Below are 144,179 nucleotides of genomic sequence, written 5' to 3'. Positions count from 1 at the left end.
TCTTGTTCTCTCAAATGACTAAATAAAATCTTTAAAAAAAAAATCAAAGTCAAGTTGGTTATACATAACAAAAATAACCACTCTTATTATACCACTCCTAGTTAAATTTGAATGTATATATCATTCCAACTTCAATTATTTTATAGTTTATTTACATCTGATAGACCTTTTCACATTTGTGTACAACACATAGTTGCTCCTAATGTAATATTTTTGAACTGGAAGGTAAATTAGTGATAATCTTGTCTAACCCTCTTTTTCTTTTCTAGATGATAATACCGATTCCCAAAGAAGGTAGGACAAACATGATGAAGAAGAAGGTGAAGCCCAAAGAATTAGCCCAGCCCTAACAAATATTTCAAGGATATGGAAGGAGGTAGAGAGTATGAAATTCAGAATCACCATCAGCCTTTTTTTTTTCCCCCCGTCTTTTTGAGAAATCATGGAAAATAGTAGAGGTTCTAGAACGCTGGGCAAAACACATGCCCTCCCCCGGCATTTTTTTTTTTAAAGGGAAGAGAAAGGTAACTAAGGGTGACTCTGTGGTAAGTTTGAGGCTGATAACATTCATCTTCTTGTGAGGGCTGAGAAAAAGTTGTGAAAACTTGGAGCCATCACATGTTCACAAAAAACGTCATGTTGACTAAATCCAGTTACTGGGGTTTTTTTTGTTTGGTTGGTTTTTTTTTAGAGGGAGGAAGGGGCAGAGGGAGAGAAAATATTAAGCAGGTTCCATGCCCAGAGCCTGACATGGGACTCAATCTCACAACCCTGAGATCATGACCTGAGATGAAATCAAGAGTAAGACACTTACCCGAGCCATGCAGGCACCGTAAAATCCAGTGACTTTTATTTGTTAATATTAATTATTCTCAAGTTCAATGGAAAAAATGTAATAAACACTGAACTCAATATAATTTATTAATAATGCATAATAATATAATTGTCTTCTCAAATTCTTTTAGAATGTATGCATATATTTCACATGGCTATAATCAGCATATATATACAATTTTATTTCCTGCTCCTTCAACTCAATATCATTTTTACAACACTTTCACTTATCTACATGCATCAGGTATCTTATGCTGGGGTCAGGGCTACTCAGAAGGCTGATCTACTGAACTGGCAGAAAAGGGGGTAATAGAAGTCATATTAATTACATAAGTAAATTCAAGCAAAGTCACCAGTCCCCTGGGCCCAGTGGAGAAAGAATCTGAGCAGGGAGAAAAAGCCAGGTGAGCAGAATAATGCTTGGCATCTCACTTGACCTAAGAAGTGAGGTCCGGAGAACACAGTGGGAACTTAGTGTAGTAGAGTTCAAGTCAAAATGGGCAGGAACTGCATTTGGCTTGCTTCTGGTTTCCTAGGTGTGATAATTGATGGATAATGACAAAAATTGCATGCAGTTGAGAAAACAGTGTCAACAGTAGAGTCCCACCAGGTGGAGGTCTGAGGAGGAGTCTGGAATGGCTGTGCCAATTGTCTGCCCCAGGCACTAAGAGCCTAAGCTACCAGATCAGGGTCTGGTTCCCAGCAGGCTCGTGGTAAGTATCTGTTCCATGAACAACTAACAGGGTCACTAGCCCCATAAGTGAGGAGGTGGCCCAAACCATCATTTGTCTTGATTTCGATAAACAGTAGATGATTCTGTGATTCTGTCCTATGGATAGGTCATTGGCCAGGGTGGGGGTAATAGTTATTACACGTATTTTTGCTTGATGAACCAAATATACCCCAACTGTGGATTAGTAGTTCAAGGAATATGTTATAGGACTCCATCCTTGGTTTTATCTGGTTTAATAATTTCAATAACAATTTGAACTTGTATTTCTTCAATGTAATTCCTTTAAAAAAATATTGACAGACCCTCAAGGTTGAACTTAAATTATTTTTATTATAACATTACTTAAATATAGGCACAAACAAGACTAAATATTGCACATGGCTCTTATATCACTATAAGGCAAACCCCATGAAAATCAAATTAACATTATTAATGGGACACAAAATCACTGGTCTACCAATGGTCTACGTCACATGGTCCTGACAGCAATGGACAGGTGCTTAGAGTGTGGACTGGCAATACCAGGAAGGGTCTTGTGATATGTGTGTAGTCATTACTCCACAGCCTGATCCAGTGTTGTTGACCTTAGCTCAGCACACATACATCATTTACACATCCAGTTGCCTGGTTTTCTTTTCTCAGTAGCCTAGATCATTTGTTTCCAGCCCTATGTTAAACACGAATGCAAACACAGGCATTGAAACACCATGTCGGTCTCAAGAAAACTAGAATTTTTTAACCAATCATAATGCTCATGGAAAGGGAAACAGAACTCACTCATTCAACCAATAATGACAGCGCTCTCACTAGACCCTGGGCGGCTACTAGATGCTAGGGATGAACTAGAGAGGACATGTTCCTGACTGCAGGAAGAACTGAAGAATTACTCCTCAGATTTATAATGACACTGGACTGGGCAGAAAAGCAACATGTGAAAACAGGGCCTGGATTACAAAAAAAGAAAATAAAAACAAAAAAGCAAACAACAACAATAACCAAAAACATATATTTTGAAATTCCCAAATCACCACTTGCCTATTGTTAAAAAGAAATTGCAAGTGATAAAGAAGTCCATAAACTGATAATTAAAAGCTACCCCTCACCCAATACCCTGTAGTCCCACTCCCTGCTGGTCATAACCATATTAGTTTGAACCTTCCAGAAATTTCCATGTTTTGAAAAACTAATTCTGGAAAACTTCATTCTGTGAGCACAGTATTTTACCCCAGGTCTTTTTCTCTACTTGGTGGCATTTTCTAAAGCGTGTCCTTTTGACGTAGGAGAATCCTAGATTGAAGTTCAAAGGGATCCTAGAGACTGGACTGGGAAAAATCCTTCAATTTTGCAGAATCACAACTTTGTTTTAAGTTTTAGGAAAAGGATTAACCATGCACTATGCAAAATGCCTGGCACGTAGTAGGCACTCACAAAATAGCAATTGCGAGTTTTCCATTAAAATCATGGTTGTTCTTGAACTGATACTGGCTTTTCCAGGTGTGGTATACGATGTCTTGACTATGAAGTGATGGCAGTTCTTTTTTCAACAATCTTGGGAAAAAAAACCAAACCATGTTTTTTAATGTGGCTGCTCTCGGGCGATTATAGCTTTTCATATCTTTGGAACACCACTGCTCAGTCACCCTTCCATTTAATATAATATCCCCCTTGTCTTCATACAGGACATGTCAGAAGGGAGGTGGAGGTTTGGTCATTTGAATGGAGACAGGGTATTAGCGTCAGGACCATATTTCTTTCCAAGTCTAAAATCTAATTTCCTCAGAACTGTGTTTAACAGTCGTGCATTTACGGCTTGAGTTCCTGGCGGCCCATCCACTCGCCTATACAACATCACTTAGGTAATGCTTGGAAAGTACTTTGAAGGAAATGGGCCCAGAAGTGCTAAGTGGAATTACATGATATGAGTCGACAGTGGGGAGCCACGTGAATAGATAAAATCTCCTGTCTGCCCTACATTTCATTTTCTCCAATAAATTTTATGGAACCCTCATGCGTTACACTGGAAAGAAAGCAGGAAGTCACATTTTTATGAGTAATATGTATGTTGAACATTGAAAAATAACAAAGTCATGGAGTGGAATATTTGCACTCAGTTGGGTATAATAAAAATAGTCAGTTAGAAATTAAGGGTTAGCCACTTTCCATTATACAGTATTTTTAATAAATAACAAAAAAAAAAAAAACTGAAGATAGGATAAAGCAAAATATGGAGGGAAGAGTTCTGGAAAATTTCTTATCCAGGAAAAGTGGCTCTGGAGAATTTGAGAGAGAGTTTACATCAGAATATTTACCTGTTCAGCATTTGTATATTCATTCGATAAGCTTTTACTAAATGCAATCAGAAAGCCAAGCACTGTGTTAAATACTGGTATAGAGAGCTTGAGGATAAGCTATGTTGGGGGCAAGGTAAATTGCATCCTTGTAGAACATGGAGAAGGAATTCCCTGCAAAAGCCATGGAAGGTGTCCCTCAAGGAGGTGATATTTAAACTATCCTAAGAGTGAATAGGTGTTTGCTAGGGAAAAATGGGGTGAGAGGGGCTTCATGGCAATGGAACAATGTTAACAAAGCACACAGATGTGAAAGACATGGGGGGTAAGTGAATGACAAGGTTTAATAACCAGGAACACATCATGCTAAGTCTAAAGGTGAGACTAAGCAAAAAGCTAGCTCTGATTTTGCAGAACATTGTAGGTATTGCTAAAAACATGTGTTCTTTCTTCCTTTTTCATAGAGAGAACATATGTTGGCATATTTGTGGAAATGATGTGTTCTATTCAATGAAATTCAGCAAATATACCCAGGACAATCCTGAGGACATCAAGATGAACATAAAAAGATCCCAGTGGTCCAAATCTCACAGGGTAGTTGGCACACTGTTCTTCCACATACCTTTGGTATTCACTTCAATCATTTGTCACTCCATTGGTTGGTACCACCCCACCCCCAACCCCTGCCATACATTCATACATACTATAAGATCGAGAGCAGTGAGGCACAGACGCAGGAGTAGGGCTGTAGTGTCAGACTTGGGCTCAACTCCCAAGTCCCACAAATACTAGTTGCTTGCCATTGGGCAGCATCCACTCCTCTGTCAAATGGGAGTCCTAACCATTCAAGCTCATAGGGATGCTGTGTGTACTGAGAAAATGCAGGCACAGCACCTGGCAAACTATAAACACTGGAGAAATGTAAGCTGTTCCAATAGGCACTTTATATGTGCATCTGTGTTCCCGTGAAGAGCTATGTGACTCCTCTGAGAATCATCTGTAGCTCCATTGGGAAGAAACCACCACTGCTGATTGCTCCTGTTCTGTGACTGCTCTCCTTCCTTTGCAAGATGAAACAGAGATCATTTGGAGATGTTTGGTCACTATCTTCTGTAGAAACACTGTCATCATCACTAACATTGTTACCATCCCATTATATATTGGTGGAGGAGGCTGCATGTAAGTAAACATGAACCAGTCAGAGAGCAAACCTCACCACAAACAGCCCAAGGGGACATGCAATACTGTGACATAGGAAATAAACTGATGATTTTTTAAAAACTAAAGTAAATGGGGATTACATTTGTGGAAAAGTGTTTTCTCTCCCTTCCAGATGCCAGAGTGATGTATATATTTTATTTCTCAGTGTTTTCCCCTAACCCCATTTCTATTTCCCCAAATTGAAAAATCAGATAAGGAGACAGAGGGGCTCCAGAAGATTAAGTCCAAAAATATAAATAAATGGATTATTGACGTGTGTGAATATATTGAGAACATTTTTAACTTCTAACAATGAGCTTAGGTGTGATCACTGATTGGTATATAGAAAAGTAAACAATTTAAAAAGCATGGCAATTACTAACTCCAGGGAAAATAGAAAGTTGTTCAAAAAGTAAATGTAGGGATGCCTGGGTGGCATAGTCGGTTGGGCTGCTGCCTTCTGCTCAGGTCATGATCCCAGGGTCCTGGGATTGAGTCCCATATCCAGCTCCTTGCTCCGCGGGGAGCCTGCTTCTCTCTCTGCCTCTGCCTGCCCGTGTGTGCACTCTCTCTCGCTCTCTCTCTCTGACAAATAAATAAATAAAATCTTAAAAAAAAAAAAAAAGTAAATGTAGTTACAATATATAACATATCTCAGCTGTGAGAAATAGTCACATAGCTATGTTAATGTAAAGTCTGTATATGTATCTATCAAGAGTATGATATAACTGTAGTGGCAGGATGTGGAAGGGAAAGTGTGTATGTGTGCATTGGGGAGGCAGGAGAGGGCAGAAATAAATGTAAGAATATTAAATCTGGAAAATCAAAACAGACAATCATGTTATTTAGAAATATGGAGGCCACTCAAAAGAAACAGAAGAAGAGCTGAAAATGGCTGCTCTGGGAAGAAGTACAGGCAGAGGTTACAGTTTTTCATAATAAATCTTGTAAAGCAGGACTTTTTCACTATCAAAACTATGCACATATATAAATTTAATATAAATAAACATTAAATATATTTAAAGGTAGGAAGACAATGTTGTTCAGTTTGAAGTTTTTGACTCAAGGGCTGCAAAGTGGGATGAATTTTAGTTGAGCCCATTGTGCAGGGTTTCAGAAAGCAAGAAAAAGGTGCAAGTTTTTAAGCAAAGGAGTAGCAGGTTCAAGTCATATTCTGGAAAAACTAATTATAAATATATAATAAAATTTACATATTATATATGTTATACATATTATGATTAAATATATATTAACTATATCATTAAATGTACATTTCTATTTATACACACACATAATAAAAGGTAGCCCCATAGGGAGTAAGAAAAGTTTAAAAACAGGGAGGCCGATTTGCAAGCTCTTGCAATAGTCCTAACAAGCAATGAAGACTTTCAGAACCAAACAAGAGAACGTGGGCATTGAGAGAAAATGGATGTACGAGGTAGACCTCTCTTGCCTCTATGGGAAATGAAGAGGGCGAAGTGAAGACTGGGGATGGTTGTACCATTAACTAAAATGGATCTTCGAAAGGAGAGGCAAGTCTCTAGAGGGAAGGCCAGGCAGGAAAAAAAAAAAAAAAAAAAAAATGGTGCATCTGTTTCTGTAAACATCTGAAATGTCAAAGGGACATCTAGAGGAAGAACTTGTAAATGCCAATCAGGAGGTCAGGATGGAGAAAGAAACAGAAGATAGAGATTTGGGAGTTCTTGGTTTATATGGGGTAAGCAGAGCCTCAGGAGGTATATGGTATAAATGTCCAAATGAAGTGTATGGTATAAATCAGGGCAAAGAACTGTCCTGGAGAAAAAAAAAATCTTGAAGAAATAATCAGCTGGGCAAGAGCCAACAAAGACAGTAAAATGTTGAAAGGAAAGTAAGAGAACTAAGTGAAGTCACAACGGATCGGGGGTTTGAGTAGGACGGAGGGTTCCATTAGGTCAGAAGTGCCAGAGAGAAGTCAAAGACACAAATGAAGGTAACGGCGACCTTAACAAGGCAGGTGCAGTGATGGGAGGGTAAGGACAGGAACCCAAATAAATGTCTCTTGACAAAGTAGATACAGAAAGCATGACAATGTCTTCAAGAAATTTGGCAGGAAAAGGAAATAGGAAAATAGATTATACTGTGAAAATCCATTTCCGCTGCCCAATGCCCTTCCTTTCTTCTAGTTAAGCAAACCTGCCTTCATTTGGAGATCTGCTCTACCCACACATTTCAGAGAATGTTGGAATCATGGTACCCACGGGAGGGTGACACATGCCTCAAGAAAAGCCAACTGGAGCCCCTCTCTGGGGATTATTAAACAGGAACTACACTGGTTGTTTCTCAATGTTGAAAACAGAAGCTCCCGGGGGATATCCTGAGCCATGTTTCCCACTTGGTGGAGAAATATAGTCTGAGTGATTGAAGCCATGTAGACAAAAAGCTGAGATAAGCAACAGAGACATAAGGAGTCCTACAGAACAACCCTGGGGATCCTTAAGTTCTAGACCTCCAGGCACCCAAGCTGCCTGTCCCTGAAGCCTGGTTGCTCAGCCCTTTTCGCTTTCCCTTCAGTTCTCTAAGCCACCCCGGGGTCCTTCAGTCAACCCTTCTGTTTGCTTAAATTCAGGTGGCTTTGTCATTTTCTACCAAAAACAAAAGTTCTAATAGAGAGTGGTAACTTGAAGGAAAGACAGGCTGGAGAGATGATTGACAGATGATAGATCGAGGACAGATAGGTGGATAGAGGACAGGTAGACAGAGAGGTAGATGATAGATTCATTCAGGGCAGCAAGCATTGTTTGAAAGCATAGGGGGGTGAATTGGGAAATAGGAAGACTAAGCATATAAGGAGAGAGGACACCGGATGGACCTTCCAGAGAAAGTAGGATGAGGAGGGACTGTGAGCTAAGGTGGAGAGAGTAGTCCCTCTGAGACAGAAACCAAGGGCAGGAACAGTTTAATTTGGTAGGGAATGAGCTTGAAAAACCCCAACCCTCTGCTGCATTATTCCTCCTCTTGTGAAGTAGGGGGCGAGGTCATTTCTGAAAAGTGAGTGAAGGTTTTACGGTTAGGGTATGTGAGGAGAGTTAAAAAGCTTCAAGCCACTGCCAAGGCCTATAAGACTAGGAGTTGGTGAGGAACAAAAATCTCAGTCTTATTTTCCTCTTTAACGCTTATGTGACACCACATATTGAAAGTTCTCATCTGTGGGATTCTGTGTGAGCTGTGATGTGCACCGTCTATTCACTTGCAGCAACGTGAAGGACACCTACATAGTCGATTGTCAATTCTCTAAAGCTGGGGTTGGCAACGTTGTTCTGTAAAGAACCAGAGAGTAAATATTTTAGACTTTGTGAGCCATATGGTCCCTGTGGTGGTAGCTCAGAAAACAGCCACAGACAAAATGCAAATGAAGGGGCGAGTTCCAATAAAGCTTCATTTCCAAAACCAGGCTACTGGCACAACTTGATTAAAAAATGGGCAAGGGACTTGAATAGAAACTACTACCAAAAAAAAAAAAAAAAAAGATATACAAATGGCCAATAAGCACATAAATATTCAGTATCACTAATTATTAGGGAAATGAAAACCAAAACCACAATGAGATACCACCTCACTCTCAACAGGACGGCTTCCATCAAAAATACAGAAAATATGTTGTTGGCAAAAATGTGGAGAAACCGTAGCCTCACCATTAGTGAGGTTGTAAAAGGTATAGCCGATTAGAAAACAGTATGGCAGTTCCTCAGAAAATTACACATAGAATTAACATATGATTTGGCAATCCTACTTCTGGGACTATACCTGAAAGAACAGAACACAGCGTCTTAAAGAAATACTTGAACACCCATATTCAGAGCATGTTACAACATGGTTGAACCTTCGAGGACATTATGCTAAGTGAAATAGGCTAGTCACAAAAAGACAAATGCTGTATGATTCCACTTATATTAGGTACCCAGAGTAGTCAAATTCACAGAAACAGAAAGCAAGGGCGCCTGGGTGGCTCGGTGGGTTAAGCCTCTGCCTTCGGCTCAGGTCATGATCTCAGGGTCCTGGGATGGAGCCTCGTATCGGGCTCCCTGCTCTTTGGGAAGAGTGCTTCATCTCCCTCTCTCTCTGCCTTCCTCTTTGCCTACTTGTGATCTCTCTCTCTCTCTCTCTGTCAAATAAATACACAAAACCTTTAAAAAAGAAAGAAAGAAAGAAAGTAGCATGGTGGTTGCCAGGAACCAGGGGGAGGGAAATGGGGAGTTGTTCAGGGGGCATAGAGCGTCAGTTCTACAAGATAAAAGGGTTTCTGGAGACGGGTTGCACAACACTGAGAAGGTACTTAACATCGCTGAACTGTACACTTAGAAATGGGTAAGATGGGGGTGCTGGGTGGCTCAGTCGATTAAGCATCCAACTCGATTTCAGCTCAGGTAGTGATCTCAGGGTTGTGAGACCGAGCCCACATTGGGCTCCCTGCTGGGTGTGGAACCTGTTTATGATTCTCTCTCTCTCTCTTTCTTATTCTCTCTCTCTCTCACTCTATCACTCTTTCTCAAAAGAAAAGAAAACAAAGAAATGGATGAGATGGTAGATTTTATGTTGAGTATATTTAGCCACAATCTTATTAAAAACCAAACAGATAAATGGCCATGGGTTGCCAGCCCCTGATGTAGAGATTCTGAGGGCAATGACGATTACAGAGTGGAAATAAAAGTTTCCCCTTCGGTGCTGGTTGGTGCTATAAGGGTAGAGCCTCTCCTGAGCCTCTCGGCCTCTCCCCCACTTAGTCCTACGGGTGACAAGACACAGCCGCTCAGTCCATTGTCACAGAATGGAACCGCAGTTTCTCTGTGGCCAAGTCCTAGAGAGGGCTGAGTCTGGAGTCAATCAAATGGAAAGGGGGAGAAGGAAAGGAGTAAAAAACACGATTTCCTCCAGAGGAAAAGTGGTTTCAATAACACCAAGGCTCTCTCTCAAAAGTAAAAGTTCCAGGCGCCTACATTAAAAGTATCCTGTGTCCAGAGATTCTGTACGAGGCCTCTGAATGGCCCAGCGGGGTCCATGCTCTCCACAGGGCTACCTTGTCCTCAGTGTTGTTGTTTTGTGAGGTGTACCTAGGACAATGTCAGACGATTGTTGGAGGCGGTTTCCAGCTGGCCTGCTGTGCAACAGAGGCAGGGTTTCTGGATTTAAAATAAGAAAACAAGTTCCCGATGGTGATGACCCGAGAGCCCACATTCTCCGCCTCTTCTAGGGAGCAGGTTCCGGGCAGGGGAGTTGGTGGCAGCACTTTCTAGTGCACAGACCTTGGCAACTCTCATCCTCAAGGATGGCATTTATGTCTCTCGCCTTACGCCCCAGCTTCCTGATTTTTCCTTGAATTACACAACTGCACAGTGTTATCAAAACCTGTTTCTTTAGAGGACACTGCTGCCCTGAGGTTGGGAAAAGATTTTAGTAAGAAATAAAGGATAACAGAGGGTCCCCAAATGATCACGAGGCATCAGAAATGGATTTCTGGAGCTTTCAGAACCGATTCCTGGCTCCTAGCTAGTTGCCTCTCAGAAAGCCAAACCCGGGGCAGGGAGCTGGGGAGCTCTCAGACCCTCTGCCAAAGTCGAAACCTGCTCGTATTTTGCAAGGTTAAATGGCGAAAGTGAAGGTTTGATTGTTGGTTCTGTAAAAATGGGAAAGGAAGAAAAGAGACAAAAATGTGGCTTTTCAGGGTAAGGCTTTTATCCAAAGCAGGTACATTGCAGAGATCCAAGCCGAGAGACAAAGGGAGCCTTGTGCCGCTCCCTCCGCCGGGCAATATGGTACTTCCACGGGGGTAAGAGGAGGCAGGGAAATGGTTTCTGTGTGTTGTGGAAAAGAAAGAGCAATTCATGAGGGCTGCAAATGGGGACTTGCTTTGGGGGGCGCCTGCTGGCCAGGCTCAGGGAGTGGTCATGTTTCACCATAAGGAAAGGAGGCCTGCTGGGGGCTGGACCCCGAGGGGGGCCGCGGGCTCCCTGCGGCTGATTAACGGGCAGCAGGCGGGATGGTGCAGCTTCCCTCCAGAGCATCATCAGAGCAGGATTCCAGGACTCCTTGGAATGGGGCGCCCAACAGAGAGGGACAGGTGGTGAGAGCCCCTCTCTGCGGCCTTACGAGTCCGTTCTCTGAGGCAGACCCAGTGGAGCACACTGTCCAACACAGCGGCCAGCAGCCCAAGGTGCCGACTGAGGACTGGAAAAGTGGCCAGTCTGAGGTCTGCTGGGAAAAGTTAAAAGATACCCCCTATTTCACACAAAAGAATGTAAATGTCTCAATAAGTTTTGTATTGACTGCATACGGAAAGGATAACATTTTGGATATACTGGTTTAAATAAAACATATCATTCATTTTACCTGCCTCTTTTCCTCTTTTTACTTTTTTTAAATATGCGACTACTGGAAAATTTTAAGTCATACATGTGGCTCGCATTTTATTTCCCTTGGACTATGCTGCCTTGGAGAACACATTCAGAGGAGCAGCGCCATCCTGAGCTAATTTTCTTTTGGTATTGGATAAAGGAGAAACTAAGATGGAAGAGAAAATCCAGTGAAGAATGCATTTATGGTCCTAAAGGCTGAACTCCTAACTTGAGGTGACTCATTCACATGGCACAGATCCATCCTACTACTGCCCTTGGCCCCAAACCCCTCATGCCTGGGTCACACTATGTTCCCAGCACCCAGCCTGGCACAGAGAGACCCCTGTGTTTGTCTGAGAAAGGTGTATTGCCGGATCCCTTCATTTTGCTGAGATTTTAGTTATGGTGTAAGGGGCCTTGGTGAAAAGTGCAAAGCCCGATTTCGAGGCCAATTTCACCACCACTAGTCACGTGACTTGGGATGGGTGACTTAGAGCAGCGAGACCTGATTTTTTTTTCTGTCAAACAAAAATGCTAACCAATGCTCTGATGTCCTTGTAGGGTGAGGCTCAGATGAGAAAAATGAACTCCAAAGCTCCTGCTGGCATTTGGAGTAGGAACGATGAATGTTATTCAATGTGAGATTCTTTTGAGTCAGAAACAAAGGGTCTCAATGTTCCCCTCTGAAGTCAAGAAATGGTACCCGGGACTGTTCAGAGGGGGAGGGAACCCGACACCAACCCCAATGCCATCAGTCAGTCCGGAACCCTCAGAGTCTACTCTCCTCGCCAGCTACTGCAGACTGAAATCGTGATCACAAATATGTTCACGGTGTCAGCGCTGAAAGAGCTCTAGGGACAATTTGTGCTGCGCCTTTCTATAGAATAAGGAACCAGAGAAGCAAGGAGGTAAGAATCATCTTGGATCACTCAGCCCAGTCCCTGCCCAGAGCCATGTAGAATTCAGTTTTCCCAACATGGGGAAGCACTCATGTGGTTCAACACGTGAACCCTGAGACCCATGGACCCTACCACCACTGAGCTTGTGATAGGATTAGTGACACAGAATCTGGACGCTATCCCAAGATGAATGTAAAAGACCACAAAAGGGACCATCCTATCCTAAACAAGGCTGGCTCATCCTCAGAGTGCTCACAAAGATCTATCCAAAGATTCGTGAGTGAGACGGAACCTCAAATCATGGGCCAAACAATGAAGAAACAGAGTTGTTTAAAGTATGAAAAAAAGCCAAGTTTATGGCTACAACATTGTATTTCAAAGAAATGAATTAACAAGTTATGCGTTTTAGCCCTGCTGGCTGAGTACACGGTGAGTGGCTGTAAGCCCTTGAGTGCACATCGAATTATTGAATAAATTGCCTTAGTATCCCAACTAAAAGAGTTCAATTAACACTATCGACTCCCACTAGTTTTTAAATCCTAAACAGTATGTAGAACCTATCTGCAAATTGTTCAGCTTTGCTAATCATTGTACCCTAGAGGAGCTGACTCCTGGTGCAGAGGGGAATCCAGAAAGAAGGGAGCATATAGGACCAAATGAGGTCACACTGTAGGGGCACCCAGGATGACAAAGGGTGTCTCTTCTCCCCGAGCTCCCAGGAGGCCTGCCTCTTGCAAACCCCACCCGCTATCCTAAGGCTGGGAACCACTCTGGTTTTGCCATCTGCCTTACAGCTTTTGTCTGATGTCCTGAGATCATTTATTTTATTTTATTTTTTCTGGGATAGTAGGGGAGTACACAATATGGATGTAGTTTATGGAGAGTCTTCCTTCTCCTCGCCCCTCCCCCAGCCGTACATGCAAAATGTGATTCGAGAAGAAATGACAGGAAGGCTTAGACCAAGGCTTGTTACTCGATTTGAGAGCTAGAACCACTGGTATCCATGGTAAACGGTTACCCAGGAGACACCCTAGTTTGGGAGACGTGGGCCTGTGGGAAGAGCATTCCAGATGGGAAACAAGTGATGTCAAGGGGCAGGAGATTGAGGTCTTTTTAATACATGGATTCACAGAGCCTAAGACAACAGCTGATGGAACAAGGTATGACATGATGTGGGCCACCAGTCCCTGAAAACTGGAAACCAGTCAAAGAACACTAGAAATCTGTCATTGTCTATCAGAGAATCCAAAGGGCTGTGGAACCAGTGATTTAAAGGGCCTGAGAATGCTGAATGGGTTCCCCTTTTAAGACTAAGGGATAAAGACAGCCCCGGTAGAATGACTGTTTTCTTGAAAAATGGAGTTCTTGGGGAGCTCTGAACTGGATGGCTGCTGAGGGGGTGAGACAGGGAGCTGTAAACAGCCGCCTGAGGCAATGCAAGTTGAGTGGGCTGGAGGGAGGGTGCACAGGCGGAGAGCCCCCACCCCATGGGTGGAAGGAACATACACAGCTTGGTGGAGAAGCATCTAAAGCCACAGCAAAGCCCACTGAAGGGAGGGAAGCTCACCGCATTTTGAGCCTGGAGGACATCTTGACGATCACATGGTACAGTGGTGTGTGAGTTGTCTGCTGGCCTGGCTGCCTCCGAATCACCAGGGAACGGAATACAATTAGAGTTTTTTTTTCCACCTTACAAGATTGGGGACAAAATGACTATTTTTAAAAAAATATTTTATTTATTTATTTGACACAGAGAGAGATCTCAAGTAGGCAGAGAGGCAGGCAGAGGTGGGGGGAAGCAGGCTCCCCGCTGAGCAGAGAGCCTGGTGCGGGGCTCGATCCCAGGACCTAAGATCATGACCTGCGCCGAAGGCAGAGGCTTAACCCACTGAGCCACCCAGGCACCCCACAAAATGGCTATTTTTGACAAGCTTCTGGGGGGCTTACTTTGTAAAGAAGCTTGACAACCACTTCTGTGGTCTTCCTTCTAGTGTCTTTAATTAGATGGTGGGGTTAAGGTGAAGTGACTGGCCCAAGGATGCAGAACTAGTTAGTAGCACAGGAAGAACTAGAATCTGATCCTGTAATTCTAACCAGTAGTTTCTCCTTGGCCTCATGATGCCTCTTCAAATTTCTGCTTGGGCATATCAGTTAGCTCTAGTTGAGTCACAAACCAACCCAAAACATCATCACTGAAAACAACCGTATCTCCCTCAGAATTCTGAACAACTAAGTTGTTGGACCCTTAGACATGTCTCAGTAGGGTGCTCTTTCTGGTCTCAGCTGGGCTCCCTTGTCCATGCACTTTGTTGGAAGTCAGTTGGGTGGCTGCTTTGGGGACTGGCTGGGGTGAAGTGAGGTGGGTGACATGACTCTCATCCTCCCACAGTATAACTGAATTTGTCCTCAGAGCACCTGGGCACATTTCAGGATGGTGAGTGGAAGACAGAAGGTCCCTTTTGGCCTAGGGTGAATTATACATCATTACTGCTGCCACATTCTGTTGACCAAAGTCTCCACAAGGCCTACCCAGATTCTGGGGTTGGGGCCTAGACTTTCCCCTTTAATGGAAGAAGCTGCAAGGTCACATTGCAAGGACTGTGCATTGAGGGAGAAATGTCTACCATAGGGACCTTGTTTACCTGCCTTGAGCACCGCCATCCAGTTCACCCTACACTCCAGCCAACTGGGATCCCCATTTCCCAAACAGGATGCCATACCCTTTCAGAATCCATGTTTCTGGCCTTGCTTTCCTTGACCTAAAAGGCCTTTTTCATTCCCCTGTGTCTTCACCCCTAAATCGTCCTTTAAAGTGTAACTTTTGTCTCCAAGTTAAAAGGGACCAATTGAAGATGCAATCTTCCTACTCCCTCATGAGAACTTAGTGAAAGGATATAAAAAGGATTTTTTTAATATGGGGCGCCTGGGTGGCTCAGTCGACTAAGTGTCTGACTCTTGATTTTAGCTCAGGTCATGACCTCGGGATCATGAGATTGAGCCCCATATAGGGCTCCATGCTCAGTGGAGAGTCTGCTTGAGATTCTCTCTCTCCCTCTCCCTCTACCCCCACTAAAATAACTAAATCTTTTTTTAAAAAGAATTTTTTAAATAAAGATGCATAAACGTGGACATAAAGATGTCCACAGGGACAAAGAGTAGAGACATTGACAGGTGATAAAGTATTTCAACAAAACTCTGGAATGTAGAAAGCAAATATGCAGTGCCCAACTTAGTAGACCAGAAATGGTTGAGTGTCTGCAGGGTGGGGGAGCCAAGCAACACAATGTATCTCATTGCAGAACCCAGAGGACACAGGAAACAGGGGGTTGGATGTCATGGAAGGCAGGGTGGAAGAGGCTAAAAACAGTATTCATCAAATGTACAAGAAGTTGCTGACCCCTGGATCTACTTACCCTCCCCACACAGCCAGGTAAATACTCTCTCCAGCCAGAAGGCCTGAGCTTAAATTCTAGAGAGGCTGAGCCTAAGGAACTCTGGGGTTAGAAAGACCAAGCAGATTATGACCAGGGTGCCAAGGGTTAAGGGAAAGTCTACACACTAGAAGGTGAGACTCCCAAGCTAGAAGGGGGGACTCCCCACAGCTTGCCCAACTTGGCTTTGAGAAAGCTGGCAACCAGATTTATGCATCCCATGCAAGAGACTGGAGGACGGCTCTTTAGGGAAATCAGCCAACGCAAAAGAGACATCATAAAAATACTGACATTTGTGAGCTGCCCAGAAGATGACAAGATACCTGCCTGATTTCCCCAAAGGGAAGCCTCCAGCCACAGCCCTGCCCTTCCATACAGATTGTTCCAGGCAACTTTATACAGGAACCATCTGCCATGGCCCGGAGACCTCTGAACAAAGTCTCTACTATGACAGACAGCAACAAAACTGGCATCCAACCAATGAGATGGGAGGCGGACCGTGGAGGTCACGTGATAAGAAAGCCAATTCCATGTTTCCATAGACCTAAGTCAGCACACAGCACTTACCTTGGACAAAATTAAGAAATATCATCATCAGTGTATTATTTAGAAATATATTGATAGCAGAACTAAAACTGAAGAGTGCTAGAAATTATTGTCTCTTAGAAGTGGGACTCAGGGCTCGTCTGATTTCATGAAAAACTTCGTAAAACTACCAGACATATTTTTTTTGTTTTGTTTTATAGAATCTTTCTTTCTTTTCTTTTTTAATTAAATTTATTTATTTTTTAAATAAACATATAACGTATTTTTATCCCCAGGGGTACAGGTCTGTGAATCGCCAGGTTTACACATTTCACAGCACTCACCATAGCACATACCCCCCCCCAATGTCCATAACCCCACCACCCTCTCCCGTCCCCCCTCCCCCCAGCAACCCTCAGTCTGGTTTTTGAGATTGAGTCTTTTATGGTTTATCTCCCTCCCAATCCCATCTTCCTTCATATTTTCTTTTCCTAACCCCAACCCCCCACATTGCATCTCCACTTCTTCATACCAGGGAGATCATATGATAGTTGTACCAGACATATTTTTTAAAGATTTTTATTTATTTATTCACAAGAGACAGAGAAAGGCAGAGGGAGAAGCAGGCTCCCTGTTGAGCATGGAGCCTAATATGGGACTTGATCCCGGGACCACCCTGGGTTCATGACCCGAGCTGAAGGCAGACCCTTAACTGACTGAGCCATCCAGGCACCCTACAAGACATATATATATATATATATATATATTTGTAGCGAGAGGGAGAGAGGTCATACACGTGAGGAGGGGCAGAGAGAGAGAGAGAGAGTCTTAAGCAGAATTTGTACTGAGCACAGAGTACTCAGGGGCCTCGATCTGATGACTCTGAGATCACTACCTGAGCTGAAGCCAAGAGTCAGAAGCTCAACAGATTGCGCCCCCCAGGTGCCCCACAACTACTAGACATATTAAACTGTATGCATGCACTGTGTTGTTAGAATAAAAACTTACTATTTTTTAAGTAAACAAAACCCACTTAAACGTCCTCTCTTCTTTACAACTTCCCTCTCACAAGCAAGTCATGGCTCTGCTTTACATAGTTTCACACGATTGTGTTTATAGGACTAGTTTATTGAAATATTCATGGATAAACACAGTGATGAGAACACATTCATGCCTTTAGCCACATTTAACAGTATCCTGTTTAATGAAAAGTTTACTTTAGGTTTAGGGTTTAGGTTTTAGGTTTCTCTTAGGCACTGAGAGGATGGTCCCACGCGTGAGGGTTGGGGAGTGGACAGGAAATGACAGCCAACTCAGAAGGCAAACTTTTCTTCTTTTACTTACCATTTTATTTATTTTTTCAATTTTTCAATTTTTATCAATTTATAATTAGCCTCCTTCCTAAAAACGATGTAGCTTGACCTGTAAAAATATACCCAGTTGTAAAAGAATTAAGTGTAGAAATCAGGACAAATGGAAGCCCGCTTTTGAGAAGTCACCAACGCATTATTTAGCACATGAGAGAAAGCAAGGAAGGAAGGGAATCTAAACAGCGAAACAACACTTCTTTCAGCCTTCTCTTTTCTTCCAGTTGTCATTCTTAGGCATACCCATTTAAATGTCATTTAACCATAGCACAATAAAAATTTATATTGACTTATTCTGTGATATTTTAAGCCACAAATTATTTTCTCTGATGAGAGTAGTAAGCTGGTGAATTGTGATCTTTGTAATTATTTTTAGGGGGGTTATACTTTCATCCTGTCAATACGCCATTATTTAAAGCTCATTCTCGTTATTGGATATGTTGGTTTTCCAATCAATGCTACGATGGTATCACATACATATAGTGTGTATTTTTCCTTTTGAAAAATGGTTTCCTACAGATAGGCAATCTATTTGCCATAGAGGGTCACACAGGCACGAATTACAGGGTCTAGAACTGCCCAGTGGCTTCTAACTCCCTCAAATGTTCACGCTGCTCAGAGCAGTCCAACGGGGTGCTGGTCAGAAGCATCAATAGAGATCAGAATTTTTTTCTCATTTAACTTTATTAAACTTTAAAAACATTTTAACCTTAAAATTCCTATTTTTATCTAATGTCAGTTCTGGGTTCTCATACCCTCTATTCATTTATCTATTGTATCCTTGGTGTTTTTCTCATTAATGTATGTAAGTGATTTATATAACATAGATAGCATGTTTATTTTATAGAACATAGATACTAGTCCTTTGTCAATGTAGTTATAAATATTTTTCCCATTGGCTTTCGGTTTCACTTTTGGCTTTGAAATTTTTAGTATAATACAAAGTTTTCATTTTTATAAACTGACTGACAGGGTGATGGGTAGTGACGAGGGCATGTGTGGTGACGAGCACTGGGTGTTGTACGTAACTAATGAATCACTGAACGCTCCATCAGAAACTAATGATGTACTATATAGCGGCTAACTGAACATAATAAAAAAACAAATAACTGAAAAAATGGAAGAAGAAAAAAACAGAGTTGAATCTGTAGATCTTCCCTCATGATTTCTTTGGCGCATCCATTCATTGCTTTGAGCCCCTGGAGAGTTCAAGGAGAGCATCATTCACTTTGTTTATAACTGAGTTTAATGGCAGTCGTATTCACTTTATCATTCAAATAAACAGCCTTCTGAAACTAGGAAAGCCAGTTTATCAAACCACACCCAGAAGCTTCTCTGAAGCCAATTCCAAAGTTCTGAGTTAGACATTACTCTAATTGAGGCTATGACAAAATTTCATAATGAGCATGGGTGATGCTGGGGCAATGAAAAAATGACATGTTACAAAGTTTTTGTTTTTGTTTTTTTAAGTTCATTTACCTTTTAAAAAAATTCCATTCCCTTTCCAGGTCTTAGGTTCAGGAAATTAAAATGTGAGACTGACCCCTGAGTCCTTTAACTCTGGAATTGGAATTGAACAGATTCGAATACATCAGTTCCATTTCTACATAAAATCCTACGTGCTTTGTAAGCTCGGGAATGTTGAGTAAGAATTCAAAATGTTCTCGGACCAAAGCCAAGAAGGAAAATGGAGCAGTTCCCCCGATCACGCCTTCCCCCTCTCTCTTTTTGTCCCTTGGTCCCAAGAAAAGTCGTCATTCCAGGTTTGGAAGGCGATGAGGAGAATGCACAGCCTGAAGGAGAAAATCATATCTGAGAGAAAGAAAGAGACCCAGGGACAGGGCTGGAGGGAGTTTGCAAGCAGAGCCCCCACAGGCCAGGGGTAAGGAAGAGTCACTTGAGTCCACTTGAGAGGCCCAGAGAATTTGCCCAGTGCTTCCATGTCACCAGCCCCCAACCCCGCCCTGTGATCCAGAAGCCTTGTGGTCCTGTCCTTGCTTAGGCTGTGCTCCCCACCGCCCAGGCCCCTCCCAGCTGGTGGCTGATGCCTACTTAGACCCGAAGCCACTCGAAGTGTGGTCTAGGGATCTGTGCCAGGCTCTGAACTGTTTCATTGTTTTAACCAGTGCAGTGAGGGAAGGCTGGAAATTAAGAGTAAGCATTTAGAAACTTTTATAGTAATATGCTAGAGTAATTATCTATTAGTGTACTCTAATAACAAAATGCTGCTTGTACTTTTTAATTTTACTGGTCTAGTCATCCATTTTTACTGTATTTGCCTAGCAAATTGGAAATTAAAAAGAGAAAAAGAAATGAGCCCTTTTCTATGGGTAGTTTGAGAAGCTGCCACAAGACGCTTCTCTGATACCCTCTTCCCCAGAAACCCTCAGCATTTCCTCCTAGATGGGGTGCATGCTTTTCCTCCAGACTTTCAAACACAAAAGCAAATCTCTACTCTTGGGCACTTGTTTTAATTACCTGTTTATATGTCTGTTACCTCCAATCCGCCATGAGCTTCTTGAAGGCAAGTACTGTGTCTTAGCTATCTTCGCACGTCCAGCATCTGGACATATAACGCATGGCCCATAGGAGACACTCGATAAATGTTTGCTGAATATTACTGAATGGTCCTGCTTGGAAGGGTACAGCCTATACGTGGCTCAGTGACACCCACGGAGCTAAGCTTCCATTATTAATCAAACCCGCTTCTGATGGGCAATCTTTCTTTAAAATATGCTTCATCACTAGATATGGTTACCAGCAAACAACCATCTTGCTCTCCTGAGAGCCAGTCTGACAAGTTTCTTCAGCAGAAAATTTCAAGTTCCTTCCCTGCCTTTCATTTTGTGTTGCTTCCACAGCCTCACCCTCTGAGGTAATTTAATTTCCCTGATTACCGATTTCAGGGGAACATCTCACTTTTGCCTCCCTGTTCTGCCCACATAAGAAAATGGAATCTGTTTCCTAGTGGATATATTCCCTAGTGGGGAATATATTGTATGGTGGAGGCAGAGTCTGTGGCACATAGTAGGCTTTGAATGACTCTTTTCTCTGAAGGGATGGCAAACACTGGGTGTGGGTTCTTTAACTTCTTCCCCACCCTCTGAGGCAGCCATTGCTAAATAATCATGGCGCTTTTCTACTCCCCCCAAAGTGAAAGAACCATCACATTGTTAAAGGAGAGGCAAGTAGGTCTTCTGGACGGTGATATGGTCTCTTTGTTTTTAGGGAATTAAAAGAAATGCAAACAGCATACAGCCAGATTAAGGTCTAACCGACTAGTGTTTCTTTCTCAAGAGAGCTGAGTTGATAAATACCAATCTCCTGGTAGCTTTACTTGACAAGGTAGGACATCTTTATGTTAGTCCCTTCGATGGAGCAAGGGCATAGTTGCTTCAGATGTAAAATTACACGAAGAAAATGCAAAACTGCATTGTAGTAAAATTATGTAATAAATATGCATAGCAAAAAAGACTGCTGGACATACATCAAAATGAAGATTGTGGTCTTAGAATACAGTTATAGGCAATGTTTTTCTTTCTTTTGGGGGGTCTTCTATAATGCAGTTTTATTAAAAATAACACTAAAATTAATGAAGTGACAGTTTCAATTCTAAAATTTTCTAAATAGAAGGAATATTTAAGAATAGGGCAAATGGGTTCTCATGATTTGTAAGGGTCTGAAGGAGAGGGGAAGTAAGCAATGAGTTTTTATTGGTTTCCTGCTTCTTAGTTATGTACAGAAAGAGAGACAAACCCATCTAAAGGCAGCCATGTGCCAAAATTATTTTTAAAACAAGACTTCCAATTCCCCCAAGAAGAGTAGGTCTTGGTACCTTAATTAGAAAACTGGGAATGATTCACTAGCTGTACTATTTCAGCTTGTGTGTGTATATGTGCGTCTGTCTGTCTGTCCTTCGAGGTCAGAGGTAAGTATGGACCATCTGGAATCATAGTCTCTTCTCTGTGTAACCTGGTTTTATTCCAGAGCGTAATAGTTATTACATCCATACAGCTTATGAACTGGAAGTCTGTGTATCCACTTCAAATACTCCAATATTGACTGTTTTTAAAAGGGCCCATTTTAATCTGACCATCGCTGTAACATGCAGAGAAGAACTTGCAAAAAAACAATAAGGGAAAACAAAAGAATGTTGTCCTTTTGTTGTAATCTGCTGGCAAACATGAGATGCATGCTTTGAAATGGAGCATTTACTAAGAGAACACTGCATACCGTGTCTCTCTGAGGAAGCTGACTTGTTTATCTACAAGATAAGGAACATGTGTAGCCAGGTGCATTACTAGTTGTTTTCAGAAACTCAGTGTCTGGGTTTGGAAATGATTTGAAAATTTTTTTTTTCTCCCGGAGGCTGTCGTTTTCTCTCTAATTATTAGTGGAATGTTGTGTAAAAGCCAAAGTTGTGATCCCTTCTTAAGTTGCAAGTTCATTTCCACACTGTGATACCAGATTTTTTTTTTTTTTTTTTTTACCCATCCTCTTTAGAATAACTGCCTTGGAAGTCTCTCTCATGTTGGTTCCCAACACTTAAAAATTTGTCTACAAATCCCCTAAAAATGTGGATTGATATATAAAAAGTCATTACCCACCATCCCTCCCTGACTTGTGTGCATTATACCACGTGACATTCTAAAATAGGAGTGGAACTTGTCTCTTGACTTTCGTGGGTAAACTTCTTGGGGGAGTTAGTGGCCATGCATTCTGCCTGATGCAGAACACTCAGTCCTTATCCCCTCCTAACTCACCACACTCTGGAATCAAACTTGCTCTTAGGATCTTTTCTCTGATTTCAGCTTCCTTGATTGTCCCATTTCCCTACTGTTAGTCATTTCTTCTTTTCTAGACACCTTCTTTGGTTTCCATGTCTTCGTACTTTCTTGGTTCTCCCTCTGCCTTTCTGCTTACTTCCTTACTTCCTTTAAGAGCTGCTCAGCACCCGTCTGCCTTCTAAAAGTAGGAATTTCCAAAGGGTATGCCTTGATTCTCCTGTTGTGCCTGCTCCCTCCATGACCTAACCTGCGACCACCTTCAACTAAGTATTAGGTTTCATCACTTTCCACACAAGTTGGATATATTTCAACTTTAATAACCTGCCTGGACTTCAAAGTTGCCCTATTTCCAACTGAGATCATTATCTCCCCCCCACACACACCCCAAATTAGCTCTTCTTTCTTAATTCCCTGTTTTCAAGTATGGCAACACAATTCTTTTATGGACCTAGACGCCAACATGGATCTGTATTTGCTGCCTTCCTCTCTGTGGCCCCAGCATTTGGATGGTCAGGAGGTTCTGCCAACTCTCCATGGTGATGTTTTCTTGAATTCTCCCTTCCCACACTTCTGGTACTGGGTCAGATCCTCCTTCTATACTAAGAACTATTATAATGGCCTCTTCCTGGTCTCAGTATTCTCCAACACAACACTCTTCCCATTGTGCTTTGATCATGACACATTCCATGCTCCAGAACATTCATTGGCTCCCCATTCTCCAACAATGTAAGAGCACACCCTTCTTGCATTCAAGCACACATAGCTTTCTAACCCAGTCTTCCATCAGCCTGTACATGTACCCCATCCTGGGCTGAATTTACACCAGCATATCTGTTGTTTCCTGGATGTTCCATGTGTCATAATTTTACGCATTTTCTTGCTTTCATCTCAGATATCCTTCCTGGTTATTTCTGTTCTAGAAATCTTATTCATCTTATTAGACTCCATCCACTTCCTTCACAAGCCTCTCCTTACCCCACCAGACTACACATCTGTCATTATCCTATTTCCTTTTGTATTCTGCCTCATAGTATAGTTGTTTGTATACCGTTTAGTCCTCTTTACTAATCAGAAACATGTCATCAGAAGAGAGGGGCTTGATTCTCAGTCTAGCTGTCATATACCTCTTTTGAGCCTTGCTATCCTCATTCAAAAAATGCAGATAATGAGAGAGTGTAACAGTGATTAAGACCTTGGGCTTCGGAGGCAGGCTGACCCGGATGGTAAGTTCCCACTATATACTGTCCATCATTATGATTGCTATAAATTCCCTCATGGGGTTGTTGCAACAATCCTGTGAGGTAAGACAAAAGCACTCCCTTAGCATCAAGTGCCCCAAACACAGGACATTCTCAGCTCTGTGAAATTAACAAGGAATACATGAGAGCTGGCAGCTCCAGGATCTAAGTCCCCGTGAACAATGGAGGTGGGCGTGTCATTATAAACAATAACTTGCTGTAGAAATAAGGTATGACCCACCTTCATCTTTGAACCTTCTGGGGTGGTTTGGCAAAGGAGTAAATGGTAGAGCCTTGGATTTTCTCAAATCCTAAGACAATGAATTCTGTGAAGTCTCCGTTTCCTTAGCTATAAAATATGGCTAACTGTAGCAACCACAGATAGTAGATAAGGCGATTATAAAGTTCTAAGTACAGTTTTTGGCATAAAGCAGCTGCTTCATAAATGTCAGATTCCTTTCTCCTATTTGCTCCTTTTCCCAAAAGTGCCTCACACCCAGTATAAACTTAACAAATATTTGTTGAAGTTAACTGAACTTTAAAATACTGAGTATGTGGGGTACCTGGGTGGCTTGCTCAGTCGGTGAGGCATCTGACTTAGGCTCAGGTCATGATCTTGGGGGCCTGGAATCAAGCCCCATGTGGAGTTCCAGGCTCATCGGGGAGTCAGCATCTCCCTTAGCCTCCGCCCCTCCCCCCACTCATGCTCACTCACTCTGTGTTCTCAAATAAATAAATAAAAATCTTTAAAACTTAAAAAAAAAAATACCGAGTATGTGCCCAGAATATGTGTATCTTTCACAGGGGATTAGTACTTTATCTGGCTAACAGACTGACTCCTGAAGCAGCCAGAAGTAAATCCCTTCAGAGATTTAAAATATATAATTAACTCTTTATTAAAACTGGATTCTCCGAAAAAGTTTTCAAGAGAGACAAAAATTATAGCAAGAACTAAAAGGAAAATCTGGCACCGCAAAGTAGCCCTACAGCGCCATGGCTCTCTCTGTGCTCAGATACTGTAATGGTTAGGCAGCTGTAGAACAAAGCAATTTCCTGTTTTCCTACCAGACTCAAACAAAACAAGCCTCAAAGCAAATATACCGCTATTTTTTTCCCTTCTAAATAAGTTCACGCATACAACAACCTATTGAGGGACTGTATTCTAAGGGTTTTGCCTGCGCTAATTTATCTGATCCTCAAGCCACCACATGTGGTAAGTACAATTATCATTCCCATGTCAGAGATTATGAAAATAAGGCACAGAAAGGGTAGCTGTGCAACATCACACAGCTAACCAGTGCCAGAGCTAGGATTAAGGATCTTGGCTCTAGAGAATTTACTTGTAACTGTATATACAAATGATGTATTTAGTGCCCCAGTTGAGAAAGCACTAAGGTAAGGATTCTCAACCCTAGCTATATATCTGAGTCACCTAGGAAGTGATATATGGAAGCAGATGCTTGGGTCCAGATCAAGACAGACTTAATCAAACTCTCCAAGTGAGGTCCAGCTGTATGTAGTTTGGGAGGCATCTCTGGGAACAGAGATGGAGCTAAGGCTTGGCACACTGACTCCAGGGCAAGAAGATTCTGTGGCTACAAGACATCATGGAAGAAGGCTCTGGAGAGGCTCATTTCCTACCATGCACCTCACCCAAGACCAGCACTACATTTGAAACCCACACCCATGACCGCACACCCGTGTCCTCGAAGGTGCGACTGTTGAAGCTTCTACAGCCCGGGTAAGAGCCTGAATCACTGCACACAGAATGAAAGGCCATGCCTCGCATTCTAACTGCACCCACGTATGCATCCCATTAGAGCTGATGGCAGCCATAATGCGATGCCAGATCCCTGGGACACTGGCTAACTGCAGATGCAGTGAGATGGGCTGCTGGGGAGAGCTGCTGCCATGTGAGCCTTCTTTTCCTTGACTGTTTTTTCAGCTTGTGAGTTGCAATGCGAGTGCCTTTTTGGTGGTTGGGTTTATTTATTTCAGGGGGTGGGGAGTGGGATGGGAAAGGGTACTCATTTCTGTATCACTGCCTCTGGCGTAAGAGGCAAAGTTGAGGTTAACTGCCAACAGCTTCCCCTTTCTCTTCTTTTTGTTCACTCAATCTGTCTGGACCAATGCACAAGGAAAAAAGACAGACAGAACGGCCCTCCAAAGTTGCACTCTGTTTTAAAGCTGATAAAGGATGTGTTTCCCACAGCTTAGGAGAAAAATATATTATCAAGTGCCTAAGCAATTAAACAAATGGTATTTGCAAACATCTGCTGTCCAGAACCGTTGCCTGTGTTCAAACAAAGCCTCACACTGTCTTTGGCAAACCAGGGTGAGAAAAGCTGGGTGCCATTTGCTAAATGAACTCTTCCAGATTACAGTTCTGTGGCCTGAGGGAATTAATTCAAATCCACATGGGGAAATTCATTCCCAAAGAGGTAGTTATTCCCTAAGAGAATCAAAGAAACGAGGACCTAGAGTAAAGTTGGCAGTAAGTCAATGAGTGTTTATTACCCTCTACTAAACCATATTTATTATTTATGTCTAAATCACAGAATCCTAAAGTTAAAAAGACTCTAAAGGGAGAATGAGACTTTGGTTGAAAAGGACTTCTAACAGTAACACTGCTTCCCAGTCACTGGTACCTAGGAAGATACAACCCAAGAAGGAAACTTGCAAGGGCATCACTGACACTGACGGCCAAATGCCCAATCTGGGGGACAATAGCACTAGTGGTTAGGAAATGCAGACTCTAGATCTTAATTCTGGCCCCACCATTTAATAGTTGAGTGAGATTCGTGTTCTCATCTGTGAAGATGAGATCATGGGCCACTTTCATAGGCTTGTTCTAAGGATTAGAGAAGTTAATGCCCATAAAGCTCTCAACAACCATATGTGGCACCAAGTAAGTATCCCATAATTGCTAGCTACGAGTAGCAGAGTTTTGTGACTATTATTGTTGTCATTGTAAAACAGAATTTTCCCCATTGTCCCGAAATTGTAATGAAAGAAGACAATCATGGCCTAAAATGTCCTAGGTCTACTGAGGTGTTTGTTTCTGTCTTCCCCACCTCAGACCCTAGTCCCCCAATTGATATAAAGGCAGAACTGGCAGGGAAGTGTGGACTTCAGGTGAATATTCAGAGAAAGAGGCTACACCTGCTGCCCTCCCTTCCCTCTGGAGGAGGGTAACTGATATTTGTTCTCCTTGAAACTAAGGAAGGGAAATCCTAAAAGAAATTCTAGCTAAGTTTGGGGACTTCCAAAACCCCCTGTTTTTCATTAACCAAGAGATTAATAATTTTTCCTCTAAACATTGGCAAGGCACCAGGCAAGCTGAGCATCTGTGTTCTGTGGGCTCTAAGAAGTGAGTGGGAAAAGATGGTACAGTTGGGCCTTGAAAGGATCAAAGTGGTCAGCAAGTAATTTAACTGCCCCTCACGGCAAAGTCTGACATTCCTAAAGACAGGCAACAATGTCTACCACTCAAAAGTGTCAAATTCAGAAGGTCCAGTATCTAAGCAAACATTACTAGACACGTGCAAAGGAAGAGCATGTAACTCATAATGAGGAGAAAAGATAGTCAATAAAAACAGATGCAAAAATGTCAGAAATGATGGAATTAACAGACAAGTCTAAACACAGACTGTTTAAAACACAGCTGTTACAATCATGTTTAAATATTTAAAGGAAAACATGTACCTCATAAAAAGATAAATGGAGGATACAAAGATCTAAATATAAATTCTAGAAATAAAAAATAAATCTAAAATGGGAAATTCACTATAGGGAATTAATAGTAGCTTAGAGACTACAGAAGAAAAGCGCAGGAACTTGAGACATCCGAATTGAAACTTTCTGAACAGAAGGACAGATAGAACACTCAAATAAACAAACAAAGAGCCTCAATAACCTGCGAAACAAAACCCAGTGGTATAGCATCTATTTAAAAGTGATGCAGTAGAAAAATATTCAAAAATATAATAGCCAAAGTTTTAAAGTTTTTATGAAAAGAAATTCATAAATTTAAGGTGTTCCATAAACCCACAGAGGATAGCCACAAAGAAAACCACACCAACCACACATCATAATTAAAATGCTGAACACCACAGATAAAAGGACCTTTAAACAAGAGAGAGCAAGAGAAAAAAAAATGGTACATTGAGTACAGGGGGAAAAATAAAGAACTGTAACACGTCTCACCAGAAAATATGCGTGTCAGAAAACGATGGAATACAGGAAGCCAAAAGTGGGGTAAGAAACCCCTCTACTTTAGAATTCTACAGTCAACAAAAATGTCCTTCAAAAATGAAGGTGAAATAAAACTTTTCCAGACAAACAAAAGTTGAATGAATTCATTACCAGCAGGCCTGAATCACAAGAAATGTAAAAGGAAATTCTCAGACAGAAGGAAAAAGATATACATAAAACCAAGATCTAAAAAAAGGATTGAAAAGCACCAGAAATGGTAAGCAGATGGGCAAATTTTAAAAATATTTTTCCTACTTTTAAATTTCTTTTAAAGATAATTGCCTGGTGAGCAAAAAGTAATAACAGTGTTATTATGAGCTTTGTAACACATGTACCAGTAAATATATGACATCAACATTCAAAAGGAAAGAAGAGGGAAATGGAAACAAAATGTTGTATGATTTTTGCATAATACATGAAATGGAATAATAATATCTGAAAATAGACTGGAAAGTTTAAAAGCCATATTGTAGTTTTGAGAGAAACCACTGAAAGATTAAAAGAGGTACAGTTAATAAACCAATAGTGGAAATAAAATGGAGTATTAAGGAAACACTAAATTAACCCAAAAAAGGCAGGAAAACAGAAAAAGAATAGATAGGACAAATAATTTTTTAGAAATAGCTAGATGTGGGGCGCCTGGGTGGTTCAGTGGGTTAAGCCTCTGCCTTTGGCTCAGGTCATTTTCTCAGGGTCATGGGATCCAGCCCCGCATCAGGCTCTCTGCTAGCAGGGAGCCTGCTTCCCACCCCCCCCAACTTAGCCTTCTGCTCTGCCTACTTGTGATCTCTGTCAAATAAATAAACAAAATCTTTAAAAAAACAAACAACTAGATGTTAGATTTCAACACTAACAGCATGATAATTATGATAAGTATAAATGGTCTAAATCAACAGTTCTAAATCCATGGCTTATGGCCCTTTAGCAGAAATCAAGGCAGAACATCACACTGTATTAGTAATCATTGTATCGTTCATCCTCATTAAATCTGCAGGGAAAAAAAAGTCAGTTCCACTTAAGAAAACCTTCATGAAGCAGTAAAAATTACTGATATTATTAAATCATGACCCTTCAATACACCTCTTTTATAAACATCCCTCTTTTTCTCTGGTACCATTTCTTGGTATAAAATCTCTTTTGTCCACTATCATTACAGCTATTCTAGCTCTCTATGATTACTGGTTGCATGGTCTATCTTTTATAATCCTTTATTTTCAGTCTACTTATGTCTTTTATCTCTTGCAGACAGTGTGTAGTTGGATCTTGCTTTTTTTATCCAGTCTGACCATCTGTACATTTTGATTGGAGTTTTTATTCTATTTACATTTAAGTGATTATTGATGTAATTGGATTTATATATACCATTTTACTACTTGTTTTCTATATCTTATATCTTCTTTCCCTTCTATTCCTCTCCTACTGCCTTCTTCTGTCTTAAATATAATTTTTAGTGCACCATTTTAATTCCTCTACTGATTTTAATTTATATTTTATTGGATTATTTTCTTAGTGGTTACTTCAGTGATTAGAATCCCCACTGTAACTCACTACTATCTACTATAAATTAACACTAACCTAATTCCAGCAAGATACAGAAACTTTGTTCCAATATAAGTCCATTTCCTCTCTTCCTTTGTGCTCCTGTGTATATGTATAAATCCATATCCATACATATATAAAATCTATATATATTACATATAAAATGTATGTTATAAGCCAAAGAGTATGATATACAACCAGAAAGCTCTAGCAATTATAAATCTATACCCATCTGACAACAGAGTTGAAAAATATATGAAACAAAAACTTAAAAAATTAAAAGAACAAATATACAATTCAACAACATTTAGAGACTGAAATACTCTAATCTCTATAAATAAGAAAAGAACCAGAGAGAAAGCCACTACAGATATAGAAGACCTGAAAAAAACATATTAACCAACTTGCCATAACTGACAGTTATAGAACACTACCTCAAACCAGCAGAAGGATCCACATTCTTTTCAAACACACTTGTAACGTTCTTCAAGAGACCTTACAGGCTAGGACAAAAATATATCTCAACAAATTAGAATAACTGAGAAACTTTTTATTCAGTGATAGTGGAATTAAAGTAGAAAGCTACAGTAGAAATAAATTTGAGAAATTTCTGAGCTCTTGCATAGAGAAAATTGGTAAAAAAGTACATCACTTGAAAACATAACAATATTGAGTAACCTTAAAGTAGACTAACAAAACAAAAAAGGAAGACACATTAGTAAACTTAGGAATGAAAAAGGGAATATCACTATTGACACTACAAAAATTAAAATGCTTCTAAGAGAATACTATGAACAAGTCTGTGCCAACAAATCAGACAACTGGGGTGGAGTAGACAAATTCCTAGAAAGACATAAATTCCCCAAACTAAGAAGAAATGGAAGAACCTGAATAGACCTACAAGGTAACAAACTTGAATGAGTTAATTAATTAAAAATCTTCCATCAAAGAAAAGCCCAGGCCCATTTATCCTCACTGGTGAAATTTATCAATATATGTTTTTTAAAATTTCATTTATTTATTTGAGAGAGAGAGAACCTGAGGCAAGGGAAGGGAGGGAGAGCGTGCAGCAGACTCCCACTAAGCATGGGTCTCTATCCCACGACCCCAAGATCATGATCTGAGCTGACGGTAGACACTTAACCAATTGAGCCAGCCAGGTGTCCCTTATCAAATATTTAAGGAACTATTACCAATCCTTTATAACTGGTTCAGGAAGTGGAATAGATAACATGTTGAGGATTATTCATACAAAAGAATAACACTCAGCGACAACAGCAAAAAACAAACTGATATAACATAAAAACAAACTGATACACAACATAAAAACATTATGCTGAGCAGAAGCTCGTTTTTTAAAAAAGAGGATATACCGTGTATGTATAATTCCATTTATGTGAAGTTCTAGAACACAAAAATGTGAGAAGTTTTTGTTTCAGATGGGTGGGGGTATTCCTTACATGAAGTTTACAACTAGAAAAATATTGGTAATGCTTTTGAAGTTTTTAACAGTAATTAATTAGAAGAATTAAATGCATATAATATATCCCCAAGGACATCAGTGACCTTAAATATGAAAAAATAAGGTATGCAAAAAAAATTTTTGTTGGTGACAGTTTGTATATCTGAAAAATTTAAACTTAGTCTTCCACTACACATTTATTACAAAAATAAAAGGTTATAGAAGTATATAAAATATTTTGAAGTTTACAAAAATTAAAGTTAATTGGAGTTTATATTCATAAACTCTAATTAGCAGCATAAAAAGACCATACAAAAGAGCAACATTATCAAAGTTTTTTTGAAAAATAAAAAGAAATAAATAACCTTCATTTAAGAAAGGCTTTTTAAAACCCAGAGGTCTTAAGGTCTTTATATGATTATTTCAAGATCATTTACTTCTTCCCTAAGACAATGATTGTGGCAAAATTTGTTTTCCGCAGACGTCCCCAATAGTATCTCCCAACTGACATGCTTTTCCTGTGAAATGTAACTTTGATACTCTTCCTAATAGCTAGAGGCTACATTCTCTTTCACTGATTCTGAGCAGGCTTTATGACCCCTGAGGCTAGGTCACAAGAAGTAATATAGCTTCTGCCTGTTTCTGTCGGGTCACTCTCTTGTGAAACCCATCTACCATGCTGTGAGGAAGCTCAATGAAACATCTGGAAAGGTCCATGGAGGTATTCTTGATGACTGCCTCAGCTAAGCTCCAGTTGATAGCCAGTATCTACCATCGGACACGAGAGTAAATGAGGCTTTAGCTAATTACAGTCTCCAGTGATAGACTCCTTTGGAGTGTTAAAGTCTTTCTAACTGAAGCCCAGACACCACAAAACAGAGAAAAATTGCTGTGTCCTTTGTGAATCCTTGACCCACAGAATCTGTGACCACAAAGAAATGACTGGTTCTTTTATGTCACTAAGTTTGGGGTTATCTGCTACACAGCAATAGTTATAGGAAAAATCACTATAAAGAAAAATGAGACTGAACTGAAATCTAGAAACACACTGAATAAATTTTCAAAAATTCAGAAAATATAGAGAATAACTAACATTCAACAAGGAGAAGTGAACAATCCATTCAGATGTCATAAGCAAGGAAACTAGAGGAGAGAGAAAAAAAATGAACAGACACCTCTAGATTGATACAAACTTTAAAGATTAATACTATCGAGTGAGGTTGTGTATAAATTAAAGAATTTTGGAAGGTAATTTGATATTTCCTATCAAAATTAAAAATAAGCACATCGTTTGATTTGTCAATTTCACTTCTAGAAATCAACCTAGAGAAATCATAGTAAAGGGGCACGAAGACGTTGTACACATGTTTACTGTAGCATTGTTACCAATAGCAAACAATAAAAATAAAAAAGGAATCTATTTGATGTTCATTATAGAGGCATAGTTAAATAAATTATGGGCAACTGCTATGGTGAAATCTATAGAAAAGTTTAAAAAAATGCAATTGACTATTGTGTCTTGGTATGGATGATCACAAGATCTATTATTAAGTTAGAAATTCAAATCATGCAAGTTAATAGACTCTCCCTTGAAAACCAAACCAACCATGCAGATGATAAATATATGTATACATTTCTGTCAAGGAAGGGCTAAGGAAGGATCGACACCGAAGTAGTATCAGTAGCCACCTTTGGGAGGAGAGTGAGAGTGGGGATTTTTCACATTTTGTCCCCTGAAAGACAGGGATTACTGTGAGGAGGTTTATGTGAATTTTAGAAATTGATAAAACAATAAAATGTTGTTCATGTTTCCACACATAAAAGTATAAAAACATGAATAGAATAGATTACAAATGTGTAATAGTGTTTACCTCCAGTAAGGAGAAAGGAGATTCTACAAGGACTGAAATACCAGGATATGGGGTTGACTGGATGCCCTCTTAGATCTTCCTTATCACAGTGATTGTCCAAATTATTGAAATTATTTTTCAAAAATTAAAAAATGCACATGGAAAAGGAATGGCAAAAATTAGAGCGCTTTGGATTGGTATTTCCCCCATTTGTGGGTACTTTTCCATATTGAGAATATTTGAAATGCTTTCAAAGAATCAAGAACTCTCTAAATCAGAAATCAAGTTATACGAAGTATAGACCACCCCCTAAAATTTGGTATCTGTTACTTCTAGTTGCCATTAAAATATGCTCAAAGGAATGAGGCTATCTGGCCTACAGTTACAAAGCTTATACCATCTATAGAACAAATTTCATTAACGTGAGTCATTACTTACTCAGCAAGGATTAGTCATCCATAGTTTTGATGTGGAACTATAAAAGCTCCACAACATATCAGATGCTTAGTCAGTTTTTGCTATGGATCATAAGAAGAGGGAACACTTTCAGTAATAAAAATAGTAAATTTCAAGGTCTCCTGGGTGGCTCTGACTCCTGGTTTCGGCTCAGGTCTCAATCGCAGGTGACCCGTGTCGGGCTCCACACTCGGTGCAGAGTCTGTTTGAGATTCTTTCCCTCCCCCTTCCTCTCTGCTCCTCTGCCTGCTTGTGCTCTCTCTCTCTCTCGAATAAACAAATAAAATCTTCTTTAAAATAGTAAATTTCAGTATTGAGGATAGATATAACTCAGACCATGCCACAATTGTGTGTGCATATGTATCGTAGCATCTGAATGTTTGGATTTGTATATTCCAAGTTCTCTATTTCCTGAATTATTCTGGCATTTTTTGCATGCAAAAGACATGGCTATTTGGGCATTTGATCTAAGCAGAGGCATTTTTTTCGTCTGGAGAAGAGAGCTAATTTGAAAACTACTAAGCAACCAGAGTACATGTAAAGAATATGCTGCAACTGATACAAATATTTTTAAGTTAGCTTAGATGTATTTTTTTTTCCTTCAAACACATCCTTTATCCTTCCTCAGTCCTGTTTGCTCAGCTGGATGTCCACGGGGTCCAATTTTCCCTCCAATTGCCCTTGCACGCTAATATAATTGCCGCTCATATGGGTAATCGGTCAGCCTAGAGCGGCATTTCTATGGATTTGTTCATCTACAGTATCTGGCAGCTTCTCAGATGCTTTTGCAATATTATACTGTCATGCATTTTGAGTTTTTGTCTTTTTAAAACGGGACTAAATAGATGTAAATCTTTAAGGATGCTATATTTTAGGTGTTTCTAGAGCAGGGATATACCAATGCAAATTCTGTTTAAGCAGCCCCTGTTCCTTTTCATTTATCAAATATAAAGTGAACTTGAGTCTCAAATGCATAATGCTCTGCTCTTTCTTCCTCCCTTGCTATCTTCCCTAAACAAAGCCAAATTAAGTAGATTCAGATAAACTTTGCTTAGAAAGGAGAATAAGGGAGCTTCACTTAAAGTTGCCCTTGATGGATCAGTAAAAATGATTCATTTTATTAAATCTTGGAGTACATTTCTAATATTCCATTTGACAAGATGGGAAGTACACATAAAGCATTTAACCTGCATTTCAAAGTATGATTGTTACTCTTAAGGAAAAGTGCCAGTGCACCTGTTTGAATTGCAAGTGAACTAACCATGTTTTGCATGGAATGCTATTTTTTAATTTTAAAGAGCAGCTATACTTTTTCAGATGCAGGTATTTCACAAAGTTTTTTTTTGTTGTTGTTGTTGTTGTTTTTTCCCAAAACTAAGTGAAGTGATCCCATCATTTCAAGGGAAACTACTACAAATAATAAAAGTCAAGTTTTCAGATAAAATATGAGAATTTTGCAAAATGGAATGTATGAGTTTAAAGCTTTCCAATATTTACTTTTCTAACAAGGCCAGTGGTATCATTAAGTTTTGTAAATTTTAATTTAGTTTTATAGGATGAAACGTGTCAACACTTGTTAAGATCTGCATGAATCCAGTATTTTCCAAATGATCAATGAATGCAGTCACAAAATCATGTAGAGGTTAAGAGAACTTTCCAAAGGGCAAAGAGAGACCAGTGGATTTTAATGTGACAAAATATGAAAAGTTTCTTGGGCAGAGTCTGGAAGATGGTGGTGAAGTAGAACTCTAGGTGTGCTTCAACCCATGAATACAACTAAATCACTATCAAATGATTCTAAATATCCCAGAAAATCAACATGAAGACTGACAGAAGAAACTCCACAACCAAAGATAGAGAAGAGGCCACATTGAAGATGGTAGGAAATGCACAGACTCGGTTTGGGAAACAGATCATGGCCGCCAGGGTGGGGAGGGAGCTACACTTGCGGAGAAGGGCAAAGGACAGACAGACACACAGGGGAGCACAAAGAGAAAATGAGTCCATCTAGCAATTCCTTTAGAAAGCGAGAAGGGCTGAATTTTGCTGAGTTCTTGGGGCTTAAAACCTGGAGTTTTGAAAGTCAAGCAGCTTGGCTCGGATAGAGCCAATGAACATGGGGGCAGTTCTTGGACAGAAGGCAGGGCAAACAGCCCGCAGACACACAGCGTGGCAAGAGCCATCTGAAGAGTGTCTTGGGCACACACTGGGAAGGTGATTTTTTAATCTTTGAGTGCATCCCAGAGAGGCAGCCTTCACAGAGAGACTAGGAACAAAGGAGCTGGCAGGGGCCTCTTCCTTCTCCTGCTCCTCAGGATAAGCACAGAAACACCTGGGGGAATCAGTTTAGTGCGGACACTCGGACACTCGTTATGCAACTTGTTTACACCAAGCACAGATCCCACCCTCTGGCTCTGGAAGAATCGCCCTTCCCAGTCACACTTGCCTCAGTCCCAGCATGGCAGGCCCCCTCCCATTGACACCCCATCTCCTGGACCCTACACCCATGCCTCCCGAGCTTTGCAGAGCCTCGGGTCCAGCAGCGGCGAGTGACAACAGTTCTCATTTCATAAGCAGACCAAAGCACACCTAGTAAAACATGCCATGTTCAGGCCAGGGACCAAACACTGCCCTGTATAACAGGGAAAAAGAGCTCCTGCAGAATTCAGGCATGAAGGATAAAACAGCCAGCAGACATCAAAACGCAAAAAGACTCAGATAAATAAAAAGACAAACGAGCAGGGAAGTAACAAACAGCACAGAAGTACAAGCAACTATAAGAGAATATTATGAAAAAATTACACGCTAAAAATCGGGCAACCTAGAAGAAATGGATAAATTCCTAGAACATAGAAACTACCAAAACTGAAACAGGAAGAAATGGAAAATTTGGACATGCTGACAGCCAGCAAATACATTGATTCCGTAATCAAAAAACTCCCAAGAAAGTCCAAGACCCGATGGCTTCACAGGCAGGTTCTACCAAACATTTAAAGAAGAATTAATACCAATTCTTCTTAAACTATTCCCAGAAATAGAAAAGGAAGGAAAACTTCCAAATTCATTCTATGAAGCCAGCATTACCTTGATTGCAAAACCTAAAGATACCATTAAAAAAGAGTACAGGCCAATATCTCTGATGGACATAGATATAAAAATTCCTCTACAAGATACTAGCAAACTGAATTTAACAACACATTTTTAAAAATCACTCATCATGATCAAGTAGGATTTATTCCTGGGTTGCAAAAGTGATTCAATATATATAAATCAATCAATGTGATACATCATATCAATAAAAGAAAGGATAAAAACTATATGATCATTTCAAAAGATGCAGAAAAAGTATCTGACAAAGTACAACATCCATTTACAATTTTAAAAAAATACCCTCAACAAAGTAGGTTTAGAGAAAAATATCTCAACATAATAAAGGTCCTATATGAAAAACCCACCACCACCATCATCCTTAATTGGGGAAAAACTGAGAGCTTTTCACCTAAGGTCAGGAACAAGACAAGGAAGTCTACTCTCACCACTTCTATTCAACATAGCCCTGGAAGTCCCAGCCACAGCAATCAGACAACAAAAAGAAATAAAAAGCATCCAAATCATTAAGGAAGAAGTGAAACTTTCACTATTTGCGGATGACATGATACTACATATAGAAAACCCGAAGGGGCGCCTGGGTGGCTCAGTGGGTTAAGCCGCTGCCTTCAGCTCAGGTCATGATCTCAGGGTTCTGGGATCGAGTCCCGCATCGGGCTCTCTGCTCAGCAGGGGCCTGCTTCCTTCCCTTCCCCTCTCTCTGCCTGCTGTGATCTCTCTCTGTCAAATAAATAAATAAAATCTTTAAAAAAAAAAAGAAAAGAAAAAGAAAAAGAAAACCCGAAGGACTCCACCAAAAACCTGCTAGAACTGTTAAAGGAATTCAGTAAGGTCACAGGATACAAAATCAATGTACAAAATCTGTTGCACTGCTATGCACCAATAATGAAGCAGCAGAAAGAGAAATTAAGAAAACAATCCCAATTATAACTGCACCAGAAATATTAAGATGTGTAGGGACAAATCTAAGCAAAGAGGGGAAAGACCTGTACTCTGAAAACTATAAAACACTGATGAAAGAAACTGAAGATGACACAAAGAAATGGAAAGACATTCCATGCTCACGGATTGACAGAACAAATATTGTTAAAGTATCTGTATCACCCAATCCACACATTCATATGCAATCCCTATCAAACTACCAATACCATTTTTCATAGAACTAGACCAAACAATCCTAAAATTGTACAGAACCACAAAAGACCCTGAATAGCCAAAGCCATCTTGAAAATGAAAGACAAAGCTGGAGGCACCACAACTCTAGACTTCCAGTTATATTACAAAGCCTTAGTAATCAAAACAGCATGAGAGAGACACATAAACCAAAAGAACAGAATAGAAAACTCAGAAATAAACCCATAATTATATGGTCAATAAATCTTTGACAAATTAGGAAAGAATATTCTATGGGAAAAAGTCTTTTAACAAATGGCATTGGGAAAAGTAGACAGCGACATGCAAAAGAATGAAACCAGACCCCTTTCCTACACCACACACAAAAATAAATTCAAAATGGATTAAAGACCTAAAATGAGCCCTGAAACCATTAAAACCCTAGGAAAGAACACAGGCAGTAACTTCTCTGACCTTGGCCACAGCAACATTTTTCTAGATAGGTCTCCTGAGTAAGGGAAACACAAGCAAAAAAAAAATCATCAGGACTACATCAAAATAAAAAGCTTTCTGCACAGCAAAGGAAACAATCAACAAAACTAAAAGGCAACCTATGGGATGGGAGAAGATGTATGCAAATGACATATCTGATAAAGGGTTAGTATCCAAAATATATAAAGAACTTATAAAACTCAACACTCAAGAAACAAGTAATCCAGTTAAGAAATGGGCATTGGACATGAACAGACATTTCTCCGAAGAAGACATCCAGATGGCCAACAGACACAAGAAAAAGATGCTCATCATCACTTATCATCAGAGAAATGCAAATCAAAACTACTTCACACCTGTCAGAAGGGCTAAACTCAACAACACAAGAAACAACAGGTGTGGCAAGGATGTGGAGAAAAAGGAACTCTCTTGCACTGCAGGTAGGAATGCAAGCTGGTGTAGGAACTGTGGAAAACAGTATTGAGTTTCCTAAAAGTTAAAAAAAACAGAACTGGAGACAAAGGCTTTAAGTAATCCAATACCCCTAGCTCTAAAATGCCTAGATGTATACTTATACTTTCTGCATTTTATGCAGAATTATTCCTCGAGGGAAAAAAACAATTCTATAAAATGGTGTCCACTGGCACAATAAATGGAAAATAAATTGGGTGACTGAATCTAGCCACCCAATCTAGGTCATCTCTAAGACAAAAATGTCTGACTGCAAATACTATGTGTGTCAATTTCAATCCTGGTATGTACACCTAGTTCTTGATGTGTAATGAATTTTGAGATTATGGTAGAACAATATCTCCAAAAGGCTACTAATTAAGAATAACCACTCAAATTGCATAAAAGTAAAAGAAGTGGCCTATCACACACTCTTGGTGCTAGAATCTAGAATTTGGGTTGATTTTAATAAATAAAGAGGTGGGGGAGAAAAACAGTCCTATGTTTTTAAAAAATATTTATTTAAAAATAAGATTTCTAAAAATACAGTACATAATACATTTCAAGAGAAGTAAAAATTCCACAATTTAAATTAAAAACAATCTGCAAAGGAAAACAGAAATATTACATGAATAAAAACAAAATCACTAAAACATATTTTTTTAAAAAGACATTGTTCTTATGGTAGATACATGGTTTTTCATTTTAAGAACCAGTGTAGAATTTTCATTTAAACAAGTTTATCTCAGATACATGGCTCCTGCTAGTCACCTTCCTCCCTCTTTTCAATCTAGGCTCGTGTCTCTCAACCATTATTTTCCTTTTTACCATGAGCATTAGAAATGTTACTGAAGATTTTCTTTAAATGCTCTTGAGGGACCAGAAAAGGTAAAACAGACAATGCAGCAGAACAGCCCTCAGATCTAAACATATGCACTGAATGAAAAAAAAAAACAAACAAACAAACAAAAAAAAAAACAACCTGACATATTTAAAACTGGGATCTTTATATGGCACTTGGAACACAGCACTATTAAAAGCCTTATATCTTAGGGATAGAACATTAGACACAATTAGAGGTTGACACAAGTCCCCAGATATCACAGATTTTGCCCATTCATTAAACTTGCCAGTCAGATTTTTAAAAAGCCTATTCTGGGGACACACAGCCCATACAAGCATGGTCAACTGTGTTCAAGCCTCCCAAAGCCCCCTCCTCCCAACCCACCCCACCATGTTAGACTTGCAACTCACTTGTCTGAGTATTTCTAATTGTGCAGGAAATTCTCCCTATCATATCATCTCAGCTGTTTCATTCTACCTATGCTGAAGTAGAACTTCTTTTCATATTCATCTCTGGAGGACAACAGATAGTGGTGAACTATCCACTACCACTAACTTGAACACATAACTACACTCAGCCACACTAATTTAAATAATACATAAACAAGCCAAAAAACTCAGAATCAATATTGTAGCAACAGAATCTAGAATTGTACATTGTTGACAATTAGAGACATACTGTTGCTTCTTTCCATTTTGCTTACATATTTTCCCTTTATATCTAATGGCATGTCCATATATATTTCTATATTTAATTCAAATGATCCTAAGTAATTTCATTTAATGAATTTTTTTCCATTCAGAAATCACTGCAAAACCATATATTGTATCTACATTCAAGGAGAGATTGATTTTCAGTTGATTGAAAATAATGCAAAACATTCTCAAATGTGATTGTCTACTTTTCCAATACATGAACAAGTTACCTTCTTGCCAGAAATTTTAACCATTACAGTTGCAGTTTTAAAGACACTAAAGTAGTGTGAAAATTTGTGGGAAAAAAAAGGAACCAGACTAGTGTACATAGCAGTATAGCATTGGGACAATTACAAGTTTTCGTATTTTCTGCCCCCCCCTTTTTTTAATAAAATGAACCACCAAGCAGAATTAGCTTTTAAAATAATTTTACTCTAACTTTTTATGTAAAGTGACTAACAACAACCAGACTTCTTTTGTGTGTGTGTTTTGTGAAGTTCAATTTTCTATTAGTAGTTTTGCTTAAATGAACGTACATTTGCATTTCTTCTTGGGAAAGTGTGTGCGTGTATGTGTGTGTGTGTGCGTGTATACGCATATATATTTTTTAAGGTCTTCTTTAATTTTATCTTTATTTGCAAAAAAGACAAATGGCAACATCATTCTTCAGTGCCACCAAGGGTTACACACCCCCCGACCCTCAAACATACACAGATGCAGGATTCTTCACTGATAATCAGAGAGGGCCCTTAAGTTTTCATTTTGGGATTTTGTTTCAGCCTTCATTAAAAGGGCTCAGTAAGCTATGTGGCTCATTTATAGAAATCAAAGGAGAGTTCTTATTATATTTCACTTACTTCTGCAGAAAGAAAAACAAAATAAAAAAATCTTGTGAAAAGTGTTCAATTATCTTTTGGAACCTCAACCTATTAAACTACCTCTTAAAGCAGCCAATCTATATTAAAATATAGAGGAACTCTATTTTAATACAGCATGAAAAACCATACCAATATGCCTAACTATATATATATATAAAAAAAAATCCAAATGGGAGACATTTAAAACCAATTAAACGGAGGCAGCAGTGTGCAAAAACGAAGATGTGTTCATCAAAATTGTTCTTAGGAACACTGTTCACAAGGATGAGAGAAGAAAAGTCTTAGGCAACCAAGAATTTAAAAAAAAAAAAATTAACTCTTTGGTACAGGAATTAAAAATGTCACTCACTCAACGCTAAAGCGAGTAGCACCAGGATGTTTCAGTTGCTGAGGTTGTAAAACACTAACTTCAGGCACCGATAGGTTAAAGTATCACCCGACGCACACTGGCAAGAGCGCAGAGCTCCAACATGCAGACAAGTTTCCCCTTTAGTTACCAGACTACACGAATAAACCCCACACTTTGTCCAACAGGCAGGCAAAACCACAAAATTAAACACATCTTTTGTTGTTGCTGTTTTGTCCACATCTCTGTTTATATATAAAGCGATCAATACCAAAAAAGCTCCAAGTGGTGAACAGTTGTGGTCAGTACCACATTACCTGACAGGTATTTATGATGATACTGATGGGTTAGGTGACCTCCTGGGGGATCAAGAACTCCAAAACAGCCCAAATTTTAAAGTGAAAATCATCCTTTATAAACAAATGGCTGATTTTATTGACTAGAAAACTCCGTATGCTTTCTCTGCAATAGGAAGCTTGTAAAAAAGGACCTGGACTTTTCAAACTTTCAGCAACCTGTCCATTTTCCCTCTGCACATTATTTGTAACACTTCAGGTGAGCATATGCTACAGAAGTACGATATTTAAAATAGAAAATCATTTCTCAAAGGCATCTGGCCAACTGATGAGAATCAGCAATAGAAATAAAATGGCTCTAACCAAATGCTTACACGCAGTAGCCACTCTCACAGTAAAATGATATCAACAAGAAAGAAGGCTTAGATGAATCACATGATTGCAGCCCGGGGGCTTTCCTGATGTCACAGAACAGCACCCCGTCAGCCCTGTGGCTGAGATGCTGCTTACCCACGTCCTGTCCAGCCTTCTCTCCATCGCTGTAAACTCCCCTATTCTCTCTACCCAATTTTGGCTACTCGCTACTCATTTGTACCTGCCCTCTACAGTGCACAATGGGAAAAGCACATATAATATTAAAATATAAATAAAATGATAATGAAAAATACTGGCAATATCAACTGAAGAACTGTAAATACCACTGTTACTTCTGTTTCAAATAAGCACGAGCAGAACTAGACAAAAATTTTGTTGTTAAAAATTGCACAATGAAAATGAAAGGAGACATCAGAGAAAACACTCTCCTGAAATTAAACTATCATCGTCCCAAAGGCAGCAGAAATGATAAATACTGGCTGATTTATAAAATAACAACATGGGTTCAGACTACTTCAAGCAAGTTGCTTCGATTACTTTCTCACATTTCTACTGTAGAATATTCTAGAATTCAACTGAGGACGGCTAAATTCAGAACATAATGAAATTTTTGATTTATAGATAAACAGAGGATGATTCTTAGAGTAGAAGGTAACAAATGCAGACATTAAATAATACATTCATGGAACTGTTAATTATATGGTTAATAACATTAGCAAGTAGAATATACTAAATGTACACGAATAACTACATCTTCCAATACTTAAATTTTTTAAAGCAAGAGTAGGTCAGGTAAAAAAATCTAATACTTGTCTCTATTAGTAAATTGTTTGATGTTTATAAGTATAAGCTTCCCCAAATAAATTCAAGTATATCTACATAAATTAGAGGTGATTTCAAAATTTTATTTACTGAGGCAGCAATAGTTTAGTAAACTTGAGCTAGATAATCTATAAATACATGAAGCACAAGGGACTAGTTAGAGACTAGAAAAAAGCCCAGGGAGAGACTAGCTGCTCTGTTAACATTACTGCCATTGTAAACTAGGGCTGGATACATTGATTTTAGAGCAACACATGTGAGAACACTGAAACTGCCCTCTGATCTAACACATAGAAAACTGTGTGGCCATAATCTAAACTACTTCACATTTCCTGGTTGGAAGTGTTATTCTAACCTAAGTCTTCACAATTAGCGTTCAGAAATAATATATCCTTTTGGGTGAAATACACCTTCAAGTAATTACTTTTATGGAAGTGACCTGAAAAAGCCTGGTGATGAATGGTTTTAATTAGCCAGCATCCTTAGAGAAAAATACCCCTAAGCATCAGCAAAAATTCACTGATGTTCAGTCTGACAGAAGTTTTAACTTAGTTGTTATACTGAATGTTAGGTATGTTTATGTTCTCTAATTCCATTACTATTAAAAGTAAACTATGTCTTCTTCTGTTAAAAGAGATTAATACATCAACTAAAATGTTAAATACAGCTATCTCTTATGTTAATCACAAATATTTTTAATACAACTCTTAAGCAAAATAGTATTTTTCTTATAATGCAACACCTTCACATATTTTAAAAAACTCTTTAGGTCTTGGTTATAAAGTACCAAAAGCTCTTTAACCGAATACCTACAGTTTGGGGGACTCTGAACTCAGTCAATTTTTCCCCATAATCTAGGGCCCATAAACATGTTTGTTTACAGAAGAGAACAACAACAAATAGAATTGTTCAAGAGGTGTAACCTAGAGCATCTAGCTAAAAATCTTTCATTTCCAGACCCCCGCCACAAACATGACTGATATAAAGCATCCTTTAACACATATTTTGCCTAAAATGAAATGCAATGTTTATAAGGAAATACTACTTCTAACAAACAGATCACATCAGTGATCCCACTGCTTGTAACTATTTACTAACTCAGCATCATTTCTTATTTTCATGGTTATCCAAAATACCTAACACAATGACTACTAAAGTTACAGCTGTAACTCTGGATAGGAGAGCTAAAAAAAAAAAAAAAAAGTATAGAAAGAATTACTAATCTCTTATTTTTTTAATGCAGTAGCGTCAGGCAAAAAAAAAAGTCATTCCAAAACTGAGATGAAAAAATAATTAAACATATTTTTTTTAATACCCATCAAAACACATTAGGTACTTGCTTGCTGATGTAACTACAGTAAATTTCTGTGTTTTGTAATAAATTGGGCATTTAAAGTAACGGTTTTCCTAATTCTAAGGACTTAATTTGCCAAGGTAAGGTTTAAAATAAAATTCATGAAATGGTTTACATTTGTTTATCCTGATCTAATAGAAATTTCTAATTGAGAGTAAAAAAATATAAGAATATACATAAATGAAGCCAAGTACTTATCACACTTATATGAACTAGACGTCGTCATTATAAAGTGGAACACACTGATTTTCATAAACCCATACATTTTTGTACATACACTGCCCCTAAATTCTGGCATGTTCAGGATTAGGCTATACAGTTAATTGTGGCACTGTTGATCTCTAGAGCCAGTATAATTACACTGATTAGCCAAAAGAGGGCGCAGACAGAACACAACTAGACTTCCTGCACTCCCTAGCAAACTGCCAGTTGGTTTCTTTCAAGTCCTGGCACAAGAATTATAAACCCAGTTAGGTGTGCTAACTTGGGAATACTGAAAGTTACAGCATAAGTATATATAGCTATGCTTTAATATAGATTCTTATATAAATAGACGGATATATAGCATTTCTGCCATTCAAACAAAATAAATATATGCCTTGCCTAGTGTATCAATTTATATCCCCGTAACTTAGAGGACTCAAGTAGTGGGATCAGGAGCAGGGAGGGTAAAGAGAAAGGAGGGAAGGAAGTGTGCCTAGAAGTGGTGTATCTAAGAAAACAAAAACCACCTTTGGAGTGAGAAACGGACCACCTCCAGCTCTCCTTGCCGAGGCAGAGGTTGGGACTGAGGACCTCCCAGGTGTGCACCTACTGCTACTATATGATGTATAAATATGTCCAAAAAGCTCCCTGGGGGGGATCTACAGTAGGCTTTGCTTTTTCTCAAGGTTCTCATCTGACAGGAATGTATACAGCATAAGGCATTTGACTGAGACCTATTTATATATCTACACGTTACTTCCCTATAACGGTTCTGTCACCAGACCAAAATTTGGTCAATATGTTAGCTTGCATGAAACTCAACCCAGTTGCATGACATGAACATACTAATTTTGTGGTTCATTAGGCTCTATAAATATACTTCTCATATTAAATTTACTATGCATCTTATCAGCACCAATAAATATTTTCATCTGCCAATTCTACATTTTTAAATAATAAAGCACTGCAGTCAGAACATAAAAGACATGGTATTTATATCTCTGAGAACAGCTTATTTGATTATTTCAGAAGATATTTACAATTCCTGGAAGAACTAACTACAGTATAGTTAATTGGCTGACAACGGAAATCTTCGGTTTCATGATTTCTCAAGTGTGACTCCTTACTCTCAAAACTAACTAAAAGAAAAATATTGATATGCTCCAAGAACAGCAGACCCCTTCAATCTTCTCTTCAAAGACTGTGAGGACATACATTTTCTAAAAAGATATATGGATTTTGCAGTATTCTAATGGAAAAAAATGTAAAGGCTGAATTTTTTTCAAAGTCTGCTAAATGTCTTTTCACACAGATCTTCTCTGCTTTCCAAGAGACCATCACCATTAGCCATTTAAATTTGCATAAGCTAATGGTAAATATAGATCTTTATATTTTCTAAGGTCATTTCTTAACATTAGCTACTAACAAATGGTCTTTCAATCCAAATTTATAGTTGGCCGATTAAAATTTCATTTTGATTTGGGTGATTATGGGTACACAAAGGTTACTTACTAATTTTTACTAGCAACTTCCTACAAATAAAATTTTATTATTTAGTTGGTCAATATCTATTACATATAAACCTTCAATGTGTAATTTTAGATGTACTAGTAGGTAAATAAAAGTAAAAAGTATATATATATATGTTTTTAAAAGCACAATATTCTTCTTTACACTGTACATTATATATTATCTAGTACACTAGCATTTTAAAAACATATTCATTCTAATATAACTGTACGAGAAAAGGTACCTGTGGAATTATTGCAAATTCTCTACCCTTTTTGCTCATCACAATCTTAGTGTAAAATAGAATTCATGCCCATGTGGTCAAAAATTCTGACTTGGAGCAATTATTTTAACAACAACCAATAATTATATCAGTGCGGGGAAAAGAAGTGAGAAAGTTAATATGGAAAAAAAATTCATCTTTCCTTTAAAATCAGGTAGGTAGTTGGTATTTTATTTTAGTGGCATTTTTATTTTGTTTTTGGTGAAGAGAAAAACAGAAAACATTATAGAGAGCTACTTCTAAGAAAACACTGCCCTTTTTCTGTTGGTTTTTTTTTTTTTGGTTTTTCATTGTTGTTCGATCTATGCTGCATTAAAAAAAATCCTGCAGCACATATAAAAGGCAGTATTGCTATTTAAATTATGATGTATTTGAAAAAGAAAACTTACATATAATATAAGGTGTATCAACTTTTGTAAACCCAAAGAAAGAAATTCAGATTTGGTTAGTACTGCTTAAGAGTGAAAAATTTAAATAAACATCTGAAATTTCCCATAAATTAAAATCTGTAACATTGTCAGTACTAAAAAAAATTATGTACAATTATTTCATCTCAATCACTGCCTTTGGGGTCTAATCACAAAAGCATTTAAAGAAATCCCTGTGGAAAGCTAATTTGAAAGTAAACATGCTTTAAAACGTAAATATAGATCTCGTATTAGTCCCACAACAGGATCAAGATCACTATTAAAATAAAGCCTGGGGCACATTATGATGCCTAAGATTGGTGGGTGGATTTTAATTGACTTGAAGACTGTCATAGTTCTATTATCAGAAAACCTGTAACGCATTTCCAGCGTGGAGGACCCATCTGTGCCCACCATCCATCTGTTTAGACGTGATTGGCAAAGTGGTAGGGAACTCGCAGTGGTTGCCTCTGCCTGAAAGGAATAAACCACAGGATCTTCCAACGAGTGCCAAAAACTTCTGAGAAGGTCTGCTGCCATGGCTTTCGGGGCCTCGATCTACAGAAGACAGCATTATTAGTGAAAGACAGCACTCCCATGGTGTACTTCAGTCAGCTAAAACAATACAGGTTGGCTGGGGATCCATTACTGGACTCTGATGAATTGTGTCCCAGCATCACAAATACAGCTTTCCTTTCATTATGGCATGCAGCTGAGTTTTAACTCTGGAGAGCAGATATTGTATCTGTGTCGTCAATCAACCTAGGGCAACTTTTGAAGCAGAGGAGAATCTCGGGATTAACAGAATGTGTGTCAACAACACAGTAGCAAATCTCTTTTGATGTACTTTCTGGGACAAATAATTTAACTTACTTTACTTAGACAAGGAACAAGAAGGATCAGTATTTATTTTGTTTTAAAACTAGCATGGCTTGAAGACCCCTACTGGAAGACTGGATTATGCCTGTCTAGCTCAGGCTTTAGACAGGGCCCCGAGAAAAAGCCAGCATTATGCTATCTTGCCACTACACACACACGTTTTTCAAATGTGGCCAGCTGTTTCCGTTTTTAAAGAAGAACACTACGGACTTCACGTTTATACTTACATTTCTTCACAACAGTTAGACATCTTTTCAATAGATGTTGTATCCTATCAAAAATCAAAGAAAAATTATACTCAGATGGAACAAAGTTACCAAGGCTTTATTCTACATCTACTTTATGAGTCTTTTCATCGTATTTAGAGAATATTCTAAAGATTTAAACAGTTTACATATGGGTACTAAGAATTTTAAATTAACTGCATACATTGCTGAAATCCCCTTGACAAAAACAGAATGAACATTACATCGTGCCAAAAAAAAAAAAAATTATTCAATTACAAAACCTCACAAAATTGTAGGAGTCTCACTTTATTAAACTATAACCTTTTATTACAGTTGCTTTCTTTGATAATTCTTCTAAAAGTCTAGGATTTATTTTTTAATTCAACTATCAGTGAACATGCATGAGAAAATAAATACCAAAATGATGAATTCAAGGCACTCATGAACAGAAAACTGCAAACAGCCCAAGAAGGCTACTAGTTCTGGACTTCTATAAACAAACACAATCCAACAAGGCAATCTACGTATTTGCCATATTACAGCACCTATCACTCTGAAAAGGAAATTGAAACTATTTCTTTAACAGAAAAAGCAGTATCTTCATAATACAATTTCTTCTTATGTGCTTTCTATAAAGCTCTAACACAAATAGGTAAGTGAAACAATTCAACAAAGAGAAGAAAGTTTCTAGATATGCCGGTTTCATTTACAATAAGAGAAAAATCCATCGCTAGGCTGAGAAACTGTGCTGGTAAGTAATAGCCAGATAACCAAAACACAAATGACACAATCTTATTTTAGACACTTATTTACATTTTAAAGAGACTTCAAAGTACTACAAAAGAAAATATGTTCTTTCTAATATATGAAAAACAGAGAAGTTTTCCTCCTCTTATCCTCTACTTCAAGAGCTCGCTCACATATGACAGGTGGACCGCGCTGTCACCAAACATGCAAGCGTCGCGGGTGGCCACGCCAATCCCAAGAACTTCTCTGGCTGTGGACCTCTCTTCCAATGATACTAACAAAAAACATTTGACTTTAAAAATCTCTTTATAGCATTTACATCAACAGCTCACAATATTAAGTTCTCAATGTATGAACAGTTGAATAACTATAGTTAGCCCACATATGAGAAAATAAATCTATTTTTTTAGACGACAAAGTCACCAATAGCAGGGTTTCATTTCCCTCTTCCCTAGGAATTTGTGACAAGATTGTAGATTAGCCACATATTCCATATTCATTAGTTTTCCTATCATGCTTTGAAATTCATGGTATCCAATGACAAGTCTATTTATAATTAACTTTCCTCAGTTCTGTTGCATAATTTCCTCAAAATAACATTTTACTTTGTGACAACACAGTCTGCAAATACATGAGAACGTTGATTGTGGGCTTAGTGGAAAGCGGGCCCTCTGCTTCCACATCTGCACGGAAAGTGAATGAAGTAATTTGAACAGGTTCTTAGCACTGATGGGCGACACGTTGCCCCACAACAATCTAGGCAGCTTGTGCAACCAGGCAAAGGAAAAGACAGGACAGAGGTCTGTAAGTGTTCTTAGGACAGGTAAGTAAATGGCCTCAAATCACAGTTGTGGATAATACTTATAAACTGTTTGCGGATAAGGAAGGCAACTACAGAGTCAGACTACTACACCTAGTATTATAGTAAATTTTTACTATGTGTAAGTTTACAATTTGATTAAAACTCTGAGGTACTTATATGTGGCTTAAATAAAAGAATCAACTTCAAAGACTTTGGATTTAGATTTCATATGGGAAAAGCTTTTATTTCCAAGTGCTTTTGACATCTTTCCAGAATCTGATTCAAGAAATAAGTAGAATAGTACCTGTTAAGTCATCATAAACAGATGGTTATTCTATCAAAGAATGTGATGTTTACCATGACTTTGTGAACAGGATTTTCGAGGCTAGCCAAAAACAGGCTTGCTTTTTTTTTTTCCCCCTCTAGAAATAGCAAATGCTTCTCTCTCTGGAACTCAGCTATCAAGAATACTGTTATAAGAAAAGAAAATGCAATTTGTATTCGAATAGCCAAACAGGCATAAACACGTCCCTTGCACTTATAGAATGTGCTCAGAACAACACAAGTCAACACGCTATCACATTCATAAACACAATAGGATCTGTAAACCAGAGGAGGAGAGAGGGTTACTAATGGCAGAACACTGAAAACCACAAGTTAATGCCAAAAGTGCCAAATGAGGTTAAATATACTGTGTGTGTGTATGTGTGTGTGTGTGTGTGTGTGTGTGTGTGTTGCAAAGCAGAGAAATGTGGACTATTTTAGAAAAAACAAACTACAAATAATTAAAATGGATCTTGGTGCAGTAATTTCATTCAGCATAAGAGTCAATACCTTTAGTGACCATCAGGAAAGAACCAATAAGATACTTGCCATCTTTGAGGAATATAAACATAATTTATAAATACTTAGTTATACATAAAACTCAACTATCCAGAAAAAATGCATTTGTCAAAGAATAAGAAACAAGTTTTTATAGTATGTTGTCTACAATCAGGATATCTATCTTACCTCCAGAAAAATATTTACACCATGATGATGGGTTTAATGACTCAAATATCTAAGACTTCTATCAATCTGCATAACTAAGAGATACATGAAAATCTTTTCCCATTTTGTTTTGAGAGAGAGCAAGCGAGCAAGCACATGCAAGTGAGGGGGGAGGGGCAGAAGAAGAGGGAGTGGACTGTAAGCAGGCTCCACACCCATGGCAGAGCCAAATGCAGAGCTTGGCCTCAGAGCCCTAAGATCATAACCTGAGCGGTTCAAGAGTTGGACACTTAACCAACTGAGCCACCCAGGCAGCCCTGCTTTCTTATTTTAAAAATAAGTTTATTTTCTAAAAAAGAATAAAGTGGAAACAGCAAGACCTATATGGGCCTTTCCTAGTTTATCAACCAATACTTTATCTTCTCCTGGGGCTGATCTTACCCTAAGAAATGATCTTTCAGGTTCAGTCTAAGAAGGTAAGTTAAAGAGAGACTATTTTCTGTTAATCATAGCTCACTCTCCTCCTTTGAAATCAGAACTCACTGTAGTCCTCATTTGAAATCATCTGTTCTTTAAGCACTAATCTCCAAAAGAGAACGAGCTATATCTTTTATCAGAGATCTGGAGTTCACACGAACAGAACATTTAATCACTCATGGAACCAAAGTGAGAAGGCCGCAGATCTTACATATATAGTCACTGAAAATCTCTTTCCAAAATAATCACTGTCTTTCTCTTCATCAAGTCACTTCCCAGCTGTATAAAACCTTAGGAAAGTTACTAAAAGTCTGTATCTCAATTTTCAAATAATCATTCCTTACTCATAGATTTTTGTAGGCATTAAATGAGTTAATATATGTTAGAACCCTTAATAATGCCTCAGTAAATGGCAGTCCTACTTTTTCCTGATATTGCCTACTATACTTTTCATTGATATTGCTTCCCACTATATATACCACTCTTTTGAGGGCTTAGAGATAACAGTATCTCAATTATATCAGAATATAACTTCTACAAGGTGGATTTTATAACGAAAGATAAAATGCGGAGACTACAGGAGACTACACAGATAAAATCCAATATTCACAAGGGGCATATACTCGAGTTGAAAAAATAAGTACTGGGTATATAAACCAAGATCATATACTCATTTATCCACCTATCAAAAATTTACTAAGGACCTATTGCTATTACTAAGGACACAGTCCTTAGCATCAAGGAGCTTATAGTCTAGTGAAAGCAGTCAAGTACACAAGAGAACTGTGCGGAAATACAGAGAATGCCAGAGAAAATGGTTACATATAATAACATATTGTACAAGTAAGCCTTAAGCTAAATACTTGAAACGGCTGGAAACCATGTTCCCAATCAACACTCCAGGTCAACTACTCTTACATTTTTTATACAAACTTATACTTTCAATAAGATTTTTGGTTACCAGTACTGGTAAGATGGTCTAATGTGCTTCTCTGGCTGAGACTTAGGGAGTAACTAATGTATTGACAAAATGTGACAGAGAAGCTTACGAATCATTGTGGGAAAGATTCATAAATTAACTATAAATACAGGATTTAGTGTTTTTGCCAATCCTACAGTAATGTTTTAAAGTCAGATCAAAAATTCATGTAGATTCAGAACATGAGAAAATAAAATGTATGTTTGCGTAAAAATGTTAAGTAAAATGAAAACTCATAAATGTTTAGCTTCTTTACCGAAAAAAGCATCCATTTAATCACTCGAGCAATTAGTAATGCTTTGAGAAAATTAAAATGCAGTATTCTTAAGGAAGAACTTCTCACAATAGATTTAAATAGTTTGTAATTACTTGTAATTTTATCAGAAATACAAGGAGGTTATGACCCTGGCCAGAGAGATGACATAACATAAATTTATTTTTCACAAACGAACACGTTTATGCTGAAGAGCAATCCAATCCCACACAAAATAATTTTGATGCTAGCAGGCATTTTTTAAAATAATGCTGTTTTATTACCATGCGACCTAACTTAGTATGTATTTAAACTAATTCTTTGGAAAGGGAGATCCTAGGTTCTATAAAGTTCTCTACACATTTCAAAGTTCAAAGAAATATCCGTGTATAATATTAAAAGCATGTAAGAAATGGCACTTAAAATCTTAATGATTTTTCTAGATTTTTAAAAGCCACTAGAAATATTATATTTCATCCAATATTACAACTAGGAGTACTCTATTAGAAATACATTTTGTTTTTCTTAAACAAAACATATAATTCAGAAAAGAAAATGCCATACAGAGCGCCCTTTATAAAAATGTTAAGTGAGCTGGGCTCAGCATAATTAGCAATGATTTCCATATTTGCAATGCTGATTTGGAGTTGAGTAAACCACACATAATTTGTACAGAGGCTATACTGAAAGATGCTAATTCACACTGATTCGGTGGGATACTTGGCAAAATTTAATTATAAGGATTAATAATCTCAGGACTACATTTCTGGGTACATATAAAAGGCAGGTAAGCCCACTAATTGTCAGACTAATGAGAATGCTATTTAATATACAATCTCATTTAAACTAATTGAACACATTTTGAACAGAAGATACTTTTCATTGCCTAAGATAACCAAGTGAAAATTAAGTCACCCCTGCCTTTGTGATTCTTTTTGTATTTATTTAAGTAATCATGAGTCAGTATGTTGGGGGGGAGGGGAGACATTTCTCCCTTTTTAATTTGAAAAGCTTTACTTTAAGCCATCTTTAGTGATTCAAGTAGAGTTCAACAATAGTACCTGTGAGAGCAAAGGCAAAAGTTCCATTTTTTTCTTTGAGAATTTAAAGCACAAAACCACAGCTAAATATGCAGCACCCTACCCTCAACCTCACCACAACTGAGAAAAGCTCTCTATGCTCCAGAGACGCCATCAAAAGCTTAAGCTATTATATCAACTCCACGGTGCCCAGAAAACAAAAATGCTTGTATACAAAACTGAGATAAACTGTCAGAGCAGTGTCATGGTACACAATGGCTCCTTGTCAGAACCCCACCAGAAGGCACTGGACCAGCTGTTACAGCGCTTCCTGACGAACTCTCCCCAAGTCCAGGGACTGAAAACATGACGAATACCATCACCCAGCACTATCAGTATCAGTGCGCATCAGATCGTACATCATTCTTGGCTGTGTGTGGACTACTGCTCAATAAGAGAGTATGACAACATCAATTACGTGAATAACAACATCACTATCCATTTCATTCGGAAACAGAAAAAGGCTAAACAGGCAAAGTAAGGAGTAATTAGAATAATCTGTTCCCTAAATAGAGAATGCGTCAAAGTAGATTGCTTTGAAAACATTTTAACTTCAATACTGAGTTTAGTAAAAAGGCACAAACATATATTTAAGCCTACGTCTAAAATGAAACTAAAAATAATCAAAGGTAATCCTTTAAATCTGGGTTGAAGATTAGCCTATTCCACAGAAGCATCTGGTTGTGTTGCAATCTTTAAACCTTGGAAACGAGATTCTTGAAATCCACTGGCTTTTAAACTTAACTTCTAGTTACTTTATCTGGGTCACAGATAATCTGCTCTTGCTAACTCTCAAACTTGACATCAGATAATCATTACTGTGATTATCCTGTTACCTTCTACTGTCAATAAGAGGACAGAATCTTCCCTCTTGCGTGGAGAGAAATAACTTATTTATTCTAAGAACAAATAATGAGGAAAAATTACTGAAAACGGATGTGCTGCTTCCTCAAAGCCTCAATTTAAACCTAAAAAAGCTTTCGTTTTGCCTGTTTGTTGTCTAATAGGACTATATTCAACTTACGTAATGACATAGTTTATATAATGAAATAATACTCCTACCGGTGTTTTCCCAAAATGCCTCCTAGTCTTTGGAAGCAGGAATAGGGGAGGAGGAAAACTCCAGTGGAAGGACTAAATTTACTATGATTGCTTTTCCTCTTTCTTTCTTATGCTACCTAACATATTCATCACTTCTTCTACATTGTGAGAGATGCATGGATTCAAATTATGACAGAAACATGTCCAGGTGTGAAATTTCCTGTGGACAGTCTTAATTTTTTTCATAAAATGAAAACAGCAAGCATACTGTACTTTAAAAAAAAAAAAAAAAGTAAGCACAGTCTCTATATTTTTAACTTTAATTAAATATTAAATTTTATTTAACTGCTAGTAATTTATTAGATTTAAAATTAATACTGAGATTTAAAACCTTAAATAATTAAGCTTTAAAGAGCCTTAAGTCAAAGTGAGGAGGAGTGCATGCTGGAAACCTTAAAAGAATTTTTCTTAATCCAAAAAGAGGGATGCTAGAAGGTCACTATGAAAACCCAGATAAATGGAATTGAAGTTGACTACAATTGTTCAAAATACCTGGATTCAAGAGGAAGTAGGGTGAGTAGAGACTGGGCTAAAAATGTCTACTTTAACACTGCATCCTTTTTTGAATGTTTCACAAATGTATAATTTCTACAGACATCAGAACTGTCTAGTACAGAGTATTCTCAGAGGGTACTATATGTATACAGAAAGAAATGAAACTTTTGAAGAAAGCATTATATAACAAATGTGGTTTCTACTTAGTTTTAGAAATACCAAAACATCAGAACCAACCTCCTCATCTTAAGATAATGAAATACTGTTCAGTATTATAGCAAAAGAAAAAAATCAGGCAATTTGAAAAATATTAACACTTTGGTAATATGGAATAGAGTCAGAACAGAATCCAATATTACACATCCTTCCAAACCAAGAAATTTAATAAATAACTTTAGTTATTCATAAGATAGTCAGTGAAAGAAATCTGAGAATTATCATTCTGGGGTATATTGGGTATATATATATATCTAATATACCCCATATATATATATATATAGATAGATAGATCTAATCTGAGAATTAGAAAGAATTTAAGATAGTGAAAGAAATCTGAGAATTATCATTCTGGGGTATATAAATAGATACCAATGATTTTGGTAAATCCAAAAGTGAAAATTCGTAAAATCTGGTAATTCTGACATGACTTACAGACAGATTATAAAGTAATTGTGAATTCGTGTAAAAGTAGAGAAAAGATTTTAGGCAAAGACCTACTCTCCTCTTCACCACTGTTCTTAATATCATGTTATCATCATTAGAGAAGTCACGAGATACTAGAAAATATTTCAAGCTGAGTAACAATAAAAATAATTTGAACAAACATTATGCAATCATGAACAGCCAATAAGAACATGAAGGAAAAAAATGGAAATAAGCATTAAGCTCTATTAATTATCTGCATGGTGAACAATTTGATGCCTGCAATTTATTTTGATACATATCAAAACACATAACAGATCGACAGACAGTCCGACATGAGATAAAACAAATACTCTAATGTTAACTGTGGTTGGGTATTCACAGCCATCAAAAGAAATGAAATCTTGCCATTTGCAACAACATGGATGTAACTAGAGCGTATCATGCTTAGCGAAATAAGTCAAGCAGAGAAAGACAACTATCATATGATCTCCCTGATATGAGGAAGTGGTGATGCAACATGGAGGCTTAAGTGGGTAGAAGAAGAATAAATGAAACAAGATGGGATTGGGAGGGAGACAAACCATAAGTGACTCTTAATCTCACAAAACAAACTGAGGGTTGCCGGGGGGAGGGGGTTTGGGAGAAGGGGGTGGGATTATGGTCATTGGGGAGGGTATGTGCTTTGGTGAGTGCTGTGAAGTGTGTAAACCTGGTGATTCACAGACCTGTACCCCTGGGGATAAAAATATATGTTTATAAAAAATAAAAAATTAAAAAAAAAAATTCTTTATAATTTCCTGTGTGTTTAGTGTTTTTCCTATAAAACCTAGGGAGGAAAGGTTATGATGAGTACCGTAGAAAGTATGCAAACACAGGTTTATACAAGAGGTACGTTTCCCTGACTGCACTCTTCCAGTTTTATCCCAAGGCTAGTTACGACTACCTGTAGCTAGCTCCCCGCCCCCAGGCAAACATTAACCACCTTTCTGTTTCTGCAGACTTGCCTATTCTGGACGTTTCATATAAATGGAACCCCACAAATACAGGGCCTTTTGTGACTTGTTCAAGGTTCTTCCGTGTTCCCAGCATGTATCAGTACTTCACTTTCTATGGCAGAATAAGATCCACTGTACGGATATCCCACACTCTGTATATCCGTTTGTCAGCTAACAGATACCTGGACTGTTCTCAGTTTGGGGCTATTATGTATGAATAATGTTGCTATAAATATTCATGTACAAATGTTTGCACAGACATATGTTTCATTTCTCTTGGGTATCCACCTAGGAGAGGCACTGCTGAATGAAATGATAATTCCATGTGTAACTTTTTAAAGAACTGCCAGACTGTTATCTATCTGAGCTGTTTTCTGTCCGCACGAGCAGTGTGTGAGGGTTCTGATTCTCTAAGTCTGGACCAATCTTTGTTATTACCTTTTTTTTTTTTTTTTAATTACAGTTATCCTCGTGTGTGTGAAGTGGCACCTCATCCTGGTTTTGATTTTCATTGCCCTGATAACCAGTGATGTTGAGCATCTTTTCATGTATTTGTTGTCCATTGGTATAACCTTTTTGAACAAATATGCATTCAGATCCTCTGGCCATGTTTTATTTAGGCTGGTTTTTAGTATTGCGTTATAGGAGTTCTCTATCCTAGATTTTAAAAAGCCCCTTATCAGACATAGGATTTACAAATATTCTTCCCCATTCCATGAGCTGTCTTTTCACTTTTTGATTGTGTACTTTGAAGCACAAAAGTTTATAGTTTTATTTATCCATTTTTTTCTTAGTTGTAATTTTCTTGTCATATCTAAGACACTATTTCCTACTCCAAATTTTACTCCTATGTTTTCTTCCAAGAGTTCTATAACTTAGATCCTACATTTAGGTCCACGATCCAATTTTAGTTAATTTATGTATATGGTGTGAGGTAAGGGCCCAACTTTACTCTTTTGCATGTGCATATCTCGTTATCCCAGCAGCATTTATTATTATTTTTTAAAAGATTTTATTTATTTATTTGACAGAGAGAAATCACAAGTAGACAGAGAGGCAGGCAGAGAGAGAGAGAGAGGGAACAGGCTCCCTGCTGAGCAGAGAGCCTGATGCGGGACTCGATCCCAGGACCCTGAGATCATGACCTGAGCCGAAGGCAGGGACTTAACCCACTGAGCCACCCAGGCGCCCCCCAGCAGCATTTATTGAAAAGACTTTTCTTTTCCCTTCTGAACAGTTTTGGCTCTCCTGTTGAAAATCAATTGACTATTTTTGCATACATCTCTGGACTTTCAATTCTAGGTCCTTTATCTATACATGTATCCTTGTGTCAGTAGCATACTTTCTTGATTACTGTTACTTCACAGTAAGTTTTAATAACCTTTTTTTCTTACTATACATTGTTTTCACTGAACATATTCTGGTAAACACTTATGTTTACATACACAATACATATGCTATACAGAATACAACAGTGGGGATCTTTTTTTAACATACATACTTATTTATACACGTCAACAAATAGTTTCTATAAAACAAATGTGTAAAGGTTGACAAAAATGACTGAGTTTTAAGGTCTGATACACACTGACAATTCACCTTTCAAAAAGATTCTGCCAATTTATCCCCATCAACTATGTAGGAGAAAACCTTAACCTACATCTTCTACAATGCAGCATATTACCAAACTTGCACATCCTTACTCAATGTAATTTTTCTCACTTTTTGAACCTCTCTGTTGTGATAAATCCTACTTTGCTAATAAATGCATGCAAAATAAATAAATAAATAAATACCAATAAGACCCAATTACTAATAAAATGTTTCTACCAGCAACTCCATTTTTCGGAATTTATCTTAAATAGTCTTAAATAGTTTCAAGAGGAAAAAGAGATATTCAAAGTAGTCTTATTCGTAATATAGAAAAAAAAAATTACAAACTAGATGCTGATCAACAGGAAAACTATTAATTAAAATATGGTATAGTCACTAAACAGTATATCCAACTATTAAAAACTATAAACATGAGTCTGTAGCCATATAGAATATGCAAATTTTTAAAAGCAGGAAACAAAAGAGTATATATACTCTGTACATTGATTATCACTACTTTAAAATTACACAGGTACATGGGAATAAAAATATATAAATGACTATGTGGTAATTTTCTCCTTTAATATCTGAACTTTTGTCACTTAGGATTAGGTACATAATTAGGAAATGTGTTCATAAATACATTACATTAAAAAAATATACTTACTGTGATGATGCCAATTAGTTGAGTATAAAAAAGTCCTGTTATCCCAACTAACATAGTAATGCCCATAAAGGCAGCTAGTCTCATTATGGCCAATTCGTGTCTAAAAACAAAGAGGTCCTATAAGAAGAAGGAAAAAGAAAGACTTAAAAACAAATTGAAAAGTTATTTATAATTTCAGTAACACTCAAGAATTAACCCATAACACTGTTCCTTATTATCTTAAAAAATATTCTCCCCCTTTTGAGTTTACTCCACTTAACCACTATATAAATATTTGAAAATTTCAAAAATAATTGCTTTTAATTTATAGTAGCATACCAAAAAATGGGATTTTTACTGCTCTCGTGTCAAAAAACCTCAATCTTACAGTTGCAAATTAGCCACACTTACGTACCGTTTGTAGCAAAAACCAAAAGAAAATAAAAACCTCCAAAAAACACAAACAAAACATACAGTGTGCAATCTTTGGTTACACAAAAGGAAATTTTATTATTCTACTTCTAAAGAATGAATGCACAAGCCTGATTCACAGTATTGAAGTTCAGGTGACCAACATAGCTGAGATTATGTCACTTAGTCAAAAAGAGGGGCAAATATTAATGATGGGATCTTGTGGACAAGTTCTCTTCAAGCCTACTTCATTCATCCATCCATCCACTCGACTACCACTGCCAAGCGCGGCGCTAAGTAACAGAAAAAATAAAAACGAGAAAGATATGGTCCATGCCCTGAAAAAGTTGCAGCTTATTTAGAGAGAGAAGCCAACTTCATGAAACTCCAAAACAGTGTGATCTATGCTCTAACAGGGATGCATGCAGAAGACTGTGGAAACACCAAGCAGTGCCTAGACAGGAAGGAGAAATGTAAATGCCGTGAGCGAACGCTGATTTCCTGGCTCACGGCATAAAAATGAGTGTCTCAAAAGTGAACCCAAGAAAGTGGTGGAAAGACAGGAAAACAAGAAGCACTTCATTTTCTCTGTAACCAAGCAGACAGACCAGAGCAGTGAGATGGAGCTCTGGAAATCTCCTGCTCCTAAGTTGTGTAGTAATACTTCCACAATGGACAGAAGCAACAGATGAATGGAAGGACCCCCCACAAAACATAAACATCCACCTGTCTTTTCAACACTGAATCAGGTTCAGGATTAAGGGTATCCTGGTAGCAACATCAAAAATAGGGAGGTCACCGAACATAAGGAGCTTGCTTGAAACAAAAAAAACTGATGCTTTTCGGTGTAGCACAATGACCACTCACCAGACTCAAGCAGAAATCGGAGTCTATACCCAAACCACTCAGTTCATACAGCAGTCAGAAATCAGGCAGTCATTTCAAATGCCCAGTGAGAAGAGCCTGACACAGAGTCCTTACAAATCATGGACGATGAAAAGATGGAGCTATGCACGATACAAGAAATTACGTGCAGGAAGTTCTGCTCTACCGCTGTTTGAAAACACAAATTTGTTCCAACGTGGTCAGTACATGAAACGACAACTTGAGCACAGCGAGGATTCTGTGTTGCTTGTGTGTGACTTCATCCACGAGAAACCCTAAACGAACATGGAAGACTGCACCCAGCTAAACGAAGGCCTGCGGGAATACACAAAACGCATGCAGACTCCCGAACACCTAGTGACCACCGCAACTGACCGTCTGTGTTAGGGGCCCGCACTCACCCACATCTGCTATTGCAACTTTTCCTCAGGTTTCAGATGACCCTCCTTCCATCACTTACTGCAACCCATCTGATGCCCGCTGCCACACCAACACAGCAGGTCTCTCTTCTAAGGTGAAGTGTCAAGTTCAGTATCATATTTGTGTATTGCTTAACTATTTAACCGGTGTGAAACCATGCTGCTGATTTTATTAGGTTCTGACCCTTCTGAGTGTCACTGACAAAGTTTCTGAGTGTTGTGCCTCCCTCTTCCCATAAGCTCTGTGGTTTTCACTGCATAATTTTGCATAGTAGGGTGAATTTCAGAAATGCACATATGGTGTTACAGTAGAGCTGGGTGTAATAAAAATACCATATATGACCAAATAAAAAGCATCTTCTCTTTTCCCAGTGAAAAGCTTTTAAACAAATTTTGCCAGCTAGAATTTATAAATGTTGGGGATGATGAGATTAAAAGATCTAACGCTAATATTACATTTATTCACAGGTTGCACATTTGGATTTAAGAGTATTCGTGTAAAACAGTAAAATACTTGGAGAAATTTCTTTTTATCACTCTTAACATTTTCAAAACACAACTGCATTCCAAGATTGCACACACAAAATTAACATGTTCAGTACTAAATCCAAATCTTGGTCATTTAGCAAAGTTCTTCAGAGCATAACATCTTCACTTTATTTTAGATTTTTTGTTTTTAATGTAGCACTTTTGGGATCTAAAAATTCACTTGGAAAACTTTATCCAAATCACAAGAACCCGTGTGCTATTCGAGATGTTTCCTACATATTCAGTGTTATGACTGAATGTATCTTCCCCTAAATCCATATGTTGAAGTCCTAATTCCTAGTACCTCAGAATGTGACCGTCTTTGGAGACAGGGCCTTTAAGGAGGAGAATAAGTTAAAACAAGTCCCTTAGAGTGGCACTAATCCAATCTGACTGGTGTCCCTATAAGAGGAAACCAAGAAACACGGACACCAGGATGCTCATGCAGAGAGGAAAGACCATGTGAGGACACAGCGATAAGGTGGCCCAGATGCAAGCCAAGGACAGAGGCATCTTAAGAAACCCAACCTGCTGACTTCAGGCTCTTCGATATCCAGCCCAGAACTACGAGAAACGGAGTTTCTGTTGTGTAAGCCTTCCAGTCTGCAGCATTTTGTTATGGCAGCCTTAGCAAACGGATATTCTAACTGTATTCCTTTATCATTTTCATTTTCCCCATTTTTCGTTAAGCGATGTGCTTATATCCAGGAAATGCATAAGATGTAAGTTGAGTTTCGAGAAAAGTCACACCATCCTCTCAAGAATGAGAACATGTGACAGCACACAGAGCTTTCATCTGTGCATTCCCTACCCAGCACATTCTCTCCCTCATCCCTACCCTGAAGGTAAAGGTTACTGACTCACTGTTCCTGCCATTTGGATACAACCAAGTTTTAGTTGTATGTTGCAGATGCTTTCTACACTGAGTCTACCTTTTCACTGTCTTTATGGCATATTTTGATAACTCCAAGGGTTTCAATTTAATGTAGACCAATGTATCAATCTTTTCCTTCAGTGCTTTTCATTTCTTGTTTAAGAAGCCTTTCCAATCCTGAGGTACTAATGGCACTCTCCTACATTATTACCCAAAGCCTTTAAAAGCTCTGTAGCTTTGCCTTTCACATTTAGGTCACTAATCCATCTGGAACTGCTGTTCATTCTTTTTCTGCACAGTGTAATACAGGGGTCTGAATTTACTTTTATTATATGGATATCCATCTGTATTTTCAGAAAAAATTTCTTTAGTCTTTCAAGTTACACAATCAGAAACACACTCTCTCTCTCACTCTCTCTCTCTCTCTCTCTCTCTCTCCCCCTCTCTGTGTCTCTCTCTCTCTTAAGCTTCATATTTTTCCCACAGAGGTCTTGTACTTTTTTGGCCATATTTAATTCAGGAACTTCCTGTTTCTATTATAAATGGTTTTGCTATTAATTTTATTGTCTAAATAGTTGTCTGCATACACATGATTTTTTTTCTAATCTTAATGTGATAAAAATACTGATTTTCTAATGTAAAAACTGCCTTTCATGTCTAAGATAAACACAACTGGATAAGGCTGGTTATGTATATATCCAGATTCAGTTTGCTAATATTTTATGTAGAGGCTGTTTATCTATGTTCATAATCGGACTAGCCTATAATTTTTTCTTTCTTCATTATCTTTGATAAGTTATGTATTTAACATATGCTAAACACCTAAAACAAGTTGGGGAGAGTTCCCTCTTTTTATTTTCTTTCTAAAAGAGTTTTTATAAGACTAGAATTATTGTTTCCTTTCATATTTGACAGAGGTAGAACTCACTGATAAATCTGTGAATATTTCGTGCACAAGTTTTAACCACTCACTCATGGTTACAGAACTCCTCCTGTTTCCAATTTCCTCCTGAAGCAATTTTCTTCTTAGAGCTATGCTATGCTTACAATCAGGAAGCTCAGTACTGTTAAAGATGTCAACTCCCCAAACTGATGTATAAAATTAATACAAGTCCAATAAAAATCCCCACTGGCAGAGCATATAATCTACTAATGGTGGACTATATGGGGTTTGGTTTTTTTTAATTTAAAAAAAGGTTGTTTTTTTTTTTTAACTCTAGGTTACTTTTCTTTGTACAAATTGCTAAGTAAGCTGTATCTAAATTTCATGGGAACAAACAAAACACAACAAATACCATACCACTCCTATATAAAAAGAAAATGGTGGGAGGGTTTGGCTTATTGCATGCATTCTCAATATAAGTAATATGGCCCCCAAAGGAGGGAGAAAACTGGTGCTTCCAGGGGAAAAAAAAATCACCTACTTCAATAGTTTTGTGGCAATACACAAATCAATCCTACCTGACAAAATCTTATTCCTTAGTATTTAATTTCATAGAGGGAAGAGGAGAAAAGGCCTAAAAAGGCTCCTGAGGGAGCAAAAATAATGAAAAAAGAGGAGTCTCCACTGGATAAGAAGATTTGCTATAAAACTATAGTTATGACAGCATGCTGCAACCACAAGAACAGACAAATAGACCAACGAACTAGAAAGAACCAGAAACAGATACAGACATAGACGGCTGCGTTTCTGACAAAGATGGCACTGCAGAGTGGAAAGAATTATCTTTTTTAATAAATGGTGCTAAATCAATTGGCTATCCATCTGAGAAGGAAAATGAAACCCGACTCATACCTCATGGGAAACACAAAAATCAATTCCAGGTGGAAATGTAAAAAGAATATAATACTTGGAAGACAACGTAAGAGAATTATATTGATGATTTGGGGATAGAAAAAGCCTTCTTAAATTGAACCCAAAAAGCACGAACTGAAAAAGACTGATAAGTTGAAGTACATGAAAATTAAAAACTCCTGTTCATCAAAAAATACCATCAACAGAGAAAGGGTAAGCTAGAGAGCAGACAATACTTATTACACATACTCAAAACAGAGCTCAAATCTAAAATGCTCTACAATTAGAAAAAAACAAAAAACAAAAAAAGTGAAATAGCTGCTCCCCCCACACCACTACCATAGGCAAAATACTTACACAGGTACACTGCATGAAATAGGCTATTCATATGTTCAGTAAGCATATGAAAGGGGCTCAACACCATTAGTCATTGGAGAAACACAAATGAGAACACAATCAAGTACTGCTCATCTCCAGCAAAATGGTTAACTTTAAGAAGACCTGAACCAGGAATGCCTGGGTAGCTCAGTTGGCTAAGCATCTGCCTCCAGCTCGGGTCATGATCCCAGAGTCCCGGGATGGAGCCCCACATCAGGCTCTCTGCTCAGCAGGGAGCCTGCTTCTCTCCTTTCTTCCGGCTCATGCTCTATCTGTCTCTCTCAAATAAATAGAATATTAAAAAAAAAAAGAAAAAGAAGACCTGGACAAGTATTAGTGGGGCTGTGAAGCACTCTGAACTTATATTCTCTATTAGTGGAGGTTTAAATTCATTGGACCAGTTTGGAAAACTGGGTAACAGTGTCTAAAGGAACACAGATATATCCTTTGAACATTATCCACTTCTAGCTGTAAGTCCAAGGGAAATACCTGCACACATACAGGAGAGACAAGGCTACTTCCTGGCCATTATCCGTAAGAGCCCCAAACTGGAAACAAGGCAAGTGTCCATCAACAGAATGGATAAATAAATAGTCTTAAGTTAAATGAAATACAGTTGACCCCTGAACATCAGTCTGACCTGCACCAGTCTACTTATATCCAGATTTTTTCCTATATTATATGTATATTTTCTTTTCCTTACACTTTTACTAATAACATTTTCTTTTCTCTAGCTTACTTCATTGTAAGCATACAGTATTTGATACCGATATAAAATATGTGTTAACCGACTGTTTATCTTATTGTTAAGACTGCCAATCGACAGTAAGATTATTAGCAGTGAAGTTTTGGGGGAGTCAAAGTTATACATGAATTTTCAACCGCACAGGGGTTGGGTCCCCTAACCCCTGTGCTGTTCAAGAGTCAACTGCACCCATGAATAAATTTACAGTAATACAGCAATGAAAAGGAACTATCTAATAACAAAAAGAATAAATCTTATAAGGACTCCTCAAGGAGAATTTGTGATAATTCACTGAACTGTTTGTTTTTATTTTTGTATACTCTTCTGTAGGTGTGTTTTACAATATAGAAGGTACAAAAAATGAAATTACACTGAGAAGAAAGCTGTGACCTTGAAATGTACACTAGAAAAATACTTTAATTTCATAAATAGAAACAAAACTTTTTTAAAATACATATAAGCAACATGCAAAAGAAAATTAGGTTACATATGGTCTGTGAAAGGAGAGACAAAAATGTCCAGTAAGTTATAAGAAAGGATATGAGACAGAAGGAAAAAAGGAGAGAGGGGAAGTCCCACTGCTCCATGAGCCCATCTACCACATTCTTCCTGGGCCAGTTGGAAGGCAGAGTCTCCTCTCCCAACACATGGAGGTGCAGAGCAGCGCCCACAGAGACTGCTGCACACAGCGATAGCAGAGATAAACAGAGAAGAAGAAACACACAGGCAACATGTACACACGCATGCCGCACAAACCGACAGAGGAAGAGAGGGGCGCTTACATGGAATAAACAGTGACATTCCCATCTGGCCATCTTCTGTAATGCTGTCATTGAAACTTTCAAAATGTTACAAAACTAGTGAGCAATGGGGCACTTCCTGACGCAAGCTAGATGAAATAAATAAGCCACGAGCTGGATTTGGCCACTCACGATCTAGCAAATAAGTCTTCTGATAACTTGGGTCTGTGAATTCCTTGAACTCACCTCTTTCAACAATTTTATCTTCTATTCTAATCTAGTATTGATCCAAATTCTATGATTAAACCCTGTATCATATTGCTTCCTATAACTGTACCCACACCATAAATGCAAGCTCAAGCACAGCACACTCTGAATACCAACCTCCTACCTCTGGAGCCTAACTCCCTGTAGGCCAATGATGCTAACAAACTGTCAGCATCAGTGGGACCTCCAATCTGTTGACCCCGCCACCATTCTACTACTTATTACTGTCTTCCCCCAACACTTCCACTGACTCCCTGCTTGTTTACACTCCACAGTACACTGCCACAGCTTTCCTCAGTACATCATCCACTTTCTTGACCCTTTCCTTTACCACTGTTCTCCTCCTGGCTCACTGGCTGCACTTTCTTCATCACCTTTCTGATTCATCCTCATCTTTCTGTCTTCTAAACTTTAACAGTGCCCTGGGCTTGGTCTTCAGACCTCTTTTCTTCTCAATGTGTACTTACTCCCTAGAAAATCTCCTATCAGATCCCATGACTTTAAATACCATCTTTATGCTGAAAGCTCATAGATTTAAAGCTCACATCACTCCACTGAAACTGCTCCCTCCATCTGTCTAGTCAACATCTCTTCTTAGATACAGAAGAGGGACCTCAAAGTAAACACATAAAACCAAAATCTTTAACTTACTCCTAAAACCAACTCTTCCTCCAGGCTTCTCCATCTCAGGAGATGATATGTCTATTCTTCCCATTGTTCAGGCCATGAAACCTTGTGATCATCTTTGACCTAGCACATTTTATTTCATACTCTACATCCAAATCATCACCAAATCATTTAGCTCTTCAAACTGTAATAGCTCACTCTCAACACTTCCACTACTCCCACAGTCATTTCATGTTCGGACTACATTTTAATAGTCTCACAACTAGTCTTCAGTGTTGTCATCCTTGTTCTCCCTCAATTTATTTCCCAGCCATCAGTTTTCTTTCTAAAATGTAAATGAGTTTGTGTAACTGTGCTCAAAACCCTCTACTAGTTTCCAGAGTCCCAACCACCAAACATCCTAAAAAAACCATCTCCAACCTCCAGTTCTATCCCTCACTGCTCTCAATTCAGCTCCTCCTACCTTCTCCCAGCTTGCTCCACTCAAGGCAGACTGGTCTTCTTACCGCTCCTTGAAAATATCAAGTATGCTCCCACCCCAGGGGGACTTGGCCCAGGTCCTTTCCTCTCCATGGAATGCTCTTCGTCCCAATATCAATGACTTGCTTGGGTTCCAGGTCGCTCCTCAAGTGTCACTATTGAGAAAGGCCTTCTCTGGCTGCATTATCAACCATTAATCTCTCTCCCTTACCCAACTGTATTACGCTTAATAGTACTTTTTTGCATGTTATGTATTTGTTTATTGCCTGTCTCCTCTAATTAGAATATAAGCTCCTTAATGCAAGAACTGGGTTTTATTCACTGCTGCATCCTCAGAGCCTAGATGTGGGATCAATGCACATAGTAGACACTCAACAAATATTTGTTAAATGACTAAATGAGGAGTTTTTGTAATTTCTTAAAGTAAACATGTTTCACAAATAAAATTTTACATTATTATAAACTATAAGTTTTTATAGTACCAGTAGGAAGCAATCTTTGTTTATAAGCCATTTTTAAGTAATTTTCTGTGTTTTTTATGAAATGAATCTGAAAATTAACAAGATTTGACACATTTAGGATCTTCCTGTTACTAAAAAGTTTTTTAGCCTCAGCATGATGGGTACTTTGGGCTGAATCACTCTCTGCTGGGGAGACTACCCTATCCTTCTAGAATATTTAGCGGCATCCCTGGCCTCTACCCACTAAGATGCCTGAAGCATTCCCCAGATCTGCGACAACCAAAAAATGTCTCCTGATGTGACCAATGTCCTCTGGGGGAATAGGGGACAAAATCTCCCTCTTCCCCCCACTGCACTACTGTAAGGGATCTCATTTTCCTTATTTTTAAAAAATAAAAATAGGTTGTATCACAACCTGATTTGAATTTTCAAAATGGCTTCAAAACCAATATCACATGCTGAAATTAGAGCCCTGTGACAATTACTCTTACAGAAAATAAGATCCTATTATATCTGTATGGTTATCAGCACTTTGGGGCATAAGCCTTAAGTTTGATCATAATATCCCAGAGAAGTTACAGGACTGTTCTGTACATCCCTCTTTCACATCCAGCCCCCAAGTAAAATGTCCTTTTTCAGTTTTATTAAATTCTAATGAAAATTAATATCTAAATGAGAAAAAAATCATTATTCACACCTAACTAATGGCTATCATTGAGGGTTCAGGTTGACACATTAAGTTCTGATACAGATATAATTGTAGTTTTCTTAGAGAGCAAACTGCACTGGCACCTGACAGCCAGTTTCATGGTGGAGGCTAAAATATTTTAGAAAAACCATTTTGTCTGCCTTCCCATACTTTAGTAGTAAAAACTCTAGAAAAACTGACACAATAATAAAGAAAAAGATACTATATTTTCTTGCTACATTTACCATTTAACATATGATGTTCGGTCAAAGATAAGTGAGATGGGCACCTGAGTGGCTCAGTTGGTTAAATGTCTTGAACTCGGCTCAGATCATGATCTCAGGGTCGTGAGATTGAGCCCCGTGTACGAAGACTACTTGAGACACTCTCTCGCGCTCTGCCCCTCCCCAGCCCCCCACATTCTTTCTTTCTCTAAAATAAATAAATCTTAAAAAGAAGAAGAAAAAAAGATGAGTGAGACAATAAATTTGCTGCTGGGCTGTAACCATTTAAACTCAAAGTGATGACACCATTGTCAGAGAGAAATAAAAACTGCTAAGTCCTCTATGCTAAATGCTGTAATATTTATAAGTAACTAGCTATATGAACAAATTTAACAAAGACATATATTCAGTAGACCTGATACTGCACAGCAAGGTCAAGATTTCTTATGAGGATTCCACGTTCTACGTATCACTAAAAGCTCAGAGATATGCTGACACATTCAAATGACAACTGTTAGAATAACAGGATACTCTTTTGGGGTTTTTTTGAGCTCAGGACTCTGAGATGGAGATCTGAGCTGAAATCAAGAGTCGGGACACTGAACCAATTCAGCTACCCAGGCACCCCAATAATAATATTCTTAAGCTGTTTTTCTTTTCCCATAAATATAAACTAATTATGTTATATCTGAAACTATTACTTTCAAGCAAAAGAAAAAACAAACTACCAAGTGATGATATCTCCACCACCATTTCAGGATGCATCCACAGACATGCCAAATTACCATCATATTAGCATTAAAAATAATTTACATTTCATTTTTTTCTTAATTTTTTCTTAATTTCACACTGTTTTTGCCTATTCTCAACTATTTTCCCCAAATCCAAAAAGTTAAATAAATACATCAGTAATTTTTATCCATTCTAAAGTGACCATGATAAATAAATGATTTAATAGATATCAAAAAACAAAGGTTATTGAATAAAGTTGAAAATACTGCTTAAAGAGCAATAAATAATGGCAGTACTCAGGACACTTTAAGATTGATTATATAGAAGGATAATATTTACCAACATTCGAAGCTACCTGCAATCAAATCTTCTGGCTATTTCTATTCTTTGTTAGCCAACTAATTCTGTGGCACTGTTATATCTGACATCAAGTCCTTAGCAACATTATTGGAATGAGCTAATTGGAATAATAATGATATATCTTCCTAGCTGAAGAGTTTGCCAGACTGCTAAACATTATTTATTTTCCTCTTCTGAATATTGGCAGCCTGTGCCTTTTGAAATTCTCTCCTTTCTTTCCCCCTTCTGTTACTCTCCCCATAGCCTTAAATATAGTTAATATATTAGTTTTGGGCCTTCACAAAAAAAAAAAAAAAAAACAGGTATAAAAGAATCAATTACAAATTATCTGAATCCGCTTCATCTAAAAACAATTTAAAACATGTCACTTTAGGACTAATGTGGTAAAACACAAATGGTTAGCTACAAAATCTCTACACTACTAGCTACGAATTATTTATTTCAAAAAGAAAACAACCTCAGATTTTCTCACCTAGAGAGACAGTATTGTCTACAATATGAGATTGCCAGCAGGAACCTATTTTTAAAAATATTTAAACTACTATAATGCCTTTATAAGGTCTATTTTGACAATCCTCATATTAGATAAGCTACTAAAAATGGGTTGCCTCAGTGAAAAATGAAAACAGCAAAGTATAAAATTCACCAATCAGGAGATTCAATGAGCTTTCTCTGGAGAATAGATTTTTGTGACATTTCAGCATTTTTTAAACCTGCATTTTTTTTAATTAACAATGTGACAATATTGTTAAAAAAAAAAATCACTCCAGAGAAAAATACAGAAAGTACAATAGAATCTGGTACTATCGAAACAACACTGACTTAGGGATGGACAGAAATGAGCCAAAACCACACCTCTTCCAAGTGGTAACTCTTGGACTAACAAGTTTTGGATCTCTCTGACTCTTAGTCACCTTCTCTGTACAAATGGGAACCATACCACTTATCCTCTCAGAGATATTTTAAACGAGTTGGCATTTTCCACTAATCAAATGCTTACAGATCCAGCATAACAGAATGTAAAATTCATGAAAAATATGACTAATGATATATTCATGACTCCATGAATAATAAATTTTTGAAAGTATACTAAGTAAAGTGATACTTTGCTTCATATTTAATTACAAAACTACAATTTTCTAATATTGCTTTTGTAAGCTAGCATACAATAAAATGAAATACATTATTATACTTTAATAATATACCAAATGACTAAACATTTGCTTATAAATACTTAAAACAATTATGTGGAAAATAGTCAAATGTGGACCTTGGTCAAAGAAAATTTTCTTTAATATCCATTTATTTTATTCATTTTTAAAATGCCAAATCATTGCCAATCTATAGGTCTTAAAATCTTTAAAATAATTTTATCCTAGTAACTACTTAAAATAAGACCTTTGTTTCAAGAGGGGTTTTAAAAAATAAAATTTAACATTATACTGGCATGATAAATACAAATGATGGTCAAACAAATTCAACATCTAACATTTGAAAAACTTACCCAAAGCTATGATCTTTACTGATTTTGGCTTCTGTGACTCTAACTAAAAATGCTTACATTATCCCTATTTATTTAGAAAGATACTTATTACTTAAGTTTTTGCCGTTTTTCCATTTATGTATTTTTGTTTTAATACTGAGAATTTTTTAAAAAGATTTTATTAATTTATTTGACAGAGAGATCACAAGTAGGCAGACAAGCAGGCAGAGAGTGAGAGGGAAACAGGCTCCCCGCTGAGCGGAGAGCCCGATGTGATGCTGGGCTAGATCCCAGAACCCAGAGATCATGACCTGAGCCAAGGTAGAGGCTTTAACCCACTGAGCCACCCAGGCACCCCTAATACAGAGAATTTTGAAATTAGTAACTGTTGACAAAGAAAATGATATAAGTATTATTCATTTTAGGTTTGTAGGCCTTCTTTAGTATAAAACTTAGAACATATATCAATAGTTACAGCTTAAAAATAAATCCGTATTTTGGGTATTCATGCCTAATGAATAAATTCTTTATCTCCTATACCTCTTACTACCCTTTTCTCTCATTAAAGGATATTTGAAATATTTCCTCAAAATCTCATATAGTAAAAACATATAAATCCTTGGAAGTTCATGATAGGTGGGTATTTTAAAAGAATAAGAAGAAATGTTAGAAGTATTAAAGCAATGGGGCATCTGCAAATGGGTTAAAACAATTCAGACCAGAAAGACCTCCGACAAGAGGAAGCTAAGAGAAGAGAAATGGAAGAAAATCAGGATCCCAAAGCCCTTCACTTCCAGAGTTTGTGAACAGCTTGCTTTTTCTCTCTCAACTCTCTTTTCCTTGAGCTTAACCAAAACATACCAGTTTTCTACTGAATACAGGCTCACTGCCATTACAACAAAGCTTAAATGGCAATCCATTTCTTCTTTTGTTTAATGAAAAAACACTCTTACCTAACAAACAAACAAACAAACAAACAAAAGAAACAAAAACCGGAGGAAGAGTTGTTAACACTTTCTTTTCCCACCCAGAGAGCAAGCTCTGGGCCTTAGAATTTGGCTAGAAAAGAGACTATGCTGCCATCTACCAACCTGAGAGGGTATAAGAAGAACGGAGAGTAAAGCTCTCACATCCTTTGACTGACAGAAGAACACCGGGTCAAAGTCCGGGGCATCCCTTAATTGTGCTAATATCGCCACGAGAAAGAGGCACAGTAATCATTAATACAATCTCCAAAGATAATTAGGGGCATCTGGGGATCTTTAGTTCATACTCCAAATAACTGAAAGGGTAACAATGTGAATTAGCATGTTTCTGATACTATCTGGCCAGCTTTCCACACAAAGGGAAGAGATGGTTATGCTTTTGTTTGTTTTACAGAAGAATAAAAAAGACACAGGCAAAAACTTAGAAAAAAAAAATGATGGGGCAGGGCTGTTTAAAGACTATACCACTACAAAATATTTTTTTAAAGATTTTATTTATATGACAGACAGAAATCATAAGTAGGCAGAGAAGCAGGCACTGAGAAAGGGGGAGGCAGGCACCCTGCTGAGCAGAGCACCCAATGCGATGTGGGGCTCCATCCCAGGACCCTGGGATCATGACCTGAGCCGAAGGTAGAGGCTTTAACCCACTGAGCCACCCAGGCGCCCCCGAAATATTTTTTTTTTTTAAGATTTTATTTATTTATTTGTCATAGAGAGAGACGTGAGAGCAAGCACAGGCAGACAGAGTGGCAGGCAGAGGCAGAGGGAGAAGCAGGCTCCCTGATGAGCAAGGAGCCCGATGCGGGACTCGATCCCAGGACGCTGGGATCATGACCTGAGCCGAAGGCAGCCGCTTAACAAACTGAGCCACCCAGGCGTCCCCAAATATTTTTTTTTTAATGTCAATGATAATAATGGTGACTTCTGTACTGAAATTACTTGTAGTATTTTTCTACCTTATCATAAAAAAATACAATAAATGTCATCATTAAGAGAACTAATACAGTAAGAACAAGGTTCTATTATTTCACCTGAGAAATATTTACTACACAGTATATTAGTATTTTAGAACAGATTTGACCTTAAAAGCAATTATTTCAATTATTGCCTCTGGCCTTTAGTTCTACTCTTTGCCAACAGTGACTTCCTTCATCTCCTTATCTGGTTAATCTCTACTGTACTAAAAGAGCACCCCAAGCCTCATTCCCTATAGCACAACAGTTCTCAAATCCTGTGGCTAGAGCTCACTTTCCGTACAACTCCACAGGATACCTTTTACATAGACTATGACATGACTGTTTCCCCTGGAGTTGCACAGTTAAGCAACATGGATTAGAATCACTTAGGAAGTGGGACATCTGCGTGGCTCAGTCAGTTAAGCATCAGACTTATCAGACTTTTGGTTTCAACTCAGGTCTTGATCTCATGGCTTCTGAGATGGAGCCCAGAATGGAGCCTGAGTTCAGCAGAAATCTGCTTGGATATTCTCTCCCTCTATCCCTTCTCCTGTGTGCTCTCTTTCAAAGAAGTAAATCTTGAAAAAAAAAAAAAAAAAGAGAGAGAGAGAGAGAGAAAGAAAGAAAAGAAAAGAAAAAAAAGAATCTCTTGGGAAATAATTTTTTAAACAAAATGCTACTGCCAACATCATCTGTGAGGGAAAAAGTTTTATGAGACTCACCTCAATAAGAACACTATGAAAAGCCACATAAAACCCAATTAATTAATAAGTAAACAACTGACTGAAGACACTGGGAAGTAGCCAAACTAGCCAAGGCTTACAGGGCCAAGATCCAAGTGTACAGAAACACACTAGGGTGAGTCCTACATTCTGCACTGCTTTTTACCATAAGGGACTTACCAATTCATCCGCAGTATGAAAGGTCAAGCATAAGCAGAGGCTCGGGGTGGTCTGTAACCTCACAGAGTTGGGAAAAGAACAAGGAAAAGGCATGATCCACAGTAAACACCTAAATTGTTCAGTTGAGTCTCATGAAGGGTTATGTCATAAGAGAGAAGGAAAACTGAAAGTAGTCCTTCACCAAGACAAAGCCCTGTCATCATAAATTGTTAGAAAACTTCAATAAATGTAATAAATGTCATTTCAAAGGAACTGCTGTATTAAGACCAATGTTCTGTTATGTAACCTTAGAAATATTTGTCATATAAAACCCTCAGTTGGATCAAGATGAGCTTTCTCTTTATTGCCTATCCAAAAAAAGGAGTAAATCATATCTTGAAAAAAAAAAAAAAAGCTCTTCTACAGTTTGTCATTTAAACAAACATTTTGTTTGGTATCCAACAAAACCTATCACACATATCAGAAGAAAGGACTGAATATCTGGAAACTAAGATAGAAAAAAAAGCTAACAGAAACAGACCCATAAGTAGATCTCAATACTGAAACTGACACAGACATTAAAATAACTTTAATTAAAATGTTCAAAAGTATAGATGACAAATGGAAAATTTCACTAAAGGAGTTATCTATGAAAAAGTTATCAATGAAAATTTTGAATGTGAAAAATAAACTGATTTAATAACTCAGTAGAACGGTTTGACAGATTAGACAGAGCAGAAAAGCTGATCAATAAACCAGAATAACGGTCAGTAGAAAGTGCCCACTCTGAAGGAGAAAAAAAAAGAAAATACAGAAAAGACTGAAAGGTATGCAGTACAGTGAGATCGCACGTACGTAAATTCAGAATATCAGAAATGCAAAAGAAAAGTTTGGCAGAAGCAGTATTTGAAGTAACAGGCCAAGATATGTTTGGAACTTAAGGATGTTATCAAGCCAGAGATTCAAGAAATTATATAAACTCTTTCACAGAAGAAAAATGCGGAGAAGACAATGAAGCACATCACAGAATAACTGCTAAACTACAAAGACCAAAAAAAAAAAAAAAAAAAGAAAGAAAGAAAAAGAAAAGGAATTTCAGTCCAAGGTGGTGACATACAAGCTCCTGAACTGAACTCTTTTCATGGACACACTGAATCTACTGCTACATATGGAACCATTCTCTTTGAAAGAAATCCAGAAACTAGATGAGCAATTCCTACACAACACAACTATAAAAAAATCATCAAATCACAAAGGAAGAGAGCAAGAGAAGAACAAAAAATTATAAAATAGCTAGAAAACAATTAACAAAGAGCAATATTAAGTGCATGCCTATCAATAATTACTTTAAATGTAAATGGACTAAATTCTCCAATCAAAAACAAAGAATGGCTGAATGGATTAAAGAAAAAACCCTCAACAATATGGTGCCTATGAGAGATTCACTTTGGCTTTAAGGACACACAGACTGCAAGTGAGTGAAAGATAGAAACAGATATTCCATGTAAATGGAAACCAAAAGCAATCAGAAGCAACTATACTTTTATATCAATCAAAATGGACTAAAGTCAAAGACTATAATAAGAGACAAGGAAGGTCAACATAATGATAAAGGGATTGGTCCAATAAGAGGATGAATATTCATAAATATTTATGCAAACAATATAGGGCCACCTAAATACATAAAGCAAATATTAACAGACCTTAAGGGAGAAATAGAGAACAAAACAATAATGGCAGAGGCTTTAATACTTGAGTTTCAACAATGGATAGATCATCTAGATGGAAAATTAACAAGGAAACATTGGATTTAAACTACACATTTGATCAGATTTATAGACCCTCCCATACAACAGCAGGAGAATACACACTCTTCTCAAACATACATAAAATACTCTCCAGGAGAGATCATATGTTTAGGCCACAAAACAAGTCTTATTAATAAATTTAAATGACTGAAATTGTATCAAACATCTTTAATAAGGGGGCGCCTGGGTGGCTCAGTGGGTTAAGCCGCTGCCTTCGGCTCAGGTCATGATCTCAGGGTCCTGGGATAGAGTCCCGCATCGGGCTCTCTGCTCGGCAGGGAGCCTGCTTCACTCTCTCTCTCTCTCTGCCTGCCTCTCCATCTACTTGTGATTTCTCTCTGTCAAATAAATAAATAAAATTTAAAAAAAAATTATTAAAAAAAATCTGTAATAAGAATGGTAGGAAACTAGAAATCAATTATAAGAAAAAACTGGAAAATTCAAAATTCACAAATATGTGAAGATTAAACAACATATACTGAACAACAAATGGGTCGGAGAAGAAATCAAAACAGAAATCAAAAAATATCTTGAGGCAAATGAATGTTTAGTAGAAACTAAACATACAACAATTTAGGAGATGCACCAAAAGCAATTCTGAGAGAGGTTCACAGTAGCAAATGCCTACCTGAGGGAAAGAGAGGTCTCAAAGTACCTAACTTTATACCTCAAGGAACTAGGGTGGACACACACACACTCGAAGAACCAAGCCAAAAGTTAGTAGAAGGAAAGAAATAACAAAGATAAGAACAAAAATAAATGAAATAGGGACTAAAAAGAAAACAGAAAAGATTAAGGAAACTAAAAGCACATTCCTTGAAAGGATAAACAAAATAGACAAAACTTTAGCAAATTAATATAAATAATTCTCAAACTATTAAAAAAATTGAAGGAGGAATCCTTTCAAAATCATTTTACAAGATCTGCATTAAACTGTTATCAAAATCAGACAACATTTGAAGAAAAGAAAATCACATAACAAAATCCCTGATGAACAGAGATGTAAAAATCCTCCACAAAATATTAGTAAACTGAATTCAATAAAATGTTAAAAAAAAAATGATACACATGACCTTAGGATTTATTCCAGGGATACAAGAATGGTTCAACATCTGCAAAACAACCAACATGATACACATTAATGAAATGGGGGAAAAAAAGAATCAAAATCATCTCAATAGATGCAGAAAAAGCATGCTACAAAATTCAATATCCACTCATGATAAAAAGTCTTAAATTAGGTGAAGAAGGAATATATCTCAACATAATAAAGGCCATATATGACAAGCCCAAAGAAACATCATACTCAACAACAAAAAGTTGAAAGCTTTTCCTGCAGGACCAGGAACAAGACAAGAATGGCCATTTTCACCACTTTTATTCAACTTAGTATTGCTAGTCATAGCAATAAGGCAAGAAAAAAAATAGAAGGTATCCAAATTAGAAAAGAATTAAAACTGCCCTTCTTTGCAGATAAAACAATATATACAGAAACCCTAAAGACTCCACCAAAATCTGTTAGAACTAGTGAATTAATTCAGTAAAGCTGCAGGATAATAAATCAATATAAAAATATTAGTTGTGTATCTATTATTTCAGGACCCCTGAAATCATGACCTGAGACTGGTAAAATTTTTTCAAAGTTTCTACCTTTCATTTGGAAAGGGAAATCAGTTTATAAATTCAAATATGCTAATCCTTCAGAAAATAGTACCATTATATTTTGGGTACTGAAATTTCTTTAGTCTGTTATCAGTCTCCCAACAATACTATCTGTAAAATTTTCATAAAAATTAATAGGCCAGGGGCTCCTTGGTGATTCATTTGGTTGGGCACCTGACTCTTGGTTTTGGCTCAAGTCATGACGGGGTCCTGAGACTGAGCCCCATGTCGGGCTCTGCATTCAGCAGGGAGTCTGCTACTCCCCCCTTCACTCTCTTTCTCAAATAAATAAATAAATCTTTAAAAAAATCAATAGGCCAAAGGAAAACTGTTTCCTCCTTCTGAGAGCTTTTATAAACGTCAAACATAACATAAACTGAACATCTATTATATATCAGGTACTTTTACATGTTACCTCATTTAATCTCTTATTAGTCACCTTTTCCAAAAGAAAACATTGTAATTCAGAATGGTTAAACATGGTGTCAAAGATTATACGTATAATAACAAAAGCCAGGCTTTGATCCTAGGTGTGTCTGTTTAACAAAGCCAAGATCATTCTACCACCAGGGTTGGCAAACTCAAAAACAGCCAGAGTTAATATTTTAGGTTTTTTGGACCATATGACCCTGTCACAGCTACTTAACTGTGCTGTTGTCGTCCAAAAGCAACTATAAACAATATGGAAACAAAAGTAGCTGTGTTTCAGTAAAACTTTATTAATAAAAACACAGAGAGTCAAATTGTCAATCCCTCCTCTATACTACAATGCATCTCCTCCTAGAGAACCTCTATTAAGTTTTTATTAACATCACCAAATTATACTGTATCTCTCTCTTCTTAAAAAATTATGACTTTCATCTTACTGGGCAATTTTATTTTAATGCTTTTCTTATTAGGCTCCATTATTTGAAACAGGTTACTCTTGGAGGAATACATTTAGTCTTTTACAAATTCTAACTATAATGTCAATTATATCAGAAATTAATCTATAAATAAGATGAAACACTTCTAAAACTACATTACTTGCATGCACTAACTTATCAGTATGAAAATGTCAAACATCTGTATTTTTTTTTTAAAGATTTTATTTATTTATTTGACAGAGAGAAATTACAAGTACACTGAGAGGCAGGCAGAGAGAGAGAGAAGGAAGCAGGCTCCCTGCTGAGCAGAGAGCCCGACGCGGGACTCGATCCCAGGACCCTGAGATCATGACCTGAGCCGAAGGCAGCGGCTTAACCCACTGAGCCACCCAGGCGCCCCAAACATCTGTATTTAAAGTTCTCCCTTTGAACTTTTTTCAGTTATTAGTATCTAATTTTAATTGCTCAATCTATATTTAATAAGCATAATCACCACAAGGCTTCACTAATATACACAGCCAAGCAACAAGAACAAATATCCTCTTTCAATTAAACAAAATGATCATAGATGGAGTGCCTGGAAGGAGCAGTCAGTTAAGCATCTGGCTCTTAGTTTCAGTTCAGGTCATGATCTCCAGGTTGTGAGATCAAGCCTTGCATCAGGCTCTGTACTCAGCAAGGCATCTGCTTGGGACTCTCTCACCCTCTCTCTCTGCCCCTCCCCCTCACATATTCCTTATCTCTCTAAAATATATAAATAATTTTTTTTTTAATGATCATATATACAAAAGTGACCTAACGACACAGAACTCAAAGACCTTATTTTTTAGAAAGGCCCTTCACTCCCTTATTCCAAAATTTAATCTTATGTGCCATCACTGAGATTGTTATTTTTAAGATTTAAACGGTAGAAAATTGATTAATAGGAAAGAAATATTCCCCTTGTCCACCCTACCTTCCTTCCTTACACACACTTGCGCACCCTTGTGCATGCTGGCTCTCTGGTTCTGCCTGTCTGCCTTTCTCTGACTTACACACACACACATACACACATAGGCAGTGTATCTCAAAAACACAACCCAAGTCCAAATAATACACAAGATCAGGCTGAAAACAACTGCACACACAAAACACAGAAGATTCAAAAACATATGAGCAAATTCAAATCCCAGCTCTACCACTAAAACCAGTTGAATAATTACTTACTAGCTTTGTACCTTCAGTGACTACCTATTGAACCTCTATTAATCTGTTTGCTCATCAATAAAAATGGGGGAAAAGCATACCCCACCTCACATGGTTGTTGTGGGCATTAAAGTGAATGGAAGCGGCAAGCCTACAGCACGGTGTTGATACGTACGTACGTAGTCAAGTACTTAACACTTGTTGCTGCTCTTACTCCCATCACCACCTCCAACATCACCAATCTGGGACAAGCCTTACTAAGGCCTGTTGTTATTCCTGTACAACATGGGAAGAGCACTGTTTCCAATGGTATATATAACAGTAACTTTTTAAAGGATCTTGTAAATTCTTCTTTTTTGTTTTTATTAAAAGTCAGAGGGGAAAAGTCCTTTTTTCTCAAAAATTTAACATTCCTTTGAGTGCCTTTGAAAAATTAAAGTCTATCTTTATACCTGAAAGGAAACAAGAAATTAACATTTTTCACTTACTCTCTCATTGTTATAGGTATTTTTAAACCCAAACATATATACTGAAAGATCTAATATGTTGCTTTTTCAAGAAAGTCACTCAACCCTAATAAATAATCATAAATGGATCTAGTTAAAAGGGAATGGCAGATTAGGGCCTACTTTCTCAATCCCAATATATTTTAAAATTCACCAAGTTTGGAGTTTATTTTTGTTGCTTTTTGTTTTCAATCTTCTGCACTTAAAGGAACCCCATGTTAATAACTGTATGCCACAGTCGTTCTAACATTAGTGGATATAAACGTTTCTTACCAAGTTACGCTTTTTTACGGGAAGAAAGTAATAATAGTGGCAGAAAGAAAACATCAGAGCGTAGGAAGTAAGAAGTTCCGTGTAGAAACACAACTGCAGAAAAAGCCAATGATTATCTTCACCAACACAATTGTTAATCCTGAAGAAAAAAGGAAAACAGAAATAATATTTTAAACTTTAATAAGATGTTCACCTCAGGACCGGTAAAAACTGAAAATAAACACAACTTTATATAGGCTTGACTTTATGGAGATCTGCTAATGCCATTGAAACCTACAAGCAAACAGTACACAGCAACAGTCTCTAAATATGCCACCTCGCATTTGCAAAGCACTCTCTACTTTACAAAGGAAGTCCATGGATACGGCTGCCTTCAACTCACAACCACCCGGTGTGGCAGGAAGAGCAGATGGCAGTCTCCTCGTTTCATTGGTATGGAAACAGGAACAAAAGAGTGAAGACACTTGTCAGAGGAAGCGAAAGTAGCCAAGAGAACAAGAACCTTCTTCTGTATATTGCTCTCCCATTACAGCATCCCAGCTGCGGAGAGCAATTTGAATGATTCAAAGTAAGAGGACTGAAACCTGCCACTCTGACCTTCCTGCTAAGCACTCCCAGTTCTTCTTACTTTTCAATTCTGCCCTTCGTGGCTAAAAATATATGTATATACCCACAAGTATTTACAAATTCTTAGAGCTACAGTTCCACCATGACAACAGGGAATCACAGCTAGGAAAAATAATTAATGTGATAATCCTAAAATTTTCAAGCCTAATGCAGGTTGAAAATCTCACCATTCCAAATTTTCAGAATATTTTACAATTGCCACAGAAAACCCTAGTTCAAAACAACAACTTACCTTGCTCAAATGTTTTCATTTCATTATAGCATTATACTGCTATTGTTTGCGGGGGGGGGGGGGGAGATATAACTGGTTCACTGCTAACAAACTGCTATTTCAAAAGTGTATCATTAAACTATTTTTTTTTAACTCAGATATAGAACTAAATCCAAAACCCAAAGAGGCATTTCCTAAACTTAAGAGCTCATGCTTTGTAAACCGTGAAAGCTCCTGTGTCTTCACAGAAGAGTGCTCATGTGTGCCCTCAAACATACTCTCCAACAGCTGTGGCTTCTAACACTTCTCCTCGTCCCATCCTCCTTGACCCCACCTGCTTTAATGATGGCATTCTTAACCAGAGAGCTCTAAGAACCATGAAGATACTCAGTCTAGACGGAAGAGTTCTCTTGGTAGCAAACTACTCAAGGGGCCAGAAAGAGAGAAAAGCTCCAGGTGATCTGAGAACTGACCTTCAAATCTAAAGCTGTTAGACAGTAAAGAAATGCAATTTCTGAAAATATAAAAAAATTTTCCCTGCTTTCATTTCACACTGTCCATTTTCCTCAGCCTGTGACTACCTTGGCAATGCCCTATTAAGGAATTCAATCACCAAAGTCCCTCGGATCTATTCAAGACCTCTGATCTACCCTCCTTCCCTACCTCCAACTCCTTCTACTTCCACTTTTCTTCCCACAAGTACTCTGAGAAATTGAAAACCCATGGAACAGGCAGACAAACAGCTCACCCGAATCTTAGAATTTAGATTAACAGCACATTTTTCTGTCACCAAGTTAAGCTCGAGTCCTTAAAAATAAAGAAAGGATGTCGCTAATCTCTACAGGACCAAAACATCTCCTGGTTGATTATTTTTTAAGCTTAAACTCTAGCATTTTTTTAAAAGGAAGTATCAGTATCCAACCATAACATGAACATGAACATTTATTATATTCTTAGTTAATCAGAAACATTACTCTAAAAAAGGTTACACAATTGAGTTTTTCAGTGTGGTTACTACTTGCCTAATAATACATGTTTTACCTAGCCTTTTGTTTTTTAATGTATTACTACTGTAATTGTAAACAGATCACTGAGGTTTAGGAAATCACTTGAGAATTTGTTTAAATTCAAGGCACATTTCTTAAACATGAGCTATATATGATATACACTATACTATCCCATTGACGGACTTAAACAATTTGAAACTTCTTTTATATAATAACAAAGTGCTTTTATCTAAAATGCTTTTATTTTTCCTAATCTCCGGAAATTACCTTCTGTTTAAATCATCAGTTTATGGTAAAAATCAAATTTTCCCGAAAAGCTTGCAAACATTAACTTGTGCTAGCAGAGTGAAGTCATCAAAAACATGGGAAACTCCAAATTGGTCAGCATCATCTGGGAAAGCTAAACTCCATCAAGGAGTCAACTATAGATAAATGCAGTGATAAATTTAAGAAGCCCATTGTGCAGTTAACTTTGTGTATGTGCCTGTATGTGTGTACAAACATAAATATATATGTATTTAGATATATTTACAAAGTGCTACACTATACTAGTTTAAATATTTATACAGAGATCCCATGCTAGGAAAACAGAATTAAATACAATATCTTGTTCACAGATTTTTGTGACAGCTTTGAAATGAGATACAATGCAGAATTCTCACAGCATTTGTTTTCAACATTCTTTTTCTCAACTGAACTGTTTTTAAAAATATTACAAGAGAGCCCCCTATTGACCAAAAATGTTGGTTCAGTGGCATCAGCTAACTACCACGGACACAGATCCAGCTCACATGTAACTTTAATACCTGCGTCCAATACACGATATTGAAAAAAGCTTACAGGGGGTAAAGATGAGGTTATCAGAGTATCTGAGATATGTTATTCTTTAATTAAACAACTGGAAAGGGAAATACAAACCATGCAATGTGTGTGGTTTATTACAGTTAGAGACAATAACAGCTATTACTTGCTTTTTATGTGTCAGATACTCACTACAATGGTTTACATACATTGCCTCATTGAATACAACCATCTTAGGTCTCTTGTACACGTGGGTGCATCTGAATGTCAGTTTTCTGCTCCAATGCCTTTTTGTTAGAAAAGACAGGATCTCTGTGCAAAAATGACTTTGGCAGTTGATAGAACCTGATAGAATAAAGCTATCCTTACTGAAAGATGTTTTTTTAAACTGCATGATTTTAACATAACTTTTATTTAAATCTGCTAAGTACTAAGATTTCTTTTTTACTATTTCTTTTTCTAAAAGTAAATCACAGATTTCTTACCATGGACAGTGATGATCCATTCTCCTAACACAGTGGCCACAGCGGCTACAGTGATGGGAACGCTTTGGTCTCATCAAATTACATTTGTTACATAATTCCCAGAACTCCCGTTCTAGAGAAGGAAATTAAAATCCATTTAATAAAGGCAAATGAGTAATGTTGAAATTTAGCAACAACAGTTTAGATTTTTACAGGAAGTCTTCGATATATGTGTTCAAGAGATTTTTCTTCTACATCTTCACTGTAGAAGAGTTTGCCATAAATATTGCTTCTCTATTCTATGCATGTCTTACTTTATACATTCCTAATTTTAAACACTATAATAGTTAAGACACCATTAATGTTAAACTGAGGGATAGAAAATAATGTATTTGGGTTATGGACATAATTGCCATAAGTAAAATTTAATAACAAAACCCAAAAGTACAACCATATTCTTATATTAAAATAGAATTTTATGTAAACAAATTAATTTCTCAAAATTTTATTAAAGACTCTAAAGAAGAAATAATACTGAATCCTAGTTTCACTGACTAAGAAGTCAAAATCAATCCTATGAGACAATTGCGTGGCTCAGTCAGTTGAGCATCTGCCTTGGGCTCAGATCATGATCTCAGGGTCCCAGGATCAAGCCCTGCATTGGGCTCCCTGCTCAGCAGGGAATCTAGCTTCTCCCTCTCTGTCTGCCTCTCTCCCAGCTTGTGCTCACTTTCTCTCATTCTCTCTCTCTCTTGCTTACTTGCTCAAATAAATGAATAAAAGCTTTAAAAAAAAAAATCAATCCCATAAACTCATTAGAAAAACAAAGATAGCATTCCCATCCCCTAACCATTTTATGTTTTTAATATCAGTGAATTCATTTGGGAGTGTTTATGGGGGAGGGTTGGAAAAGGGTTTCAGACGGGTTTAGGAGGAATTAGAATGATTTCAGAAGTAATAAAGAAGATTACAAGAAAGTTATTATTTAATGGAAATAAGGAAGTTCTTTACCAAACTCTTTCTTACCACCAAGGAGCAATTTCTTTTACCTTGTAATTAAAGAGCACACATTTAAGCTTTGTACTAAAAGCATTAAGTTTACAGACATAAAAAGCCATTTATTTCCATTATAAACCTTTCTAATCAGATCTATAAGAACTATATGAAAGTCATCTACCAAGACAACTGCTTTATTATACAGAATGTATCTATTTCATATTTGTTGAAATGGAACTTTATTTTTTACAAAATTCTTAAACCTTCCATCACTTATATTTAAACTACACTCTAACCTTGCTAAAAGCATGGGTATAGTAATATCAACCTAATTTCCATTTTGAGTGAATATTCATATATGCAAGTATGATCCTAGCACATAGTAGGTGGTCATTAAATGCTTGCTAAAGTAAGAATTTTTAAAAACGAAAGATTCTAAATATAAGTTAAAAAAGATAATAGTAGGTAGTATTCAATTTTCTAAAAGATACCTTATTTTAATTCCATTATTTTAGTTTAATGACCAGGAGTAAAATCAATATACTGGAATTTTATAGAGTGAAGTATTAGGAAAACATTCTGCTTAGAAGAAATCAATAATAATGATAATAATAATAATAATATCAAATTAATTGTTCCAATACTATTAAAGTTGAGAAATTAACTTTTGCACTTAAAATTTCTTTTTTTTAATTATTTAAATTCAATTTCCTTAACATATATCACATTATTAGTTTCAGGGGTAGAATTTAGTGATTCGTCAGTTGCGAATCACACCCAATGCTCAACATATCATGTGCCCTCCCTTAAGGACCATCAGCCAGTTACCCCATCTGCTCACACACCACCCCCTCCAGCAATCCTCAATTTGTTTCCTAAAGATCCTATTTCATTTCTTACTTACATTCTTATTTTAATAAAAACTTCCATGAGAAAGTAACATTAAAGTTTAATTTAGATAGTTAAACTAGTATTATTTAACTGTAACTGAAATGAAAACTCATTTCATATGTAGCACAATACAGTGTCATAAGCAGATGCTTTTCCCACTTAGCTAGATGCTCCCAAACATCCCAGTGTTAAAACTCTGAATTCACATATTGCAAGGAATATAGTCAGGAAGCAGACTTCCTCTGATGAGCCAATTTTCATTAAAAGACAACAGAAAAACTTTAGTTTTTAAACTAGTGCCTTAAAATATAAATATGGCATATTCATTACTGGTCATTTCAGCATATGATGTTCTAGAGAGTAAAATTCTTTATTTCATACTTGACATGTTGTATCCTCGGAAAAGAAGACAGCATTTGGTTATAGTGAGAGAAATCCTGTAATTGTGTAGTCTAGACCACGGGGTGGCAAACTATAGTCCACAGGCAAATCCAGGCCACTACCTGTTTTCATGGTTTTTATAATTTTCAACAACTGAAAATAAGAATGTGTGATATGTAAAAATCTTGAAATTCAAATTTCAGTGTCCACACATAAAGTTTTATCTGAACACAGTTCAAATGAACACCCATTCATTTACATTTTCCCTATGGCTGCTTTTGGGCTGCAACAGCAGAGCTAAGAGGCTCTGACAGAGACTGCAAGCTCTGTAAAGCGAAAATACTTACTATCTGGATGCGTACAGTGAGGAAGAGTTTGCCAATATATGGTCTGAATCATAAGTTTGTTTAAAGAAAGAGCTTGAGCCATTCCACTGGCTAAACTTAAGATACTATACAAGCACCTAAAACGGCTTTGAAAACTCACCATTTTCTCACTCCAATTGTTTAGAGAACAAAGAAAAGAATCACTTTTTTAAATACCTAGAAAGTTAACTAAAGTATCATCTATGTTTTTGCTTTATATAGCAAGAAAAAAAAATCCATCCATTTTAACCTACCCCACATATCTGGGAACCATTTCTTGCTCTTTTCCCTTTCCTTCTTTAGGTTTATTCATTCCAAATGTGACCTTGGTGACTAATATATTCTGATGTCTGAAAAATTTTGTACTAGCCATCTAATATAAAATAAAAGCCTATAGGGGAAAAAATCAGAAGGCAAAATGCCATCTGTACGTGATGAGAATAAAAATTTTAAATTAAAAAAAAAAAAAAAAAGCCCATGGGGGAGAGAATTCAATTGCTAATTTATGGTAGCTACAGAAAAACTGACAACTGACTTTTTTTTAAAAGGAAAGAAAAACTGAAAAGTGACTTTTTTTAGAGGAAAAAAAAATCAAAACATAAGACAAATCAAAGACAAACCCCATAAATGCCTGGGTAAACCTAAGTAAGTAACCTAAGTAAACAGTATTTCACTCTGTAGCAAGGATGCTCTTAATGCTGTAAATGCATGAATAAATACAAAACAAAATTTGGTTTTGTTTAGCTATCCCTCCGAAAGAAAGGAATCACCTTCTATTTAAGACTTTTAAAAGCCTTACGTATTAGGCTCTCTCAATTACTGTATTTCAAACCACAAAGTAATGTTTTAGTAAGAAAATGGAACCTGAAACAATGAAAATCAATACAATGCTTGGCTCTTCACAGAGGTTCCCTGACAGAATCACTTGCCAATACAGAAAATAAACGGCAGTAAGTCTCTAAAACAGATCTCCTTTAAAAAGCAATAAAAGAAATAGGGAGGGGAGCAAAACTACAGGAGGAAACATGACCCTGAGCATTAAAGCACAAATGTCCCTACCATTGGGGCAAAATTTCAATGGACATGAACACACAAATTTTAAACATACTACATTTTTTTTCAAACTTGGAAGATTTTGCTCTGTAATAGGGTGACTCTACTCAAAGTGGCTCTAATAATGGCAAAAACACTGAAGTCAAACATGTGAGTTAAGAGCTTGGTGATGAAGATGTTCTAGGGGCACCTAGCTCAGTTGATTAAGCCTCTGCCTTCAGCTCAGGTCATGATCTCAGGGTCCTGGGATGGAGCCCCATGTCCAGCTCCCTGCTCAGCGGGGAGTCTGCTTCTCCCTCTCCCTCTGCCCCATCTCACTGCTTGTGCTCTTTCACTCTAATAAATAAATAAAATCTAGAAAAAAAAAAGTTCTAAAATTGACTGTGGTAGGACCCCCGGTTAACTCAGTAAATAGAGCACACAACTCTTTATCTCTGGGTTATGAGTTCAAGCCCCGCCTTGAATGTAGAGTTTCCGTACATACATAATTATATAACACTGATTGTGGTAATGGTTGCACAACTCTGTGGACATAAAAAAATCACTAAACTGTCTATCTAAAATGGGTAAATCATATGATGTATGAATTATACTCAATAAAGCTGTTTTATTAAGGTTAAGAGATTGAATAAAATCATTTCATAAAACTTGAAAATGACATAAAGTAATATTTCTATATTTCAAACATGCATGGGATTAATTAAATATAAATAAACACTTAATTACTTCATTTGACTATTTCATCTACATCCCAAGAACTTTATAAAAATCAAATTCTGGGGATCTTTGTGTGGGACAGAGGAACATCCTCTTATATTCAAACTGCCTCACATATTTGGCAGGCCACATAGATACTAAATTTATTTAAAATCTATTTTTTTAAAAAAAGAAAGTCATGTAAACTATGTCAGAGTAATTCAACTAACACGTGGTTAAAATCAAAAGTATTAGGGCTTACGTTTCCTTTCCTAAAGAATTCAATTATATGAAACTGCTCAACCTTAAAACAATGATGATAAATGTCACTTTTTATAGACCCTACTCTCTAGTCGTGTGATGTTATTTTTTCACTGTTCAAATTTTGTATTTTTTACTAAGTTAAAACCGTATTTACAAAATAATCAGGAAATCAGCATCACAAGGCACATGATGACTTCAATTTTCCCCAGAATCAAAGCAAAGGTGAATAAAGGGCTAAAATTAATAATCTCAATATAGACACGTGGTAAAAAAGAGGATGGAGACAAGTATTTGAGTGTCACAGCAGCTCTACAACAACTTGCTCTGTGACCCAGAGAGGACAAAGCTACACTTGATTATTCAGTCAAATACCTCCTGCAATTACCATGAGAATCAAATGACAGGAACTAGTAAAAGACTTTGGAGACATTAAAATACAATAAATGAATGTATTTTTTTCTTCAACTGGGCAAAAGTTAAGTCTTTGGGACTCAGTGGAAAAAACTATGCCAAATGTCAACTGAGATCAGAGAGAATGCCAACAGCAGCAAGGTAACGTGGAGTCTTCTATCACCAGGGTCTATAAGCTAAAGGTAATAGGGTGGTTTCCTGTAGATTCATTTAGGCATACAGACATCATTTGTTTGGTATTCATCTAAAACCAATGTTTGTAAAATTTTTAATTAGTTGTTAGTTTTTTTTAAATTATAAAAGTTCTCTCAAAAACTGCAATTCTCAGGCGTCTGGGTGGCTCAGTTGGTTGGGTGACTGCCTTCAGCTCAGGTCATGATCCCAGAGTCCTGGGATCGAGTCCCACATCAGGCTCCCAGCTCCCTGGGGAGTCTGCTTCTCCCTCTGACCTCCCCTCTCATGCTGTCTCACTCTGTCTCTCTATCTCTCTTAAATAAATAAATAAATAAAATCTTTAAAAACAAATACAAACCAAAAAACCCTCCAATTCTCTGTTTTCTCTTTAAAAATTATAAGATCTATGAATACCGGGCCTACAAGACAATTTCCCTGTAGCTGCTGCCTTTGGATATGAGATTTTCAATATGAAATGGTTCTTTCTTGGCCCCTCTCACTGATGAGCAGTATCTGATCCATGTAGGCATCTGAGTGTTTGACCACTGCACACTGAAGATTTCATCAGAAATTGGTCCTTTTTTCTTTAATGTTCAATTGGCCACCACATTACACATCATTAGTTTCTGATGTAGTGTTCAATGATTCATGAGTTGCGTATAATACCCAGTGCTCATCACAAAACGGTCCTGAGTTAGAAAAGGCTTGCTTCTCTAATTTCTGGAAACACTGGGCTCTAGAGTTGAAGGAGGCAATACATTCACCTATGTGTTAGAAAGCCTTTCTTTGGGTTAGGCTAGTTGAGAAAAGAGATTCAGTACAAGTTGCAGACTGCCATTGTCTGCACCCAAACACACACAAAAAATAACTGCCGGTGATAAGGCTTCTATAAGTGAATAGAAACGAAATACTCCAACAGTTCTCAGAAACTTCTATAGTCATGTAAACATTAGTATCTATCATTCCCATTTAATCATTAAACTTGCAAGGCCACGTAAGTCCCTAAATGATGGGTTTCAAAAAACAACATTCAGGAACTCAAGGGAGGCTCCCTTCGTGATTTGCCACTAATCTAATTTCAGAAGGAATTAATAGGCTCCCCAATTTTTTATACACTGAAATTATCTGAAATCTTTGAAAAATGCTGGTATCTAGCTCCTAGCTCCATATGTTATGATTTAATTAATACGGGATTGGGATCAGGACACTGAGATTTTTAAAAGCTCCCCCGCAACTCTAATGTCTCATGTCAGCAAGGTTGGAAAGCACTGAAACACTATAGGAAGTATTCTGATTCTCTAATGTCCAACAAAATCATAGACATGTCTTCTTAGAAGAAAGTACAGACAGTTCTCAAAGCTGGTAGACCAAATGATCAAAAAGTGAAACTGAGGAAAGAGGGCTCCTGAGGTTTACTATACCTGGCACATAATAAAACAAGTGATACATTTCAATTCATTTTCGTGGTTCAAATGGTGCAACAAGGTGACCCAAAACCAACTTCAATTGACACTAGAATAAAAAGCTTTCAACTTTTCACTGAATTGTCAGAATCCAGAAAAATACAGGCAACGTTATCATTATACTACAAATATTTATGCTAAGCAATATTCTATTTATAATATCATCAAGAGAGGGGAACCACCAAAAAGATTCGTTTATTAAATAAAAATGTATCAGGTATTTATGTATCATTCAACACGCATTTACCAAGCAAGCATCTACTAAGTGACAGAGATGGGCACTAAGGACAGAGCACTGAACAAACGAAGAAAACAAAACAAAAAATCGGTATCCTCACAGAGGCTGTACAGATCTAGGGTGTGAGAAGAGAAAACCAAGTAAACTACAAATAAGAGGTAGGGAGTGGGGGATACCGGGGGTCAGCTGGGCTTTGCAATTTTAAATAAAGAAGTCTAGGGGAGATTGGGTGGCTCAGTGGGTTAAGCCTCTGCCTTCGCCTCATGTCATGATCCCAGGGTCCTGGGATGGAGCCCCACATCAGGCTCTCGGCTCAGCAGGGATCCTACTTCCCCCTACTTCCCCCTGTCTCTCTGCCTGCCTCTCTGACTACTTGTGATGATAAATAAAATCTTTTTAAAAAAAGAAAAGAAAAGAAGCCTAGAATGGAAACATCAAGAAGAGACTTGCGAGTGGTGTTAGAGAACATATATAATGAATACGTGCTGAAGGCCATAAAGTACATTCACAAAGGTAATAATGCCGAGAGAGCAAAAGTGACCAATCTGAAGAGTGCCATACCTCCATGTGGAATCTTAGGGTTCTCAGGGAGTCTTCCAGGATCAGTAAATGAGGCCCTCACTAAAGCAACCAGACAAAATATGGCAATGCCATAGAATACTTGGAAATAAATAAGAAAGTTAAGTAAATGAAATTGGTTATTCATTCTTTAAAACATTTTATCAAGAAGCATATTCAAAGTTTACATGCATGTTTTAATTAATGCCATCAGAATAATTTTCAAAATGAAAATGGAAAAATTAAATGATTAAATAAAATAATTAAACATTCATTTCATTTATCAAATAATACTGCCAACAGGACTAACTCATACATATTAACTTTAAATATTATTTTGCATAATAACTGATAAACTTGTTATAAATCAGATTTTTTATTAACAGAGATTCCTTGTCCATAATGGCATAAATGAATGGGCTCCCTTTTAATTACTCCATGTACAAATATATATTTGACAGAATCAAAGCAGCATTTTAAAACCCATCCTACAATTAAACTTTTTCATTACCTCTAATTGGTTATCTTCTAAATTATTTTGAGTTAGAGACATTCAATTGCTCCTTTCATAGAGCCTGTGATATTAATGTAATGTGAAAATAAAGATTCTGGGAATTTTGAGTTTTTAAAAGAAGAACTAGAAAAATAACAGTAAGGAAAAATAGACTCATTCATTATAATTCAACCTTTTAAATGAAGAAAAAAATGGGCATTTGGCAGAGGAAGGGGAAGACCCCACACCAGTAGTAGGAAATTCAGTTTGAGGGCTAACTCCAGGACTGACTACATGGTACTGGTCAGTTTTATCACTTGTATAACAGAGATTATATTTCCCATAGCATTTGTTGAGGCCAAAAGGACATAATGTACAAGGAAACTGCCAATGCCATGTACATGTAAAATATATCATTTCAATCTTATTCTTTTAATCATAAGCAAACCATCACCAAATGAAACTACAGCAGAAAATAATTATCCAGAAGTTCAAAGTATTATCATAATCAACAATTTTTGTAACATGAAATTCCCATTTCTCAGTAACGTACATCATCTACATTCTTAAAATTCCTTCCACATTTGAAATAAGTACACAATAGAAACATTAAAAATACACACGACACACACAAAATAGCACTATTGTGCCAGTTTCAATTTAAACAAGTCAACCTTTATATATTTCACAGTTAGATATGGAGATGCCACATTTATCCAACCATGCAAAATCTATAAAAGCCAGTCTTCTTTAAAATTTCCATAATTTGGTAAGTAACATAATATTAATATCACTAATAATATTAAAAGGTTATCATACTGATACTATACTCTAAAAATATTCACAATGAGAAAACTAATTATATAAAGAAATAAATATCAGAAACTTACTTATTATTAATATGCCTGGGATATGTCCTTCTTCATAGTGAGGAAAGAGGACAATTTTGGGAATTAAAACAATATTGTATAACCAGACAAAGACAATCAAACCCATGCAGCACCAACCATGCGGGTCAACAACAAAGTGAATCCGGAGACCCATTTTGCAGTCCTACAACTGCGTGCCAACCCACAAGGAAAGACGATCCTGAGGAGAGGTGACAAAGAAAAAAGTTACTTATATAGAAAAAAATCATTTGACTAAAACGAAACTACATTACTGGCAACTATAAAATGACACTGAGTTTTGTTTGTATATTTTTGACAAAATGAAACACATTGACAACAAAGAGAAGTTTCAGAGTATTCAAATTTCATCAAAATCTTCAAATAATTTAATTCCAACTTTTACCATGAACTGCTACCATAGAGGATAAATTGGAAATAAACTGCTACCATAGAGGATAAATTGGAGCCAAACACAAGACTGTTCTCAACCCAGCAATTCCATGTGTCAACCCAAGAGAAGTGAGACACATATCAAAAGATAGATCGTTAGATCTATCTAATGATTATTAGACAGGATCTAATGATTATTAGTCCTAATCATTAGACTAACTGATGGTCATCCAAAGTAGTGGTCCTCCTATGATGGGAGGGGTGTTTATTAACTGCAAAAGGACATAAGGGAAACTTTGAAGGTCTAGAGTTGTTCTATATCTTGACCTGGGTGGTGCTTCATAGGTATTCACATATGTAAAAATTCACTGTGCTGTACACTAAAGATTTGTGCAATTTATTTTAAACCACAAAACAATGCCTAATCATTTTTTGAAAAATCATAATAAAAAGCAGAAACTAATCACAAATTGCCAAAAATATTCAAATTCACAGAATGAAGCCCAACTAATCTTGCTATTACCAATTCAAGAAGAAATGGGCTTTTTCCATACGAATGTTAACAAAATGCTCATCGACCTCCCAGTGAGACACTTAAAGTTGATAGTTCTATGTTTATGGTATCAGAACAAGTGATTTAAAATACATGTCTACCTTAGTAGATATAATTTATAAGGGTTGAACAGGAAATTACTTTATAAGGTCAAGAGAGCACCTTTTACATAAAATACAATGGAATAATACAATAATAAACTAGGACAGTGTTTCTCAAACCTGTAAGCAAACCAGAATCAACTGAGGAGCTTTTTAAAAATACTTATTCCCAGGCCCCGTTCCAGATCTACTGAATCATAACTGTTTATGGAATAAAAGCTAAAAAACCAATAAAATGTCTTAAAATGTTCCCCAGATGTCTCTGATAAAGCAGACTGGTGTCTAGAAGCTACTGATCCAAAAGCTTCCCTCAGACTTCAATGCTAGGGCAAGGAGTTGAACTCAGTTCAACAAATCTATTCACGGAGCCACCACAACATATCAGTTACTATAGATATGATAAGTGAGATGTGGTCTTTGCCCAAAGTAACTAACAGTCTACTGTGGAAAAGAGTCATAAAAATGGGTTTAATACATTTCTGAGATGTGGACAAGATGTCACTACAGGCCTGGAGGATGGGGACTAGTTAAGTTAGGGCAAGACTTCCTGCAGGTGGTAAAATCTGAGTTCAGTTTTTAAAGATGGGTAAAAGTTATCCAAGCAAAGAAAAGTGGCAACAGTATGGCGAACAGAAGGAAGAACAGGAGGTATACAAGAGTAAACGTTGTAGGAGGTATTACAAATTGCCTTCCTACGTCATAAAGCTCACAGTGGAGAGCGAGGGGTGAGAAATAAGGGGCTACGTCATGAAGGACACAAAGATGCCACGTTAGAATGCTAAGACTTCATTCGTAGGCACTGGAAAGTTCCTGATGCAGGAAGTTAACATGAGATTTATAACTTTAAATGAAGTATTGAAACTCTAGTGTCAAGGATAAAATTAAAGATCGGTTAGGCTAAGGAAAGACAAAAGCCAAAAGTAGGTTTGGAGAAGAGATCAACTGAGGAAATAGTTACAATCAAACCAGTACTTTTTACTAATTGACTAGATATTAGGGGTTACAGAGGAAATGACTTCCAGAATGACTTCCAGATTATCATCTTCTATCCCTCACTATCATCAGTTGGAGAGCCTCAGGGTCCTAGCCCTTAGAGGTCATGCCAATGTTCTTTAAAGCTACAAAGCTACAGGGACAAAGAGAAGAAGAAAGATTTAGGATTAGCTAATTTTAAAGTAATACCCTGATCCTATCATCTTTAGAACATGCAAATATAGGAGCAGCAGGGAAAAAAAAAACCTCAAATGCAACACTATTCAACTGTTTAAATCAGGTATGGTCTAAATTAGTCCTTATGAACGAATTTTAAAATAGGAATAGCACCGAGGCCTTTAAAAAAAGTAAAAGTTGACCTTCATTACCTTTTAATTAGAAAATTAAAAGAACTATTAGTTATCCTTAAAGTGAGGAAAGTCACAGAGGATAAATTATACTGTTTAATTTACTGGGTATCTTGGTTTTAAAAAACTAAAGGAGCTCAAATACAAATGATAAGCTGTCTGCATAGCTAAAATGAGAAACATTAAAAAGAATTTTTATTTTTACAGTCTTGCCAACCATCAAGTGCCAAAAGAAATGACAGAAGGCTCTGTCTCTCAACATGTTCAATATTATTAACTTCATGTACCTTCTTCCTTGTAATATTTCTGTTCCAGTCAGGACTGAGAAACAGACCATGAGTTCCAAGCATCACAAAGAAGAGAGAACTTCACTTCTTATTTCTAAATTTATTAATATTACAAGCAGAAAAGCATACAAGCCAGCAAAACAAGCAGCAGAATTCTCACTCATTCATATTTTTGAACTCTATTTGTACTCTCCTCTACCAGAGAATAACGAGTTTTCTTAGGAGATTCCTCACAACTGAAAATACTAGACACTGAAAAGTAGAGTAAAGGGTTTCTGATTTTCCTAAGTGTGAGCGTATATAGACAACAAGTTCTAAGAGAACAAGCATCCCCAAGGAAAAGCGAGCAGAGAAAAGAAAAACAGAACAATGAATAAATAAGATGTTGAATTGTTTTTTAAATACCTGATGAATGAAAATTAGTGTCACATAAGCTTTACAGCTAGACTGTAGAGAAGCAAACAGTAGTCTTCCAAGAGCTCCAAATCAGATTACAACCAGAAACACGTACCTGGAAGAACTGTAGGATCACTTCCCTCAGCTAATATCTACCAGGCGTGGCTTAGGGCTGAACAGAAACTATTACACATCCTGAGCCATGACCAGACCGAACACAGAGCGCTGCTATCCGATCTGAAGGGTGGTATTTGTAAAATACTTTCCTTAGCTAGAGATCCTGACATGCTAATCTGTCTATTAAAAGGTGAGTTCATAACTCAAACTTTGATGTAACCAGTGGACATACTGGTACTTCCACATTTTTTAAGATTGCTATCTGGTAACTCTACCTGAGTGCTGTGACTAACGTCATTAATGATGTAAATTACTACAGCACCAACTTTTTTTTAAAAGATATAATTCAACTCTAATAAACTAGACTACATAAATATTTACAATGCCCAAACTATTCTAGGAGGAAACGACCTTTCCTTTTTTGCTTTTTTTGGCTGCTAAATTTTACTATGTATTTTCTTCAGGAAGAAGACTCGAATCACTATGAAAAGAAAGGGATAGAAAACTATTATAGGACAGAAAACTACAACATGAAAATGCAGATTTTAGAAAATGATAAAAAGTAGCCAAGATAATTTACAAGAAATCTAGCCAAATGTTCTCTCAAAACTTAAGAGTTTTGTATGACTCTCCACCTCAGCCAATGGTCTTATAAATGTTCCATGAATATTAAAAAAAAAAAAAAAAATTCCCTCTCTCATTCCTCCTATCTGAAATGTCCCTATCATCTTGTTTACTCTACTTAAATTCAATTCATACTTCAAGGTCACTTTGAATCTCACTCTCCAGATGAAATTTTTCCTGCTACCTCAGCTCACAGTGATTCTCCTCTTCTAAATTCCAGAACACAAGGCAAAACTGGTACAAGAAAATAGCAAGTGGTTTCGTAATCTCGAAATGAGGAAGAACCTCTTAAGAGACCACATAAAGATTAAAATTTCTGAAGCCTACAACGAACCAAAAACAAAGTCAAAAGACAAAGTATCCCTTTTAAAAAAAAAAAAAAAAAGGACAACATATGACTGGTGAGAGTCATACAAAGTAAATACACAAAGAAGCAATTCACAAAAGAAAATAAAATTTAATGGCTAACCATTAATGATTAGAAAAATGTGAAATAACTTTTTCATCCTTTGTATGCACAAAATTTTGCATCCTTTTCAAAATGGATGGCTTTTGAATCCTTTTTTTCATCCTTTGTATGCACAAAATTTTGGGAAGACAGATGATTATTCAATGACGAGAGAGCACAGAGAAAAGGACATTCTCATCCATTACAGCTATGCATGTAAATGGATACAATCATCTTTAGAGGGCAATGCAGCAGTATCTATTAAAAAAGTCAAACTCTTTGACCCACAGTTGTATCTCTAGTAAGTGCTACCAAAGTACTCATTAGAGTGAGGAGGTACAGATACATTCAAGGTGCTCCACACACTGCTTATTGTAATCATAAAAACTGGGCACAACATCAATGTTCATGAAGAGGGAGGGGACTGATCAAATAAATTATAAATAAGACATCCAAGGTGTAGCATTATTTCCAAGTTACTGCAATTTAAAAAAATGAAAGAAAGAAAAGAAAAGAAAAGAAAAAAGGAGATAGACTTAGATCTGCATATGGGTACACACAGGTAGTGTTGAATGAAAGAAAGGAGATTATGAGAGAAAAGCTTAACAGTGGTTTCCTGGAGGAGAGGAGGATAATGAGAGACTAGGAAGAGGTATAAGGCAACACTCTGGTTCCCTCATAAAGATCTCTATCTTGGTATGAATTTGAGATACACAGGTTGCGAATTTGTCGAAAGTCAACAAATTTACACTTAAGAATGGTGCATTTCATGGTACGTAAATTTATCTTTAAAAAACCCTATAAACCAACACTGAACTCTAGCTAATGATAGTAGGCTTAAGTATCAGGGAGGGGGCGGAAGGAGGAAATGTACTGATGTCTGCAATTTACTATGAAATGGATCCAAAAAAAATAAAGTGGATTGACAGATAAAGAGATGGTTGAGCATGTGATGAAGTTTAATAAAATATTAGTGGAAGAACTAGGAGGTAGGTATTCAGGTGTTATACCATAAAATTTTTTCAACTCTTCTGTTTAAAATTTTTCACAATTAAATGTTGGCGGGGAAAGAAAATTCCAGAAAAGTTTGTATAACATGATTTTTTTTGTTGTTGTTAAAAAACATGTATTAGTAATTTCTATATATGGATAGAGAAAAAGAAGTATAGAAGAAAACATGTCCATCAAACTATTAACACTAATGGTTATCATTGGGCTATCTAAAGGACAGAGAGAGCAGTGAAAAGAAAGCTTTCACATTTCATGTATGGTTTATGTGTTCTTCTCAGTTTATTAATAAACATATGCACTTCTAAATTCTTTTCAACCAGCTGAAAAATAAAGATTGCCTAGGGGTTCTGATGAGACAATACAACCTTGTACATAAGATGTTTAATTTAAACTCTCTTTATCATTATATTTATTACCCTAATATTGTTTTTAAAATTAATCTTTTTTAAAAATGCAGTGAAGAAGCATCAGCTATAAAGCCATTTCAAATTTGTTTCTGAAATTTGTATTACTTACAGTTTACTTTTCTCTATGAAAAAAGAAATTTCTTATTCAAGGAAATGCCTAGTTAAAATTTAATATGAAAAATTTTAAATAAACATAATGTAACTACAATTATCTTTTTTTGCAAACAAATAGTCGTTTAATGCATCTAAAAATAAGACTTTAAGGATACTATGCCACATAATACAGAAACATATTCCCATGTAAAATTAAATGTGGACTTACCAACTTGCAAATTCACCAAGATGTGTTGTAATTTTTCTGGTGCTTGCATTTAGAGGTTTTATCTTGATTCATTCCTTTTTTAATTACATCCCAACAAATGGATCTCTCCTCAGTAACAGTTCTCCATGAGAATCTATTAATGGTTTAACAAATAATGATCTCTTACAAAGATAAAAATTGCAAGTTGCTAAATATTCTGTGAAAATGTCAATTACAGAAGTTTTAAATTCAAAAATAAGATGACTCAACTCCACCTGATTTTGTGTTTCCATATCCTACCCCAACCCCCCACAATCTGCATTTGATTATACCATTATACAGGAAAGTTCTCTCTTTTGAAACCACCCAGTTCCCATAAAATCAAATTAGTATTGTGTGTCCAACATTTGGGCTTCATCAAACTTCCTGACCACAAATCACAAAATGACAACAGATTCTGAGATCACTGAGGAGACAAAATGCATTGTAATGTCTATCAAGATGTGAGGCTGGAACTATACAATCACAATTGATAAACATAAAGAGTTTAAAATAGAAGCAAGTTTAAGTTTAAAATGTTTTAAGGGAAAAAGCTATCCTCCTGTAATGAACCATCAAGAGAATCAACCATAAAAGTTAGTTTCTACAGTTTAAGTTTAAACAATAATACTGTAAAGAGTTCTAGATAACATACACACACAGATTCAGCATCTTATTAATTCAATTAGCATCTATTGATTATATATTATGCTTTTGCACAGGATACAGATAAAAAAGAGATGGGCCCCATCCTCAGACAGACTAGGTATCAGACCAGATCAATTGCTTCTAAGACAAGGTGAGCTAGAGGGCAAGATGGCAGGAATGCAGCTCATATAGGAAGGGTACTGGTTCATGGAACTTTTTTCAGTTATGGGAATATTTATGCGCATACTAGGTAGTAGTACAAAAGGTATTTCTTATGGTGAGGTGCCATCAGGAAAAGGTTTCTGGAGAAAGTGAAACCTGTGAGTTAATTGGTCAAAGAATGGAGGCTCTTCTGAACAAGAGAGCAAAATAAAAAATAGGAAGCAGGCAGAGAAAACCTAAGTAAACCGAAATGACTAGAGTCACTGCATATGGAAGAATGGGGTAAAACATGTTTAACCTTTTGAGTACACTCACCTCTAAGAAATATATTTCATAATATTACCAGTACACACAGAAATATATATGAGAATGTTTTATACTCATTAAATAAAATATAATTCAAAAGGTTTAATAAAATATTTGCTCTTACTACACTGTTACTCTATTTTACCCTAGTTCACTTCAATAAAAATATATAACGTTGGTCACAGTCCACTAAAGGGATTTCATGACCCACAAGAAAAGAATGGTCTAAGAGCAAAAAACACTGTTAAACCATGCTAATGAGTTTGGACTTTGCACCAAACAGTGGGAAACCACTGCAGGATTTTAGGGGGAAGAATGCCGTGGTGAAGTTCACATTTTGGAAGAACAGCAACACTAGGAAGGATGGACTTGGGTGGATGGATAAGGATCCAAAACTGACTACATGAAATAAGCTCTGCTTCCTGGTCACCCACGTGAGAAAGGAGGGGCAGGGGGAAGACCGAAACAGTAGTGACTTATAAGGGGAGTGTGGAACAACTGGGGTAAAGAACGAATACTCAACTTAGGACAGGAGACACACTGGAAATGGGCAGATTAAGAATTTAATAAGTAAAATCAACAGAACTTGGTGATCAATTAAAAGCAAAGGGTAGGGGCGCCTGGGTGGCTCAGTTGGTTAAGCAACTGCCTTTAGCTCAGGTCATGATCCTGGAGTCCCAGGACTGAGTCCCACATTGGGCTCCCAGCTCCATGGGGAGTCTGCTTCTCCCTCTGACCTTCTCCTCTTTCCCCTCTAATATTCTCTCTCTCACTCTCTCTCTCTCTCTCAAATAAATAAATAAAATCTTAAAAAAAAAAAAAAAAAGCAAAGGGCAGATTGTAGGTTTTTGGTGTAGGGACTACATAAAGGGTAGCACCATTTCCAAGACAGGAAATGAAGGACAAGTTCAGGGTGTCTGAAGTACATTGCTTACGATAGCAAAAGGAAAGTATTACATTCTGAGTATGTGAGAAATATACCTAAATCATTAGCATTACCATTCCCCTTATAGACTTTAACTCTATTTTCTCCCAGCATCAATTTTTCTATGGTCATAATTGTTAGATTGTCAAATGCAATTTGTTTCTACGCTAACTTTCTAAGCTAGTGTAGAGTGCTTTCCTTGCCTGCACCTGTGATTTTTTTTTTTTTTTTTTGAGACAAAATATGTAATGACAAAGTAGAGGAGCTGCTACACTAATAGCAAATTAATGAGCTGATCTTCTTCTAGAAAAATATCACAAGCAAAATTAAATACAGTACTACAAAATGTCTGAGACAGGGCCAAAGTCAATAACGCTGCTATGGCTATGACTCTAGGGTGGCTTCCTAAAGTTTCAGCAAAACAGTACTTCCTGTCAGAATTATTAGGTAACAGCCCAAGTCAAACATCTATGAGTCAAACTCCAGTCACTCACTGGCTTACGCTCAAGGAAAACTCCTACTTTACATTTTCAGTTATTAGAGCTACACTGCACCACAGCATTTCCAATGGGATGACCATTTTATCTAATTCAGCAGCAGTATCACCAACATCATGGAATCAAATCTCACCTATGAGGTACAAAAACAATGCTGGTTTAAAATTCCATGTAATTTGGAGATAACAAATAATATCCCAGTTTCATAACTATAAAAGATCATAAAGTCATTAGATATTTTTAACATCGTGATGTCTAAAAGAATACAATCAACAATTCACAGGACAAACAAAACAAATCCCACAGAAAGTTCCCAAAAGAAAAGTTAATATACAGATATATAAAATTTAAACTTAAAACTGCACCTTAAAATGAAGTTACAACTATATACTTTTAAATATATTTATATAGATATTTAACTTCTGATGTTGTCTACTCTGAAAATTGGCCAGGATAAATAATTCTACCTAAACTATCAAGCTACAGAGGCCCCTGGGGGCTGAGTCGGTTAGGCAGCTGACTCTTGATTTCAGTTCAGGTAATGATTTCAGGGTCCTGGGACAGGCCCCAAATCAGGCTCCACACTGTCTCTGCCCCTCCTCTTGCTCCTGCTCTCTCTTTCTCTCTCTAAAATAAATAAATCATTTAAAAAATATTTTTTTAATTAAAAAACATATCAGGCTCTGTTTCTAATAATTAGCCAAGGGGTTAATTCAATTTTTTAAATATCATATAAGTATTCAGTTTATTTCAAGAGTAGCAAATTAATCTTGTGGGGATATGAAAAAGAGAGCCACATTCAAATTATGACACAGCCTCCAAGCTGCCGTTTCTTTTCAAGCTTCCGTTTAGCCATCTGTAAAATGGTAATAAAAATAACTCATGGAATTGTTGTCATGCTTAAATGAGAAACTGCCTGACAAATGAAAAGCAACTCCCAAAACAGTAACTTTAAAGGGGAGTGGGAGACAGGAGAGGAAGAGAGACAAATTAAGTTTTACTTCTAGTCTTGCAAACTCCAGAATCAAACAATGTTTCTGGGTCTCTATCTTTAAAGTCATGATACAATTTAACCATACCCCAGCTCTACTTCCTCTAACACTAAAGACTGAGAACACTTGTCAGGAATAAGAAGCCTCCCACAGCCCAGTCTTTCAGCTGTTATCATACTAGGAGCATAGAGGAAGTTTTATTTCCACATGTTGGCATGGGGTCTCTTCAAGCAGAAAACTGAAAATAGAGATTTGGTCTAAAATGGAGTGAACTAAAACCTTCAAACCAAAGTCTTTCAAGGAAAAGCAGAAAAGCAGAAGGGCTGGTAATTTAAGGACTAAAACACAGGAGCAAATCAGGACCAGCTTTCAGAAACTAATGAAGAATGCACAATTTTGACTCAATGCTGAGTTCTCCAGGAATTCTTTGTGAAAATGTGGGTAGGCAAAGTGTCAAAGCAGAACATACTTGCACCATCAATGGTTTCAAGAACCCACTTCTAGAACAAGTCCTTTAATCACTACATTCTAGGCAAAACTGAACATAAGCCATTGCTCCTCTGTGTGCCTGTTTCATGAGTGAAAAATATATGTAAATTAATACATCCATTAAAAATACTGCACTGCAGTGATACACTTCATCAGAATTCCCTAACAGAAAGTAAAAGTTGCTTCGAAGGTGTGGGATAATATGAATTAAAGATAACAAATACTGCTTGAGTCAGTATAAAATGTCACGTGAGAATCTTCACTTAGAAGATAGAGATGTGGGAGAGGATCAGGAAAGGCAAGAAGAACTAAGGCTGAATGTAGAGTAGGACAGAAGGCTACAGATAACCTTTGCTTCAAACACAGCACAAGGAAAAACCTTCAGATAAAGTAAAAGCCAAAAATGAAGAGGCTCTGGTGTTTCCTGGACATGAACCTGATACGTTCTTCCAAGGGGGAAGGGAAACTGGCTACCTACCTCTAGTACCCACTCCACCAAGACAAACTGAAAAACAACAAATCAGATTTCCTTCTCAACAGACTTTACCAAAGCAGGAACAGTTCAACAACAATACTACCAAAAGAAATCATCACTCTTTACTTGCTTGAAGCTGAAAATCCTACAGGAGATTATTTGTTCCATAATTATGGATAAAAGGCTTAAAATCAGAAACCTGGCTGAGATCACACAAGAGCATGTTAAAGTTAGAAAGAACTAACATAAAACTCATCAGCGAATGGCAAAATACTAATTTTTAACCTAACCTGCCCTTTTGTGGAAGCAGCAACAGTTAGATGAAGGGAGCAGATACCTAGTCGGCCTCTTAAATGGGATGAAGTTAATTTATCTACAAGGTAAAGTATAGGGCAAGAGGAGGCCTAAATGGCAGAAGACAAACTTGGAAAATGTTACGTCTTTGCCCTAGGGTACGTCAAAAGAGGAAATAAGTAAATAACCTACCATCATCCTAAGATATTTTTGTCAAGGTAGCTACCAACGAGAACAGTGCTACATCTGTGAATAACTAGGTTTATTCAATTTACCAATGAATCACTATGCTGACAATAAAAAAGGGGTTTTTTCCTCATGTATTCTTGTCTCTTACCTGTGTTTTTCACTGATAACAAAAGAGTTCAAACATTTTCAGCTTAAAGCGCTTACTAAATAAGAGCTATAAGTGCACTGATTATTCTACTCGATGTTAAAATGCCATTTATACTTAGTGCACTTGAAAAATTGACTCTAAGCCCTAATGTTTCACTGAAGCAATATAAAACTCCTTCATGCCTTAATACAAAAGTAAAACTGAGCTTAGGGAAAGCTCCCTGGGAATAAAAATAGCTTTTCCTCTGTCTTCCCTGTTATACCTATTAATATGGATACTACCAGTATGTAGCCTTCTATGCTGAAAAAGATTGTATTGACTCACACTCAATTACAACCCCAGAAAAAAAGCTCCATGGAGACAATACTAGACTTCTCAATTAGTTTCTTCACTAATACATCGCATTATTTTATCCATGCACTTTTCCACGGGTTCTGAATCAGGCCCTATGAATTAAAGAAATCAGGCAGTAGGCAAATAAGTAGTAAAAATTTTATGATTCATACTGATGATCACTTCTTCAGAATCTGTTAAGCTGATGGTTACATGTGTGCATTTAAAATACCTACATTTCTTGTATTAAATAAAACACCCCAGAGATAGGCAGTGTGACACGGTTACCATCATTTTATTGACAATATGCTCTATTTGGAACACCTGAGTGGCTCAGTGGGTTAGGTGGCTGCCTTCGGCTCTGGTCATGATCCCAAAGTCCTGGGATCGAGGCCCCAAGTCAGGCTCCCTGCTGGGGAAGCCTCCTTTTCCCTCTCCCTCTGTCTGCCGCTCCCCCTGCTTGTGCTCTCTATCAAATAAATTAATAAAATCTTTAAAATATGTTCTATTTCACTGATTCTAAAGTATTTTAGAATACAGCTTCTAAAGTATTTTACATTTAACAGAAATCACCACAGTTTGAAGGGACCTAATATGATCCTGTTGGTTTACATCCAAAATGAGGAATTCAACACCAAATACTATTCCAAAAGTATAGAAATATATATACTTTTAGTTATATTTTGATATAATTTTCCCAATATTTCTGCAGGTGTATGCTTAAAATGTGCTCTTAACATGCTAAAGGGTTTTAAATTAATTACAAATGTAACATATAAAGCTCAAATGAGCCTTGAAGACTTTAGCCTAACTCCTTAGTTGTATAGATGAGAAAACAGGGTGAGTCACTCACCTATCCGTGACCCTACAGCTAGACTGTGACAGCAATGGGACTAGAATTGAGTTTTTCTTTCCACTACACTCAATCTCATTTGGTTCTTCCTTCCAATTGATTTCTCTCCTCATCACTTCCTCAAAAATCTTTTTGCCATTAAGAGGTCGAACAACTAAAGCAACATAAAACACTGCTCTAGATTTTATCTGTAAAATAAGCAAAATCTAAAGAAATGGAAGGATTTAACAAGCCATTGCGCAAAAAGCCAAGGAAGGCACATACCAAGCAATCATCAAATGATAACTATTCTTATTCGTTATTATTATTTTTACCACAAGGAAGGTAGTGAATTTTTTTTAAGGATACATACATATTACCATCCTAGGCTGAGGATCCACTGACACATCATCTTTTTCAACTTGCGATTAATTATCCTCAGTTGTCTTTTTAGGCTGTAACTTAACACTATGATTTATGACCCACCCACAATGACCTTGATTTTTTTTTTCCTCTTGTACTTTTATGGGACTGCCATAACTGCAATATTTTCGAGTAATAACCGGTCAGGTTCTCTCAGCCCTAGAGATACAGACATCCTCCACTGACTCACAAGGGATTTTAAAATGTGACCCAAATATAGCTTGAGTAACCACAACTTTAAATGGACTCTACACTTAAAATCCAGCGACCTATTTATTATCGTGAATGGTAACAAGTGCAAACTGCTGCCATCCATCCATAAGCCATTTTCTCAAAATCATTCTCAGATCTAGAGAGAGGGAGGCAGAAGGTCAATAAAGGAGCAAACTATTTCTGCTCCCGCCTAGTCCTCCGCAGCCTCACACCAGCCATCTGGAAATGAATGAAAGGCTGCGACAACACCGATAAATCCGGGATCCCTGCGCAGATCTCCGGGCAGGGATGCAGAGAGGGAAACTGGAGTTCACAGGCGAGAAACTCTGGGCACAGATTTAATAAATTAAAAAGCAAAAGCGGGGGGGAAAAAAACCCTAAATCACCTCGGCTAGAGCAGGAACCCACCCCCCACCCCCACCCCCAGTTCTGGGAGGGGGAGCTGGCGGGCGGCTGCGGCTCCGGCTGCAGCTGCTCTGAGACCCGCGGGGCCCGGGCGAGCGGGGTTTGGAGCCGGAGCCCGGGCGAGGGGGCAGGTGCCGGGGGCAGGTGCCGAGAGGGGCAGGTGCGGGGAGGGGCAGGGCGCGGGCGGGAGCGCGGCCAGGTGAGGACGGCGGGCGCCGGGCAGCAACGGCGGCGGCGGGGGCCCGGCGGGGCGGGGGCTGGGGGGACGGAAGGGGGGACGGGGGCGGCCGCGTCGGCCCCGCGCCTGCACACACTCACCGGCGCCGGCGGGCTCGCCTCTCGCCGCCGCTGCTCTCGCGGCCGCCAGCCGCTCTTCCCCCTCCTCCTCCGCCGGCGCCGCCGCCGTCGCCCAGGCCGGGCCGCGCTCCCCTTCCGCTTCCGGGAGCCGGAGCGCCGGGGCCGGCGGGGTGGGTGTGCGCCCGCCCGCGCGCTGGGGCTACCGGCCGCCGCCGTCGCCGTCTGCGCTCCGCTGCGGGAGCCGCGATGGGAGCCGCCGAGGGCCCAAAGAGCAGAAATCGCGCCGCCGGCGCGGGGAGATGCGCCGCGGCTCCGGGCCGCGTGCGGCGGTCCCCGCGCCGTCACCGGAACACTTGTACCTGACGCACCTCGGCGCCTCCGCCCTCCCCTGCTGCCACCTTCCCAGCTGTGCCCGGGCCGTCCTTCTCTTTGTCCCCACACCCCTCACTGTCCCCCTCTAAGGGGGACCGCAGAGGGGCCTTCGTGTAAGGATTGCCCAGTAGCCCTCTTCTTTCAAGGACAATGGCCAACAGGCCTCTGTCTTCCGCTAAGGCGTTCTGGATGTCCCCTGGTACCTTGTTTCAAGTGCGCCCGCAGCATCTGCATCCTCTGGGAACCTGTTAGAAATGCACCACCTCAGATCTGCTGAATCAGTATCTGCATTTTAACAAGATCTCCAGGTGATCCCTAAATGTGCACCTTAAGTACTGAAAGGCACCGGATTCTAGTGCCCGCCCTTGCCCTCTTCAGACCCTCTACACAGCAGGAGCCAGGGTTGCCCCAGCTATCTAAGATGTTGTCGTTCCCGTGGGCCACCTCAGTCCATACCCAAACCAGCTTAACTCGGTATTTAAGGAAACATCCAAAAGTTGTTAGCTTTCCCATCCCTGCAGCCTAGGAAAACTAAGTTGACTCAACATTGTAAATAATCAGTCCACCTCCCAGTTTTAGTGGATATCTTACCAAACACCAGAGACCTACTTTAAAACTTCCCTTCTCTTCCCTCTCCTAAGCCGAGCAGTACTTTGGATACAGTACTACACCGTTTGTAGTAATGTAGAGCTAAATCTCTGTGCTTGCATGCCCCAGGAGATCATGTATGGATGGAAGAATATTACTTGATACATAAAGTCTGAACTTCTTATAGGATGGCATTGAAAGTCCTTCACAAACTTGTCTCTACTTACCCGCGCAGTCTTAGCTCAAATGAACTTGGTTCATTTAGCCTTCCTAGGTTGCCCTTTGTCTTCCTCCCTGATGATCGTTATCCAGACTTGGGAGTCAGTTCAAATCCTGCCAGCCCAGCCTACTCTCCCCCCTCCCCACTGTACTTATATCACACCCATGAAGCTTATTTTGAAACCATATGTTACCCTGTATTGCTAGATATTTTTGAACATGTTATGTTCTGATGTATTTCAATTACAAACACCTTAGGACCTTAAATATCAATATCAATATCAGTAGATATCAAAGTGTAGTCCTCACACCAGCGCATCAACATCACCTGTAAACTAGTGAGAGATCCACATTCTCCAGCTCCATCGCAGATACACCGTATTAGAAACTTCAGGGATGAAGCCCAGCAATCACTGTTTTCATAAGCCTTCCGGGTGATTCTAATGCACACTCAAGTTTTAGAACTACTGACCTGGAATATTGTCTTTTACCCCCCAAAGGAACTCAGTGATTGGGATTGATTTGACTATATGCAAGTTTTATTGGCTTTCAGATTAAGCAATCAGCTCCTCAGTTTATGCATAACTAGGCTAGAAGGCAATGACAGTTGCTTTTGAAAGAATTTGCCATCGGTTTTCACAATGCATTTTATGTAGTAGGATCTTTATACTTGGGTTTGTTTGAAAAGAAAGAAATAAAGGGGTGCCTGAGTCCAGCTCTTGAGTTTTGGTTCAGGTCATGATCTCGAGGCTGTGGGATCAAGCCCCATGTCGGGTTCTGTGCTCAGTGCTGGGTCTGCTTCAGATTCTCTCTCCCTGTCCTTCTCATTCTCTCTCTCTCTCTCAAAATCTTTAAAAGGAAGGAAGCGAGGGAAGGAGGGACGAAGGAAAAGTGGGTGCAGGGGTGCCTGGGTGGCTCAATCTGTTATGTATCAGACCCCTGATTTCTGCTTGAGTCATGATCTCAGGGTTGTGGGATGGAGCCCCATGTCTGGCTCAGAACAGAGTCTGCTTGAGATTCTCTCTCTCCCTCTGCCCCTCTCCCCACTCACAGATATTCTCTTTCTCTCTCTCAAATAAATAAAAGAAGGAAGGAAACATAACTAGTCACTTTGGGTGAAGGAGAAATGTGGAATTTTGCTTCCAAAATTCGAGTACCCAAATTGCATATTATTTGGCTCTTTTTTTAGTATACTATTGTGAGAAGGAATAATTTGCAATAAATGATTTCAACAAGTACCAAAATGAGAATTAGTTGAGTGGCACATGAGTGCTGTGACAATCGGAATATATGTATTTTTCGTGCATTTTGTCACGAGTAAACCTGTCTCTGATCAGCCAAGCCCATTTCACAGAGAATTCTCTAAATAAGACATGGAAATAGAGAAGTGGCAGGGAAACCATTCTCAAAAGCATGATCTCGTTAGCATGGGCACTCAAGAAGTCTAATCAGGGGCCTATGTATCAGGGCCCTATCAGGGTCAAGTCATAAGGATGATTGTCTTATGTTGCAACCTATATACTTGACTCCATGTCATAATGAGAGGGTGAGGGAGATATGGCATCATATAATCTTTTTGAGAAGCTTTTCCATTTACTGTAAGGATGGAGAGAAGATAGATATGCTATAGTCTCCCTCAGAATTCTAGTCTACTTCATCCTTCCTGTGACATGATTATTAATCAAACTAGTATTTATCTGGGAATTGAAAAAGTAGACAAGAACAAGCAACATGGCTACCACTGCCAACTTAGCTTCTCAACAAAGGCACAGTCAGGGCATTTATGTGGATAAACTCAGCCAACTACTGTGCTTCTGTGCCGTGACGGGGGAGGACTGGATTTGACTACAATTTCCAAAAGTCAGTGCAAGTGCAGTCCAGAGTTTAATCAACACTGGCTAATAGCCCTTGGCAGCTTTGGGTGGATGGCGTTCTCCACCTGCCCAGCTGGGTACCATGCCCTAAGCACCCACATTTGATGCACATTCATGATTTCTTGGTTGCTTATCGTCATCTCCCCCATCTGTTTGAGTGGCAGAGTGCCCATTCCAGAACAGTCTAATATTCTAATAGTTGTTCTTAACCTCTTTTGGGTTACACATCTCTTTGAGCATCTAATGAAAGTTAGGGATCCTCTCTCCCAATGAAGCATGTGTATATACATGCAATTATATAAACATGTACATATATATTTATAAATAAAATTTCAGAAGCTGCCCCACCTTCCCATGCCTCCCAAGGACCACAGTGAAGTCACAAACATCAGGCTAAGAATCTGCTTTAGGATATGGAGAGTGGGTGAAATAAACTTCTTTTTCTCAAATATCAAAGATACTCTAAAAACCACTCTGTGCTTAGGAGATAGAACAAAAGCAATGCTAAGTGAAGTTACATTTGCGACTGCTAAAGCAGCAGCCAGTCGTGTCAGCAGAGTGGTTCAGGAGTGGCTTCCTGGAGAAATGTTCTTGCAAATAAGAACAGGACTTTGGAACAAAGGATCCCTCTAACATAAGGGACAGGCTATGCAAAGGCATGGGAACATGAAAGTACAGTGGTCCATAGGTGTGGCTCAAAAGTAAAATTCATGGAGAGAAGAGAATCAGAAGGTAGAACAGAGTCAAATCACGTTGAGCCTCAAATTCAACACTATTTCCAATAAGCAGCCAATGTAAGCTTTTGGAGTACGGTAACCTGGAAAGACTTTATTAGCGAGTACCATAGTATCATCAAAATGCAGAGCAGTAGGACATTTGAAAAAGTTCTCCATAGGGGCACCTGGGTGGCTCAGTTGTTTGAGTGTCTGCTTCCAGCTCCGGTGGTGGTTCTGAGGTCCTGGGATCGAGGCCTGTGTCGGGCTCCCTGCTCAGCGAGTGGTTTGCTTCTCCCTCACCTTTTGCCCCTCCCCTGCTTGTGTGCGTTCTCTCTCTCTCTCTCTCTTCCTCTCTCTCAAATGGATGGGTAAAATCTTAAAAAAAAAAGAAAAAGAAAAAGAAAAAAAGAAAAAATTTTCCATATCCTAAATCAGAACCTATTAGTGAAGCCAAATGGTTTCATTTCAACTTTTTAGGGTTGCTTGATGTTTGCTCTAGAAGTTCTATTAAGCTAAATCAAGATGAATTTGAAATCCTTACAGTTCGTTAAGTGCTTGTGAAAAAACATAGCCTGGTGAAATGTTCAGGTGAATTTCGAATCCAGGACACTGAGTTAAAATTGAATTGGAATTGAAAGCGTGAAAATCAACTGGGAGCAAAAAGAGAAAAAAACCCTGTCACTAACCAGGCTGGGAAGAGAGACACAGATCAAGCTAGCTGCCAACTTAATAGCAGACACTGTTTCTGCCAAAGGTCATGTGGCAGATGTAAATTACTATAGTGAACCCCTCTCTTTGGGTGGTCACTGACCAGTGACACCTCAGACCACTTGCTGTTTTCATTTATTACTGGGGTTACCCAAATGCTTGGTCAACGTCATCTCACGACAGCACCCAACTCTTAATTCCCTCTTTTTCTAATCCCACCTCAAAACAACAAATGATCCAAAACTGATTCCTGTTTCCCTTAAACCATCTTTGAAATCTTTTAGTGAAAGCCCAATGTACATTGGGCTCGCCCCTCCTACTGGTCTAGTGGTACTTCTCTGAAGAGCCCTTTCTCCTTGAAGGGCAAGAAACCTGTTTTTTGTCAGGCTGCAGGCTTGTCTCTAGAAGTCTTTATCTGATTAAGTATTAGCAACCCTTTTGATAATGAAAGCCACCCGTTGTCAGGACTCAAAAGTCAGGGCTCTTCAGAAAAGAGGTCTCCTTTTCTCTGTCAATGGCATGATAAAAGTAGCTGCCATTTTCAGCAATGAGACTCACACATGGACTCTTCCAGCACAGGAGGAAGCAATGCTCTGGGTAGGTCACTCCGCTCCCTCATCTTCTGGAGAAATGTGGATTGAGGTAGAAAGCAGAAGGAAAACGGGCTTTAGTTTTTATTTTTATTTTTTGGAAAATGTGCTTCTAAAAACAATTTTTGTGAGTCGTGTTTTTAGAAAATAGCTTAAGTAAATGGGGTTCACAGAGATCCAAGACAGAAGTAAAATGGATCTGGAAAGACGGTAAGTTCTTCCCTGGCTCAGTGTAAAGGACATACTAAAAATAGGGTCATTTTGATGATGCTGAGACCTCATTGCATGAAGCAAAGGACTGAAATTTTCACTGAGAGATTTTATTATAAAAACAATAGCCAAAGAGACGGTGGGGATGGGGGGTCAGGAAGTCTGAGTTTATCTCCAAGACATAAAAATAGAGATGAGGAAGGGATGTCTGGGCGGCTCAGCTGGTTAAACATCTGACTCTTGGTTTCGGCTCAGGTCACGATCTCGGGGTGGTGAGATCGAGCCTGGTGTGGGGCTCCATGTTCACCAGGGAGTCTGCTCGGGATTCTTTCTCTCCCCCCTCCCCCACCCCTCCCTTCACTTGCATTCCCTCTCTCTCTCTCAAATAAATAAATCTTAGAAAAAAGAATAGAAGAGGATGACAAGTTAGAATGCAGAACTTGGGGCTGCCTGGTTGGCTCAGTCAGAAGAACATGTGACTCTTGATCCTGGGGTCATGAGTTTGAGCCCCATGTTGAGTATAGAGATGACTTAAATAAATAAACTTAAAAAAAAAATTCAGAGCTTAAACAAAGTGAGGAGCAGGGACACCAGTAGAATCAAGGATCCAAATAGGAGAGTTATCTTTGGTAGGAGAAGAAAGAGTAAGTTAATTCTTAAAGTCAGGAACAAAAGAAGAGCCAGAGGATGAGCAGGTGGGATATTTTGAAGGGGAAAAAAAGGAAAATTCAATGGCTTCCATCTTCATGTAGACACCAAAGCAAGACATGCTGAGCTCTCAGAAAGGAAAAGGAAAGAGGGGCATGTTCAACTCTAGGAATGGAGACGAAGACTCTAAAAGAGACAGCCCACAAGTCTCCTGTGGGGATAATATTGACACCAGTGGAAAAAAATAATCTGAGTCCTTCTAGAAAAACCTCGGTGCCAGAGGTAATAAAAAATAGTGCTTCCTGCTATACGTTGTGGCTCTACAACACTAGAGAATTAACTTCTGCGGGTTTCCAAATATGTTAATTCACAGATCTGCTTTGGGTTCACGGTATCTACATGTAACAAATGAAAGAAATGAGGCCCCTAACGTTTCATCCTTTGACACCCTATGGTGCCACAGCAGGAAGTCTCAGACTTAGTTGACAACAATATATAAAGATGCCTGAGAAAATTCCATAGGCCGTTCAGGCTCAGAGTGCCACAATGAACAGCATGGGGGCTGCGAACACATAATGGAGGAATTCCATAGACGCAAGGATGAAAAATTGACTAATGACTTAGAATGCGCTAACCATATCTTGGGTTAATTAAATACCTGTGTTGCTTTGGATAATCATACCTGCCAAACTCAAAGACACACACACACACACACACAATTTCTATTGATAACCTTCTTATTTGCTCTCTTAGTCAAAGAGTAACTTTCACTGTAACTGCATTACCAAAAAAAAAAAAAAGACAAGAAAAGTTATCCCCAAGCTCATACCTGCTCTAGCAAGCAAAGTCCTTGTTCATTCCGCCTTTTCCTATCCCACTTTTGCTATCTGGGAAGAACCTGGAGATACTACCCTGCAAAGCCACGCAGGCAATAATCAAACGGGGTCAACCTGGGGTTTAGAATCTTACACCCAAGAATCACCAGGCCTGGATCTGTGAAAGCCAGCAATCCGAGAGACTCTTTCCTAAAGCAATCTGATCACGGTTGTGCTGTCATTCCTTAACTGCCACAGGAATCACCAGCTGTCATTGGAAGTCTTTTACAAGCACCCTGTAAATATTAAAAGATCATGTTAAAATTATACCGTGTGCAGCAGCAGCTGATGCTGTTTTATGGAGACAAAATTAGAGAGCATGGAAACAGAGCACACTACAACTCTCATGATCCCTATTTCTTACAGCTCCCCCAAGCAGGACCCTGAGCCACAATTTTAACTCTTTAGTCACAGCAGGGAATCACTCCACTGATCACTTCCGCTGAAGCAAATCTTATCCTTTAAAGTAGGTGTGTCCTCATGAAAAAATGTTCATCATCATTAGTCATCAGGGAAATTCAAATCAAAACCTCATTGAGATACCACCTTACACCAGTTAGAATGGCCAAAATTATCAGGACAGGAAACAACAAATGTTGGGGAGGATGTGGAGAAAGAGAAACCTTCTTACACTGTTGATGGGAATGCAAACTGGTGCAGCCTTTTTGGAAAACTGTGGAGATTCCTTAAAAAATTAAAAGTAGAGCTACCCTATGGCCCTGCAATTGCACTACTGGTTATTTACCCCAAAGATACAGATGTAGTGAAAAGAAGGGCCATATGTTCCCCAATGTTCATAGTAGCAATGGCCACAGTTGTCAAACTGTGGAAAGAGCTGAGAGGTCCTTCAATGGACGAATGGATAAGGAAGATGTGGTCCATATACACAATGGAGTATCATGCCTCCATCAGAAAGGATGAATACCCAACTTTTGTATCAACATGGATGGGACTGGAGGAGATTATGTGGAGTGAAATAAGTCAAGCAGAGAAAGTCAATTATCACATGGTTTCACTTACTTGTGGAGCATAAGGAGTAACACAAAGAACATTTGGAGAAGGAAAGGAAAAGTGAATTGGGGGAAATCAGAGGGGGAAAGGAAGCATGAGAGACTATGGACTCTGAGAAACAAACCAAGGGGTTTGGAGGGGAGGGGTTTGAGGGGATGGGTGAGCCCGGTGGTGGGTATTAAGGAGGGCATAGACTGCATGGAGCACTGGGTGTGATGCATAAACAATGAATCTTGGAACACTGAAAAAAATTAAAAAAATAAAAATAAAGTAGGTGTGTCCTGAATGCCTTAGGTGCCCTTTGGTGCACTCATCACTCAACTGAGATCCAGAAGGCATCTATTAAAATACAAGGAGCTAGATGAGATTTTGAAAATACTTTTAATTTTCTTAACAGTGATGATGATATTATCCTTACTAAGTAAGAATATCCTCATTCTACATGTGCCTGGGTGGCTCAGTCATTAAGCATCTGCCTTTAGCTCAGGTCATGATCCTAAAGTACTGGAATTGAGCTCCACATGAGGCTCCCTGCTCAGCAGGAAGCCTGCTTCTCCCTCTTTCACTCCCCCTGTTTGTGTTCCTTCTCTCACTGTCTCTCTCTGTCAAATAAATAAATAAAATCTTAAAAAAAAAAAAACTAAACAAACAAACAAAAAAGAATATCCTCATTCAAGGAGTAAAGGTGAAAGGTCATGAGATCTGCAATTTGCTTTCAAATGGTTCAAGGGTCTAAAACCATGGAGTGAATACCCCCCCCACACACACATCTACACAAACTGAAAGATAACAAATGTGGCAAAATGTCAATAATTGTTGAGTTAAAGTGGAGGTTATGGAGGTATTCTTGGTGCTATTTGTTTTTTTTAGTTATTAGTATTTTTGAAAATTTTTATAACAAAAAGCTAGAAAAATGCAGACTCCAAAGAATATCTTAAATTCAGTGACTCATACTCCCTAGGTGTGGAACCAAGAAAGCATTGCTTGTGAGCCTTCCAAGCAAGTTTTTGGCACATTGGTATTTGGGAGTTGCTGAATTATAGTGCTAAATGCTGATGAAGGAATAAGTGCAATAGTTATGTGATAAAAAAGAGGAATTTGGGAGAGAAAAATAAATTCAATTCAACACCTCTATCTCCTCTTAGCCAAAAATCCATTTTGTTAATTGGGCAAGAGTCATGTTACTCATGAATTGCACAGAAATGAAATACGAAGAATGCAGAAGACGGTTTCTATGGAGAACAGCAGGAGGACCCAGCAGGTCTGGGAGAACGGTGGAACATTCTGGGTCTTGAGTTCTGAACAAGTGCTCCGAATTCCCGTGACCAGAATTCTTCAGTGACTTCCGCCTCTTATCATCTGTGGAACTTTAAAAATATATCAACAATTGTCTGCCACCCTCAACCCCCACCCCCACTGGAACAGATTCTTTCTTTCTTTTAAAATTTTTATTTATGTATTTATTTATTTATTTGAGAAAGACAGTGAGAGAGGGCATGAGAGGGGAGAAGGAGAAACAGACTCCCCTCGGAGCTGGGAGCCGGATGAGGGACTGGATTCTGGGACTGACCTAAGCCAAAGGCAGTTGCTTAAACAACTGAGCCACCCAGGCACCCTGGAACACAATTTCTGTATTTTTCAAGCAATTAGATAATTCTAACACGCAACCAAATCTAAGAAACTGAAACCCAAACTCTTAAACCGGGTAAATTCAGTCCCAAGGGCAGGAATCTGTCATAACCATCTTGATATCCCAGTTACTAGGTTCTAAACAGATGTTAATTGGCTGAATACATTGACAGGCTAGATAGATAAACGGACAGGAATGAGGAGCTCTGGGCCATTGTGGATAATTTGAATATCAGGAAGAGAAGGCAAGAAAGAAAGGAAAGCTCAAGAGTGAGGTCCCAGGCAGAAAGGAGGGAAAGTAGACATCAAAGAAAATTCCACCTGTTTTGTAATTTTCCTCAGAGCCATGCCAGGGCTAGTAATCTCTTCTGCAAGCAAGCAGGAGAATGGGGGCAGAAAGTCTCTTTTCATGATATTTGCACATTTGGGAACCACCTCCTGTATAGGTCCTCACTGTGTTCCCTGGTCCTGAAAAGCACCAAGATATTATTTGCATATTTGCAAAATGTGAAATCTGTCTATCCACTTAAGTTTTCACCTATTTCTTGCCTGAGATTTGGGCAGGATGCAGGTTTCCTTTTAGTAATAGAACTGTGATGAGGAAAAAGCGCTTACTGGAAATTCTGGTTCTTTAAATATTGGACATAAAGAGGTGTGTTTCCTTTAGCTGGTAGGCAAGAGGAGCCCGTTGATAAGTTCTTTGTAAAATATTAGCCCGGGTCCCCACCCACAGGTGGATCACCGCTGATTGTTTCTTTTGGAGGAAAGGAAGAGGAACAAAACAGAGTAAGAGGGAGGCAGGAACTCCACGAAAATCTGAGCTAGCTCCTAGAGATGTGGGTGGATTAATTGGGGCCGGCTTTGGAGAACTCGTATTACAGGAAAGTCCATTCCATTGCTCAGGAATTATTACTCACACATTTCACCACTGCAAAGCTCCTGGATGTGCGCACTGGATGAAACAGGGTGAAGAGGACCCACCAGTGTGTACTTCAGATTCATCCTCTGTTCTGAAAGCAGAAACTTGACTTTCCGGAGTTCCAGTCAGAGGGGGTTGGTGCACATGATTTCCACAGTTTCTTCCAGCTCTTCTGGCCCAATTCATCATACCCACTGTTGAGATTTTTGGCTCGTGGATATCTTTGGGAAGCTCATTAGGATTCTGGACCCTCTCCCCTGAAGGATGCCCATACCTGCAACATATGTGCACATTTCGGGGGGTTCATGAGCCCCTCTGGTGTGACTGTTATAAACCCATGCCATCCGAGTCTGCTTGCAGACCTTCAAAAACTCTCTATTGCCTACCAAATACATCCTTAAAACCTGTTGGCTGTCATTCAAAACTCCCCACACTATCTATACTACCTAGTCTTCCAAGGGCAGCTCCCAAAACTCATTCATTAAGCTAATGTGTACGGAACATACATTTTATGTATGTATAGGCTTATGTTTCTATATATAGGCCAGGATACAAATATTAAAATATAAGTACATGATATGATATCTAGAACAGTATCACTAATGTATTTGAAATGTATTAAAATAATATACTATATTAAACATAGAACCTTATATTGGAACCAGAGGGGTAACAAAGATCTAAAATATACAGAACTTGTTATTCAGGAGTTTACAATTTAGAAGTAAAGATAAGTAAAAAAATAATGATGACATAATTTAAAAAGTGGCAAAGGGCTGTGGCAGACACTGTTGTTTGTCTACTCAACCTTCATCTCTTTTTTATTCTTTGCTGTCAGAGCAAAGGTTTTGTTCCATTGTTTTATTATCCTCAATGTAACTGATTTTATTCAGCTCTTTAAAAGGGATGCAAAAATAAATAAATAAAGGGATGCAAAGTGGGAGTGAATCCCTCTTTTCTACTATAGACGTTGGTGTGGGAATGGTGACCTACCATGTCTGGGAGTGTGGCAGCCATCTTGTGACTGAGGAGAGCTTTAGCTTGTGGAAGATACACTGAGAGTGACAGAGCAGAAAGATGGAAGGAATTTGAGTTCTTGAAAGAATGGTAGAGCTTCTGACTTGACCAACCAGGAAACTAGCTGCCTTCCATGCTTCTTGTTAGTGAAATACTAAATCCCTTTATAATTTAATTTATTCTGAGTCGTGTTTTCTGGTACTTGAGTAGAAGGCATCCTCATTGATTAAGCATTTTAAGACAGGCATAGATAATGGGTTGTGGGAATCAGAGAAGGGATAGAGTAGTGGATAAATCGGGAGTTTAACCCTATATGTGTACGTATATGTATATGTGTATGTAGATATATATGTATATGTATATGTATATGTATGGATATGTGTATGTGTAATGTGCATATAGAAATACACATATTGATTTACCTTTTTTTTTTTTTTTAATATTTATTATCTTGAGGCAAGCAGCCTGGTAGGAAAGATCTGGGACTTTGGAGTCATTCTACTTCTGAGGCCCTTGAGCAGTTCTGCTTTGGGAGGATTATTTAACTTATTTTTTTTTTTTTAAGATTTTATTTATCATTTATTTGACAGACAGAGATCACAAGTAGGCAGAGAGGGGGGGTGGGGAAAGAGGCTCCTCGCCGAGCAGAGAGCCCGATGCAGGGCTGGATCCCAGGACCCTGAGATCACAACCGGAGCCGAAGGTAGAGGCTTAACCCACTGAGCCACCCAGGTGCCCCGAGAATTATTTAACTTATATGAGTATTTTCACCTATAAAACAATACAGTACTCCCTACCTTGTAGTTTCCTGAGGCTTAAATGAAATGAGGTATATGAAGTGGTTGGCACAGTGCCTGATGCATGATACACCTTCAACATATGATATCTGTTACTATTGTTTCTTTTGTGCGGACAAAAATTCTGCATTGGTACCTACTATTGCTGGACGCTTTCCTAGGCATTGGTGACAGTGGTGAAAGAAAACCAGTACAATCGCTGCTCTCAGGGAGCTTCTGATTTGAATACTGATGACACAATTAATAGTATAATGAGAAACCGAAACAAGTGTGAGAAGTGAAGGTATAGAGCACCATGTAATCAGGCAAGGGGCTAAACTGACCTTGTGTAGGGCTTAAGGGGGGGCTTCACTGAGGAAGTGGAACGGGGCCCGGTAGGAAGATCATCATTCTAGCTTTACAGAAACAAATATATTTATTTATGTGTTCCCAGACTGTAAACTATTCAAGGTCAGGAATTATTTTCAAATAATTGTGCATTCCTTTATTTACATTCTTGGTACCGAGCACAGTGACCAGTCTCATCACCACCATAAATATTTGTGAACTGAATGAATGAAGCTTTCTGACACCCACTCCCCTTGTCAAAAAAAAAGGGGGGGGGTGGAGGGGTGTATGAAATGTCTATTTCCAGGAGATGAGGACTGGAAAGCACGTGAACACATAGTAAGGCCTCAATAACTGGTAGTTCCTATTATTATTACTACCATTATTGCTTTATAATTTGCACAAATTACATCTGCTATAGTGTTGTAAGTTCCAGGGCAGAGGGAAATGTGTCTTATTTATTTTTGCTTATCTCTGGTTTCTCAGCACAGTGTCTTGGGTACAATAGATCTTTTATAAAAATCAAGAAGGTGCATGACATTCTTTATTAGGAATCAAATTGACAGTTTAAAGAGACTATGTATATTGAAAAAATAAATTATCAAAGCTATGCTAACTACTCTCTGTGGAGAATACTTAATGCCAAGGTTCTAGAATCGAGATAAAAGTATATATATTTTTTAAAAAACCTTTAAAAACTCTTACAAGGGGTGCCTGGGTGGCTCAGCTGGCTAAGTATCTGCCTTAGGTTCAACTCATGATCCTGGAGTCCCTGGATGGAGCCCCACATCAGGCTCCCTGTTCAGCAGGGAACCTGCTTCCCCATCTCTCTGCCTGCCTCTCTGCCTACTTGTGATCTCTCTCTCTGTGTCAAATAAATACTAAAAATATATGTAAAAGGGTATTGAAAGTATAAATCAGAATCCTGGGAGCGTTCTTGAGAAGTCAGGGGTTTGGGAGAGGGGATTCCCCATGTGGTTGGAGGGGACTTTATTTAAACGAGAAATGGTTTATTTATTTTTTTTTTTTTAGCAAAAAAAGACCAGGAGCACGAGATGACAAAATGTCAAATATTCTGGTGGTAAGAACTGGAGTGTTTGTATAATATCCTTTGCACTTTTTTCTATGTATTTTGAATTTTGCAAAACAAAGCTTTTTTCAAAGAAAGAACATCTGAATGGAAAACAGTGAACTCAGCCCTTGTGGTTTTTCAGAATATAAAGCTCTCTGATGTGCTGCTCTCTACAATTGATCATCACAATAACTTTTTTAAAGATTTACTTATTTAGTTTAGAGAGTGAGAGAGAGCACGAGCAGGGGAAGGGGCAAGGGAAGAGGGAGAAGGAGAGAATCTCAAGCAGACGCCCCACTGAGCGTGGAGCCTGACATGAGGCTCCGTCTTGCAACCCTGAGATCATGACCTGAGCCAAAATCCAGAGTCAGATGCCTAACTGACTGAGCCACTCAGGTGTTCCCACAGTAATTTTGAAGTAATTATTTATCACCCTCATCCTATCTGGGCAGAAAATGAGATCAAGACTGATTAGGGAATTGCCATGACCCCCTCTCAAGTTAGGGTAATGCTTGGCCGAGAACCTGACCAAGGGATGATTTCTCTTTCAAGAGGCAACACTGATGTCCTTCAAATAAGATTGCTGAGCAAGAGATCAAAGAAATTAGCTCTGAGGCCTAGAGGCAAGAGATCTCAAAGAGATCTAAACTGATGGGCAATGAATGAGCAAATATTTTAATACAAATAGAAAATAAGCTCTAAATGCCCTTAGGCTGGTTGCTTAAACTTTTTAAGGCCTATTTTCCTCACCGTAAAATAAGGTATTTACTGGGCACCTGGGTGGCTCAGTTGGTTAAGTGACTGCCTTCAGCTCAGGTCATGATCCTTGAGTCCCAGGATTGAATCCCACATCAGGCTCCCTGCTCAGCAGGGAATCTGCTTCTCCCTCTGACCCTCTCCCCTGTCATGCTCTCTCTCTCACTCACTCTCTCTCGTTCTCAGGTAAATAAATAAAATCTTTAAAAATAAAAATAAAAATAAGGTATTTACCCACCTCATAAGACTTTTATGAGGATTGTACTCATAGGTGAAATTTAAGAAACAAAACAGAGGATCATAGGGGAAGGGTGGGGAAAATAAGATTAGATCATATCAGAGAGGGAGACATTCTTAACTCTAGGAAACAAACTGAGGGCTGCTGGAGGGGAGCATGGTGGAGGATGGGGTAACTGGGTGATGGCCGTTGAGGAGGGCTGGTGATGTGATGAGCACTGGGTGTTGTATGTAACTATGCATCACTGACCTCTACCTCTGAAACAAATAATACACTATTTGTTAATTAATTGAATTTAAGTAAAATTGTAAAAAAGATTTTTATGAAGATTATATAATGTATGTATTGATGTATTATATAAGTTTTCTCATCTATACCTTATGCAAGAGACTCAGCATAATATCTGGCCCTTAATAGATGTTCAGTATTTGTATGTTTCCTCTCAGGTGCCCACGCTCCTGGGTATTAGGTGGAAACATTGAGAGCTGCCTTTTTTTTTTTTTTTTTAAAGATTTTATTTATTTATTTGACAGAGAGAAATCACAAGTAGATGGAGAGGCAGGCAAAGAGAGAGAGAGAGAGAGAGAGAGAGAGGGAAGCAGGCTCCCTGCTGAGCAGAGAGCCCGACGCGGGACTTGATCCCAGGACCCCGAGATCATGACCTGAGCCGAAGGCAGCGGCCCAACCCACTGAGCCACCCAGGCGCCCTGCCTTTTTTTTTTCTTAACAGTAAAAATGGACGAACGTGGGCAATTTCATGAGGTTTGCGCTATGAAGGTCAATTCTGATACCACTCTCCACTGTCTCATCTTGAATTCACATGAAGGAAGAGCAGAGCAGAGTTTGAATAAGATGGATGATTGTTTGGGGCTTGGGTTGAGAGTCTATTTGCAAGGATAAATAAAAGGGATTTGCAAGCATGTAAGAAGGACAGTCCAATTGGCAGGGATAGGTTTACATAATCAGGGTTAGGCAATTGCAAACAAGACAGTTGCTCAATAACTCTTGGCACCAAAATATATTGACCAGCTGGGATATCATTAATGCTTAACAGTTTCATCCTTATGGCCGTATCTTGGCCAATTAGGTTGTCTTTGACCACCGAAGGGTATAATATATTCTGATGTAAATGCCACATGTGTATCTGCATATCACATATTCTATTATTTCAATGTAGAATATACACTAAATATAAGTGCATCCACTTCTTTGGAACGCCAGGTTAGATGGTGTGATTAAAGAGAAATAGAATTAAAGTATACCTTGATTCCTTTAAAAAAAAATCAATATTCTGGGAAACACCTTTTTGTGTATACTGTGCATAATAAGGTTCAAATAATCAAAATAATTTTATGATGAAATTTTTAAAGGATGATTACAGAAAAAGAAATAGGGTGAGGGAAATCCAGGTTTATATAATGTACGAATACAAATAAATACAGAAGAAGAAAGGGGACCCCTAGGACAGTGATTTTTCTGTTAACAGAGGACTGCTGGCAGTGTCAGAAGAAACACTTGGAGTATTATCATTAGCCTCAGAAGACATATGAGAGATACCCCAGGTACATCGTCTCCAGATAGCACCTTTAAGTTACGGGACAGAAAAAGCACCATTAAGACAAAATTTAAGACAACTGAATGCCATGACATTTCCCAGAACGCTTCGTACACTAAAATTTAATACATTAAAATGTTCAGAATATTTTCAGACCTTGCAAGTATGACATTTACAGAATAAAAGTCTGTAATATGGAGTTTTTAGAATGCAACAAAACAAAAACAAAAACAAAACAAAACATTATCCCAACATAGAACTCTAACTTACTACCTACTCCGAAAAGGATAAAGAATTTCACCAGTAAATTGTTTCCATTTCTAAGCAGTTTGTGTAATTTGACGTCCACTGAAATTCTTTGGTTACTTTCATTGGCATCTCTGGACTGACCTTTCAGCCTGGCAGTGCAGGTCACATATTTTTATTCCCCCATTATGGAGATACTTGTGTGGCCTCCAGTGATTGCTCCCTCTCCCTATGTGAACCACTGAAAGTAACGCTCCTTCCTCAAAGCCAAGGACCTGACATTAACAACCTTATATGGGGCATATCCAAAGAACTATGAGGCAACCAAGCAAGCTATTCCTTACATCCATGGAAATTAATCAATCATCTGATGGAAGCAAATAAAACACAGCCTGAAATGCAAAGAATCTGCCCTACAAATACTAGAAATGGATTTTTGGTGGTACTTTGACTAAAGAAGCCAATTTTTAGGGCCCACTTTCTTTCTTTTCCAAGTTCAGATGGAGGACTTTTAACAGAATGTGGAGACCCTAGGTCATGGAATATTGTAGCGGAAAGGACTTAAGCAATCATCCGATTCAAGTCCCTTACATAGAGATGAAGCCCTCAAGATGGAGAAAGCTTCCACAACTCCTTAACATCCTCCTGCCAGAGGGGCAGAGCCAAGAGTAGAACCCAAACATAGACCCACAACTAGATGAACACCATTGCCTCTAAATTGTTCTATCTCACTACTTTTGAACCACCTTTCTCTTAAAATAGTGTGCACTCGCTTACACTTCCAAGCTGAATAATCCAGCACCTTTGCTACTACAGTTTTGCTTTTCAAAGATAATAGTGGGGTCTCTTTTTAAGTAGAAAATCCTGGGATGAAGGGATCCTGGGCATGAAATTCTGCCCGGGAGCCTGCCTGGAGGAGGTGTCCATGCTCATGTTCAGTCTTCATCTTGCACTGGCACTCCTCCACCAGCATCACCACCTTGACCACAGGGACAAGGCTGGTGCAGTTCAGCTGCAAGTGCATTGTGGTGAACTTGGCAGGCGAGCAGTGGGAGCAGAACATGTGGGAGTGTTGTGGAGCTCCAGGTAAATGAATGGACCCACATTTTCCAAAGCAAAGGTTGTTCTGTACAACAACTTTCTCACAGTCTTCATGGGTGATTGTCTACAAGGCAAACACATCTCCATTCAGTCATCTTGAGTCATTTCATTAACACACGTGATGCAGAAGCAAAAGACTCGAAGTCTGAAGATAATTCAAACTAAAATGTCAAAAAATTTCCAGTTTGGCATATATTACAATATCTGAGCCATGGTTAATCTCCTAGGGCATAAAGCCACCTCAACTAAAATTTCTTTTATTGGACATATTACTAAATGAGCCTTTAGGAAATCCCTAAATTAATGAGAAAATGCTTTACATCTTACATCCTAACTTGAAGAAATTTTGTCTAATTAAATGTTACCAGTTGAAAAATTCTAATGGCTTCCTTCCTACACGAATAACGTGCCTTATCTTTCTATGCCCCACAGTGCATTATGCATAATAGATTCTCCATCCGTGTTTGTTCAACTGCTCATAGAGTAGATCAGAACATCAAGATGAATTCTATTCTATTTTGCAGGGCCTATATAGTACGTTTAAATTTAAGAAGTTGCATGGGACAAAGCATTCACCATACATTACATCACCTCTACCCCTTCCATCCCCTTTCACCTAGCTTTATGTGCCCTTCAAGACATATGAGTCAAACACCTCAATTTTAATTTAATTAGCAATAGAGTTAAAAATAAGAGTTTCAAAGGAAATTCAATTGCATGATTTCTTGGGAGCAATTTTCTAATTGCACATGGCCAACAAAGCAGTCATTATTATTTGATAATGGACTTATTGCTACATATCCTTGCCTTTTCAGGCAGAATACTTAACTGCCTTACACAGTCAATTACCTTATAATTCTGCCTGTTTAATTGAGTAGCATTATTGGACTGTAAAATTTTACTCTCCCCTGCATTGCTTTGGGTTCAGTATCTTCGTGTTTAAGGACCTGATGCAGTGTCTCAATTTAATTTAACTTTTGGAGCGCAGGACTTGCCAGGACTGACTGGAGGAAGCGGCTACTAGAAAATGCCCCTTTGTCTTAATAGTGCAGAATCGATCACAATAACCATAAGTTAGGCAATGCGACAGGAAGTAGGAGGTGTTTCTGAGGGGAGAAAATGTGATCTCACATTCAATATCACATCATTGATATTATTTCTTGAGAGCTTATGAGAAAATAAGTTAAATTAAATCATTTTTGCCACCATAACCATAGAAACAATGTCACGACTTCCATCTGACAGCCTAGGAAATAGCTGGGTGGGAAATACAGGGGATTAAGACTGAGATACTTGTGTACGTGAGTGTTTGGCTAGGAGTCCAGTGTTTCCCACCTTATCTACAGGTAGAGTCAACCTGCTCGTCCACATCCCAATAGAACATAGAGGTATAGCTAGAGAGAAGTTCTGGTTGGCACTCCCAAGCTCCCACTTCTCCTAACTGAGGGGAGAGTCTTAATTATCTTTCCAGATAGAACACCTCCAGCATATAAACAAGTTAACCCCTCTAAGACAAATGTCTGTGCCATCAGTAGGAATGATTACTCATCTGAAGAGTAGCGTCATACCATTCTCACAGCATTTCCGGAATACCAAGAGACAATGGAGAGTTAGAAGGAAATTTGGAGAATGTAACGATAGTTTGCCACATGTTATGACGAATACCCAAGGATCCAATCAGGAAATTAGGTAAGAATCAGGCTCCCAGCAGCCTCCTCCCCAACTCTCCACCTGCCCCAGCTGTCCTCCCCTTTCTTGCCAACTCTGATCCCCTCCCCCACCCAGAGCAGATACCTGGCCGAAGGGCACTGTCCTACAGGTCTCCTGATGTACTTCATGGCTTTTGATGGGCAGGATGATCCCCTGAGAGGCTGGGCTCATTCTGAACATGAAGTGGTGCCAGAATTTCCTGGCCTCTTCCCGAAGAGGAGATCTCTCCATCTGCGTCCCATCTCTGGGCTGGGTGACGCCGTGGGTCCCAGGTGGGATGCGCTCAGGGACCAAGTCCTGGGGTGGATGCAGGTCTCTCTCGGGCTTCTTCCAGAACCTGCCAAACTTGGATAGCATCTTCCCTCTCTGCCTCTGGCCTTCTCCTACCCCTACGAGGTGGGGCACCGCGACAAAAAGGTCTGGCTTCTCCTCGGCATCCTCGTGGTTGTCAAGGGGGAGCTCTCTGTGATCCCGTTCTGGGAGCACAGGGGAGCCAGAACTAGGACTTGGGCGGCCATCTCGCTGTGCAGCCCTCCCTAGAGGCAGGAGCACCAGCAGCTGAAGTAAGAGAAGACACATGCTGTCGGGGGCCCAAGCTTCTTGCGCTTTCACAGATGGTGAGGCCTAAAGGAGAGAAAGGCTCACTCTCTGCAGGAATGCAAACAAGGAGATCCTATATATAGATACCTGCCTTGTGGAACGGAAAGGCAGGTGGTCAGTAGCCAGGCACAGTAAACACATTTATTGTTTGCTTGAATTATGTAGTGCTAATGGTGTCATGCCTTCACTTGAGTTTTGTGTATTTAAGAAGGCACCAGTGAAAGCCTGAGACCCAGGGGGTAATTAGCTGGCACTTTATCTATCGTCTGAGATTTACAGAGCCGTCTCTGAGAAAACAACACATTCTTCTCCCGGATTTCCCATCACTGTTATTAGAAGAAGGACCAGAGTCAACAAACATTTGTGTGCATCTGCTTTGTATTGGGATCGGAAAGACGAGACATGTTTTTTATGACGGAGGTATATCAGATAAAAATTAAAGGCATGTATTTAGCAAATGCCCAAGTCTTTAGGCTTTACACACACACACACACACAGTCAGCCAAATAAGTATATCAAAATTATAAGGAAGGAAAAGGAAGAAACAGAAGAATGTTAACTTTGTTGAGCAGAGGACTCTCCCTCTCACTGACAGGTAGCTGGGGTTGTTGATTCTTGTTTGCTGGCAGGATACGGGAATACATTCTCCCTTTTCACCCAAGGAAACTCCCAGCTCCCAAATTAACCCCCTCACTTGAAGAATCAAACACTTGATGCTAAATTTCACAACTAGCCAGCCATCAGATAAACCCTTTCAATTGTTCACAAATTTCTCAACAGGATCCTCCCTAATGGATTGCTCAGCACCTTCAGGGCAGGTGGGGGGAAATGTCTCCTTCAAGCCACCCTATTGATTTTGTTCTCTTTCTCTAAACAAAGAGCCAGACTTGAAAACGTGGATTCTAAGAACCAGGTTTGATAGCTCAGGGCCTAAAACTGGCTGGTCAGTTCTTTACCTGACAGAATCCACATCATCTCCCTTATTCCACGGTAATTGATGACCAGGTTAATTAAAGAGGGAGACAAGCACCCATCTTCAGGAACCAAAGGAAAATTTGTTAGCTGACAAGACTCTCATTCAAAAAGTTTATAAATCACCCAAGGGCATGAGAAAGAAACAGATCCACAAAACTGAAATCCCAGAATTGAATTGAGTTGTCCCCCCACACCATTTGAATAGTATCTCCACTGGAAATTAATCCCATACTGGCTTATATATCTTCCCTTTTAATTTAATTACCATATTCTTTGCTTTTAGTAGCACATAATCCTGGAACATTGTCCCCATTTTCATACTGATTAAGCTTTCTTTCCAAGAATTGACCCACTGGAATCTTTTTTCCAGACATTTGTGTTCCTTTTAATAGTCATGCCTGATTGCTGCGACATAAAGCCTGAAGTGAGTTCCTTTATTTACAATAATGAGCTATTTTTAAATGGACCGTCGTTTTCCAGAATTCTCTCAGAAGAGACATCTTTTGCCTGTACTAAATACCCACAGGACCTGGGCTAGTATGAATTAAGATACACTTGATCTATATTAAATGAGCATTAGTATTTGCCATTTCTTTTAATGTAGTTTCTTAAGTTGCCTTCTATTAGAATTTCTTGATTCCCCTCAACTATCCAATGACATAGCCTTTTCAGCACTGGCCACTCTGCCCTGATTATAAATATAATCTGGACCCCAGCTAGGTTTCTCCATTTCTGGGATCAAGCCTGGAGGCAGGTTCCCTGCTCAGGGGAGAGCCTGGTTCTCCCTCTGCCTCTGCCCCTCCCCCCTGCTCATGCTCTCTCTCTCTCAAATAAATGAATAAAATCTTAAAAAATAAATAAAAATTACTCATGCAGAATTTACTTTTGCTGTCTTACCATTCCCGTTGGGAAGATGTACAAATATCCTGAAGGAAAAAGCTAGCAAAGCCTTCTGTGATGAGAACTTAAGTCTGTCTTCAACCCCAGTCTTTTATGGTTAAGGGCGGATGGCGTTCACCTTTCACCCCATGTCTTTTCAGTAAATCTGAAACTATGTATGTGATACAGTGTAGCTTACTCTTACGAGGGTAAATAGTTTGTATCTTTTAACAAAACAACGCTGCCTTGGTGGGTCCTCTGTGACCTAGGCATCTAGTTTACCTCCCCATTTGGATGAAGCCAAATGGAGGTAGGCGAGGAGGGGGCCTCCAGACTCAGCAGGTGGCGGTGTGGAGAGAGCACCGCAAAACCGCTGGTGGACTTAGTACCAAATGCCAGGGTGAGAGGCAGGCCCGCCCAGGCTTCCATAAGCTAAGTCCATTTTTTGGGACTAAACTCTCATTCATTCTTTCCGCATTGACAACTCGAGTTCAGCATCACCTGAACACCATTTTCAACTTGACCTGGTTTTCCCAGGCACTACACAGTCTGGAGGACCAGGTGGGGCTCCCAGCGTCCCTGAGAGGACATGGCTGCTGTGTTTTTCTGTCCCCCTCTTGCAGACGCTCAGAAGGGGTTTATAAAATGTCTAGTGCTTTTTAAAGAGAAACAAAGAGGCTAAATTCTTTCCTGGAAACCCCAGACCTACAACAACAGAAGGCGAGAGGCCGTGTTAGGGTCAGAGGTGAGCATCAGAGGTGAATTGAGAGGCAGAAAAAGGAATTTGGGTGAATGGATTTGTGAAAGAAATCTGCTCAGGGTGCATGCCACTGTTTCTTAGCTACTTCTCTTTACAAAATATGAAAACACAGTAGGATTGTGGGGGGTTGGATTGTTGTAGAGGAGGCCCAAAGTAAGCAGAATCTTTCTATTTTTTCCCAAAGAACAAGGACTAGGGCATATTAGGGTGAGTGGTTTCCCCCTTAAACCTATTATCTTGATTTAGTTTAGTAAATTATTCAAAACATGACACGCGGGGCGCCTGGGTGGCTCAGTCATTGAGTGTCTGCCTTCCTGGCTCGGGTCATGATCCCACGGTCCTGGGATCCAGCCCGGCACTGGGCTCCCTGCTCGGTGGGAAGACTGCTTCTTCCTCTCCCAGTCCCCCTGCTTGCGTACCCTCTCTATTGTGTCTCTCTCTGTCAAATAAATAAATAAAAACCTTTTAAAAAAATAATGGAACTCTCCCCTCCCTGCTGCTGTCTATGGAATGGAAACATTAGGAAGAACTCATTCCCCAAAGCTGTTTTCTCACTGATGCATTCATTCATACTGCACCTATGAGAGCCGACTGTGCGTGGTCCTGGGGATAAAATGGTGAGGCTGTCCTTGCCCAGGCCCCCTGGAGTTTGCCGTCTACAGTGGGAGATCTGTTTCTTCAGAATAAGTTACATGAGGAAAAAACCTTGGCAGATACCATTCCTGTACTAATCAAAGACCTTCAAGTAGGTCCAAATTCCAAAGGCACGGTGGACGGTCACACTGTGTTTAGGTTAATTTTATTCAATAAGTAGGTGTTGAGGGTTCCTGGGTGGCTCAGTCGGTGAGGCATCCGACTCTTGATTTCAGCTCAGTTCATGAGCTCAGTGGCATGAGATCAAGCCCCGAGTCAGGGCAGGTTCCAAGCTGATCATGGAGCCTGCTTGAGATTCTCTTTTTCCCTCTTCCTCTGCCCCTCCCCACCCCACCCCTGTTCTCTTTCTTCCTTGCTCTGACAGGTAGATAGACAGATAAAGGTGTTGAGTGCAAAGATGTGTAGCCAATGCAATAATTTTCTCTTATTTTTGATGACATGGTGAATACTTGCAGTAACAAAACTCAAATAGTACAAAAAGTGTACAATTAATGGAAAATTTTCCTGTAACCTCCCACACTTCCTGTCCTGCCATGGAGACAGCCACTGTTATCAACTTCTTTATATTTGATCTTTTTAAATTTATCACCTGTTATGGGCTGCATCGTATCCCCCTAAGATTTACGTGTTGCAGATTCAACCTCTTCATCCTTCAGAATATGACGGTATTTGAAAAGAAGGCTTTTAAAGAGGTAATGATGTTAACACGGAGCCATTAGCGTAGGCTCTAACCCAACAAGACAGGTGTCCTCATGAGGAAAAGAGAGGAAGACAAAGACACAGGGGGAGACCACGCGGAGACATCAGGAGGGATGGCAGTCTGCATGCCAAGGAGAGAATTTCCAGAAGGGCACAGGCTTACCAGCACCCAGGGATCAAACTTCCAGCCTCCAGAACTGTGAGAAAATAAACTTCCATTTTTTAAGTCCCCAGTCTGGGACCCTTCGTTATGCCTCCCCACCCCCAGCAAACTAATACATACACTCAAAGAGAACCAAATGGGGAGCCAATAAAAAGGATATATATCAAATGGTGCAGCACGTCACAAAAATCCCTCTTTTTCACTTTTAGGCACTGATCCCCACGTTACTTTTTAGGGTCAGATTATTCTGTTGGCTGTTCCAGTGATCTACAGCTCTCTGTCCCAAACACTCCCGCACCTTGGAGGAACGTTCCATTTCTTTTGCAACTGGGAATGTATCTATCACTGTGAAATGTGACTAATCAGCTACTTACCCAGATGGTAGTGAGGGCTCCTGCAAATCTAAAAGAAGGCCAAGACAGCTGAGGCAACGTCACAGTGTGCCCCACCATCCCGTCACCCACCCATCCCCACTGCCCACAGCCTCAACTTACAATCACTGATGCTAAGCCTCTGCCATGCGCCTCTTCTCCAGCCTTAAAATTCACCTTGATCACTTCTCCCTCTGCACGGGGTTTGCTCTTAGAGAGAGTAATGTAAGAGCAACTAACTTTGGACTGAAAGTCAGAAAACCTTTATCTGATTCCCAACTCTGCCTTCCAGCTTGGAAGCTATAGGATCACAAGCACTCCGGGTCCTTAAACCTTGTCAGGGACAATACCACTTGCCCTGCCTTCCTCATTGGGCCCATTGTCTTTCTTTTTACCCCAAATCCTGCTGGCACCCTGCATGACGTCTGTGTCTGCACGGATGGGTCTGCCCAACAACAGGCCATCAGCGTGACATGCTGCCCTATTCAAGACCCTATTGAAGTCTGATGACCTCCGTTCCCCTGGCCTCTCCCTCCCCCTCCATTTCGACTCGTTTTTATCAAGAAAGGCTCCACCTCTAGATGGTGGGTTTCACGATCTCTCTCCCTCTCTCCCTCTCTTTCTCTCTCTCTCTCTCAATCACTTCCTGTTGTTTCAGTTCTATAGAGTCCTTCCCTGTGCTCCTCGTTATCCTTGTAATAGTCCTACCACAGCTGTAGCTACATGGTGATTTGTCTGAACATTGGTTGAACATGTCTCCACTTTAGATTTTAAGGCCCATGAAAGTAGGACCGTGTCTCCTGGAAGCACCATCTCAGGCCTTAGAACAGGTCCCGCCACATGGTAGGCGCTCAAAATACTGGTTGTAAAAATGAATGGATGACGATCTCGAAGTTCTCCGGTCTTCACTTCCTTCCCTATCCTGGTTGGATTCAGGACCCATCATTTCAAACGTGTGCAATATTCCCAATTCCCTTGCCCCTTTGCCCTTCTCTTGCACCCATCTAGTGGAGCTCCAGGTCTGAAGTCACCCAGCTGTCACCATTCCTGGGCCACACCTGGGTTGTGGAATGCTGGCAGGGTCAATGTCAAAGTGGCAGATAAGGGCTCCTTCTACAGTAACTCCCCTCCTTCTTAACAGAACCCTCTGTACTGTCCAACAATTTTCCTATTACTCTACCCAACTCTGTCTTTATTTTCTCTACAGATTATTTTAAAAACTTCTCTGTCTCCAGCCTTTGACCATGCAACTCCTTTATGGTCTCCAGCAAATGATCTCATCCCTTCTTCCACGGACGAAGATGGAAGCCAGCAGATGGGAGAGTTCTCTCCCATCCGACCATCCCAGCATCCTGATTCATTTCTCTTTTCCACTCTGCCCTTGCATGCCACCATTTCCAATCTACCGTAGCAAATATTCTCCCCCATCAACCTTCTTCTTCTCCATGGCTGCCTCCCACTAGCATTTATACAACCTTTCCTTATTTTGAATCTTTTAAAAATCTCTTTCTTTCTTACAAGTTTTCAGGTTCTACACTTTGGTGTTATCTTCTGCATTCATGGGAAAGTTTTGAAAAGAATTGTTCAAACAACCTCCGTGTTCTCACATCCCCTGATACATCGACCCACGCAGAGTTTGGTTTCAGCACTGTCTTAAATCCTCCGTCCCAGGATCACCCATCCCTCCTCATAGCTGTTGCAATTCTCTGAGATATTTAACTCATTTCTCATAAATCTGGTCCTAAAGAAAATGGAAAAAAGGAGGTCAGAGTAGGCAAAACAGCTATGAAAATCCTGAAGATTTAAGCTATAAGAGCAGAACAACCATCTGGCCAGCTCCCTGGGTAGCGGAGGATTTACAAGGGGTGTCTCACTCAGAACACTAGAGTTTCTTTGGGATTCTAGAAGCCAGGTCCCTTCTTTACTTGGCCATTTGGTGATTCTTTAGACTTGGCTTAATTTGGGTGCATGTGTGTCTTCGTAACTAGGAGAGGAGGCTCCCAGTAGGCAAGGTCTGCGTTTGCTGGAGATGGCATTGTCAGCAGCTGAGAACAGGGATTTTGTTAAATGCAGTTTTCTCTTTCTTTTCTGTGCCTGGTCCCTTGCTCGACACTTAGGAGGTTAACGAGTGCTCATTTTAACATGCCAAATCCAATAAAAATGTGGACGGAAACTTCTGACATGCGGCCTTGTTGGGCTCTACTTTCCAAGAGCTATCTCTTTGTCCTGGAGAACTTAACCTTAATTCTCTACGTTCAGACTCTATTTTAAAACCAAATTTCCATGGACTCTGGAAAGACTCAGAATAAACCTTCCTTTATAACCCAGCCTGGCCACAGTCTCAGAACTTTGAACTTTGTCTTAGCAGCCACAGTTCCTAGGCAGGTTGCTCTTTGAGGATAAATTACACTCCCAGAAAAGGTAGTTCCTGCCAGAGGACTCTATCTGTGTTAGGTGACTTACGCAGCTTGTAAATTGTTTTCCTCCAGTTGGAAGAAGAGGGTGGTGTATCACCAACAGAAATGAGTGTAGGGGGCATCTGTCTGAAAACCATTTCCCTACTGGCTACCTTGCCAGTTTCTGCTTATACAATGCAGGCAGCTTGGGGGAACCATATTGTCCCTATAAGCTCATAACACATGGACAAATGATTAAAAACACATGGAAAACAGTTCCACAGCTAAGCTAAAATTCAGATGGGAATGGAAAATCAACTTGCAAAGCTTTCAACTGACTCGGGGCCAAATGTGGGACAGAATGCGAGGAGAAGTTGCCAAAAGAGAGGGAAGTTGGGGGAAAAAAAGCAGCTCATGGATAGGAAACCTAAAACAATGACACCTTGTATTGACAACCCTTTCCTAACTCTCCAAGGGTAGGTACCAAAATCAACTCTGGAAATATTAAGACCTTCCTTTCGTGAAAGATTTCAGACAGATTTATATTTCCTACCCTCCATAAATAAAGGTTGGCTTGACTATCTTGGCAACACCTATGTAGAAACATAATGTTAAGTATCTGTAACATAAATATTAAAATATTACACATTTTTCCTTTTCCCTTGGAGGTGTGGGAATTAAGTAACAAGGTGACATGAGACAAACTGTGAAAAATCATGACAATAAAATGCAAAAGCAAAGCAGAACTTTCCAGGAAGGCTTGCCTTCTGTTGCCTACCTGACCCGAGGCCCAAGGTGGCCATAAAGCTGGGGAGGCCTTTGTCATATTTGCAAAAGTTCCATTCTTAGTTCAAATCTGAAACTCTTTGGAAGCTTGTTATTTGAGGCTGGTCCCTAAAATGAGCCAAGAATTCTGGTGGGTAGGAAACCCTCAGGCAAGGAGATTTCCTGGGAGCCAGATTCTGCTGGTGTTTCACTTCCTGCCTGAATCCGTCCTGACGGCCATACAAGCCGAACCACCTTTCCTCTCCATTTAGCACCATTTAATTCTTCACCTGTTCACCCGGCGGCAGGATGGACCCTCAAGACACAGAACAAGCATGTTCCCGAAATACTGAATGCAAAGGGAGATTGTGAAAAACATGGCTCCTGGGAGGAGCCATTCTTAGAAGAAGAACTATCCTTCCAGTCCTTAGCAACAAACAATTCTTTCTGCCGCGTGGGAAACCATCTGCTAGCGTGGCTCTCTTTATCATGAGATTTGTGTATCACAGATCATGTCTGAAAGCAAGGCATATTGGGGTTTTAAAAAGGGCTTCCTTGGTCATCTGGACTTCTCCAAAAGCTGGAACCACTTCCACGTTCCACACAAATGTCCTAACATGTGGAAGTGTTCTCACTTGTCATTCAGAACTTTAAAACCCCTACTCTCCTCCGCCCCCCACCCAGATCCTCTTTCCCTGTTTACTGGTGAACACAAGCACTGTTGAAAATCGTCACTTTCTTGGGGGGCCCGGGTGGCTCAGTTGGTCAAGCACCTGACTTCAGCTCTGGTCTTGATCTCAGGGACGTGGGGTCAAGCCCTGAATCTAGCACCACATTCAGTGTGGAGATTGCTTATTGCTCTACTCTGCCTCAGTCTCCCTCCCTCTCCCCAGTCCTCCTTGTGCTCTCTCTCAAATAAATAAAATCTTTAAAAAACTTGTCACTCTCTTCCAGGTACTTTGCCCCGCCCCCCTCCCCCAAGTACACACACAACAGCTTTTAATAAGGTAGCATTTATGGAGTACCCATTATGTTCCAGGCATGTTCTTTGTAGTTTCACATTTAATCTTCACAGCAATTTTTCCAGAAAGTTATTGTCATCCCCCTGTTATACATGAGAAACCTAAGCTTAAAGAATTCAAGATACAGAGCAAGTACATGGTGGAATCGTGCTATAAACCCAGCTCATGTTTGTCTCCCCCATCAGTTTCCTTTTTGCAATGTAGTTTTTAAAAAGGTGCATGCAGCCATCAAGAAAAAAAAACCCGAAATCTTGCCATTTGCACTGACGTGGATGGAACTAGAGGGTATTATGCTAAACGAAATAAGTCAATCAGAGGAAGACAATTATCATAGGATCTCTCTGATATAAAGAATTTGAGAGGTGGGGCGTGGGGGTCTTGGGGGGAGGGAGGGAAAAAAATGAAACAAGATGGGACCAGGGAGGGAGACAAACCGTAAGAGACTCAATCTCAGGAAACAAACTGAGGGTTGCTGGAGGCTGAGGCCCGGGTGGGCGGTGAGGGAGGGATAGGGTGGCTGGATGATGGACATTGGGGAGGGTATGTGCTATGGTGAGTGCTATGAATTGTGTAAGACTGACAAATCACAGACCTGTACCCCTGAAATAAATGCATTATATGTCAATTTAAGAAATAAATAAATAAATAAAATCATGCATCCATTATTTTATATTTTACTATTTTAAAATAACATTATGTGATTGAATTATCACTTTAATGGAGACAATATAATTTTCCATTAAGTGTTCTTCTGTCATTGGATATTGAAATCATACAATCGTATGCCGATAGTTTACTGCCCTGAAATAAGGATATTGTTAGACTTAGAGCTCTCTTTTCTTTTGAAAATCTTCCATGTTGTAGAAATTATTGTTTCTTTCTTCAAACAGCTTTATTGAAATACAATTGACATACAATAAACTTGTGCTTAATGTATAATTTGATAGATTTAGTCATATAGGGGCGACTGGCTCAGTCAGCTAAACGTCTGCCTTTGTTCCGCTCAGGTCATGATCTCAGGGTCCTGGATTGAGCCCCTCGGTGGCCGGCGGGGGGGTGGGGTGGGGTGGGGTGGGGTGGGGTGGGGAGGGTCTCTGCACAGCAGGGAGTCTGCTTCTCCCTTGCCCTCTGCCTGCCGCTCCCCCTACTTGTGCTCTGTCAAATAAATTTTTTAAAAATAGACACATATATGTATACCTGTGAACTATTACCACAATCAAGATAGTGAATATATCCACCACCCCTAAAATTTCCTTGCATCCTTTTTCAGTCCTTTTCCTCTGCCTTTTCCTGTTCTTCTCTCCCATTCCCAGGTAGCACCAGACTTGCTTTCTGTTACTATACATAAAGTTTGCACTTTCTAGAATTTTCTATAAATAGAGGACCTATACACTGTGTGTTCTTTCTTGTCAAGCTCTTTGAGTCAGCATAATTCTGTTGAGAATCATCCATGTTGTTGTAGCAATCTCCCACTTGTTTATATTTCTGAATAGACTTCATTGCAAGGATGTACTGTAATTTGCATATCCACTCACATGATAATGGACATTTGGCTGTTTATACTTTTGACTATCACAAATAAAGCTGCTATGAACATTCATATGTAAGTCTTTGAATGGAAATAAGCATTCTTTTCCCTTGTGTGAGTCACTAGGGGGGGGAATGGCTGGATCACATGGTAGGTGTATGTTTAACTTTTTAAGGAACCACCAAATTGTTTCCCAGAGGCGGGACTATCGGATATTTCACCGGCAGTGTGTAAGGGTCCCAGTTCCTTCATATCCTCACCAACACTTTGTATGGTCAGTTAGTCTTTATAATTTGAGCCATTCTAATAGGTGTGTAATGCTATTTCATTGCGCCTTTAATTAATTCCTAATGACTAATACGTTGACATGTTTTCATTTATTTATATGTCACCTGTATATCTTCTGTAGTGATATATTCATTCAAATCTTCTGTCCACTTAAAAAATTTCTTATTATTAATTGTTGAGGGTTTCTTTGATATAGTCAGGATACCAGAGAAATGTATAGTAAATATTTTCTCCCAGACTGTGGCCTATCATTTTCTTAATAGTGGCTTCATCAAGATGCATTATCCTTTTGTATATATTGTTGGCTTTGAATTGGTAAAGTGTTGTTTAGAATTTTTTAAATCTATATTCATGAGGGATGTTGGTCTGTAGTATTCTTATATTTTTGTATAGTTTTGGTTTCAGAGTAATACTGGCCTCATAGAATAAGTCAGAAAATATTCTTTTGAGATTTTCTGGGTGAGTTTTGTAGAATTGGCGCTATTTCTTCTTTAAATATTTATAAAATTCAATAGTGAAGCTATCTGGAACTTAGCAATCTGTGTCTTCTCATTTTTTTCCTGATTGGTCCCGTTAAAGATTTACCAATTTTAGTGAGATTCATTGATTTCTCTCTGATATTTTCTATATCTTTATTTCTGCTGTCTTCTTTTTCTAGTTTCTTAAAGTGGAAGCTGAAGTTAAAACCTTTCTTCTTTTAAATATAGACATTTAGTGCTATAAATTTCCCCGGCATAATGCTTTAATGGCACCTCACAGACTTTGATATGTTGCTTTCATTTTCTTAAAAGATTTTATTTATTTACTTAAATAAATAAATTGCATGAGCAAGGGGAGAGGCAGAGGGAGTGAGAGAGAATTTCCAGCAGACTCCGCCCTGCGCACAGGACTCCAACCCACAATCCAGAGATCACAACCTGAGCCGAAACTGAGAGTTAGACGCTTAACTGACTGAACCACCCAGGTGCCCCTCCCCTGTTGTCTTCATTTTTTAGGCAATTCACCATACTTTCTAATTTGTCCACTGATTTCTTCTTTAAGCTATCGATTGAATAAGTTTATAATTTGGTTTCCAAACACTTAGGGGTTTTCCAAAGATACTTCTGCTATTGATTTCTGATTTAACTCCATTATGGCCAGAGAACAAATTTTGTATAACTTAATTCCATTTAAATTTATTGAGATTCATTGTATGTCCCAGAAAATGGCTTGCCCCAGCAAATGCTTCCTGTGCACATGAAAAGAATGTCTATCCTGTTGTTGGGTTCAGTGTTCTAGCAATGGCAGGTTAATTTGGTTAACATTGTCCATGCTTCTAAATCCTTACTGATTTTCTGCCCATTTCTTCTATTATTATTGAGAGGGTTATTGAGAGGGTATTAGCATTTCTGAAAATAATCATAGATTTGTTTATTTCTATCAGTTTTTGCTTCATGTATTTCTAAACATTGTTATTAGACATCTAAATGTTAGAATTATTATGTCCTCTTGATGTATTGACCTGTTCAAATTATAAAATAAACTCTTTTAACCTTGGTTGTATTCTTTGCTCTAAAACCTACTCTGATATTAATATAGCCGCTTCAGCTTGGTTTTGACCTGTTTTAGGATAGCATATATTTTTCCATTTTTCTTCTGTAAAGTAAGTTGGGATTGATTGCCCTTGGGAAGCAAAAATACAGATGGGGATAGAAGCAAAAGGTGAACACATACTTCATTGCTTGGAAAAAGTATTGCGGGTTACCATAAGGCCCTTAATGGAAGTGTTGGTTGATTTTTGTTCCTTTCTGTCTTAAGATAAACTAGACTTTATTACCTAGCAGAATATAAGACCTATAAAAACTGTTCAAAATGAACAGTTATATGCGTAAGTTACGAGGAGGGTATATTCATTTCCTGCATGATCCTGTTCTAAAGACTTGTAGAATTAATTTTAGAAAATCATGGCATTCTGGACATTACACATATCCAGACACACTCTGCCACCCGTAACAGCCCTCTCATGATTAATGAGGAGAAGGGAGGAAGATCAATAAAGCCGTCCTGTAAGTTAAATAGTACGTCCAATCAACTTTCTCTTCCTCTTAACCAACTCTATAAATAAACAAACAAAAACCTGGGTGAGACATGAGGCAAAGACTGGAAAAAGTATCTTGGATTAGTCAGACACGCAGCCAATATATCAACCCATTTATAGCTTTCTAAAATAAATTTTTATATGGCGATCTTTAATAGCATTTTTACTGAGATATGCTTCCTATGACCTCATATTCACCATTTAAAAGTCGCACACTTCAGTTCATTTTTAGTGTATTCATTATGTTGTACAACCATCTCCACTATCTAATTCCAGACCATTTCCACACTCCGAGAAGTACCCCCGGTACCCACTGGCAATTAGTTTCCATTTCCCCACCCCCGGGGCAACCATGAATCTACTTTCTGTCTTCATAGATTTGCCTGTTTTGGACATTTCATATGAATGGACCATGCAGTACAGCAGTACAAGGCCTTCCCTGTCTTTTACTTACGATAACGTTGTCAAGCGTCCGTCAGTTTTATCGTACTCTTCAGTCAAAGATATTTTACTGGAATATTAGCAGAGTGGTAAGAGTGCTCAGAGTGGTAAGAATGAGAATACATAGAATAATCTGAAGAGAGTCAGCCTGTGATTTGGAGGTCTCTGGTTCTAGTACTAATCTCTTCCCCCTTTACCTTCTGCAGACTTCAACGTCCTCTTCTTGACAGTAAGGATATCAGGTGACATGAGATCATTGTTCTCTTTTTTTTAATTCCTGATGCTCCAGGGATCTGAGAGATGCAGAGACACCTACTGCTTGTCTTGTTGCAAAATTTAGAAAACTAGACTGGAAAATTTAAGTTCCTCACCTGATCTGGAGACAGGAAATTTGGGATAGATGCTACCCATAACACCTTGACCTGATCGTAAACACAGGAAGTAATGCCAGTTTCCTAATCAGGAGAGAAATATAACAAAAGAAAGCGTGAGCTCTTTGTATTGGAGTGTGCTTCCCTTCCGTTCTGAAAAGGGATAATGTACTTCTCTCTTGTGACTTCCATTGTGACCTCCGCCCTGATAAAAAGTTTGATGCTTAAGAAAAAGACTATTAGAAATTTGCATGTATACACTATGCTTTTCTACTTGTACTTTCCTATCCCGTTCACAGTAATATCTCCAGTATCTAGAATAGGTGAGGGGCTGGCCTTCGACACTCCAGTAATATTCGTGGAGTCGATGGTAGGTAAGTGGGTGGCTGGGTGGCTGGCTGGAAGCCGTGGAACTGAAGGCTGATTTAAACAGCGAGGATAAGAAAGACGGGCTGCATTTCCCTTCCCATCCCCTCTTACATTAGCTAGAATAAGTATAATCTGTGAAAAACTCAAGCAACAGTAGTTCAGAAGTAGAAATAAGTTTATTTTATTAATTTTGATACAATGCTAGAGACAGTACATTTCATAGGCTGCTTTGTTGCAAAAATTAATCAGCACCAGCTCCTGGTTTGAATTATACAAACCATAGTGTTAATGAAAATTATGTGCATGTTCTTTTTGGCTGTAGTAAAAATGAACAAAAACAGAAATGTAAAAAAATGTTACCTGGGGGCGCCTGGGTGGCTCAGTGTGTTAAAGCCTCTGCCTTCGGCTCAGGTCATGATCCTAGGGTCCTGGGATCGAGCACCGCATCAGGCTCTCTGCTCAGCAGAAAGCCTGCCTCTCTTCCTCTCTCTCTCTGCCTTCCTCTCTGCCTACTTGTGATCTCTGTCTGTCAAATAAATAAAATTTTTAAAGAAAAAAATGTCACCTGGTTTGTTTTTACCACTCCTTGGAAAGAGATGAAGTAATTATCATATGTTTTTAAGTTTACATTCAGCAAAATGTATGCTGTATACACACGTATGCTTTAGTTAAAGAACAAAAATCGCAGGATTCTGAAAAGCTACATGCTACTTAGCTGGGTTGATGCTTTTAGATGGAGGCGGCTTTTCCTGAACTGGTATTCAAACCTGGGGAGAAGAGCCAGGTGACATTTAACTCCTTCTTTCTGATGCTCTCCTTCTTAGCTACCATCAGTCCCTTCTCTCCCTGCTCAGCCCTTCTCTCCTCTCTCCCCTCTACTCTCATATAATCATCCATTCCTTATTCTACCATTAATCCATTTCCTTCCTTCCTGCTCCCACCAGAACTTGACAAGTGACAGTGACCAATCTAGGTGGCAAGAACCATGACCATCATTTACTTTTCTTTTAAGATTTTATTTTTAAGTAATCTCAATCCCCACCGTGGTTCTTGAACTCACAACCCTTGAGATCAAGAGTCGCACACTCCACCGACTGAGCTAGCCAGGTGCCCCCGTCTCTCTCTCTTTTTTTTAGATAACAATCATTTGCTTTTTTTATTTTCCCCTGAGTCAAAGCTCAATCATGGGGAAGAAATAAAGGTCATGATAAATATTGCCCAACATCCCAACTTGCCAGAATTTTTGTTTGTATCCTCATTCAATTACTTGCGTTTTATAAATGGATCAATGTTTTCATGATCAGGAACATTCAAAAATATTATCCTAGTATTCCTAGTTGCTACAAAAATCATAAAACATTCTCTCTTTATACTAGCATTTGCAATTACACTTAAACATCATTGTCATTGCAGATAAGTATAATAAAATCTACCATGCTGATCAGTTTCTCCATAACAGCCCTGGTTCTGGATTCCCAGTTTTAAATAGTTACTATAGCTCTGTTGTTCTAGAAGGGAGTGGCCTCTGAACTCTTTATTTCTTGAGCTTTTACTTTCCCTCTTAGGATATCATTCTTCAGGTAAACAACCCTTTGCTACATAATCTGGCATCTCGCCTTTCCAAATGGCAGAGGCCAGAGGGTCAGAGAGGACTGGAGTTGGTATGGAGGGTGGGTTTTGCATCTTTTGGTTAAATACCAGAGAGTGTCGGTGTTGCTTAAGAGACCTGTATGTTGTCATCAGTTCTGAGCCTAGGTGGGATCCCTGAAGCGAGGAGCCTCACGAGGCCACCATGCTTTTAAATTTAAGTGAGAGGTAGAAAATGCCAAAACGTGATCCCCATTTCTCTTTGCAAATATTTCTAATACCAAAAATCTTGATAAATGTGCAGAAATAAAACAAGCTTGTCATGTTTTATATCCAGAAACTGGACTGAATTTCTTCCGTTTATTTTAGTTTTACCAAATGTGTTAGTCTAATAAAACATGCTCCAAAGCTTTAGTCTACTTGGTAACCCCATCTTGACTGAAATTACTCTGAACTACTCATAGAGCAAGTTAGCTACATTTGGTACAACCACATTTTTTGGTGATTAAGAGAAGAGGAAAATTTTGAACACATGCTTCAGAAATAAATTTCTGATTTCCTGTAATTACAACTTGATTTCAGAAGGGAGTTCCTGTAAGACTGCAACACACTTCACTGGTACGAAAAGGTTTCATTCAGCTGATATTATAAATTCATAAGGGACTTTATGTTACCAGATGGGGTTAGCATGCCATTTCTAGAAATAGTAGAGATGTAAGGGCTCAAAGTTATATCAAAATCCATTCTGAGAATATGGGTTTTCAAGGGCTCTGTTTTCAGTACTATCTTTCTTTGTTCATCAGCATTTTTCACTGGGACACTTCCGAGGAAGCAGTGTTTTTCTTCAATGTGTTAAACATCACTCGCATAAACTCTATTCCAAATGTCCTTGAGAAATGTTAGTCCTTACCGTATACCCAAATGAAAAGAGAAGTTCACATTACTTCAAATTTCTCCTGAATCTGTGAGGCCAGGGGAAACCATCATGATGAGCTCTGGGAAGGTACAAGGCCAACATTTTTAATGGAAAAAGAACTCTGTCTCATGAGTAGGGATGGGTAGACCCTGACGTGAATGTAGTCTCTGAATTCTTACCTGAACTAGAGCTTTGCAAATGAGCTTCCATCTGCAAGAGTCTCCCATCTAAAGCCTTCCTTTTCCACCACAGAGAATTCTCTCTCTCTCTCATTTTTTTTTTTTTAAGATTTTATTTATTTGAGAGACAGTGAGAGAGAGCACGAGAGGGGAGAAGGTCAGAGAGAGAAGCAGACTCCCTGCAGAGCTCAGAGCCCGATGAGGGACTCGATTCTGGGACTCTGGGATCATGACCTGTGCCAAAGGCAGCCACCCACCCAACTGAGCCACCCAGGTGCCCAAGAATTCTCCTTTTTTATCCACAAGACTCTCATCTTAGGTCTCACATTCCAAAGGGACAAAGCAACCCTTTGCTCTTCAACTATGATTTAATGAGCTGGTAAAGTTAGCTTTCCTCAGACTGGAGTGGTACAAGCCCCTGCCAGGACAGATTTCAGAACGGGACAAAAAACTGAGGTCTTGGGACAAAAAAAAAATCCAAGGATCGTGAGCTTGGTGAGGACTTAGATATGGAGTGAGGACAGGGTGGGAATATTCTGGAATAAGCAAATCTTATACCATATAATACTTTAGGTATTTATTTTGAAAGGTACTGAGACACAAGGATTGTATCTCTTCCTGAAAGAAATGCTCATTGATCAATCCTCCTGGAACAATTCTTCAATGTTCCTTTTTTTACTAGATCACTCATATACTATGATAAAAAAAAATGTACTAAGTCAGTCATGACTTGTTTTGCATTGAACAATATGCACAAATTCTGTAAATAAATAGGTGAAAAATCCCAAGTGGGCACCTGTAAGGTCAGTTACATTTAGATTTTCCTGGAGCACACGTAATTGTGAGGTTTGCCCTTCCTACAGTCTTGTGTTTGCCATTTCCCTTGTCTTTGCGCCAAAACACAGTTCTTGCCGGGCTTCATACGTTGAGGGGGTCCTTTCCTCCAGTTGGTGAAGGTGACAGCTTCCCCACCAATCCACTCCCAGTGGCCAGCACGCACCTGGTCATTCAAACCTAATGTGAACCAAAAAATGGGCCAATATTACATTTATGCTTGAATATCCTATCAGTCTATGGTTATAAGTTCAGTAATCATATACAAACACAGGCCTACGTTCTAAAACACAGAATAGGGCCTGAGAATCCTAAAATACAGGTAAGAACATACAGCTTTGAGCGGTGCCTGGGTGGCTTAGTCGGTTGGGTGTCTGCCTTCGGCTCAGGTCACGATCCCAGAGTCCTGCTCAGTGGGGAGTTTGCTTCTCCCTCTCCCTCTGCTGTTCCTCCCCACTCGCTCGCTCTCTCTCAAATAAATAAAATCTTTAAAAAAATTAAAACTTAAAAATTAAAAAACAACAACAACAACATATGGCTTTGGAATCAGACAGATCCAAATCCAAATGCTTGATCCCCCACTTACTAGTTGAGCATCTTTGGGCAGGTTACTTAATGACTCTAAATTTTAGTTTCCTCATCTAAGAAATGGCAATAAAAAATAGTATATCAAGGGCTGTTTTAAGTATTAAATAAGATAATGCATGTGAAGTTCCTGACATACATACATGTTTGATAAACAGTAATTATTACTCACATCACTCTACAGACAGGACTCCTATCCCGGGGAAACAAGTATACTCTTGTCTACTGTTGTTCCTTCTCACTGTGTACATGCCTCGGTTTTCATATTTGAAAGTAGCTTAACTAGGTGTTATTTTTAGTCTGGAACGTAGTTTTTTTCGGTCTGCCGTAATTCCAACAAAAAGCAGCTTTTCTCCACCTGCCTCTCTACTCTCACTAGCTACTCTACAAATTGTACTTTAGTGTTGCAAAGCTGTTGTAATTTTTCTTAAAGAAACATTCCTCCTCCTCACCTTCCTTCATTGCAGAAACAAAGAGAATACAATGAGAAAAGAGTCCCCTGTAAGAGCATGATCTGACCCCTCCCAACGAAGTTTAACCATGAAAACAGTGTAGCGAATAACCTTCTCCCATGATTCTCCCTCAGTAATTTTGGCGTAGAATAAAATGAACTACTGTCTCCTTCTGGATTTTTTCCTTGTGTTAGTAATCAGGAGGAGATGTTATGCCTAAGCATCCTGTGGGAATAGAGCTTTGAAATCAGTCATTATGGAAGCAGAGAAAACCACTCCTCTAGCTTTAACTTAATACTCTCAGAAAATTTCAGAATTTAGAGATGTACTAAGTATGACAGAGATTTTGAGAAGCCAAGACTGGGTTTACTATTGTTCCCTGAAATCCAATACCTTCTAGGACAGATGGTGAAAAGTCTGACTTGGATGTGCCCCCAGAATTCTATTCCTAAAAATAGAATCTGAGAGATTTGTATTGTTGTTAAAATTGAAGAAGATACTATAACTTCAGAAAACAAGGGATAAAATTAAGATCCACCAATAATTGTCAATAGGGATAAACATTTCCAGTTCTTTGGCATCCTTTTTTATATATGTATATATCATGGGCATATATGTGTATATATATCATATGCATATATGCATAAAATATCTAAATATATTCTAAATTATTTTATGCTTCATATGGCTCTGGGCTCTGCTTTTTTACTCAGCATCCTGTCACAAATATATCTTTAATATATAACATGCTCCAACATGTATGTCCTGGATGAAACAATAAACATAAAGCACTTTGTCATGTCTTTAATATTCAATGCCTTACAAAACATTAAATATTAAATAGTCCTTCATATGGTTATACCATAATTTATTTAACTATCCCCTATTTATAGCTATTTCTAATTTTTTACTTTACGATATAGC

At 38.6% G+C, this 144,179-nt stretch overlaps 3 protein-coding genes across 3 annotated transcripts in view; all 3 read right to left on the bottom strand.

The window, feature by feature from the left end:
- Positions 1–45,189: 45,189 nt before the first annotated feature.
- Positions 45,190–105,307, bottom strand: ZDHHC21 (zinc finger DHHC-type palmitoyltransferase 21). Its single transcript, XM_059411614.1, has 9 exons — positions 105,188–105,307; positions 97,521–97,653; positions 91,525–91,723; positions 90,145–90,243; positions 82,673–82,784; positions 79,542–79,680; positions 58,340–58,456; positions 47,517–47,560; positions 45,190–46,968 (listed from the first exon to the last, which is right to left on the bottom strand). Exons 3-9 carry the CDS (start codon positions 91,676–91,678, stop codon positions 46,836–46,838), a joined length of 798 nt encoding a protein of 265 aa, XP_059267597.1. The 5' UTR covers positions 91,679–91,723; positions 97,521–97,653; positions 105,188–105,307; the 3' UTR covers positions 45,190–46,835.
- Positions 105,308–122,383: 17,076 nt separating this feature from the next.
- Positions 122,384–124,923, bottom strand: CER1 (cerberus 1, DAN family BMP antagonist). Its single transcript, XM_059410138.1, has 2 exons — positions 124,429–124,923; positions 122,384–122,698 (listed from the first exon to the last, which is right to left on the bottom strand). The coding sequence occupies exons 1-2, from the start codon at positions 124,921–124,923 to the stop codon at positions 122,384–122,386; spliced, it is 810 nt and encodes a 269-aa protein (XP_059266121.1).
- Positions 124,924–138,859: 13,936 nt separating this feature from the next.
- LOC132024720 (FRAS1-related extracellular matrix protein 1-like) overlaps positions 138,860–144,179 on the bottom strand; it is a 101,271-nt gene continuing 95,951 nt past the window's right edge. The window contains exon 27 of the mRNA XM_059411611.1: positions 138,860–142,398. Coding sequence (XP_059267594.1) covers positions 142,199–142,398 — 200 coding nt within the window. The 3' untranslated portion in view covers positions 138,860–142,198. The remainder of the gene's footprint in view (positions 142,399–144,179) is intronic.

The sequence above is a fragment of the Mustela nigripes genome, chromosome 9, assembly GCF_022355385.1.
Source record: "Mustela nigripes isolate SB6536 chromosome 9, MUSNIG.SB6536, whole genome shotgun sequence".
Taxonomy (NCBI): Eukaryota; Metazoa; Chordata; class Mammalia; order Carnivora; family Mustelidae; genus Mustela; species Mustela nigripes.
Note: the sequence above shows the minus strand (reverse complement) of the source record. Positions and strands in the feature narration are given on the sequence as shown.

Bases quoted from the DNA above. Each gene is read 5' to 3' on its own strand.
- ZDHHC21 (XM_059411614.1), bottom strand. From the start codon at position 91,678: ATGGGTCTCCGGATTCACTTTGTTGTTGACCCGCATGGTTGGTGCTGC. The intron at 47,561-58,339 runs GTAAGTATATTT...GATTTTTGATAG, and splicing joins AACTAATTGGCATCATCACA to GATACAACATCTATTGAAAA. The intron at 46,969-47,516 runs GTAAGTATAAAC...TGTCTTCTGTAG, and splicing joins TCTAACTGTTGTGAAGAAAT to ATCGAGGCCCCGAAAGCCAT.
- CER1 (XM_059410138.1), bottom strand. From the start codon at position 124,923: ATGTGTCTTCTCTTACTTCAGCTGCTGGTGCTCCTGCCTCTAGGGAGG. The intron at 122,699-124,428 runs GTATCTGCTCTG...TTTGCCTTGTAG, and splicing joins GGACAGTGCCCTTCGGCCAG to ACAATCACCCATGAAGACTG.